Source organism: Galeopterus variegatus, unplaced genomic scaffold, assembly GCF_000696425.1.
Source record: "Galeopterus variegatus unplaced genomic scaffold, G_variegatus-3.0.2 Scaffold12, whole genome shotgun sequence".
In the NCBI taxonomy this organism is placed as follows: domain Eukaryota; kingdom Metazoa; phylum Chordata; class Mammalia; order Dermoptera; family Cynocephalidae; genus Galeopterus; species Galeopterus variegatus.
In genome coordinates, this window is record NW_007726123.1 from 1,258,872 (window position 1) to 1,382,535 (window position 123,664).

At 37.0% G+C, this 123,664-nt stretch overlaps 3 protein-coding genes across 5 annotated transcripts; 2 read left to right on the forward strand and 1 right to left on the reverse strand.

Moving 5' to 3' along the window:
- Positions 1-40,315: 40,315 nt before the first annotated feature.
- On the forward strand, positions 40,316-63,424 carry BBS5 (Bardet-Biedl syndrome 5). Of its 2 annotated transcripts, XM_008590508.1 has the most exons (12): positions 40,316-40,451; positions 41,612-41,694; positions 45,794-45,859; positions 46,573-46,622; positions 46,756-46,883; positions 50,068-50,203; positions 52,931-53,026; positions 55,902-55,964; positions 57,426-57,560; positions 61,954-62,037; positions 62,850-62,873; positions 63,019-63,424. In XM_008590508.1, exons 1-12 carry the CDS (start codon positions 40,393-40,395, stop codon positions 63,118-63,120), a joined length of 1,026 nt encoding a protein of 341 aa, XP_008588730.1. In that variant the 5' UTR covers positions 40,316-40,392; the 3' UTR covers positions 63,121-63,424. The 2 variants fall into 2 exon arrangements, with proteins under 2 accessions (XP_008588730.1, XP_008588791.1); XM_008590569.1 differs by lacking the exon at positions 52,931-53,026.
- A 2,456-nt stretch (positions 63,425-65,880) lies between these two features.
- Positions 65,881-80,671, forward strand: KLHL41 (kelch-like family member 41). Its single transcript, XM_008590660.1, has 6 exons — positions 65,881-67,067; positions 70,122-70,279; positions 70,398-70,505; positions 73,730-73,915; positions 75,601-75,747; positions 80,337-80,671. The coding sequence occupies exons 1-6, from the start codon at positions 65,958-65,960 to the stop codon at positions 80,446-80,448; spliced, it is 1,821 nt and encodes a 606-aa protein (XP_008588882.1). The 5' UTR covers positions 65,881-65,957; the 3' UTR covers positions 80,449-80,671.
- A 1,849-nt stretch (positions 80,672-82,520) lies between these two features.
- On the reverse strand, positions 82,521-118,962 carry FASTKD1 (FAST kinase domains 1). 2 transcript variants are annotated; one of them, XM_008590847.1, is made up of 15 exons: positions 118,956-118,962; positions 117,084-117,600; positions 115,124-115,192; positions 109,777-109,902; positions 104,464-104,862; positions 102,731-102,841; positions 101,708-101,839; positions 98,929-99,415; positions 97,749-97,863; positions 94,237-94,365; positions 92,483-92,614; positions 92,014-92,127; positions 86,423-86,561; positions 85,521-85,635; positions 82,521-84,595 (listed from the first exon to the last, which is right to left on the reverse strand). In XM_008590847.1, exons 2-15 carry the CDS (start codon positions 117,416-117,418, stop codon positions 84,500-84,502), a joined length of 2,499 nt encoding a protein of 832 aa, XP_008589069.1. In that variant the 5' UTR covers positions 117,419-117,600; positions 118,956-118,962; the 3' UTR covers positions 82,521-84,499. The 2 variants fall into 2 exon arrangements, with proteins under 2 accessions (XP_008589069.1, XP_008589139.1); XM_008590917.1 differs by lacking the exon at positions 118,956-118,962 and adding an exon at positions 118,775-118,854.
- Between the last annotated feature and the right edge of the window lie 4,702 nt (positions 118,963-123,664).

Here is a 123,664-nt window from a genome sequence, read left to right on the forward strand (position 1 = left end):
TTAATCCTTAACATGCTAACAATGGATCCCTGAGATGTCAGTGACACACAGCTTGGTATTATTTATGGAATTTATCAGAAAGCCCAGAATATACGGGTATCTGTGATTGATTGTTTATGTGAATGTTATTTATTCGCTGTTTCTGAGTGCAAGAGAGTAGTTGATAGTTGTTTTTTTGCGATGAAAAAACAAACAAGATGAAGGATACTCAACGAGCAAGTTTTAACAGAAAGTGCCTAGGTGTTCACTTTATTAGTAGTAACTCTAAAGTGAGAAAGCAAATTTGAATACTTTCAAAGTACTCTTTTCCCTGCAGAACACTGAATTGTTAAAGTCATTTAGTTTGACTTTGGAAGATTAAGCATATGACAATGCCTCAAGGTTAGTAATTTCTGCTGTATTTAAATATACATAAGCAAAATTTTTTTAAAAAATGAATTTCAGGGCCGGCCCGTGGCTCACGGGGGAGAGTGCGGTGCTGATAACACCAAGGCCACGGGTTCGGATCCTACATAGGGATGGCTGGTTTAGCTCACTGGCTGAGCGTGGTGCAGACAACACCAAGCCAAGGGGTAAGATCCCCTTACCGGTCATCTTTTGAAAAAAAAAAAAAAAAAAACGAATTTCAGAGCCTATGATTCTCATGTGAGCAAAAGACCACAAGAAGTATCCTTATTTGGGGAAGTTGATTTCAAGAATATCTTATCTAAGGGAGTCTATCCCCTAGTTAGACCTTTCTTTTAGGTCCAAGAAGGTCCCATAGCCCCTTTTTATCTTAGGGCTTTCACACAAGTTCTTCCTGATGCCAAGACAGCTCATCCCTCCTCCTGCCTCCCATCATTTCCTCCTTTTTCTAACTCCACTCTTCCTTCAGGTCTCAGTATATTTCTCCTTGTCCTTTTTTTTTTAACTCCTTGTCCTTCTAGATTAGATGTTACACATTCTTACAATACCTTACTCTCATCACGATACTAATTAAATAATTATTTCTGTAATTAATTGCTTCATGTCTGTCACCCCCCGCTAGGCCATAAATTCCATAAATGCATAGATTGTGTATATTTGATTCAGTTTTATCATCCCTAGCACAATGCTCTGCATATTACACCTGGTCAATAAATAGTTGGTGAACACTAGAAAAGGGGGAAACATATGTAAACATATTAAAAGATGTTCTGTCTCACTCATAAATAAGTAAATAAAAAATGAAAACATCAACAAAATACTATTTCCCTACTTATCACATTGAAAAGCTCCATTAATTCAATAATACACTGTGTTGGCAAGAGGGAGGTGTGACAGGCAACCCCTGTTGAGTGTGCTGTAGGGTGACACTGTCTTTGCAAGAAATTTAGCAAAATATTTCAAAATTTAAATGCATATACTCTTTCACCAAACAATTTCACATATAAAATTTTATCCTTTAGCTGTACTCTCATTTATATGCAAAGGCAGATATACAGGGATGTTCATGATTTTGTTTGAAAGGAAAATGAATCCTAAAATCATACAATAGAGTTAAATAAATTATGTTAGAGCCATATAATAAAATACTATACAGCAGTAAAAGAATTAGATATGTATGTACTGATAAAGAATATCTAAGACACAAAAGTGAAGAAAATAAAATGCCAAACAATGCTTATATTATATTCAAATTTGTTGTTTTTAAAGGATACGTATGCATACAACATATATGTGGACACATATATAAGAAATTGGCATCGGCGGTTGCCTCTGGTTGAGGAAGACTGGGAAACTGGGATCTGGAACTTCCTTTTTTTTTTTCTTTTTGGTGGCTGGCCAGTACTGGGATCCAAACCCGTGACCTTGGTGTTATGAGGCTGTATTCTAACCAAATAAGCTACCTGGCAAGCCCAATCTGGAACTTTCTTAACAAGCTACCTTTTTAAACTGTTAGACGTTTTTAGCATGTACATTAATACATTTTTAAATACAACAACTTGTATAGAAATCTACTTCTTGAAAGAATATTTTTCTAGGCCAGATGAATAGATTTTCCACTCAGATTTTTCATTTTAATTAATTTGTAATTATAAATATGTCAATTCTGATTCAAATTATTTTGAAGATGCTGTCCTAATGTTCATTTATTGTATTTCTCTGTTTAGAAGAAACATTTTTAAAATATAGGTAATACCTTTTTCTAAACAGGGAAATATAATAACTGTCTGCTAAGGAGAGTCTCTCTAAAGTAACTATGTGCTGCTAACTGCCTTTATTTAATGTACAGAGTAAATTTCTCTCCCGAGAGCAAGCCAACATTTGTTTATTCATTCATAACAATAAATGTAATTTAATTTCTATGTTCATGTATTTTATTAGAATTGTATTATTTTCTAAAATAAATTTCACTGAATTTAATGTTTTTAGGAAAAATAAGGGGCTGGCCAGCTACCTCAGTTGGTTACAGTGTGGTGTTATAACATCAGAGTCAAGGGTTCAGATCTCCATACAGGCCAGCCACCTGTAAAAAAAAGAAAAATAAGACTTACGTGAGACAGTTGCAACCATTAGCTAGTTGATGCAATGTCGTAGCTGAAGATGTCATTATAATTCTATCAGACTACAAGCCAAGAAGTGCATAGCAAGAGAGAGAATATCTCAAATACCTGGAATCCTACTGAGAGGACTGCCAAACATCTTATCCATTCAACTAAAACTCTGCCAAATCTAGCGAGGATTTCAGAGTGTAAGTACACCTGAGAGAGAGAACTGTCCTTAAGAATATGGTCACTTGTTACCAAATCAACACAACCTGGCATCAAGAATTTGCTATGGAGTAAGAAATTGTCAACTCATTAAGACATTTCTAGCTATCTCTATTTCAAGTAATTCGGTTTTTGGTGGGGGGGGGGCGGGTAGCTGGCTGGTCAAGTAATTAAGTTTTACATAGAAGTTAAAAGGTCATCAGACTTCCAGTCATGGTTAAATAGACAGTCCCCAGCATCACTCTCTTCCATAAATCAACCAATTTACAACTATTAAAAAGGAACAACAGCCAAGCTGGGGCTGCTAGAGCTCAGGGGAAGAGGAGGAGAGACATACAGAGTGCATGAAAGTGGGAGAAGCCACAATGAGAGAAAGAAAAAACCGCTCAGACCGTTTCAAATCCCGGCTGCTTCCAGGCTGGAGCTGCTGAGCACATGGAGCAGAAGCCACAGCTGTACCCTCCAGATGGAGTTGCTTGGAGGTGGCAGGGGAGAAGAGTGACTTGGTGGCCTCCAGGCCAGCAAGTCTATTAATAGGGTTCCTGTGGACCCCCATAGGAGTGAGGAGCCAGAAGAGCTGAAGAAAAGAAGCTGATGAGTCATTGCAAGGGACCAGCGCACAGCCCGTCCCGTGGTAAGTGTTTGCATCATGTGCGGTGGGGGAGATGGGCCACTGGGGGAACACTGGGACACAGCAAAGACAGCTGATCTGCACCCCCATCAGCAAAGGGCCACTCAGAGGAGACTGGTCAGGAATGTAGAATTGCATGGGGTAGAGTTTGATGAAAAGATTTAGGCCCAGACCAGAGTTTCAGATCTCTGGAGAGCCAGAAGTACTTATAAAGTCAACCATTAAAACCTGAGTGTCACAAAAAGCCTCCCTAGGGAATCAGCAGCAAAGCATTAATCTAGCTCAACCACTGGTCCCCAAAGGAAGTTCCCCCATTTAAGAAGCATAGACAACAAATTATTTCCAGTGCAGAGTTTAAATGGTGGGAACAGCAAATAATCCAACACATAACTGAAAGAAAAAACAAAGTACCTGCAACCAGAGACAAAGTTTCATATTAACTGGTAAAGGTCTCACTTCACCAAAGAACACCTATAATACATAGGACTGGAAGTCCCCTGGAAGTCTACCAAGCCAGAAAGTGGGGAGGACCAAGAGCCTCAGCAATGCCCCCAACACCCGCAACCAATCCCGAGGGTGGGGGATGAGGGCCTTGGCCATACCCTCCAATATGTGCAGCCAACCCAGCTGTGACCACCAAGCCACAGCAGGAAGCACCCCAGGCTCTCCCAGCCAGGGCAGTGGGGGCCTCAGGCCTTGGCTACACCCCATCAAACACTGACAGCCAGCCCAGTGGCAACCACCAAGCCACTGCAGGAAGCCCCCTGTGCTCTCTTAAGCTGGGGCACTGAGGGGACTCGGGCCTCGGCCACACCCCCCAACACATGCAACCAGCCCAGCAATGACCACCAAGCTGCAGCAAGAAAGGCCCCAGGTTCCTGAGCTAGGATGGTGGGGGGCGACAGCTTTTCCACACCCCCCTGACATCTGCACCCAGCCCAGCAATGACTAAGCCACTGCTGGAAGCCCCCCAGTCTCCCCTGTGGGAATGAGGGGTGTGCCACAGGCCTCAGTCTTGCCTCTCCTCCTCCCTCCTTCTTCCTTCCCATTTCTTTCCCCTTTCCCCTCTCCCCCTCCCTCCCAACTGCTCTGCAACAACATCCTAGAATGTAAAAAGTAATATTCATAAAATTTCATTTTCTGAAAAAAGAAAGTTAAAAGGTCAGCAGTATTTTAATAAGATCACTAATTTTGCAAGTAGAATGCTTTCACCTAGTTTGATTAATGTATAAGGTACTGTAGTATTTTATTTTAAAACTGTAATATGTAATATATCACTTAAATAATATGAACATTGTAATTTCTGTATAAATGTACTATTGGTCTATTTATAACCTTATATGGACATTAAATGTAAAAAATATAATTTCTTAACATTAAAAAACTACCTTAGCAATATGGATGAACTTAGGGAAAATTATGTTAAGTGAAATAAGCCAGGCACAGAAACAGAAATACCACATGTCCTCACTCATAAGTTGGAGCTAAAAGGAGGGAAGGGGAGGGGAGGAGAGGGAAGGGGAGGAAAACGATCATATGATAAGATGAACTTTAAAAAAAAGAGAATGGAACCATGGTAATTAGAGGTGGGAAAGGGGAAGGGGGAGGGAGGTTACTGAGAAATTAGTTAAGGGTCACAAAGACTGATTACGTTTTGTAAACACGAGTATACTAATTATCCTGATACGAGCAACGCATATTGTACACATGTATTGATATTCAAATTTTACCCCACAAATATGTATAATCAATTATGTTTCAATTAAAAAACTGTCAAAAAATAAAAAGTTAAATATACTCTAACAAGTTAAATTATTGATGGATTAAAGATTTAAAAAGAACTTCTAAACAATAAAACTAAACAAAAATTTTTTTAAAACTGCCTTAAATTAAAATGTCTTAATATGTCTGTCCAAAGTCAACTCATTTTAGACACAACAAATTTTTTAGATCGAACTGAAATAATTATAGTCAACTAAATAAATGGACAAATATTAAAGTTCTAGAAAATCCAATTATCATTTAAGCAATTAGGGATTAAAAAAATCTACTTACTTAAACATATCCATATTTTTTTTCTGAAATCATTAACACATAAATATTCTCATAATTTTTAACTCAAATATGATACTCTTAAAAAACGAATCTTAGATCAGATCAGAGCAATTAAGAGGCCACAATATATATTCTCTCCCACGAGACTGTTCAAGGTTGCACAACCAGGAACCTAGTAAGGAAACAAGAAGGAGGCGGGGGTGGAGGCTGCTTGGACTCCAAGGATGGTCACACATAAAAATCCAGTGAAAAGTGACAATACACTAAGATAACAGTGTGAAGCGAACCGCAGAGGAAGCTTGCTGGTGAGTTTGTGAGTTTGTGGCGTGGCCTAGAGCCAGGCAGGAGCATAATATCATGCCTCATAAACAGTGGCCCAACATGCTCCCAGCCAAGAAACGCGGGAAAGGATTAACCCTTTTCCGGCCCTGTCATCTCAAACCCCAGCAGGGAAGAACTGATGTCTTCTGATATCTCAGAAGACACACAGTTTTTCTGGAAAGTCAACAGAGAAAGAGTATTTCCTATGAAAACACAACCAGGGCTCTGTCTCCTGCACAGGGCCCCTGTGGCTCCCCAGCTCCGTCCTCACCTCCAGCCCTTTCTCAGTCTGCCCTGGAAAAGGATAGGGTTTGCTGAAGGGCTTGGCTGCACTTCCATGTCTCCAGGCTGGCCCTGAACACCCCCAACCCCTAACTCCAGGCCAAGAGAAAGGGCTTCACATGGAGCTGGGAAAGCCAGGGAAGGCTGGGGCCTTCTTCCAGAAAGGAGGATAAACCTGGAGCCACCCCTAGAGAGGGCAGAAGGGGCCAGAGAAAGTGAGGTGAGGGCAAGAGAGTTTCTCCTGCACCTAAAAGGAGTCCTGGTCTGGGGCCAGGTGGTAGTTCTGGAACCAGAGGTGTAGACCCCAGCCAAGGTTGCTTAGGTTCCTGGCCCTCATCCCCAGACTTCTTTCTGCACCCACCAGCTCCGTGCTGGGGGTTCTAGGCTTTGCATGGGAGGTTGGTCTCTCTTAAGAAAGAGTCCCAAGTTCTGTGCTTTTCTAATGCACAGAGGAATTCTTCCCTATTAGGTTTATGTGTGAGGTACAGACAATAAACATGGTTTCAGGGGATGTCTGAAAGAGCATTCTCCTTCTCCAGAAAAGCTGTTTATTCTATCACATTTGCTGCGGTGATCCTGTGGCCCTGATTACTAGGCCACCCTTCTCCAGTGATGGACAAGGAAGCCATCTACTCAACTGGCCTATTTGGTGTCCTCATTCTACTACCATCACCCCGCAGAATCCTCATCCCACATCCTGCCTCGGCTAGAGGGCCAGAAACCTGGAGGAGGTGGGAACCTCACATATGTAGCGTTGGCGTATTTTATACACCATTAGTCTTATGCTTCTCAGGGTTTCCCCCATCCATTTCTTCTTTTCTTTTACCACTTCCTTTTTCTAATTTTTACCTGGATTGCTGTAATTACCTCTCATTTTTTGATTATAGTCTCTCCCATTTTTAATCATCCTATACACGGACATCAAATAAGCTTCCTAAAACATTTTCTCCTTGTCCCTTCTCTCTTTGAAATCCTTCAGTACCTCCCTGCTGCCAACTGCTTATTAATAAAATTTAACTTTTAAATCACTCTTTTTTTTGGCAGCTGGCCAGTATGGGGATCCAAACCCTTACCTTGAAATTTAACTTTTGAGGCTGGCTAGTTAGCTCAGTTGGTTAGAGCATGGTGCTGATAACACCAAGGTCTAGGGTTCGATAACTGTACCAGGCAACAACAACAAAAAAAAAAAAAAAAAAAAAAAAAGAAAAGTAATTTAACTTCTGAGTCTGGTTTTAGAACTCTCTATAATCTAGCTCCAGTCTATATTTCCAGATTTGCACAAATCCCCATTTGGTTACGTGTGGCACCCCCCCCCACGAACCTAAGATTACTTTCTTCTGTGCTCTTATTTATGCCTTTTCCCAGTCTCTAATTCTCTCTCCATTGCTGCCTAAAGTTCCTTTTTTAAAATTAAAGTGTAATTGATTGTACATATTTGTGGGGTACAGAGTTGACTATCAGTATCTGTGTACAGTACGTGATGATCAAATCAGGATAGTTGGCATGTTCGTCATTACAGAATGTACTCATAAAAGTTCTTCAAGTTCTTCAAGACCTGTTCTTCAAGGCCTGTGTCAGATGTGAGCTTTCCAGGAAGCTTGATTATCTCAGCTGAGACTGATCTCCCTTCATGAAACCATCACTGTTTTCTCTACTATTTGGTCCAATCCACCCACTGCTTTGTAGCATAATCATTTCTGACCTCCCAGCTCCGCTCTAAATTTCAGGAGGACAGTGGAGCTTTGGAGGCCTTCAAGTGCCAGCCAAATTCAGACTGCAGATCCATTCTGTACAGCTGTTTTGTTTTTTAATTTAAATTTTATTTTTTTTGGTGGCTGGCCAGTAAGTGGATCCAAACCCTTGACCTTGCTGTTATCAGTCCCATGTTCTAACCCAGTGAGCTAACGGGCCAGCCTCTGCACAGTTGTTTTATTTTATTTTTTAATAATTTATTTTATTTATTGAATCAAAATCGATTATACGTATTTTGGGGGTTGAACATTGAGATACGTTGATTAAATCAATATTACTAGCATATATATTGTTACAAATCAGAATTATTCTTTATGCCCCTTGTCCAACCTCTCTTCTTCCCCCATTCCCTCCCCTTCCCCCCTCTAATTGCCCTAGGTTTCTTCTCTCCTCAAAGAATAATGGTTACTCTGTTAACTTGTTGCCTAGATGATCTGTCCAATGCTGAGAGATGTGATCAGGTCCCCCAATATTATCATAGAGCAGAAGCTTCTTCTTTCACTCTGAAATGGGTTTTGTGGAAAGAGACATCCTCTTCTTTGTTTCTGCTGGTGACTCTTCTTGTGTGAATGCACTCCAGTGGTTGGCGGACCATCTGCGTGTTGACTGTGGCGTCTAGCCGCTTTTGCAGCAGCCATGGTTATTGTGGTGGCTGTGGTGGGCGACCCACGTGGGGGTGCTGTTTTTGGCATGCTCCTTGGCACTGGCAGTATGCCTGGTTGTGGGGTGTGTTTGGTCCCCTTCTCCATGCCTCTGGTCCCTGGGCAGAGCCCAAGGCACTGGCGCCATGTGTCTGGTTGTGGGAGAGGGGTCCAGTCCCCTTCTCCATGTCCCAGGTCCCTGGGTGGGCCCCAAGGTACAGGTGCAGTGTGCCCGGTTGTGGGAGAAAGGTCCATTTCCCTTCTCCTTGCCTCAGGTCCCAGGGCAGGCCCCAAGGTGCTGGTGTGGTATGCCTGGTTGTGGGAGGGTGGTCCAGTCCCCTTCTCCATGCCCCAGGTTCCCAGGTGGGCTCCGAGATGTGCACAGCTATTTTAAAACTTGCAGTTAGTTGTTATCAACATTTAAAAGTTGGGAGATTTTTTATAAAAAATCTGGATTTTCTGTTTCTCTTCAAGATTCAGAAGATCTTGCCGAACTGGATCTGTACTCCTGTTTAGAATATGCTGAGGCTAAGTAGTGGCCACCTTCTAAAGATGGAGCTTGTGTTCTCCAGTTCACTGAAGTTCCCATCTCTCATAGGTCCTTAAACCTCGCTCATACTCTGGAGGCATTTGAGTTTATAATCCCTGGTTCTAACACCTCTACAGAGTAAGGAATGGATGGGTGAATGGGTAGAAGGGTGGACGAATGGATGGATGGAAGAATGGAAGAAAGGATAAATAAGCTAACCCAGCATGTAGCTGGGTTACATCCTTCACATGTTTTCTGCTGGCTAGGGAGTTAACAGCTAAATTCTCATAGCTGCCTACTCCCCTGCTCTGTTCTTTTCTTGTCCTAGGTCATGTGCAGAAAAGTTCTGGTCTAAGCTTAAGTGAAGAAAAGAGATATACCTTCTTAATATAGACTTTCCATTTTCCCTCTCAGAACTCATAATAGATGTCAGGTAACAGTCAAGATTAAACAAATCATAATCCCTGTGCCTCTGTGTCTGAAACTGGGAAAGTAAAAAATCCAGAGAGATCCAAGCAAGCCTCTGCTTTGATGTGTCCCTTGGTGACCCATGCTGAAGCAACACATGGATACGGGTTTCCATTGTTAGAGCAATGTGACCTTTCTTACACAAGGGGATTGTGGTTTTGATTAATTGAAAGGACCCCATGGGCAGCTGGGGATCAGCATAAAGGGTGAAAGGTGAGCAATAAATATGCCAGTGAATTAATACAATTGGGTTTATAAAAAAAAGCACTGAAGCAAAATGAAACATCAGGGGTTTACAAAAGCAACTGATGTGTCTGTGTTTTAGAGATGGATTTATGGCTAATTAACTGTCCAGAACCATTCTAACTCCTGTACATAGGAAAACATGAGCTGAGACAAAGAGTGATTGATTTTAGTGGGAAAGTCCTGTATTGTGAAATGAGAGAGAAAGGAGGACCGTGCACGGCAATTATTTGGAAGCTAAGTTTGTACAGCTTAGATGTGGAATCAGGATTTTGCTAGAGACTAGGTTTTTTTTTTTTTTTTTTTTTTTTTTTTGCTGCTGCTATTGTCATCGAGGTTGTTTGTGTTGTTTTAAAGCATTTTGTAGTAAGGTGATAATATCTGTCATGGAAGGGTGGCTGGACGACAAGATTTGCCAGAACCGTTTGAAGTTATTAGCACTGAAATCCAAAGGGAGAGGTATCAATCAACTATCATTGTGGAGAGATGATCACACTATCATTAACAGAAAGGAAAGAGGAGCTTTTGGCTTTAACAGTAATTACTCGTTGTTTATTATTTAGAGTTTCAGCAGGATTTCAGAGTCTGAGAAAGTGCCCATAATAAGGACAGGCACTACCATGTTTTAAGAATACAAATAATTTCCATTCAATTCATTTCGTGTCCTGAACCAAATCATTTCTGCCAACAGCTCCATGTGCATCCACTTTCCTCGATCTGAAACACAGTCAAACCAAGAATGTGTACACCACTGATGAATATCAGTCTAATACCAATGATCTGTATTCAAAATAAGGCCTAAGCGCACAGATAATAGGAACAGGATTCGTCACCTCTATAGTTCACTCTCCCCCACTCTCTTTAAAGATCAATTGCTCTAACTGCAGTTACCCGCTTTCTCCACTAGAGGAGTTCAGGAGTTTCTTTTTTCTTTTCTTTCTTTTTTTGGCGGCTGGCCAGCAGGGTGAACCAAGCTCTTGACCCTGTTGTTACAAGGCTGTGCTCTAAAACCAAGCTAAACAGCCAGCTCTAGAGGAGCTTCTAAAAGAAGTGAGTGAGAATATAACCAGAGGTAAAAGGAGGAACTAAAGTCTAAAAATAGAGGGGACATGAACAATAGAAGGTAATGGGGTCTGCAGAGAGATAAAATGGGTTGGATGGATGGAACTAGAGAGAATTATATTAAGTGAAACGAGTCAGGCACAGAAAGAGAAATATCGGGCCGGCCTGGTGGCACACTGGATAGTGCGCCACTTGGGAAGCGCGGTGGCGCTCCCGTCCGAGGGTTCAGATCCCACATACGGACCGGTTCCCGCTCACTGGCTGAGCGGGGCGCGGGAGCAACACCGAGGGTTGCAATCCCGTTGCCGGTCCCTGGTCCGGTACGGGGGCAACACTGAGGGTTGCGATCCGTTGCCGGACACGGAAAAAAAAGACAAAAGACAAAAAAAAAAAAAAAAAAAAGAGAAATATCACATGTTCTCACTTATTTGTGGGAGCTAAAAATAAATAAATAAACACACAAATAAACTGGGGGGAGGAAGGGAAGAAGACACAACAATTACAATTCCTTGAAGTTGATAGGACAAGCAAACAGATATGAGGTTGTTGGGAGGGAGTGGGGAGAGGGAGGACGGAGGGAGGTTTCGGTAATGGGCCACAATAATCAACCACATTGTATATTGACAAAATAAAATACAATTAAATAAAAATAAAAAATAAAATGGGTTGGATGAGGTTTAACCAAAGCTCACTTTTTTTAAAGTGAAAGACTATCAATTCTGTCAATTAGCTGATATCAAGCTCTAGAAAATATAAACTGGCTTAAACATAGAGTGGGTTAGCACTTAGAAAAGAAACTAAGAAATTTGAGCAAGTTGCAGAAATTAATCTCTTTTTCTTTTCTGCTGGTCTGTCTCCATTTGTAGATCAGGGATAGAACACTCATGTGTTAGGGATTTCAGGAAGTCATGTGACAAAGTCTTTCACGATAGCCTCCCACCTTCAGACAACACCTAACAACAAAGTTTTAAAATACATGAACCCCAAATTGACAAAATTGGAAGGAAAAATGAATAAATCTACAATTATACTTGGAAAATTCAACTATCCTCTTTTAGTAATCAACAGAACAAGTAAACAGAATACCAGCATGGATATAAAACTGAACAATTCCATTAAAGAACTGGGTCTAATGGACATTTATAGAACATTCTACCAAAGAACAACATAATACATTCTTTTCATATGCACACAGAATATTCACTAAGATAGACCAGGTATTGAGTTATAAAACAAATTTTAACAAATGTAAAAGAATTTTATTGAAATTATACAAAGTTCTCTGACTATAAGGGAATTAAACTAAAAATCAATAACAGCAGGGAAAAAAGTCTAAAACACTTGAAAATTAAGCAATACTCTTCTATATTCCATGAATCAAAGAGAAACTCTCAAGAGAAATTAGAAAATATTTTGAACAGAAAGAAAATGAAAATACAAGATATGAAAATTTGTGGTAAACAGGTAAAGCAGTGTTTATAGGGAATTATACCATTATATGCTTATCTTAGGAAAGAAGAAAGTTCTCAGACCTATAAGCTAAACTTGCATCTTTAAAAAACTAGAAAAAGAAGAACAAAATAAACCCAAAGCACATAAAAAGAATGAAAAATAAAGATAAAAGCAGAAATCAATGAAATTAAAACTAACCAAACCAAAAGGAGGGTGGAAGGACCTAGAGAAAATAAAACCAAAAGCTAGTTCTTTGGAAAGATCAATAAAATTGAAAAAACCTTTAGCAATACCAACAAAGAGAAAATAAGAAAAGACACATATTACTAAGGAAAGAAAGATGGAATCATTATAGACCCCCACAGATATTAAAAGAATAATAAGGGAATACTATGAACAATTCTATGTAAATAAATAGAACAACTAAGATGAAATAGACCAACTCCTTAAAAACCTCAAAATACCAAAATTCACCCAAGATAAAATAGATTACCTAAATTTTCCTGTAAGTATTGAAGAAATCGAATCTACAGTTGAAAATCTTCCAAAAAGAATTTTCCAGGCCCAGATGGTTTCACTGGTATATTCTGCCAGACATTTAAAGAAGATATTATACCCGTTCTATATACTCTCCTCCAGAAAATAAAAGAAGAGAAAATTTTTTCAACTAATTTTATGAGACTAGTATTAGCCTGATGACAAAACCAGACAAAAGTAGTCCAAGAAAACTATAGACCAATATCTTTTTTTTTGGTGGCTGGCCAGTATGGGGATTTGAATCCTTCCTCTTGGTGTTAACAAGGCTGTGCTCTAACCAACTGAGCTAACCAGCCACCTCTAAACCAGTATTTCTTATGAACATAGATGCAAAAATCCTCAACAAAATATTATCAAATCTCATCCAGAAAGTATAAAAAACAAAAATGCACCACGACTAGGTGAGATTTATCCTGGGAAAGCAGGGCTGGTTCCATATTTGAAAAATAATCAGTGTAATCCACCAATCAATAGCCTAAAGAAGAAGAACCACATAACCATCTCAATTGTTGCACAAAAAGCATTTTATGAATTCAATATCCATCCCAGGTAAAACTCTCAACAAACTAAGGATAGATAGTGTCTTTCTCAATCTGATAAAAGGCATTCTCAAAAATTCCTACAGTTAACATCATACTTAATAATGAAAGACTGAATGCTTTGCTTCTAAAGTTAGGAACACATCAAGGACTCTTGCCAATTCAATTCAACATCATACTCCTAGTCAGTAGAATAAAGCGAGAAAAAAATAAAATAAAATAAAATAAAATAAAATGCATACAGCTTTGAAGGAAGAAATAAAACTGTTTCACAGACAACATGTAGGAAATCCCCAAAAATCTATTTTAAAAACCTCCTAGATCTAATAAATGAATTTAGCAAGATTGCAGGCAACATGCAAACATCAATCATATTTTCACATACTAGCAATAAACAATGGGATACTGAAATTTAAAACACAATACCACCTACAATAGCTGCAAAAATGATATACCTAGGTATAAATCTAACAGGATCTGTATGCTATAAACCTCAAAATACTGATTTTAAAATATCAAGACCAAAATAAATGGAGAGATGTACCGTGTTCAAGGATTGAAGACCATACATAGTAAAGATGTCAATTGATCTATAGGTTTAATGCAATCCAATAATAATCCCAGCAAGATTTTTGGTAGACATAGACAATCTGATTCTAACATTTATACAGAAAAGCAAAGGAACTAGAATAGCCTCAATAATTTTTGATAAGAAAAATAAAGTTGGAGGAATCACACAACTATATTTTAATATTTACTACAAAGCTACAATGAGCAAGAGAGTGTAGTATTGGCAAAGGAACAGACGCATAAATTAATGAAACAGAATAGAGTCCAGAAACAAAATCAGTCATATATTAATTCTGACAAAGATGCAAAGCATTTCAATGGAGAAAGGATAGTCTTTTCAACAAATGGTGTGGTAACAATTGGGCACCCATATACAAGAAAGTCAACCTTGACTCATTGCTTGCATCATATACAAAAATTAACTCAAAATGGGTCACAGATTTAAATGTAAAACACAAAACTATACAGTCTTTTGAAGAAAAAATATAAAAAGAACTTCATGACCTAGGGTTAGGCAAAGAGTTCTTGGACATGACACCAAAAACATAATCTATAAAAGAAGAAATTAGTAAATTGGACTTCATACAAATTAAAAACTTTTACTCTGCAAAAGATGCTCTCTTTTAAGAGAATGAATAGACAAGCTACAGACTGGGAGGAAGTATTTGTAAATCACATGTCTGATAAAGAACATGTACCCAGAATAACTTTTTTTAACTCTAAAAACTCAATAGTAAGAAAGCAAACAACTCAGTTAAAAGAAAAAGACTTGAGCAGACATTCTACCAAAGAGGACATACAGATGGCAAATTAGTATAGTATAACATTTTTAGCCATTAGAAAAAGGCAAATTAAAACCAGAATGAAATACCACTAAACACCTATGAGAATGGTTAAAATAAAAAACAGAATACCAGGAGCTGGCATAGATGCAGAACAACTGGAACTTTCATGTATTGCTGGTAGAAATGCAAAATGGTACAGGTATTCTGAAAAATCCTTTGGCAATATTTTATAAACTTAGACATATCCCAACATCCCACTCCTAAATATTCACCCTAGAGAAATTCACACAAAAACTGATACAAGACCGTGTATAGCAGCCCTATGCATAATTGCCAAAAACTGGAAACAACCAAATGTTCTTAAACTGGTGAATGGGCAAGCAAACTATGGTACATCACACAATGGAATACTACTAAGCAATAAAAAGGAAGCTACTGATACATGCAACAACTTGAATGAATCACAAAGGCACTATGTTGAGTGAAAGACGATGGTTTCAAAAGGTTACTGTGATACAGTAAGAAATATGTATTTGGTTTTTGTCCCTGATTCCTGACACAGAGCTCCTAAAACCCTTTTATTTTCTTGAGTGATATGGGTAAGAGGAGCATCATTTGTTATTCATAAAAAGCTCCTTTCAACCACACCTGAGTTTATGCTAATCAGGTGAGTCTTGGTGGGCTTCTAGATAACTTTAGAATGGGGGCTGGACACCAGAGGAACCAACCATGTAATTAGAGGGTTGGAATTTCAGCCCTATCCCCAGACCTCCAGGAAGAGGAGAGGGGCTGGAGATTGAGTTAATCACTGATGGCTAATGATTTAACCAATTACACATATGTAATGGAACCTCCACTTAAAAACCATTGAAAAATGGAATTCAGAGAGCTTCTGGGGCTGGCCCGGTGGCGCACAGCTACAGTGCGCCGCTTGGGAGCGCGGTGGTGGTCCCGCCGAGGGTTCGGATCCCACGTACAGACCGGTTCCCGCTCACTGGCTGAGCGAGGTGTGGGAGCAACACTGAGGGTTGCGATCCCGTTGCTGGTCCCGGTCCGGTACGGGCGCGACACTGAGGGTTGTGATCCGTTGCCAGACACGAAAAAAGACAAAAAGGAAAAAAAAAAAAGAGAGCTTCTGGGTTGGTGAGCACATCAATGTGCTGGGAGGGGCAATCACCCGGAGAACACGTGGGAGCTGTGCCCCCCTCCCCCCTTACCTTGCTCTATGCATCTCTTCTGTTTGGCTATTCCTGAGTTGTATCCTTTCTAATAAACTGCAGTAGTATGTACAGCACTTTCCTGAGTTCTGTGAGCCATACTAACAAATTATTGAACCAGAGGAAGGGGTTGTGGGAACTCACCAATTTTATACCCCATCAATCTGAAGTGCAGGTGGCTGGGACTTGCAATTGGTATCTGAGCTGTAGGCAGTCTTGTGGGACTCGGCCCTTAACCTGTGGGGCCTTCTCAAACTCAGAGTAGTTAATGTCAGAATTGAATTGAATTGTAGGACACCCAATTACTGTCCAGAGAGTTAGAGAATTGGTTAGTGTGAGGAAAAAACCCACACATTTGATATCACAAGTGTTGTGAGTAAAAACATTTGAGAATTACATACTGAATGATTCCTTTTTTTTTTTGATGGCTGGCCAGTATAGTTATCATCACGCTCTAACTAACTGAGCTAACCAGCCAGCCCATGAATGATTCCATTTATATGACATTCTTGAAAAGACAAAACTATAGTGATGGAAAACAGATTAGTGGATTCCAGGGGATGGGGGTCACAGGAGGGTATGACAACAAAAATGTATCAGGTGGGAAGTTTTAGGGGTGATGGAACTGTTCTGTATTCTGACTGTGGTGGTGGTTACACAAATCTGTACCTGTGTAAAGACTCACAGAATTGTACACTAAACATGGCGATTTTACTGTATGTTAATATTTTTAACTATATAAAATTTTTGAAAAGATGAGCTCCACAGCTCAATATAACAAAAGTATGACTTAACCAGCAGAAGAAACAGCTTGAGCTGCATTAATGGAAGTATTAAATCCAGACCAAAGAAAGGTATAGACCCATAGGACTCTAAACTGATGAGACCACATCTATAGTATTCTTTTCTATTTGGGCACAGTTTTCTGTTCTATCTAGAGGAAGGTGACCAAGGTGGTTGGGGAATGACGGAAAGAACTGAGAATATTTAGCCTGGAGAAGAGAAGAAAAGACATGATAATTCTCCTATGTTATCAGAAAAATTGCCCAGTAGTTTACTGAGACTTTTCTGTATTACTCTGAGGAAAGAAGCGAATCCCTAGGGAGTAATTGCAAGAAGGCAGACCTCAAATCACTTAAAAGAAAAGCCTTCTAATAATTCAAGTTGGGAGTAAATAAAATGGCCTACCTAGATAAGCAGTGAACTTCTCATCATTGGAAATCATTGAAAATGTTCAAGCAGTTGTTAAATAACCATCTATCAAGGTTACTGTCGAAGGAATTACTTCACTGAACAGGAGACTGATCTATCTAACCTCTAAGGTCTCTTCCGACTCTACCTCCTGTATTCTAAATTATAAATGATGTTGTAAATCACACTCACCCTGTGTGTATCTCCAACTCCCTACAACTCATTATATTGTACATTATAATGAGGGCTCCCCACGGACTCCTCCTAACACTGACTGTTCCAAAACAGTCTTCAAGTTTGCTTTAATGATTTCCAACGAGAAATGGGGAAGAAGATGCCCAGAAGAACATGTGAAAAAACTAAAATTTGTACAGAGAATAGATAGACAACTTCTAATAAGGATGCATAGGGAATTTTTAATCCTGCTCTATGTTTGATGAGTAATTGTATCACCCCCAAAATGAACTAATACAAGGTTTGAGACCTACTTTGACTTCTCTAATCTCACCTTTGCTGTAGTCTAGACAAGGAAACTGGGAAGCTCATGTCCTAAAAATTACCGATATGCAAAAAGAAATACCCGTATTCTTTCCTGCCCTTTTCAATTCTTCGAATCTCACCCTTTATATTTTACTCTTTAGTTTTCTCAGTATGAATTATCTAGTCATGGACCTTTCAAAAATCTAACTATAAGTTAGAAGCAAGAGGGACTGACTACTTAAGGTCACAGTGGCAGGATCAGGGCAGGCAGAAGGCTAAGAAGACACCAGGCTACCAAGGATTGGAACAAGGGGCTGGCTGTAGAGATGAGTTTTGTCTGGCAGAACTTGAGTCAGGGCAAGTATCAAGATATATGAATTCAAAGGACAATATTTAAGAAGTAGATCAGACACAGGTTAGAGAGGACTTGGATCAAAGTCACATGGCACCCCGATGTCTCCAAGAGAGCCGAGTTGTACTGCCCAAGTCCAAGGCTGCAATGGTGCTTTTCTGCATTGGAGCCCACAGTCCTACCTGGTCGGTCTCATCCTCTTGATGGGACTCCGGTTCCCAATTATTTACATCAGTTGTAACTTTACTCTTTTCAGGGTGTTTGTAAAGACATTATAGTTCCCCTTATCAAGTCCATTATTGAATCTGAAAGTCTGTTTGACATACAGAAGTAGTCTATGGTGTTAGAAGTCAGGTCACCTGCTGGAGCAGGTCATCACTGGACGGAGAACATAGGACGTTCTGTGATGCTGGTAATATTTCTTGATCTAGGTGCATTCAGTTTGAAAATGCCAGTTGCATACTTAGCATTTTTACACTTTTCTGTATTTATGTTATACTTTAATAAAAATTCTCCAAAGATAAGGAAAAAAGCCCTGGGCAGAGGCTTCTTGACACCATTCTAGCCAGAGGGCAGCCAGCAATGCAATCACTAGGCACCAGCCATTGACTCTCAGCCCTCTTCCTTCCTTCCTTCCTTCCTTCCTTCCTTCCTTCCTTCCTTCCTTCCTTCCTTCCCCTGTGTATGCACATACTCACACACACACTAGTTTGACATGTCCACATACCCAAAGACAAACAAGATCTGTTCAGAGGCAGGATAGGTCAGCAAGCACAATCCAGAGGAGTGGATTTGCCTTTTCTCCCCAACTCTGACGCAGGTGCTGCTCCAGGGCTTGACTGATGTCACTCTACATAACAGATTTAATATTCTATTCCTCAGTGTAGGGGAGGGGGTCCTCCTTATCTTGGCAGAAATCCAGGCTCACTGAGGCAGAAGAAATAGGATAACTTTAAACATTGGTTAACTAAAGATACATATATGTAATTTATGTTTGTTTAGCAAAAAGGAAAGAACATCAAAATGTTAACAGTTATTTCTCCTGAGTGATGGGATGAATTAGATTTTTTTCTTTAGACTTTTCTTGATTCACTTTTATACTTTGCATATGATTGTTTATTATTTTCAAGAAAAAATATAAGGCTATAAGTAAAAATCTTATGTTTGTATAGTACATTATCATTGTCAAACATATAAGCATAAGTTTTCTCAATGGATTTTTTGTATATTTTGAGTACAAGTCCTTTGTCGGACTTGTTTTATGAACATTTTCTATCTGTCTCTGGCTTGTCTTTTCATTCTCTTAACAGTGTCTTTTTTTTTTTTTTTTTTTTTTTTTTTTTTTTTTTTTTTTTTTTTTTTTTTTTTTTTTTTTAAAGATGAACGGCAAGGGGATCTTAGCCCTGGGCTTGGTGTTGTCAGCACCACACTCAGCTACTGAGCAAACCGGCCATCCCTATATAGGATCCGAACCCATGCCTTGGTGTTATCAGCACCGCACTCTCCCGAGTGAGCCACAGGCCGGCCCTTAACAGTGTCTTTTACAGAACAGAAATTTTTAATTTTAATAAAGTCCAATTTATCAATTTTGGGTTTTTTTTTAAATGGATTGTGCTTTTGGTGTTGCATCTAAAAACTCATAGCCATCAACTGATTCTCTGATATAATTTTATTTATATCAGATTTAATTCTGATATTATTTATCTCCATTTTGCAGATGAAGAAATCAACACTCAAAGATTAACTAACTTGAGTAAGCTCAAACAGGCAGCAAGTAAAGGATTTGGGACTGGTTGACATTCCAGTGCTCTTTCCACTATATAATGTTGCAATGTATCTTATCCTATTCTTCTTGCTTTTGTTTCCTTGCCTTTCTTTCTTTTGTCTTTTGAGTTTTTTTTAAAACCTAGAATGAAAATGGTTTGCAGAAGAAATGTCAACTTCCAGAGAAAGAGACATTAATCTAGTCCAAAGTCTATTGTAATGGCATTGTTGGATGCTCTAAGGTACCAAAGTCAAACATTGTGGGAGTCCCAGAATTTATGACAGCATGTTATAAAAGCTATGGCTCATTTTCCTAGAAATACACATGCACACAATATTTTGCATACAGTTTTAGGGTTTGCAGATGCCATGACGGCTCTACTACGTAAATATATGCAGAATTAGTTTAGTCCCTGGTCACCTGGGGAAAATATAAAATAATACAAGGAAATGATACCTATGAAAACAGCAGAATAGTCCCTGTGCATAGTAGGCATTCAGTCAATTCTCTGAATTTAATATGAAGCTGATTAATTTGGTTAATAGTAATTTTTGCCTCCAAGTAGGCAATCCACACCCGCTCTGCTTAATAGCCTCTGTTCGAAGAACCGGCCACAGGATGTCACTATTGTTCTAAGGAAAAACTTTCCCCTCCACCCTCACCTTAATTTAAAAGGACTAAGTAATGCCTGTGTTTTGAGGAAGGGAGTCGGGGGGAGATTATTACTTTTGTATTCCAAAGGCTCTGTTTTTTTTTAATAAATATAATTTTATAAGGCTGTGCTCTAACCGACCATTTCGTAATGATGAATATGGTAACTATCTTGAATTGATCATTACATACCATACACAAATATTGATATTCAACTCTGTACCCCACTAATATGTGTAATCAATTATGTTTCAATAATAAATAAAGATAATGTTAATATAATTCATTATATTTGAATGTTCTACAAAAAGTATTGCATTAACATGTTTCAGAGTTGCCCACAGTGTAAAAAAACTGAAAATCACTCTTTGGATTCAGACTTCATTCCAACCCAAAAGATCCATGGTGTATTAGTCTGTTTGTGTTGCTTATAACAAAATACTTGGAACTGGGTCATTTATAAGAAAATGAAATTTATTTGCTTACAGTTTCTGAGGCTGGGAAGTCCAAAGTCCATCTGATGGTGGTGACAATGACCCAGTGGTCTCACATTGCAAGATGGTGAAAGCAAAGAGAGCAGAGAGAGAGAAAGACAGACTCTCCTCTTCTTTGAAACCCTCAGAACCACACCCCTGACCACCATTTTTAATCAATTCACTATTGCCTGGTCCTACAATCCAATTACCCCCTCAGGGATCCACTTTTCGATTACCATAATGGGATTTCCCACCCTCTTAACAGTCACAGTGGGGGCTAAGTTTCTAATACAGGAAAATTGGGGATCACAATTCAAGCTTCAATGAGTTTTGGGGGGACATAATTCAATCCACTACACAAGGGGAGTCTCAATCATTCATTTACTCATTCATCAAAGATTTATTGAATACCTGCTATATGATAGTCCCTGTGCAAATCATAGTATGCCAAGAGATTTGGACATACTTGGTCACTCTCACAATAGCTTTGGGTAATTCAGTTCCAGCTTAAGGTAGCAGTAAAATAGGGATTTGGTTCGGGATCCCTACAGAGAGCCTGAACACCCCAAATAGCTTCTTGTAGTTACTCGACCTGAACAATGTCATAAAAATTCTACAGCCTATCATGCTGCCTGGGGTAAATCCATCCATCATTGCTAGGATGAGAAGCATACTCTCATCTGTAAAGTGTCAGCCTGGCCCATGGCTTCCTCCTTCTGGGCACCAATGAAGGCACAAAAGAAAAAGTCAATAACATTCACAGGAATGATTTTTTTGTTTGGTTTTGTTTTTTGGCAGGTCGCCAGTTTGGGGATCTGAACCTTTGACCTTAGTGTTGTCAGCTCCACATTCTACCAACTGAGCTAACTGACCAGCCATTCTAACAGTTTTGTTTTATAACAGCTTTATTTATCTAAATGTTTTTGAGATTTAGGCGCACGGAGCAGGGAGAAGTCCAGCAGGGGAGGCAGAAGCTCTGCAGAGACCACATGCTCTGTGGTGCTGCCGCATGACCCAGCAGCCCAGCTGAGTGCATGCTGACCAGAGAGGTGGCTCCCTGGAGAGGCCCAAGACCCGAGGCAACCACACATGCAAGGCACTAGTGGCCAGCTGAGCAGACACTGAGGTAGCCATACCAAATCGACAACCCCAGCAACATCATAGCCAGACAATAGTGTCAAACCTGTGGACTGTGAAACGCCCTGCCACAATGAATAAACATCAAAGGAAAGATACCAGAAATATAAAAAATCAAGAAAGCACACCACCAAAGGGTAATAACTCTCAAGCTCTAGATTCTATAGAACAAGAAGCCCTTAAAATGTCTGACAAGGAATTTCGAGTGATAATTCAAAGGAAACTGAATGAGATACAAGAAAACTCAGCTAGACAACATGATGAAATGAGGAAAAGTATACAGGACCTGAAAGAAGAAATGTACAAGGAAATCAATGTCTTGAAAAAGAACATAGCACAGCTTGCCAAACTGAAGAATTCATTCAACAAAATAAAAAACACAACAGAGAGTTTAATCAGCAGGCTTGCAGAAGTAGAAGAGAGAACTTCTGACCTTGAAGATGGGCTGTTTGAAATAACACAGGCAGACAAAAAAAAAGAAAGAAAAAAGAATTAAAGGCATTGAAGAAAATCTGAGACAGATATTAGACAACCATAAGTGCTCAAATATCCGAGTCATGGGTATTCCAGAAGGGGAGGAAAAAGGAGATTGCATTGAAAACATATTCAACAAAATAGTGGCAGAAAACTTCCCAGGTATAGGAAAAGTCACAGATCTTCAGATTCAGGAAGCTCAAAGATCCCCAAATGTATTCAACCCAAAAAGGTCTTCTCCAAGACACATTATAGTCAAATTGGCAAACTTCAAAGACAAAGAGAGAATCTTAAAAGCTGCAAGAGAGAAGCATCAAATCACCTATAAGGGAGCCCCAATCAGACTAACATCAGACTTTTCATCACAAACCCTAAAAGCCAGAAAGGAATGGGATGATATATTCAAAATACTAAAAGACAGAGATTGCCAGCCAAGAATACTGTACCCTGCAAGGCTACCCTTCCAAAATGAAGGGCAAATAGTATATTTCTCAGACAAACAACAACTGCAGGACTTCACTACCACACGACCACCCTTACAAGAAATTCTCAAGGGAGTACTGGGTTTGGTACCTGAAAAATAACTACTACTGCCGTAAAAAAACAAGAAAAATCAAAACCCACTAGTATAATAAAATGGCATTCATGAAGAGAAACAAACAAACAAACAAAAAGGCTACCTACAACCCAGGAAACCAACAAATACAGAAAACAAACAGTAAATCAGAAAGAAAGGAACAAAAGACATATAAGACATCCAAACAATAATCAATAAAATGCTAGGAATAAATCAACACTTTTCAATAACAACTCTTAATGTAAAGGGCTTAAATTACTCAATCAAAAGACACAGACTGGCTGGCTGGATTAAAAAGGAGGACCCAACTATATGCTGCCTTCAAGAGACCCACTTCACCCATAAAGACTCACATAAACTAAGAGTGAAAAGATGGAAAAAGATTTACCATGCAAACAGAAATGGAAAACGAGATGGAGTAGCTATTCTTATATCTGATAAAATAGACTTTAACCTAAAAACCATAAAAAGAGATAATGAGGGACACTACATAATGATAAAAGGATTCATCCATCAAGAAGACATAACAATCATAAATATATACGCACCCAGTGTCAAAGTAGCTAGATTTATAAAACAAACTATTAGACCTAAAGAAGGAAATAGACACTAATACCATAATAGCAGGGGACCTGAATACCCCACTGTCAATATTGGACAGATCATCTAGGCAAAGAGTCAGCAGAGAAACACAAGATCTAAACAATACTCTAGACCAATTGGAATTGGCAGATAACTACAGAACATTCCATCCAACAACCTCAGAATATTCATTCTTCGCATCAGCACATGGATCATTCTCCAGGATAGATCACATATTAGGACACAAATCAAGTCTCAACAAATTCAAAAAAATTGGAATTATCCCATGTATTTTCTCAGACCACAATGGATTAAAACTAGAAATCAATAATAAACAAAACTCTGGAAAGTATACAAACACATGGAAACTAAAGAACATTCTACTTAATGATACATGGGTCCAAGAAGAAATCAAACAGGAAATAAAAAAATTTATTGAAACTAATGAAAATAATGATACATCATACCAAAACTTGTGGGATACAGCAAAGGCAGTACTAAGGGGGAAATTTATTGCATTAAATGCCTACCTCAGAAAAATGGAAAGCTGGCAAGTGAACAATCTAATAATGCGCCTGAAAGAACTAGAAAAACAAGAACAAGCCAAACCTAAAGTTAGCAGAAGGAAAGAAATCATCAAGATCAGAGCAATTTCAATGACATTTTTCTCAGAAATGGAAAGAACTATCCAGACATTTATAAGGAATAACAAAAGACCATACATAGCCAAAGCAACACTGAGCAAAAGACAGAGCCAAAGCAATGCTGAGCAAAGTAAATAAAGCTGGAGGCATAACACTACCTGACTTTAAACTATACTACAAAGCTATAATAATCAAAACAGCATGGTACTGGCATAAAAACAGACACATGGATCAATGGAATAGAATAGAGAATCCTGAAATCAACCCACACACCTACAGCCATCTGATCTTTGACAAGGCACCAAGCCTATACACTAGGGAAGAGACTGCCTCTTCAGCAAATGGTGCTGGGACAACTGGATATCAATATTCAGGAGAATGAAACTAGACCTATACCTTTCACCATACACTAAAGTCAACTCAAAATGGATCAAAGAATTAAATATACACCCTGAAACAATAAAACTTGTTATAGAAAACATAGGAGAAACACTTGAGGAAGTAGGGTTGGACACAGACTTTATGAATATGACCCCAAAAGCATGTGCAACCAAAGGAAAAATAAACAAATGGGATTATATCAAACTAAAAGCTTCTGCACAGCAAAAGAAACAATTAACAGAGCTAAAAGACAACCAACAGAGTGGGAGAAAATATTTGCAAAATACACATCTGACAAAGGATTAATATCCAGAATATACAAGGAACTCAAACAACTTTACAAGAAAAAAACAAGCAACCCAATTAAAAAATGGGCAAAAGAGCTAAATAGGCATTTCTCCAAGGAAGATATACTAAAAAAATGGGCAAAAGAGCTAAATAGGCATTTCTCCAAGGAAGATATACTAATGGCCAACAGACGTATGAAAAAATACTCAACATCACTCAGCATTCTGGAAATGCAAATCAAAACCACACTGAGATACCATCTCACCCCAGTTCGGATGGCTAATATCCAAAAGACTCTGAACAATAAATGCTGGCATGGTTGCGGAGAAAAAGGAACTCTCATACTGTTCCCCAATGTTCATCGCAGCACTATTTACAATAGCTAAGAGTTGGAACCAGCACAAATGTCCATCATGCGATGAGTGGATATGGAAAATGTGGTATATCTACACTATGGAATACTACTCAGCTGTAAAAAAGAATGAAATACTGCCATTTGCAATGACACGGATGGACCTAGAGAGAATTATATTAAGTGAAACAAGTCAGGCACAGAAAGAGAAATATCACATGTTCTCACTTATTTGTGGTAGTTAAAAATAAATAAATAAATACACAAAAAAACCGGGGGAGGGGGAGGTGGAGGGAAGAAGACACAACAATTGCAATTCCTTGAAGTTGATACGACAAGCGAACAGAAAGGAGGTTGTTGGGAGGGAGGGGGGAGAGGGAGGAGGGAGGGAGGTTTCGGTAATGGACCACAATAATCAACTACATTGTATATTGACAAAATAAACTAAAATTTAAAAAAAATATTAAAATATAATAAAAAAATAAATGTTTTTGTGATTTAATTCACATACCATAAAATTCAACCTTTTAACGTGCATGAGTCAGTAGTTGTGTAATTATCACCACTATCTCACTCCAGATCATCTTTATTACCCCCCTAAAAGATGCCATACCCATAGCAGTCACACTCTATTCCCACCCATTCCCAGCCCCTGGCAACCAGCAATCTACTTTCTGTCTCTGTGGATTTGCTTGTTCTGGACTCATAAATGAAATCATACAACATGAACTGTTTTTAAATGGCAAAGGAAAGTAATTCTGTCATCTCTACTTCAACTACCGTGTCTTGATTGGGTAGGTTTCTGCTTGCAGAGTAGTACCTAATATATAAATCTTTAAATCTTTATAATAAGATCATGAACTCCTTTGGGAAAAAAAAATTACCTTGGCTAAACAATGCAGCCAAATTGACATAAAATTGATTTTACTCAAGATGAAAGTGGCTGAAATTAATCATCTTCTGAGTCATTACTTTTAAAGTATGTTCTGTGAGATTGTGGAGCCTGGGTACAGTGCTCATATCTTATGTACCGAGGAAAGAGACAAGAAAAATGAACTACAAGCCTCTGCTAGTCTATCTTAATTAATCATCAAACAAACATTGAAGTCCCCCACCCAGGTACACAGGGTAGAGTGAGCTGACAATAATTGGCCTGGAGGTGAAGAATAACAGATACAGAGAGAAACTATGCCAGCCATCGGACTACTCATTTTCCTTCCCCCAATCACGCAAGGTAAGTACTATTAAAATGAGAAAACAAGACTCAGCATGATTCAATAACTTAATCAGAGGAAGTTGCATTACTTAATCCTGGTATGTGGCACTGTTAAGTAATGGTTAAAAGCACAGAATCAGAAGCCGAGCTTTCTGGGTTCAAATCCTGAATTCTATAATATACTACCTGTGTGACCTTGGATAAGGTCTTTAACCTCTCTGTGTTTCAGAACACCTTTGTAAGAAAGGGATGCTAATAATACTCACTTTATGTGGTGGCTATAAGTTTCAAATAAATTAGCACCTAAAGCACTTAGAACATTGCCTGGCATATGGAAATTTCTATATAAGTATCAACTATTACTACTATTACAATCCAGATCTGCCCGAATTTAGATATTTTGCTTTGATCTCTCCACATTTATCATATAATCTTGCAGGTTAAAAGTGGTGATTGGGTGGGCTGTGTCCTGAGCTGAATTGGCAGTGCTGTGACGTGCAACCTCTCAGTCAGTGTGCAGTACAGTGAGTACACTGGTGATGCCACTCTGTTCACACTCCAGACAATGTCTGCTGCATCTTTTTTTAAAATAACTAATTTTTTATCTTCGATTTTTAAAATTTATTAAAAAACTTAATAAATACACATAATAATTGTACATATTTATGGGATACAGAGTGATATTTCACTAGATGTATGCAATTTCAATACACGTATGTGTGGTGATCAGATCAGGGTAATTAGCACATCCATCACCTCAAACGTTTATCATTTCTTTATATTGGGAATATTCAAAATTCTCTCTTCTAGCTGTTTGAAAATATACCATAAATTATTATTAACTATAGTCACCTAACAGTGCTATAGAACACGAGAACTTATTCTTCCTATCTAGCTGTAAGTTTGTACCCATTAACCAACCTCTCACAATTCCCCCACCCCCGCCACCCTTCCCGGACTCTAGTAACCACAATTCTACTTCCTACTTCTACAAGCTCAACTGTTTTAGCTCCCCCATATGAGTGAGAACATGCAGTATTTCTCTTTCTGTGTCTGCCTTATTTCACTTAACAACATTTTCCAGACTTATCTATGTTGCCACAAATGATGGGATTTTGTTCTTTTTTATGGCTGAATAGTATTCCATTGTGCATATATACCACATTTTCTTTATCCATTCATCTGAAGATGCACATGGTTGATTCCCTATCTTGGCTATTGTGGATAGTGCTACAATAAACATGGAGGTGCAGATATCTTGTCAGTATACTGATTTTCTCCCCTTGGAATAAATACCCAGTAGAGAGATTGTTGGATCATCTGGTAATTATATTTTTAGTTTTTTGAGGAAGCTCCACACTGCTTTCCACAATGGCTGGTCTGATTTACATGCCCACCAACAGTGTATGAGTTTCCTTCTTTCCACATCCTTTCTAGCATTTGTTATTTTTTGTCTTTTTGATAATAGTCAATCTAACTGGGGTAAAATGGTATCTCATTGTGGTTTTGATTTGCACATCCTTGATGATTAGTGATGTTAGGCATTTTTTGATGTACTTGTTGGCCATTTGACTATTCAGATCATTTGCCTATTTTTTAACTGGATTATTTGTTTTTTTGCTGTTGAGTTGAGTTCCCTGTATTTTCTGGATATTGATCCCTTGTCTGATAAACAGTTTGCAAATATTTTCTCCCATTCTGCAGGCTGCCTCTTTAGTCTGGTAATTGTTTGCTTTGCAGTGCAGAAGCCTTTTAGTTTGATAATCCCATTTGTCTATTTTTGCTTTTGTTGCCTATGCTTTTGAGACCTTATCCATAAAATGTTTGCTCAGGCCAATATCCTGAAGCATTTCTCCTAGGTTTTTTTCCTGGTAGTTTCATAGTTTTGGGTCTTACCTTTAAGTCTTTAAATCCATTTTGAGTTTATTTTTGTATAAGGTGAGAGATAGGGGTCTAGTTTCATACTTCTCTACATGGATATTCAGTTTTCCCAGCACCATTTATTGAAGAGGCTGCCCTTTCCCGAATGTATCTTCTTGGCGCCTTTCTCAAAAATCAGTTGGCTATATAAATACATGGATTTATTCCTGGGTTCTCTATTCTATTCCATTGGTCTGTGTGTCTGTTTTTATACCAGTACCACACTGTTTGGGTTACTGTAGCTTTGTAGTACATGTTGAAGTCAGGTGGTATGATTCTTCTAGCTTTGTTTATTTTGTTCACGATTGCTTTGGTTGTTTGGGGTCTTTTGTGGCTCTGTATGAATTTTAGAATTGTTTTTTCTATTTCTGTGAAGAATGCCATTGATATTTTGGTAGGGATTTCATTCAATCTGTAGATCACTTTGGGTAGTTTCATCATTTTGACAATGTTAATTCTTCTAACCCATAAACATTGGATATCTTTCCATTTGTTTGTGTCTCTTCAATTTCTCCACCTCCACCTCCCACTACCCCCCACTCTGCCCTGAGGGCACAAGTAAGATGAATTTCTTCATTTTCTTTCATCAACATTTTGTAGCTTTTATTAGGATCTGTCACCTCCTGAGTTAAATTTACTCCTAGGTATTTTTTGTAGCTATTGTAAGTAAAATTGCTTTCTTGATTTCTTTTCAGCTACTTCATTGTAGGTGTAGAGAAACATTACTGACTTTTGTAAGTTAATTTTGTATCCTACAGTTTTACTGAATTTATCAGTTCTAAGATAAGACTTTTTAGTAGAGTCTTTAGGTTTTTCTAGGTATAAGATCATGTCATCTGCAAACAAGGACAATTTGACTTTCTCTTTTCCAATTTGGATGCCCTTTATTCCTTTCTCTTGCCGAACTGCTCTCGCCAGAACCTCCAATGCTATGTTGAGTAAGAGTGGTGAAAGGCATCCTCGTCTTGTTGCAGTTCTTATAGGAAAAGCTTTCAACTTTTCCCTATTCAGCATTGTGTTAGCTGTAGATTGTCCTATACAGTCTTTATTGTGTTTAGGTATGTTCTTTCTAGAACTAATATGTTGAGAGTTTTTTATAATGAAAGGATGTTGAATTTTATCACGTTTTTTCTGCATTTATTGAAATGATCATATGGTTTTTGTCCTTCATTCTGTTGATGTGATGTATCACATTTACAATTTGATCCTTGCATCCCTGGAGTAAATCACATTTAATTACAATGTATAATCTTTTTGACGTGCTGTTGGATTTCGTTTGCCAGTATTTTGTTGAGGATTTTCACATCTGTGTTCATCAGGGGTATTGGCTTGTACTTGTCTTTTTTAGTTGTGTCCTCTTCTGACTTTGGTATTAGGATAATGCTGGACTTGTAGAATGAGTTTGCAAAAATTCCCTCCTCTTCAATTTTTTGGAATAGTTTAAGAAGAATTGGTGTTAGTTTTTTTTTTTTCAAAAGTTTGGTAGAATTCAGCAGTGAAACCATCTGGTCCTGGGCTTTTCTTTTTTGGGAGACATTTTATTACTAATTCAATCTCATTACTTGGTCTGTTCAAGTTTTCTATTTCTTCCTCGTTCGGTCATGGTAGGTTATATGTTTTCAGGAATTTATCCATTTCCTCTAGGTTTTCCAATTTGTTGGAGTATAGTTTATAATAGTCTCTAATGATCCTTTGTATTTCTGTGGTATCAGTTATAATGTCTCCTTTTTCATTCCTGATTTTATTTATTTGAGTCTTTACTTTCTTTTTTTAGTCTAGTTAATGGTTTACCAATTTTGTTTATCCTTTCAAAAAGCCAAATTTTGGGGGTTTTAGTCTCTATTTTATTCAGTTCTGCTCTGATTTTTGTTGAATCGTAATCATAATTGATTATACATATTTTGGGGGTTCAATGTTGACATATGTTAATCAACTCAATATTACTAGCATATATATTATTACAAATCCGGCTTATTCTTCATGTCCCTTGTCCAGTCTCTCACCAGCCCTCCTTCCTTTCCCCTCCCCCCTCTAACTACCCTAATTATTCTTCTCTCCCTCTGAACGAATAATGGTTACTGTTAATTTGTTGCCCAGATAATCTGTCCTATGCTGAGAGGTGTGATCAGGTTCCCCAATATTATCATAGAGCAGATGCTTCTTCTGTCACTCTGGAATGAGCTATGTGGAGAGAGACATCCTATTCTTTTCTTTGGTCTCTGCTGGTGACTCTCCTTGTGTCAATGCACTCCAGTGGCTAGCGGACCATCTGCATGGTGGTTGTGGCATCTAGCTGCTTTCACAGCAGCCATTGTTATTGTGGTGGCTGTGGTGGGCCACCCACATGGAGGTGATGTTTTGGGCATGCTCCTTGGCACTGGCAGTGTGTCTGGTTGTGGGAGGGGGGTCCGGTCCCTGGCTCCATACCTCAGGTCCCCAGGTGGGCCTTGAGGCTCTGGCAGTGTGTGTGGTTGGGGGGCGCTCCTGGTCCCTGGCTCCATACTTCAGGTCCTCTGGGTGGGCCTTGAGGTGCTGTCAGTGTGCCTGTTGTTATTTCTTTGTCTACTGATTTGGCGGTTGTTTCATTCTTCCTTTTTTACTTCCTTGAGGTACAACATTAGATTATGTGAAATATTTCTACTTTTTTGATGCAGACATTTATCACTATAAACTTCCTTCTTAGTACTGCTTTTCCTGTATCTTATAGGTTTGGTATGTTGTTTTTCTATTTTAGTTTGTTCCAAGAAGTTTTTTTTTATTTCCTTCTTAATTTCTGCATTGACCCACTGGTTGTTAAGCAGCATGTGTTTGTACGGTTTAAAAATACTCTTGCTATGAATTTCTAGTTTTATTGCCTTTTGGTAAGAAAAGATATTTGATATGATTCAATTTTTAAAAAATTGTTGAGACTTGTTTTGAGCCTAACATATGGTCAATCCTGGTGAAGGTTCCATGTGCTCATGAAAAGAATGTGTATTCTGTATCTGTTGGATGAAATGTTCTGTAATGCTCCATCTTATTTCCTCTATCCACTATACACAAATACCACAGTTCTGACATGCATTGCAATACTATGCATTATAAGGATACAGGAGAAGAGTTTGAAAAGCTGCTGCTTCCTGCCACAGCTCTTACATCACTGTAGAAGCAGACTAACAAATTTTCTCTGCCATTCCCTAAAAGAGGAAAGCAAAACCAGGCCAATGAAGTGATAACAAGAACTAACGATGAGGAAAGTATTTTCCTGCCCATGACTCAAAGCAATAGGGGCAGCGAAGCTGATTTATGACAGCAATGATAGTAACGCTGCTGTCACCATTAATGACTTTGTCAGCAGTGTCTTTATTTTAAGAGGCATAATTCCTTTAGGTCCTACAAGTCTGCCTAACTCTCTCCAGGAGAAGGAACTCCAGGAGGAAGGAAAAAAAAAAAAAAAGCTGTTCCCTAAAACATAAGGAGGGCAAATTTGACTTTGAAGTTTTTAAAAATTAAGTCTATTGTCTTTACATTTGTATAACTGCCTGCTTGTCTCCCTGGAAGTGTTTTGGAGAAGAATTTATAGTCAATAAATAAACAAATCCCTGCTGTTTGTGACCTTGGAGCTGCCATATAGGGTTGATCACATAAGTAGAAACTCATTAGCAATCTAATACCTAACATTTGGAACACCTGCCATTGTGACTGTGTTACTTGAAATCTCTGTTGTTTCTCTAAATACCAAGGGCATCTCTCTCCTTATTGCAGAAATTCTCAATTTTTGCTATACATTAGAATCACATAGGGAGTTTTAAAAATCACTGGTTCCCAGGTTGTGCCCCCAGAGAGTGTCATTTCATTTGTTGGGGATGCAGCCTGGGTTTCAAGAATTTCTACCAAGTTGTAGACAACCAAGTTTGAGTTTGTTCTTGGTTGGCAGTCACTCAGGCCTCTGGTTTTGCCTCAGTTTCAGCTGTTGGAGAGAATGGCTACTTATATTTTGAGTCTCCCTTGAGGTCCTCTCACTACCAAGTAAATTTTAATTTTCTATATGGTCATGGTCTATATTATGTCAGACCATATCTAACCCGAGCCTTCAGGGCAGGTCTCCTGAATGAATATAAATTAGAATTAACTTTCTCACAACCTCAACTGAAATGAACCCTGACAGAAACCCAAGTGTCTTAGTCTGTTAGTACTATAACAAGTTACCATAGACTGCCGTTACTTAAAACAACAAAGATTTATATCTCATAGTTCCGGAGAGTGGGAAGTCCAAGATCAAGGTGTGGGTAGATCTGGTGTCTGGTGAGGGGCTACCTGTGGATATGCAGACAGCCATCTTCTCCTTGTATACTCATCCCATCCATGAGGGCTCCATCCTATGGAGCCTATCTCCCAATACCATCACATTGGAGGTTAGGATACCAACACATGAATGGGGGCGTGGGAGGCAGGAGGAACACAAACATCAGTCTGTAACACCATGTAAGAGAGAATAGCCGAAGGAAGAGTTTGAAAATAAATTTAGAAAAGGAACTTGGTTCTGGTAATAAGTGTGGACGGTTTAAAAGTTATATTCATAGGCTCAATTCTGTTGTTTTTCTTTTTTATAATAAGCTAGAATTATATTACTTCAATATAGTGCTCTATATAAATATGCAGCATGATTAAAGTTTGTAATTTAACTGTAAAGTAGTGTGTTTCTTGTTTTGCTGTCACAGGAAGATTGTAATCCCATTGAAACTACCAATCAAAAAAAAAAAGAACATCTTATAAGACGATTGGCCAATGAGGAATACTGAACGAAGCACTGAATTATTTCCATTCCAAGACAGACATTTATGAAGCATCTGCTCGGTTGCTGGCACTGTGCTAAGAACTCAGGATTCAAAAACACCCCTTGTGGGGCTATGTAGTGAGGGCACAGATCATTTCAACATATTGTCTTCAGTGCTCCACTAAAAAGGAAGAACAGAGCAGGAGCCTTGAACTCGAAGGGGAGAATGGTGTTGGGTCAGGGAAGTCTTCTGGTGGAGAAAATGCCTCAGCTAAAATGCCTTTTTCAAAGAAAGTGTTAGTCAAGTTAAGTGAAATATTGGGGTTTAGGGATAGGGACTCAATTATACTCCAGCTTCCCACAGGTTCTGAACCAATTGAGTTAAACCCATGCGTCAATTAGGGATCAAAATCTCAGCTTTATAATTATTTTATTTATTTATTTTGCTTTTAGAACACTGGTGCACTTTTTATTCAAGGAGAGAATAAGTATTTGTAAATACGTTTCACGTATACTTCAAAGGCGATGCTGGTCGGCCGCTAGCTGGGGAAAGAACAGGACAAGGCTTTCTCCACCCCTTCTTCCCCATCCGTCACCCCAAGATGACAGAGACACATGGAGAGCCAGGAGCTGCCCAGCCCCAAAGGACAAAGTTTCCAAGTTACATGAACAGAAGGACCTGGCTGCCAGCTCCCATCACAGTGCTGCCCGGAGAGGGCTCGGGGTGAGGCTGAGATGGGGTGGGGTGTCTCCAGGGAGGTTGGGCATGCTCATTATGAAAACCCCTTTACCTGTTAGAAATAAATAGGGCATGAAGGTTACCACTGGGCTCTCAGCACCGGGGCCAAGGCCACCACCTTCCACTGGAATGTATGACTTCTCCTCAGCTTTATTGTTGTTACCTTTGCATTACTCTACGAATGGCCATGACTTTGCCAGAAGGAGAGTAGAAAACAGTGACAGAGGGAATCCCGTGGTTTTCAGCTCCTAATAAATGTTCATTGATTAATCAAAGAATAACACTACACTGAGGACAAAATACACGTATGTGGCAAATGCAATTGGGAAAGAAAAAAAGTGGCAATATATATAGTATGACTCCTTTTGTTTTGTTACACACTTGCATCAGTATAGGGATGTGTATGTGTGAGTATATTTAGGAATACACTGAAGAGGTCTAGAAGGAAATGGACAAACTGTTAATGGTTACTTCTGAGAGAAAAGTGTATTTTAAAAGGGGGGGCAGATGAAGGAGTACTTTCACTATTCATACTACATATTTCTGTATTGCTTTAAATTTTTCAGCAATCACTTTTGTAATCTTTATTAATTAAAAAAAATAATCAAAAGTAATCTAAAAGGGAGAAAGAATTCTGGGGAGGAATTCACAACTTTATACTCCATAGCTCTGATTTCCTCCCAGATATGAAGAAGTCCTCTAGTACAGCATTTGGAGAACTTTTCAGGTTAGTCATTCTCTATTTTCATTTATTTTCAAAATATTTGACTCACACCAAAGTAACTTAATGCTGCTTTTAAATTTGGAGTTCAAATTTCTCAACCCTAAACTTTTAGCGTCTTGTCCAGTAGGAATGTTAAGGTTTACTTGGGTGGTGAGTGTCTATATGAGTATGTCTCTCAACTACTCCATAGGCCTTTTTTGACAAGTTCAGGATGAAGTATTGATACATTCCAGATGTTAGAGTGCCTAAGATGTAAATGATGTCAAATGAAAGAAAAGTGAAATATAAGTGAAACTTTGGTAAATGTGACTACGTAACACCAAATTCTTCCCACATATAAATTTATGTTTTCCCCGGATGTTATATAGATACACTCTTTGACTACCATTCTTCACAAAGCTGAATAAATATTCATTGATTAATTGAAGAATAATACTACACTGAGTGCAACATACAGTGCTATGTGACAAGTGCAATTGGAAAAGATGAAGAGTAGCTCCCAGGTCTCTAGGAAGGAGTCCAAGTCCTAGTGCTTGCCTATACCCAACTGAGGCAAGTGGCAAGTGTGTGAATAAGACACACGTTTTACATGTTTTACAGACCAAGGAATCACTGGAGTTAGATAATAAAGATTATGAGAATGAATGAAAGAAGGGGAAAGAGCATTCTTCATCTTCGTTGAATTTCCAAGATATTATTTTCATATGTGAAAATAGATATTCATCCATATGAACCTAGATGTCAGCAATATCACCTTGCTTCTAACAACCTGATAAGATTGGCTTCCATTCATTCCACATTCTATGCAATGTCCAATAATGTTCCCAAGATATCTGTGATATCCCAGGGGGTTTTACTTTTTCATAGTTACCTACCGCTCCACTCTTTGAATTCCTCTGAATTAATTAGTTCACATTATGATTGCCCCTTCTTCACACTCTGTTCTGCACCATGAAATTTAACTCCTCTTTCTGATATCTACCAGGGGGTGGGGGCACATTCACACAAAGCTTTTGTGTTTACAGCAGATCTTACGTACAGTTTTTTGAGATGAATGGGGTTTACATCACAATCCTACAGATAAGTTAAAACTGAGTATTAGACGTCTGTGCTATTCAAATGACTTTCTGCCATCTTTTGCCATTTCTACCTCAGCCTCCCTCCAGGCTACTTAGCTTCCCTTTCCCTCCCCACCCCCCATCCCTCACAATATGAGTATCCTAAAGCTTTATAAGCTGATGGCCTTCTGGAAAGCATTGTTCAGGATGTTTACTTTTTTCTTAGTATGAACAATATCATAGCTTACAAAATGGATGTTATAAGTTTTACTAGTTATGTTATAATGAGATGCTAGAAATTCTAAGAAATAGACAACTTCTTTCTTTCCCTAACTTCTCTAATCTTTAAAACTTAACCTGACGGTTAATGAACTATAAATAGTTCCAACATGATCAGACTGTTTCTGTGTTTTGGATTTGCATGAAAGAACAATAACAATTAAACTCATTCCATTCATAATGTTTATGTTTAATGCTGTGAGGAATTGCACTTTCATCAGCCCATTGAGCACTGAAGCTCAATTTGAGTGTACAAGTCATATTGTAAGAAAAAATAATAACTTTTTAAATGTATTGCTGTTTGCTATATACTATTAATGACATGCTATTAAAATAACTTTGGCCACCATAGTAGATTTACTTTGGAGGTATGAATTGCAAATGTTTGTAAAATGTCTCATAAAAATGATTAATAATGAAATATAAATAATTACAGGCATTTTTCTTGCTCTTTTTTTTTAAAACAGAAGATACACGGGAGCTGTGATGTAGATCGACTTAGATTAAGGCCATGATATGTATATAATACAATGGTACTACAATATGTACGTCAATGACTGTACTTAATTTTGGTAGGATGAATGTCACAGAAATACCTATCATTTTGTCAGTGAAGGTCAACATATAAAGGCCTGCCCATTTTTTAAAGGGAGGTTGGGGTAGTATTTTAAATATGAATTTAGGTGATAGTCTGATAGGTTTAGATTGGGGAGGAAGGTGTATCCAGGCAGAGAACAGCACAAAGAAAAGCACAAGGCACATACTGGGAATCAGGAGTTCAACGGTACAAGATACCTGGCCATGGATAAATAGTGAGATATAAGGCTTGAATTCTGGGGTAAGTTGGCTTGATAATGATAATAAAGATAATTAAAAAGAGAATTTAGCCTTTTATTTTTTTTATTTTTTATTTTTTTAAAAAGATGACCGGTAAGTGGATCTCAACCCTTGGCTTGGTGTTGTCAACACCACGCTCAGCCAGTGAGCAAACCGGCCATCTCTATATAGGATCCGAACCCGTGGCCTTGGTGTTATGTTAAATCGATATTATTAGCATATATATTATTACAAATTGTACTTACTCTTTATGCCCCTTGTCCAGTCTCTCTCCATCCTGCTCTCCTTCCCCACCCCCACCTCTGATAACAGTAGATTTCTTCTCTCCTTCTGAAAGAGTCAGTTACTCTGTTGATTTGTCGCCTAGATGATCTGTCCAATGCTGAGAGAGGTGTGTTCAGGTCCCCCAATATTATCATAGAGCAGATGCTTCTTCTGTCACTCTGGACTGGGCTTTGTGGAGAGAGGCATCCTCTTTTCTTTGGTCTCCGCTGGTGACTCTACTTGTGTCAATGCACTCCAGTGGCTGGTGGGCCATCTGCCTGGTGGTTGTGGTGTCTAGCCACTTTTGTGGCAGTCATGGCTATTGTGGTGGCTGTGGTCACATGGAAGTGGTGTTTTTGGTGTGCTCATTGCCTGATTGCAGGAGGAGGGGTTGGTCCCTGGCTCCATCTGTTTTTACTTATAAGGTGTGGTTGGGGAGCAGTTGTGTGGGAGGGGGAGAGGGAAAGGGGGAAGGAAATAGGTGGGAGAAGGAGGAAGGAGTGGGGATGTGGTTGAGGCCCACAGCAGCCCCCTCATTCTTGCAGGGGAGACTAAGGGACTTCCAGTGGTGGCTTGGTCATTGCTGGGCTGAATGCAGATGTCAGGGGGTGTGTGGCTGAAGCCCTCGGCCCCTGACTGCCCCAGTTTGGGAGCCCAGGGTGCTTCCTGCAGCAGCTAGTTGGTTGTGGCTGGACTGGTTGTGGGTGTGGGGGGCATGGCTGAGGCCCTCGGCTGCCCTCCCTCCCTGGCTTGGGGACCCAGAGGGCTTCCAGTCCTCCTAAGTTTTATAGGTGCTCTTTGGTGAAGTGAGACCTTTACTAGTTAATATCAAACTTTGTCTCTGGTCTGTGGGTATTTTGTTTGTCTGTCAGTTCTGTGTTGGATTATTTGCTGTTTCCACCACTTAAACTCTGCACTGGAACTAATTTGTTGTCCTTTGCTTACTTCTAAAATGGGGGAACTTCCTGTGGGGACCAGCACTTAAGTCCTATGGTTGAGCTAAATTGCTGCTTTGCTGCTAATTCCCCGGGAAAGGCTTTTTGTGCAGCTCAGGATTTAATGGTTGACTTTGAAGGTACTTCCAGGTCTTGTGAGATCCGGTGCACCTGGGTTGTGCAGACACTCTGGTCTGGGCCTCAGTCTTTTCAGCAAACTGCCCCACCTGCAGTTCTATATTCCTGACCAGTCTACACAGAATGGGCCTGTGCTGACTGGAGGGCAGATCAGCTGTCCATGCTGAGCCCTGATGTTCCCCTTGTGGGCCCATCTCCCCCACCCCCACATTCCAAACACTTCCGATGGGATGGGCCATGCACTGGTCCCTTGTGATGACTCACCAGCCTCTGAGTGGCTCCTTTTTTCTGTCTGTGGCTCCTCGCTCCTGTGTAGGTTGTGGGGAACCCTATTAGTGGTCTTGCTGCCTGGGGGCCACCAAGGCCCTCTTCTCCCCTGCCACCTCCAAGTAACTCCATCCAAAGGGCACAGCTGCGGCTTTTGCCAGCTCCTCCTCCATGAGCTCACCACCTCCAGCCTTGAAGCAGCAGGGACTCAAAATGGTGGGAACAGTCCTTTATTTCTTTCATTGTGGCTTCTCTTGCCTTTATGCACTCGGTAGGTCTCTCCTCCTCTTCCCCTGAGCTCTAGCGGCCCCAGCTTGGCTGTCGTTGCTTTTTAATGTTGTAAATTGGTTGATTTGTGGGAGAAAGTGATGCTGGCGACTGTCTATTCCATCAACTTGACCAGAAGTGAGGCAGAGTCTTATATAACATAATATAACATCGTCTCCATTACCCCCTTCAACCTAAGAGAAATTCATGTCCTTTCACGTTAGCATCCCTAGTATTTGGCACATTGCCTGACACAAAGGAGTTCTAGATAATAATTTAAAGCTGTAGTTATAAACCTTTTGTTCTCAGGACTCCATTATACTCTTAAAAACATTATTGAGGACTGTAAAACTAGGGCTAAGGCTCACAGACTCCTCGAGCCCGTTGTCCAGACTGGGCCACAAACCCTCCACACGCAGGTCTACGAGATAGGCAATAGAAAAAGGTCCTGGGAGCCGTGGGTGAAAAATTAATAGTCTTTATTCAGAGCTAGGAGCAGCCACTCTAGTGGCTTCCTGGAGCACCCGGAAAAGGCTACATGAATCAGAGCCCTGAGTCCTTTATACTTGAGTTGATTACCCAAAACACCTGGGTGCACACACGCAATCACATTAGACAATAACAAGGAACACCTGGGTGCATGTGCATATTTACATCTGAGGGGCCCTGACCATTTTCTTATATTTTCCCAACAAGGACCCAAAAGACCCTTTTGTTCAAATGGGTTAATCTATTGAAACTTACTGAGATATTTACTTCTTTTTATCAATTCATTTAAAAGTAACAATAACTCATTACATATTAATATATGTAACATTTAAAAAATATATTTTTCAAAAAATTCGTGAGAAGCATAATATTGCTTTACATTTCTGCAAATCTCTTTACTGTCTGGCTTAATAAAAGGTAGCTGGATTCTCACATCTGCTTCCATTCAATTAAAGATCACATAGCCTCTAGAAAACTCCACTGTACCTTCAGGAGTAAACGAGAGTTAAAATGCAAACGTCTTCACATTATTACAAATATAATATGACCTTGTGGGCCCCCTGAAAGGATCTTGAGGTACCCCAGGGGTCCCCAGATCACTCTCTGTGAACGATTGGTTTAAAGAATTGTCATGCGTTGAGAGAAGAAAGGCACTTAGATTCATTCACAAAGTATTTATTGGGTGCCTACTATGTCCTAGGCATTGCTCAAAGTACTGAACTAGATGGATTAGGTGCCTGGCCTCACGCTGCTCACAGTAGAAGGATAGAAAGATCAGGGACCGCCAGAGCTGAGACTTCAGTGATAAAGGGCCGGCCATGCAGAGATCTGAGGAAACACTCCTCAGAAACTGAGGCATTCCAGACGGAGAAAGGGGGCCCTCCAAAGGCCCTGAGCCCTGTCTAGCTGGAGTGCAGTCAGAAGAAGCGGGGGCGCCTTGAGGTCTGAGGGGTGGGCAGGGCCAGATCGGGCGGGGCCCAGGTAAGGAATTCGAAGTTTTTAAGTCTAAATTTCTTGACCGCGTAGAGGAATGGGGCGAGGAGTTGAAAGGCTGAAGGATGTGTGTTTGGAGGAGAGAAAGGTCACTCAGAGGTCAAGCACGCTTCCTTCCTCCGAGGCAGCTTGGCTTCTCTAAGGCTCCCCTATCCTGCTTCCAGCCTCAAATCGGCTTAATGACTCGAAAGGGCAGGGGAAAGCGCTCGCGCTATCTCGCGGAAGCTTGGGTCTCGGCGCCCGCCGTAGACGTCGTGACAGAGGCGGCCGGTTGCCTTGGAGCCGGGGAGACGCGGCTGGGCCTCCACCGCTGTGGAGAGCGCCTGCCTTGGGCCTCGGTTACCATGTCTGTGCTGGACGCGCTTTGGGAGGACCGGGTTGTCCGCTTCGACGTGTCCTCGCAGTGAGTCCCAGAGATTCCCAGGAACCTATAAAGGGAGCCGCGGCGTGAATTCGGGAGCCGTGGGCGGAGCCTGAGCCCCTGACGCTCATGGCCCTGGCGAGGGTGGGAGGGGGTTTGCGCCAGTCGCCTGCGCCTGGGGAAAGAAACTCTAGATCGGCTGGGCCACTGGGACCCCCACGAGGCCGGTGCCACGGTAGGGATGCGTCTAGATTACAGGGGTTTGGCCTTGTGCGATTTCCCGCCCCTTCCTGGCTCGGGGACCTATCAGAAATGTGAACCCTAAAATCAACGGGACCACCCAAGGATTGGTCTTCCAGTACGTCCAAGTAAGCTTTGGGTGCCAGTTTCGTGTGATAGGAAACCAGCATTCTAAAACTAGATCTGGAATACCTATACACGTTGTGGCTCTTGGACAAATGATTTCAACATTCTAAACTTGACTCTTCTCGTCTGTAAAATGAGGGGGGTGGAAGTAAGCATTCTTCAAAATTTCTAACCACTCAGAACATTATGTCCGTGGTAAGCTTTCAACTCTTTGTTGTGTAAATCACTAACAGGAAGAAGGAGCCACCCTTTGGAGCCTCTCAAACGGAAGTCCTGTTTTTGGAAGATAGCATGCTTTAGAGAGGCTGGTTGAAACTTCCTGATCAGAAGTTCAGGAAAACAAATGCCTGTCAGGATATTAAGTGTTGGAAAACGTTAATGCTAAGATTCTTGGACTAACGGCGTGGAGCTTCTTAGCCACTTCATATGGTTCCTTATCATGGACAGCACTTCCTTAGATGGAAAAAATGAGATATTGATCCATTTCCGAAGCTTAGTTGCGCCTGGATACCTAGTATTAACATGGTGTTAGATCCTTTAAGAAGTTGGGAGGGAAAGGAGTTTCTAAAATTATAAACCATAGCTACATATTTTACAGATTCTACAACTTTTTCTGTCATTCTTGGAGGGTTCTCAATCCAAAAAATAAGTCCATTTCATGAACATTTTCAGTTTATTATACATTCATCAAATGCTTATTATGTGCTGGTTCCTGTGCTGATAGCTATAGATAGGAAATGATGTGGCTGTTTATGTATAGGACTCTTCTCTCCATACATAAATTCTAAGCAGGTTATAGTTTTAGTATAAAATTAAAACCTTTATGTTTATTTTAGACAAATGAAAACAAGACCTGGAGAAGTCCTTATTGATTGTTTAGATTCAATTGAAGACACCAAAGGAAATAATGGGGATAGAGGTTAGTATATTTTCTAATGTATTTTATACTACTGGTTTAATTTACAAATTTTGAACCATATTAGCTAGAGAATATATGAAACAGCATTACACATAAATGTATTGTGAGAATGGGAGAGTTAAATCCACGTAAGACTTTTCTCAGACTTAAAGGGTAGGTATTAAACCTGAAGCCAGACACCACAGTTGAGAGTTCTCCCTCAACTTTGGTTATTCAGTAAGTCCTGGTTCTGATATCAGCTTTATCCAATATAACTGTTAAAACTCCAAGAGCCCTGTTTGCAAGGGGCATGGCATAGTTCTGGCCCTTGGATCTGTTTCCCCCAAAAAGGATATGAGGTAGTGGAACATAAATAGGTCATAGCTGTGGTTACCTGGAACCTGCTTCCTTTTATGAAATCCAGGAGTAATACACAACTGCCTAAGATCAATACCTAGAGATGGACATGTAGAAAGCAAATTTAGTGCTACATTGTGAAGTCTATTTGTAGGTCAAGTGCTGGAAAATCCTGTGAGACTTCTCTGACTGTCACTGAGGACCAGCTACTGCTAAACTCTAGAGTCCCTCCCAAATCAAATTTCCCAAGGCTGGAACTTTAAAATGTCCAGGCTGTATATAGCAGCTGTCCGTGGAGGCACTAACCAGCAATCGACAGATCTTAGAAGCATCATTACTCTTCTTCAAGAAAATGAGAGATGAGGAGTGGCAGCTTAGCATATCCAAAAACTTTTTTTTTTTTTTGGAGAGGAAGTTTTGGATGGAGGGACATAAACCTCTTATTGGAAAGAGGAATAATTGGGGAAAAGGAGCAGACTTCATTCAGGTAGGGGGAGTCAGTAAATCTTAGAGAAGGAATGGTAACCCTTATTGGCAGAACATGCTCACTTCTCAAGTGGCTGCTCGCTCTGTGAGCCTTCCGGTCTGCTCTGGGATGGTATGTGAGCAGCAGGTCCTGTTGTAAGCCTTTCTTCTCCATGAGGGGACTTTATCATCACCACCAGTTACAGGCAGATCCTATCAGTGGCGGGGGCCCATCCTCAAAGGAATGCTTAGATCACATTTCTGAAATGTTTCCTGGTGTCAGTCAGGCCCAGGTGAGAGTGAGGTATCTAGCAGCAAAGAAGAAGTCTTATTTTGTGCCTTTAAGGGCGGAATAATAATTCCACTGTCAAGATGGCTGTGTCTTGACAAAATCTGATGAAACTTGAGGAAGCCAAAAGAAATCTTGGTTGTTCTTATACAGATTGGCAAGAACTTTTATGTGACAGTCCATCCACCAGTCTCATCAAAGACTATGGGTAATAGAACATTTTTCAATTCATCAAATACTCATTGAATGCAGAATCATATGCTAGTACTTTGGAGTAGGGAGGGCAAAAAGCCTCGCTTGCCAGAAATCTCCATCACAGTGCCTGAAATCCTGCTATTAATAAAAATAACACTGTGTGTATGCACAGACCTCAGAAACCTTTGTTTAAATGAAATTTTACAGAAGTATGTAGAGCTTCTGGGTGATAAGGAGGTAGAAAAGGGAAGGGGAATCCTGCCTTTCAGCCATCCTTCCCCCTCCTTCCCAGCAGGTTGAAAATGACCAAGTTAAGGCATTGCCAAGTTCAGGAGTCCCTGCATTAAAACTATAAGGACTCCCAGATTAGCACTTTAATCCATTTTCAACTGTAAGTACCCAACATGAAATTAGCAGATTAGCTTTGCACATTGAAGTGTGAGAATGAAACAGGGGTAGTCATAACTCAGTGTCTGGGAGATTAGGAGAAACAGGGACTACTATAATTTGGTGTTTTGGAGGATAGAGAGAAAAGTCTGTGCCTGGAACAGTGGGTTCGGTGCTGTAGCATGGGGTCCTTCAGGAGAAAAGAGACAGCATAAGGATCCTAGAGATTTGTAGGAGATGTACCAAGAGCAGAAAAAACGTAAACAGAATCAGTTGGTGGGTTTATAAGACAAACTCTTCCTACTCCATTTTTCTTGGGATCCTCTAATAGTAAAATATAAAAGAATCAATAGATGTTCTGGGCTCATGCCCAGTTTGTAGAGACAAAATATTGCCTAGGTGAGATGACATAACAAAAACATAAACCAATGTGTCTATAATTTTTAAAAAAGCAATAAAAATGAGTTTGTAAAGAATTAAAATACTTTAAAAATAATAGTTGTTAACTTTTTAAATGTTTACTATTTGCTATTTACTGTTCTGAGTCTTTTATATAATACATATAATTTCATTTAATAATAATAAAAAATATAAAGTAGATGCTATTATGTCTTTTTTTTTCAAATGAGGAAACTGAGGAACAGAAAGGTTAGTTAACTTTCCGAGGTCACATAGTTACTAAGTGATGAACCAAACTATTTACATTGCTTTCTAAACTGCTAGGGTCTTATTTTTCTCTTCTCACAAATTTTCAGACATCCCAATTTCAATCCTAAACCCCACCCCAACTCCAGTGTCTTCATTGCTAATAGATCTAACTCTGAATTTCTTGGTCTAGCTCTGAATGTCTAATTTATCTACAAACAACTTTTCTTTCCTGTACCACTGTCTTCCTTTTGTCCCTCAAGATCCAGTACCCTTCTCTACCCTTTTCCCCTTGCCCTGGAAGGATGACTTGTATAGAGCACATCGAAGGTCTCCTTGTGTACTCTGGCTTCCAATTGGGAGACCAGGGCAGAAGATCAAAGGGAGGCAGGAAAGTGAGGTCTGGGTATTTATTACCATTGTTCTTTCCTAGTGAAAAGCTGGCTATGTCTCTCTTCTCAGAGCAGTCAGCTCCATACGACTCTCCTTCCTTCCAGATTTTGTTACTTGCTCCATCTTCTTCTCCCTTTGGGCCTGGGTTGGTAGCAATTCTGCTAACTGACCTATGGGTCCTAACACCCCACCCATACTTTTGTGTTAAATTCTTTTGTAAATAAGCCTCAGTTATCTTAATTTGAGTGTGTCATCTGTTTTCTGTTGGACCCCTGACTGATAGATGCAATGCCTAGTTTTCTATGATCTTATGTGAACCTTATACTCCAGCTATGCTGGTTTACTTATTATTTGTCAGACGTATAATTTTCCACAGTCTCCCTTGAGAATGCCTTCCTCTTTTAAGAACCTCTTTTTCTATCCCATCTCACTCCAGTATTCATACAGGCCTACTTTTTTAGATTTTAACATTCTAGGGGTTCTCAAGAAGGAAAAAGTATGCTCTGGCTATAGATTACTTATCAAAAGAATTCTATGGTTATAACTTGCTGGAAAAATGTTGTGTTTGACAAAGTTAAGTGAGTTTTATCATTTTAGGATATCTCAAAGCTGTCTTAATATGTTAATAGTATTGCAAATCTCTAAGACAAACAATTTACCATGCTTAGATTTATTTGACTTTTTTTTCCTTAGGGTATCTATAGGGATTACTATTCTAAAGGACACACTTTGAGAAATGAAGTTTATCCAACTTTGTATTTCAGTGTAAGAACATCAGTCTGATGCTAAGAATGATAAGTACAAAGCTGGGTTGGCCGGTTAGCCCAGTTGGTTATAACACCAAGATCAAGGGTTTGGACCCCAATACCAAGCAGACACCAAAGCAAAAAGATAAATACAAATCCTTAAATAGACTTCAGCCTGTTCAGCTCACAGCAAAATTGGATATATGAGTATACGACTCATTTAAGTGACAACTGCAGAGAGAGCACTCATATGACAGGGATTAATGTGTATATGAGAGTTCTTTGAAAAGTGTGACTTCAGCAAATGGCTTTGTAAGTATACTGTCACGTACTCATTCTCAGTAGTACACATCATATGACCTGCTGGGACCCCATAATTCTCATACATAATTCTCTCCTTAGTCAGTTTGAGTCAAACCAAGCTATTGGCAGTGAATACCTATAACTTTCAGACTTTGTTTCTCTGGGATTCTGAGTTATAAATTGCATACCTTACATAGAATAGATATACACAATATATTTTTTCAATGAATAAATGTGTGAAAAGTATCTATGGGTGTTACTGCTGACACTTACCTCATTCTGTACTGCAAAAATGGCTTGTTACTTAAGCTAATCTGTTTGTTTGTTTCTTTGCTTTTAGGTAGACTCTTAGTAACAAATTTAAGAATTATTTGGCACTCTTTGGCATTACCCAGAGTCAATCTTTGTAAGTATTTGTTAGGTAACTCTAAGGAAAAAAATTATTTATCAAGGAACTTGCATGGTAGCTTTTGATACCAAAAAAGCTATGCTATGAAATAGTGAAAATCTGAAATAAAAACTTCAGAAATCCAAGACTAACCACACTGCATCATAATGCAAAAGAAATAATCCATTATTATTTTTCAGTCCACTTTGTGTCTTAGGCATATTTGAGATTAGAGCTGTTTCACTGATGGTTTTTGTTTTTTCCTTATCTTTGACAACTTGCTATAACTTGTTTCAAGTAATCCCAAAGAAGGGAGATCTAAGTCCTAATAAAAGTACAGTCTTTCATGCTGTTAATTTTTGTCGCTTATTTTTAAAAATTATTTTACATTATCCAGCTAGACTTTTCTTTTGACATAGTGGTATCAAAATTTTCAGTAATGTTGTGTAGGTTTTAGAGAAACAGAGTTCCTTTTTCCCATGTTACGAATGTTTTTGTTTGTACAGAGAGGCAGAATTGACTCTCTAATTATTTAAGTTTTAATTATTAATTTAATTATTTTAATTATTTAACTTAAATATGCAGTTATTTCATACAAATTTTTAAAAGTTGGATTTCTATATATGTTTAATTTTAAAACTGTTAAAAGTTCTATGTATATGATTTTTTTAAGTATATTTTTTTCAGTTTATCATATCATGTTCTTTAAATTCTTTGCTTTTGAATTTTAGCTATTGGTTACAACTGCATATTGAATATTACAACAAGGACTGCTAACTCTGTAAGTCTGGAAAATCTTCCTGAAATATATGTGTAGTTAAGAAACATTAGATATTTGAGGTTCATGTTTGCTTTCACTTTAAATGGGAAATCACTCTTAAAATCTAAACTTTTAAATAAATTTGTCCTTACAGAAATTACGAGGCCAAACTGAAGCTCTTTATATACTAACAAAATGTAACAATACTCGCTTTGAATTTATATTTACAAATTTGATTCCTGGAAGTCCTAGACTTTTTACTTCTGTGATTGCAGTACACAGGTATAGTAATACTTTATGGATTATTGAATATTTTTAAGGAAATTTTATGATATAAAGGTTTATAGGATAAAGTATGATGCTATCTTCCTCCAAGCTCTATTGAAAATATCAAAATATATTTAGAATAACACTTTCATTATCATTTAATAAATGTGTTGAAGGTATTTATAAAACACATAAGACTATTGAAGATTCATAAAAATTTCTACTGAAGATTCTATTAAATTAGCTACCAAGGGCTGGCCCGTGGCTCACTCAAGAGAGTGCAGTGCTGATAACACCAAGGCCACAGGTTCGGATCCTATATAGGGATGGCCTGTTTGCTCACAGGCTGAGCATGGTGCTGACAACATCAAGCCAAGGGTTGAGATCCCCTTACTGGTCATCTTTAAAAAAAAAAAAATTAGCTACCAAGGTAGGTAAAGTGAAATAGAGAATTCATTCAATGTCAGTAATCAAGTTGGGTAATTCAGTTAATGAATTAAAAAGATTATTTTCCTAGCAGTAAAAGGCACGTTTGGGTATTTTCCCTAAAGAGTTTTGTTTTTGTTTTGTTCTGTGATTGAATTTTTGTTGTTATTGTTTGCTAAATTTTTCTCTTTTCACTACCTCAGTTTTTTTTTTAAACCAGCTCTGTGCTATGATATTTTTATTTTCTTTTTTCTTTTTATTTTTTTTAAAGATGACCAGTAAGGGGATCTTAACCTTTGCCTTGCTGTTGTCAGCACCACACTCAGCTGGTAAGCTAACCAGCCATCCCTGTATAGGATCCGAACCCGTGGCCTTGGTGTTATCAGCACCACACTCTCTGAGCCACGGGCCAGCCCTGTGCTATGATGTTTTTAAAAGCTTGGCTAAGAAGACAGGATATTAAATTGTTTAATTTGTATTTCTATAATTACCAGTGATGTTGAAAATTTTCTTTTTTCTTTTTTTTTTTTTTGGCTATTTGTAGTTTTCTATTGTAAATTTCTTAATCGTACACTTATCTGTCATATATGTTGCAAGTATTTCTTAGCTTCCAAGTTTGTGATTTGATTTTTAATTTTCTTGATGATTTTTGATATAAATAATGGTTTGATTTTTTATTGAGATATAATTCACCTAACAAAAAATTTCATCTAACATAACGTTTACTATTTTAAAGTATATTTTGGTAGTTTTAGTATATTCACAAGGTTGTGCAACTACTGCTACTATCCAATTCCAGAGTATTTCCATCATCCCAAAAGAAACCATAGAAGTCATTCCCCATTCCCTCCTACCCACAACCCCTTGGCAACCACTAATTTATTTTCTGTGTCAATGGATTTGCCTATTCTGGACTTTTCATATAAATGGAACCATACAATTCGTGGCCTTTTGTGTCTGACTTCTTTCACTTACATAATGTTTTCAGGATCTGTCCATATTGCAGAATATTTCAGTAGTCCTTAATTCCTTTTTATAGCTGACTAATTGATGTTCTTTGTATGGATACTCTACAGTTTGTTTATCCATTAATAAGGTTGTTTCCACTTTTTAGTTATTGTGAATACTGCCGCTCTGAACATGTATGTACAAGTTTTTGTGTTAAGAAGTGTTTTAAGTTTTCTTGAGTATGTACCTAAACGTTAGCTCTTTATTTCACTTCACTCAAGAAGTACCCTGAAATGAGAAGTTTTAAATGGAATATGAAGAGAACATGGAAGCTTCTTTTAACAGTCTAAAAATGTTATGTGTCCCCCAAAATAATTTATAGCATAAATAGTTTTCATATTTTTCACTGGTTAAATATTGATGATAACAGCATTAAGGGAAATTAAGACTTATAGGCAGAATGCTCACATAGTGATCTTTCACAATTTACATATTAGAAGGTTAATTAAATTAAAAACCAGAAGTTTAAGAATGAATATAATTGGATTCTAAAGTTATAAAGACTAAGAAAGCTTTTCAATTTTATTTACTGGGTAAGTTAGCCTGTTTTTTATGTGGAATAAAATTAGAATTAATTAATAAATAATCAATCAGAATTTTTTTTCTGTATTATTTATCAACTGAGAGACATGGAAAGAAAAAGTAGTAGGGATTCTATTTTCTCTTCTATCCCCTCCCCCATTCCATTTCTCCCCTAGGATCCCCTTTGGAATTGGTACAGATTTATTCTATTTTTCTTTTTTTTTGTCTTTTTTTTTTACGTGTCCGGCAACGGATCGCAACCCTCAGTGTCGCCCCCGTACCAGACCGGGACCGGCAACGGGATCGCAACCCTCAGTGTTGCCCCCGCGCCTCGCTCAGCCAGTGAGCGGGAACCGGTCTGTATGTGGGATCCGAACCCTCGGCGGGAGCGCCTCCGCGCTTCCCAAGCGGTGCACTAGCGCAGTGCGCCACCGGGCCGGCCCCCTATTTTTCTGTATAGAAGTAGATGTGAGCATAATGTTTTCAGGTTGCAGTGAAAAAAGTAATTAGATTTCTGTTTATGTCAAAAGGATAATGGGATAATGGTACCTTTGACTAGAGGAGGGAAATGAAGAAAAGGAAGCATTTGATAGAAAAATAGAAAACTTGCTGTCATTTGCATATCATTTGTGCTGTTCGGTATATATTGCCTTAAAAATTAGATACCTAAAAAAGGTTACAGAAATTAAGTGTGTTAATACTACACTAAAATGACAAAGTCTACAAAAAACTGTAATCACCAAAACTTAGGGAAAATGAAAATTTTTAATTTACCATAATAATTATTTGAGTTATGTACATAAATACTAACAACTGAATACAATCGGCCCTCCGTATCAGTGGGTTTTACGTCTACAGATTCAACCAAACTCAGATTCAAAATATTTTGGGAAAAAAATGGATGGTTGTGTCTGTACTGAACATGTACAGATATTTTTCTTGTCATTATTTTCTAAACAATACAGTGTAACAACTGTTTACATAGCATTTACACTGCATTAGGTATTATAATCTAGAGATGATTTAAAGTATATGGGAAGATGTGCATAAGTTATATGTAAATACTATGCCATTTTATATCAGGAACTTGAGCACCTGTGGGTTTTGGTATCCTCAGGAGGTCCTGGAACCAGTCCCCCATGGATATACTAAGGGATGACTGTATTTTAGTAGATAAGTAAACATAACCAAAGAAAACCACATTTTCAGTTTAGGTTGGTCTTTTGTTTGTTCTTTTTTATAGAGCATATGAAACTTCTAAAATGTATCGTGATTTTAAATTGAGAAGTGCACTGATTCAAAACAAGCAACTAAGATTATTACCACAAGAACATGTATATGATAAAATCAATGGCGTATGGAATTTATCCAGTGATCAGGTATTGTGCAAAGAACTAATGAACTTTTGGGGACAGTGTTTTGGTGATCAGTTTTCTATTCATCATTAGGTTTGTATATTCATTCACCTCTACCAGTTAAAATTAGCATTATAGGTCTTGATATGAAATAATATTCTGATTTTTATATTGTATGGTTTTGTGCTCTTTTTTAGCAACTTTTGCTCTATACAGAATTTACAGCTAGAATGGAACTTTTGAGATCATCTAGTTCAGTCTCCCTTCACTCATATATGAAAAACTCAGGCCCCAAAGAGCTAAGTGGCCTCACATGTCTGGTTTGTCCCAGAGCCATACTTTTCCTCCAACTGTACTGCCCTCTATCTCTGGATAACTTATGCTAATGGAGGAGAACTAGGGTATGGACAGTCTTTAATCTAGTCTTTATGGAACTTTAGCATATAAGGATTTGTTGACTCTTAAATACATTATTGTAACTTTTCATTTACTCTTGAAATTATGACCAGCTGGAACATGTAAGCAATTAATAGTTGGGATAAGTAACACATCAATTTCTAGAGAAAAATTTATCACTTACTAAGAATAGTTTCTATCCTTTGTGTGTGTTACAAGCTAGATTAGTCTGGTAACCACTGTGGTAAAGCTATAGCATTTGAATGAAGAGCGTCTTGCTAAGTACTGAATCATAAACATAAACCGTAAATTAACTTTGCTCATTTGAAAAGTTCTAGTTTTAAACTATGATAAAAGTTCTATAGGATATAGACAGCTCCCAATCTCAGTAATTCCTCATTCTTTAGATTAGGGATCAGCAAACTTTTCCCATAAATTATGTTTTGCAGGCTGTACAGTTGCTGTTGCAGCCACTCAGCCCTGCCATTGTAGTGTGAAACCAGCCATAGACAAAACATAAACAAGTGAGTGAGTATGGCTGTGTTTCAGATGAGATCGGGAGCGTTCAGGATGGTATGGCCATAGTCATGTGGCTGTGTTTCAATAAAACTTCATTTATGAACACTAAAATTTGAATCTAGTACAAAATTCATAGGTCACGAAATATTCTTATTTTGACCTTTTTTAACCATTTAAAAATGTAAAAATTATTCTTAGCTATGGGCCATACAAAAAGAAGCAGCAGGCCAGATCTGGCCTATGGGCTGTAGTTTACCAACCCCTGCCTTAGGTAATAGCTTAGATGTCACTTTCTGAAGGCTTCTTTCTGTGTGTTCCTTATGCAGCCTGTACTTAACAATTACACTCCAAATTATTATTACTCTAAAATACATAGTTTGTCTATACACCCCATTAAATTGTTGGCTTTATAAGGTTAGGGATGGAGTTACTCTATTCAGTTAGTTCTTTACCACCTAGCATAGCACCTAGCATTTTTTATTAATTAATAAAAGAGATGTTCCAGGATTATAAGATACATCATTTTATTAAAAATAGGGATGTTGTTGTTAACCTAATTTATATTCATTGAAAAATAATAAAATATAAAATATGCTCTTCTATTATTTAAAAAAGTCTTTAGGAGTTATGCAAGTTGTTCTCTTTTTCTAAATAAGAGGAAACATTAAGAATTAATCCTTATAAAGTTAGGTTTAGTGTTGATTAATGCAACTTGGGCAGGGAACAATGGGGTCTAAAATTTTTTGTATAACAATTTCTTGCAAGATGAGAGAGGAGGGGAAATACATAATACTTATACATATATTTATTTGTTTGTCTATAATTGGGGAATAGGTCATCTTTTCTGATGTTTCAAACCTGGTCATCTCAGAAAAGCCTTTTTAGGTTCTGGGTTTGATTGGGAATTAACGTTTTAGACCCAACCTCAAAGTACAAAATAAATAAAATTCTTCTGTATATGTGTATGTGGAGTTGAGGGGAAGTGGAGGTGGAGAATGATAGATAAATAAATGGTAAAGGCAGATAATTTTGATGCTATTACATCCTGAAGATTGTTTGAAACCATTTAGGTATCACGGGATAATTTTTTTTTTGGTGGTCAGCCAGTACAGGGATCTGAACCCTCGACTTTGGTGCATACTGGGATAATTTTGTTTCTTTGTTTTGGCAGCCGGCTGGTATAGGGAACAAACCCTGGACATTGGTGTTATCAGCACCTCGTTCTAACTAACTGAGCTAACCCTAGCCCTCTGGGATAATTTTGAATAGATGTTGAGGGATTACGTAACTGGAGAACAGTTTTGATCTATAGTTAGTGTTGAAGAACCATAAAGTATTTCTTGTGCATTGATGGGGGTTATCACACGTGTTTCGTCTCTCTCGGCACAACTCCTTTGCCTTGACTTATCCCAGGTTTTGAAAAATAATTATAATAAGGTCTAACTTATAGAATGCTTACTGTATGCTGGACACTATGCCAAGGGCTTTGTTTACATGGGTTATTTAATCAATCCCCATTTTTACACTTGATAAAATGCACCAAGAAGAAATTTGCCCATGGTCAGACAACTGTTCTGATGATTTAATGATTAGGCAGTTTAATTCCAGAGTCCAGGCCCTCAGTTGTCTAATTGTCCTGCCAACCAATAAATAATGGAGTCATTAATACTCCATAATTCTGTATTCTGATGTTATCTGCTGATGTGACAATCAGAATTACTTTGTTTAGAAAATAAAGAATTTGGCATCAAAACAAATTTCCTTTTTTTTTTTTTTTTTGGTGGCTGGCTGGTATGGGGATGATCATTGATTTACCTGTCATACTCTCTTTTACAGGGAAATTTAGGAACCTTTTTTATTACCAATGTGAGAATTGTGTGGTATGCAAATATGAATGACAGTTTTAACGTTAGTATCCCGTATCTGCAAATTGTAAGTACATGCATTTTGGTGACCTTATTCAAATGTAGAAGAAAGAATTTGTTCAGTAGGACTCTTGGGATTAGATGAGTTCTTTCTCTCTCTCTTTTTAAGTGGTAGGAGTTTTTAGCTGAGAGCATAAGTTTTTTGTTTGTTTGGTTTTTTTTGGCTGGCCAGTACAGGGATCGAACCCCACACCTTGATGTTATCAGCACTGTACTCTAACCAACTAAGCTAACTGGCTGGCCCTTAGGGTTTTAAAATGTTGATAATTTACTATTTCAACATAGAAAAGATTCCATTGTACTTCTATTAAAGGGAAGCACCACCATTATCAACTTTTTATTAAGAGAGAAATATACTGGACTCTAAAAACTTAAATACTTATCTTATAGAATAAGGTATCTCTTTATTAGATTCCATTCAAAGGGCTTCAGCTACTAAAATTTTCTGTAACTTTTCCACAAGGCAGGTATATGGTGATCCCTTGGCATGACTGATCCACATAATTTTTGTTGGCTCTCTTGCCACTTTCAGCAACAAACTCTTTTACAGCCAGGATGAATGAATGAATTCTGTGAATGAACTGATTTCATTGTATTCAGATACAGAATATGATACAAGTTGGTTTCATACTACAGATTTAGTGAAAGGAATCAAGATAATTTTTCATGATAATACGTTTAGCTTAAGTTCAATTAAAGCTATTAATATACAGAATAAGAACTGACTACATCTGACACCAATTTGTTTTGGGAGTAGGTAAAGATAGTTTCTTCTTATTCTGCTAATGCTATGATAAATATGCAATTCAATGAAATAAACAGTAAACTCCATAACATTAAAGAATTTCATTTTATATAAAGAAACTACTTGTGTAACTCGATTACAAATTAGATGGAACATAAAAATAGTTAAATCCTGTGACTTTATCCTATGATAATCACTGTTATTGTATGAATATAAGTAGTATTTACACTAAGGACTTTTATTAGTATTTATTGAGTAGGTACAATGTATGTGATATCTGGAAAATGTCATTTTTTTTAAAAGAGAATTCTTGACCTATGAGAAAGATAATTCATTGTAAAGTTTTCCCAAGCTTATCTTTTGCTAAATTGTTGGATTTCTGGGTTAAAATATCTGATCATTAATTCATTTATTTGTCAAATACTGAGCACCTACTCCATGCTAGGTGCTAGAGATAAAATTGTGAAACAGTACACAGTTCCCGCCATCAAGGAGCTTTAAGTTTGGTGGAGAAAAGCAACACATTAAACAGAAAATGTGGTTAGAGCACAGTGTTGTAACACCAAAGTCAAGGATTCAGATACCCCTACGGGCCAGCCACCAGTAAATAAATAAATACATAAATAGAAAATGATAGAATCTAATAGGAAGAAAATTATTTCTGGCCATCTAAAGAAATATAGGAATTTATAATCAAGGCTGTGAAGATGTGACACAGTCTACATAGGTATTTGATAAATTGGTGTTTATATTGTTCATTGCTATTTTATATTTCAACATGTGGTATAGCTTGCCTAACCTTTATTGTGCTGAATTAACTACTGAGTAGTAAACAACCTTGTGCTTTCTGTTCTTCAAATAGGATACTTTTTGTTATTTAAGAATAGAGTTGCCAAATATGGCCTCTGGAATGAATTCAGCCTGGCCCAAACAACTTGCAATCTGATATCATCACAGTCTGTCACTGCAGCAGTCATATTCTAACTTCAGCTCTACGTCTAAGCCGTAGCCCTGACACAGCCCCTATAGATATATATCAGCTTCTTGCCACCTACAGTCACCTGATTAGATTACCTATTGACGGCCAGGGTGCCAGTGTTTTATGGTTCTTAACTGGGACTGTGTGTATTCCTAAAGTAGTCTAGATGAGAGGCCAGGTTTTCATAACAATAACCATTAAAGCCTTTCTCCTTTTCTTCTCCTTTTTCTCAGTCTCTTTCAACTTCCAATGTCCATCTGTCTGGAAGTATGATCACCCGTCACAGATTACCTGTCTCTGAGCTTTTTAGGTCTGCTGGTCATAATGTTAGGTCCTCCGTGGTTCTCCCTTACCCCACCAGCAAGTACATTTTGTTTTTGTTTGTTGTTTTGATTTTTGGTGGCTGGTATAGGGATGAACCCTTGAACTTGGTGTTATCAGCACCATTCTAACCAATTGAGTTAATCCGCAAGTACATTTTGTGTCACTTTCTAAGGGCCCTACCTGGCATTGTGCTTCTACCCCTCCTCCCTTCCCCCAGGCCACTGTAATCGCTGCCCATCTCCTACTGACCAGGCTTAATCCTCATGTCACATTTACTAGTTGATGTTAATTACATTTGATCTATCCCAGCCTTCCTTTATGCCTGGTGATGAATGCCCATAAGCTTATTTTTGAAAAATAAGTGGAAATGGAGGTTCTTTAATAATTTAGCCACCTTTGATGTGAGAAAGAGAAACAATACAGCCTTAGTAGCCTCAAAAGACACTGGCTCACCATAACTAAAAGGCTGTAGCCTTTTGTTTAAAATATTCAGAAAACTCCCTGTACCAGCCATTCATCAAAAAATAAAATTAAATAAATAAAATAAAATATTTGGAAAAATTGTTGACTCCCTGGAAGTGAGGGATATTTGAGTCAGAGAATTTTTTGCATATTTCAGGTATGTCTTTATATTGCCTTACAAGTTTGCCACCTATTTGCAATATTTCTTGGTTCATTTACTTGATCTTTGTGGGTGTTTAATGAAAGAAAGAGGGAGAATTCTGTTCCTTAGACCATGAAAAGTAGTTACTGTGTAAAAGATTAAAAACATGTTAAAGAGTCATAATTGTCAGATAATAAAAACCTGTATTTTTTTTTTCATTTTATATCTAGCGTTCAATAAAGATTAGAGATTCAAAATTTGGATTAGCTCTTGTCATAGAAAGCTCTCAGCAGGTAAGATAGTTTACATTTTTATTAATCTTTGATAGATTTTGAAAACTATGTGACAATCTAGATTTTTAGTTTTATTTATATGATAGCCAGTTTACATCCAAGAAGAATATTAGCTATAATATGAAGTTGTATGAAGTGTTCAATGAAGACTTATGGTAATTGTCCCCATAGGAAGAATCCTGCCTATTTTTTTGTTGGACAGACATAATCATCATTATGATCACCACTTTTATTACTAATGACAGAATCAATAATAATAATTTTATTATTAATGACAGAATACTGTGTTAAGGGATTTTTGTGCATTATCCCAATCCAACAATCCTATGATACAGTTACTATTTTTTCCTCATTTTACTGTCAAGGAAACTGAGGCTTAGAGAAGTTAGGAACCTTGCCCATGATCTCACAACTAATAAGTGGTGCAGCTAGGTTTTGAGTCCAGGTCTGACTGATTCACAAGACTGTCTTTGAGAAACACACATATATACAGAAACACACACACACACACACACACACACACTTTGTTTGAGATTTTATATTCTCACATACAGCTTTTACTGTATCTAATTATAAACCGCCATGCCATATTATGCTGGGTTTTTGCAGAATATATTTAAATAAAATATTTAAAATATATATCTTAAAAACGTGATTTATAAAATCACTTCTCTTCTAAATTCTAAATTTAAGCATGGATGTCTACTCCTTTCCCATGGCCTAAGCACCCATCTATTGGGTGCTACTGTGTTCCAGGAACTGTACCAAGTGTCATATATATGTTACCTTATTTAATACAACACCTTGATAATCATTTTATGTTTAGAAAATTGAGGCTTAGAAAGGTTAAAGAAAGTTTCTCAGCATTTACACATCTAGTAAATTAGTTGCAGAACTAGAATTTGAACTCAGAAGCATGTGCTCTCAACCCAGAGCATATGCTCTTACCTATTATAGTATGCTACTTAATTTTTTAACATTCCTCTCTAACAACCTATCATAGTCAAGTTTCTTTCCCAATTCTTCAAGGAGATAGCCTCAGATGGGCCATTTCTTTTCTTCTTTTAATGTATAGTCTATTCCTTTTCAAGGCCTAACTTAAGAAAAACTTAGTTCCCTTGGCCTTCACAATCTACAATATATTTTTTTAAATCTTGAAAGATCAGCTTATATTTACAGATGAAATGAGGTGATATATGGATATGCTTCAGAGTAATCCTGAGTGAGTGGGTGGGTGAGGAAAAGGTTACAGGTGAAACAGAGTCAGTCACATGTTGCTACTTCTTGAAGCTGGATGGCAACTACACGGAGGCTCATTGTACTCTTCTATTTTTGTATATGCTTGAAATTTTTCATTAAAAAAAAACTCTAAAATAAGGACAATTAGAGCTATAGTTTATCATGTACTATAAATACCATTTCTGAGACTTGTTTTGTTTTTTCATTATTTTTTTCTTGTAGAGTGGAGGATATGTTCTTGGCTTTAAAATAGATCCTGTGGAAAAACTACGAGACTCAGTTAAGGAAATCAATTCACTTCACAAAGTCTATTCTGCCAGTCCTATATTTGGAGTGGATTATGAGATGGAAGAAAAGGTAATTTGTTAAGTATGTGAAATTCAGAGTTTGCTTTTACACAGTCTATAAAATTTAGATATAAACACATTGGGTACAATTTAATTTTAAACTGTTAATAAAATGATGAATATACAGACTCTGCTCAAGTGAGCATTGCCCCTGAACCACCTCTAATTTGGCCCTAACACCTGTCTGCTAACTGGCTGCTTCATCATATATTCCTGCCCTCCATCATACCTGGCCTTCTAGGTGAGCAGCCTTGTTGAGACAAGTCTCCATTTACAAGGCCCCTCTGATGTAGACAGACTTGAGTCTTTCACTCTGTCAGCTTTTTTAAAATTATTTTTTATTTTCATAGGGCTTCTTTTTGGTGTAAGTTCTCTTATGCATCTTTTTTTTTTAATTGAATCATAATTGATTATACATATTTTGGGGATTCAATGTTGTCAACATTTGTCAACAATGTTGACATATGTTGATCAAATCAATATTACTAGTATGTATGTTGTTACATATTGCACTTATTCTTTATGCCCCTTGTCCAAGCTCTCCCAATCACCCTCTCCCTACCCCCTCCCACACTGATAACCCTAGGTTTCTTCTCTCCCTCTGAAAGAATAATGGTTACTCCATTGATTTGTTGCCTAGATGATCTGTCCAATGCTGCAAGGTGTGTTCAGGTCCCCCAATATTATCATAGAGCAGATGCTGCTTCTGTTACTCTGGAATGGGCTTTGTGGAGACATCCTCTTCTTTTCTTTGGTCTCTGCTGGTGACTCTCATTGTGTCAATGCACTCCAGTGGCTGGTGGACCATCTCCATGGTAATTGTGACATCTAGACACTTTTGCGGCAGCCATGGTTACTGTGGTCGGCTACCCACATGGAGGTGATATTTTTGGCATGCTCCTTGGCACTGGTGGTGTGCTTGGTTGGGGGGGGGGTGTCCAGTCCCCAGCTCGATGACCCAGCCCCCCGGGTGGGCCCCCAAGGTGCTGGCTCACTCTGTCAGCTTTATTTTTATTCTACTTCAGCCCCCATTAGCATGGGCAAACCTTATAGGCCTCACAGATAACATCTTCCCCAATGCCCCACAGTATAGCAACTCTATCAATATGACCTGTGTCCATTCCTATTGATCAGTGCCTCTGCCATACTGATTATGAAGTATTTTGAACATCATGCTCACATGTTTGCTCTTTGCCGTGCTCATGATTTCTGGTTACTACACCAGTCTCTGCTTTCCAGGTATGTCAGCTGTCTTTTGGCTTTATTTAAGCCTCCCCAGCTGGGACCCTCATTGTCTGGTCTGTCACTGGTGTCTCCACTGTCCACTCATTACCAGTACCCTTGCTGGAGGCTCTATCTCTGATGGCCTTGCTGTCACCTCTATAGCTTGTCCATTCTATCAGAGGTGACATTGCCATCTGCTCTACTGCCCTTGCCCTTGCTGCCTACTCCATCATGTTCCCATCACTGCCTATTGCAGGTTCCCTTTCTGTCCTTTTGCTTGGACCCTTACTATGCACTCTGTTACTTGTGTGCTTGCCATTCACTCTTTCATCAGTACCCCTGCTGGTACTTGGCATCTTGAGCCATTATCTACCTACCTGGCTCCTTCTGCTCTTGGATTACAGCATGTGACCAGAGAGGATCAGTAAGCAGGCTGGGCAGCAAAGTACAAATTCACGCCCTCTGACTTCAACGAGGCCTTTGTTGCCTGGTAGTGCTCCTCTTACTTTTTTTCTCTCCCTGTCAAATTCCCCTTCTAGATAAAACCTCTCTCTGGGTTGCTGACACTGTGTTACACATTCACAGTATGTATTTCATCTTCTTAACCATTTTTTTTTCTTCCCAACATGCACCTCTTTTAGCATTTTCCCTTTTACTCTACCTTTTCCGTATATTCCTCAGTAATACTATCTCCTCTTTCAGCTTCAACTTGTTACTTTTGTTGCTGACTCCTTAATCATTTTCTGAATTTGACACACTCTGCTTATCATGGCTCCAAATACTCTTGAATATTCTCACATAGATAAGCATCCCAAATAATAGAAATTGAATTTCTTATTTCAGAGTTTATCTTAGTAATTTGATTAAGTAAGTAATTATCCAAGTCAGTAAGATACACTAGGACTTGGATGAGCATCTCAAACTTGGCATGCCTAAAACTGGCCTCATTATTTTTTCTCAAAAGCAGCATCCTACTGATCAATCAATCGATTGATCTATGTATCTGTCTATGTATCTATCTATTTTTAGCATTGGCAAAATCAGCTATGCTCAAAACGTTAGGGTTTTCTTCATTTTTCCCATTATCTTATTTTATAGTCAATTATACCAGTCTCTTACCTATTCCTATCCTTTTCTTTCCATTCAAACTGCAATTAACTGTTACTACATTTGCTTGTGGAATAATGTTGTAGAACAAGCAAGATCTTTGGAACCTGATTTTCAATCCCAGTTTCACCTTTGTTTGTGATCCTAGACAGATTTGAGCTTCAGTTTCTCATCATAAAATGGAGATAGTCTCTCTCACAAAGCAGTTGATCATGTCCATAAAATGCACACGGGAGACACTTGATATGTTAGTTCCCCTACCCATTCTCTACTTTTCATTTCTCCTCTTCTCCCTTCTTTGACCCCCAGTACATAATAGCTAGCCATAATAGTTAACTCTCTCACCTCATGTAAGTCGCTATTCAAATGTCATTTCAAATCTTCAGGGAGATCTTCCCTGACTATCCTTCTAAAACAGCAACCCACACCAGTCTCTTGACCCTTATTCTGCTTGCTTGCTTGCTTTATTTTTGGTAACACTAACCACTCTCCACTATAAGTGATCTCCATGAAATCAGGGATTTTCGTCTATTTTTTTAATGACTGTATCTCCAGCAGTCAAAACTGGCACATAATAGGCTCAGTGAATATTCGTAGTTGTTGGATGACTGTAGTAATCTACTCTGCCATTCACTGCTCTAAGAACTTTATATGCACCATTTCATTTAATCCTTCCACCAATACTATGAAATATATTATTATTATCATTATTCTTATCTCATAGTTAAGGAGAGTGAGGTTTAGATAGGTGAACTTACTTGTACACAGTCACACAACTCTGAACATGGTTGAAACACTGAGATTGTCTTCGGATTAGGGACCAGGTCACTCCCTTATCAATCAATACACTTCTACCCTCAACCCATCTCCCTATTACCTATAAATAAAGTCCAAATTCTTTGGGCTGGCATTAAAGAATTTCAGTAGACTCCAGTCTACCTTTCCTGCCGTGTCTGCATACCCACAGTGTATGGTTGTGCATTGCCCAACTCTGTGGAGTATTGTTCACATAGACTTTAGTGTGAACGGTGCTCCCTGGGGTTGTTCAGTACAGTAGCCCTGCTCAGCTTCTTCTGTCTCATGGGACTCTTACATTTTGACCATACTGGACTCTTCATTCTTCAGCCGCATCCTGTGGTTTCCCACCTTTGTTGATGCTGATCCCTTCTGCCAGGGATATCCTCTCCCCTGACCCTACCCTATGAAAATCATCTTCATCCTAAAAGGCCTAGATCACATGCTAGCCTTTTCTTCATGAAAGTTTCTGGGATTCATAAGCCAGAAGTTGTGCTATCTCTAAACTCTTTGATTATAATAAATATCACATTTGTTACAGTTGCTTTGTGTAGGTTGAATCTTATGATATTGTTCATATTTGACCATTTTTGGCTTACAAAAATTGCAGTTTTATATGGTTCAACCCAATATTTAGTTATTTGTTCTTTTTGCCTTTTTTTTTTCTTTTGAATGTTTAGTTATTTCTAACTGTGTTTTATTCTTCATTCCCAGTAGATTAAAACCCTTTGTTGGTAATGGCAGGGAGTTTATACCCTTAGTAGTACTAGCATAGGACCTAATACAATAAAGATACCCAAACATTTGAAAAATGAACAAATTAGTAAATATCAGCACTATATTTTATTCTGCCTTACTTTTAGAATTTTCCATACAAGTCTTAGTTCTTTTACTTTTCACAAATTCTATTTAATGACTATTGGAGGAAAACTGAAAATTTGTTATCATATAAAACTCAGTTTTTTAATATGTAAAAGTCAAGTGAGAGTTTTTTTCTTTAAGGATATGTCTCTAAGTATTATATTAAGTATGTGTAAATTTGCCATTCTAATTCTTTTGTGATATTGACTTGAGATTTAAAAGCTTAGGTTTAAGTGACTAATTTTATTACTCAATAGTTTTAAAAGAATATAAATTATAAGGTGATTTTTATAAGACTTGAGTAGTTTATAATTGTGTTATCCTTTTACAAGTATTTACAGTTCTCACAGTACATTTTACAAAAATAATTTAATTAATGATGTCTCTGATGCATTTTAACATCTACTGATTTTCAGCCACAGCCCCTTGAAGCTCTGACAGTCGAACAAACTCAAGATGATGTAGAAATAGACTCTGATGATCACACAGATGCTTTTGTGGTGAGCATCACAAAGGAGAACTATTAAGTTCTTATGATTTCTACCTTGAGACATGTTTAATTAAAGAGATTTAAGTGTGTAAAACACCACAGAACTTGAAACTTTTAACATGAGTTTGAGGATAAGTTTTTTTTTAAGTGAGGGAATTTCTTTTGTGACAATACTTTTAAGTTACTAAACTGGGAAATAGTTTGAGAACAGTTATTCAGAGGATTTTAGATATATGAAAAGCTTTTTTATGCCTTTAGAATAATAGAACATATTAAATATTATAGTTAATAAATTAATGTAAAGTCCACACATTCTATAATTAACCTTTATGAGATGGACTTCCCTTAATTTACAGATAATATCTTCATTTTTTATTTATTTATGTTTACTTTTTTATTTTAACATTTATTTGTACATATTTATGGGGTACTATATGCATTTGCTGACAAATTGAAGTACTGATTGTTTTGTTTTGCCTGTATCTTCTTCTAAACCAAAAGAAGGGAAGAAATTTTATAACTTCTGAGTCATTCTTTTTATCTCTTTTCAAGTTAACAATGCTATTCATACATTAATTACAAAGCACATTTTTTAGAACTTAAAGCATTAACTCTTGTAGACATTAATAATGATTGACAGAAGTGAATTCTTTTACCAGCATTGTAGAGATAGATGAGAAAGCCATTAGACACATAGTAACAGAACATGAAATACATTTAGTTACAGAATCATTCTGCAAATTAATTATCTGTTCTTAGTCCACTGACCTATTATAGTATTATACGTTAAATATGTAAAATACAATTTTCTTTGTCTTGTAGGCTTATTTTGCTGATGGTAATAAGGTAAGGATATTTTACCTGTAGCATATGAAAAAAAGTTTCTATATTCCAACATTTAGCATTCATGAACTTATGTGAAACCTGTTTTTTTTCCCTCTTCCTTGCTCACCTTCTCTATTCCCATCTTATCCTCTTATCTTCCCAAAAGCAACAAGATCGTGAACCTGTATTTTCAGAAGAACTGGGGCTTGCAATAGAGAAATTGAAGGATGGATTCACCCTACAGGGACTTTGGGAAGTAATGAGTTGATCTTGAGTTGAGCTGGATTTCTGTTTAAAGATATCTCAAGATTAAAGATACTGCTATAATGCATGGAATAGTTTTTATATTTATAGCTTTTATATTTAAAGCTTTTAAGAAAGAGTTTTTTTAATGATTAAGGAAAAACTCATTTAGAAAACTGCCAGTTTTCTGAAAATTATGTTAAAAATTATAATTGAAATGTACCTAGTTTGTAAATGTTTATTTTGTACTTAATGCTTGTAAAGTATTAGTTTGCAGATATTAAATGACTGTATCATGTTGGGTTTAATAAAGAATTTATGCAGCACCATTTAATGTTTTGAAATTATTTAAAAGAATAAGACTATTCTTATGAAATAATGTAATACTGCTTTCTTAATTGTAAAAATCTGGTTTAAATATATTATCATATAGCTCCAAATGTAAGCCAACTCTAATACAAATTACAATCCTTAAACCTGTCATTTTCAGGGGATCATTTTTGTAAAATGATCCACCCCTCTATAAAGTTTTGGGTACTAGTTTGTAAATAATTTCAATATAGTTTTCACAAGAATACATTTATTTTATAAGGAAATAGTTTTGTTCATTTATTGACTTCCTCCTTGTTTGTATTCATTGAAACTTCTTTGAAGTTTTCAAAAATAGGATATTAGTTTCCTAATTTCTTGGTTAGGGAAGATTTGGTGACCTCTCTGGCATCATTCAGTGTTTTTGGTCACTGCTTCAGTGTAAAAAGCTTTGTAAGGAACCTCTGTGAAAGAATTGAAATCAGCCGAAGGAGCCTTCTTTCTCTAAAGGGAAAGGAGTGTGTAAAAACATTTAAAATAAGATGCAATTATATGTACAACCACAGAAACACAGTATAACTGAATGCTAACCTGAGTTTATTAAAAATCAATGAACAAAAGCTATAAATGTGTTCCTTCATTTAAATGGAAAAGGATTTCTACATTTTTTAAGGGATGGAGTTATAGTAATCTATACTAAGGAGGAAAAGGTTTGAAAAATTTGTACAGGTCACAAAGAAAACTCTGCCATAAATATTGTTTAAATACTGTTTTTCAAGCAAAAGAGACTTTATAAAATTGTTGACTAGTAATGAATAGTCTCAAATGTCGTATCATGGTGTTTGCATCTGACTTGTTAATGTTTTCAAATGTTAGGTGTTAGTGTAGAGTGAAATGAGTCATTTATTGTTTAAACAAGGGAGCAGCTGTTAGTTTTTTCTAGTGTGTTAAAACCTTTAGTGGCATCTATAAATGGAAAAAGAGTCAATGAGCTCTTCTTTCAGCTGTTATTTTAGCAGCTGTTAGTACCATTGACTTCAATGTGATGTAAAATAAAAGAAAAAAGCCTTTACTCATGGATAGAGACCTTGGAGTTTAAAAATACATAATTCCCTGATCTGGGCTCATTATTCAACAAATATTTATGGAGCAACCACAAGACCCTAGGGCTATAGCGCTGAACAGAACAGACCAAAAAAAAATTTTAAATCCTTGTCTTCCTGGAGCTTATGTTCTTTGGGGCATGTTTAAGAATACCAACCTTTGAAATTACATTATTTCTACAGCTCTACTGAGTTCAGAAACTGTGACAATATGATTATGTAATAAATAATAAACTATTTCATGAAGAAGTATATGATGGTATCTATATATAAACAAAGGAACAATTTTCTTTCAAATCGTGACTTCTGCATTCCATAGTTAATATGCTATTCTATTATAATCAACAATTTACATTATGATTTCAGTTATATATTATGTTTTTTAAAAAATGCAGCCTGTTTTCAAAATTGTATGGCTGATGTAGCACTTCATCCTGATTTTTACATGTTCTGGTGATAACATTGTTCTCATGAGGTTATATCTGTTCTGTTTTTTAACTTATTTAATGAAAGATCATTTTCAACACTTAAAGTTACAGAATATCTTTAGTGATCATATTTGTATTATGTGTGGGTTCTTTCTTTCCCTAGCATTGACTTTTAACTATTTTTTTCTGGTCTCGATGATTCTTTTTAACCTTTTGCCTTTTACTTGTTATTATTGTTTGCCACATCAAATGCTTTGTACAACAAGGCAGGGAGTGAATAAATTAAATAATTTTATAATTTAATTAAATACTAATTATAGTTCTTCCACTTAAGAGAAAAGATAATTTAGAATGTCTTAGAAAATTAGCAGTTTCTCTGCATTTATTTCAATTATGATGAAGGTATTATTATTTTAAAGGTTTTATAAAACTATAGAGTACATACGTAAATGTCTTTGTTTCCTACTTCTAAAAGAAAAACCTATATCCCACTGTTTTGAGTAGAAAATAAAAATTTGTGTGTAAAAATAATTGGAAAAAGGATATTGCTTATGAGAATTCAGACTAACCTCATATTCTTGACCTTCACATCATTAATTCAGAAAGTCAAGTAGCTTGCCACTAGACCATTTTTAGAGGAGTGACTCATTTTTGTGATTCATTTTTCTGTTCATTCAGTAAACATTTTCCTGTCATAGCCTTTATTAGCATATCTTCTAATGCTTTATGTATCTTAAAGCTTTCCACTTCCCTTACATGTCTTGTTTCTTAGCTGTTTCCTTAGTGATTAAAAGTTCCAGTTGTTACTTTCAATCTACAACAGCTGCAAGAACAACTCTTTCCAAACCAGCTCTCCTAAATTCCCGTTGTTAGAGTTGGTATCTATATTTAGCTGGTGGGATTAAATTGCAAAGGCTTCAAGCTGGGCAAAGCACACTGATCTGCCTTTTTACAGCTAGACCTGTGTGCTGCAAGGAGCTAAGGCCTTCAGTGTCCCCTTCCTTACCCAGGTTACTCCCAAAATGGATTCCCAGCGGGAACTTGCAGAGGAACTGCGGCTTTACCAATCCACCCTTCTTCAGGATGGTCTAAAAGATCTCCTGGATGAGAAAAAATTCATCGATTGCACCCTAAAAGCAGGTGATAAAAGTCTTCCTTGCCACAGATTGATTTTGTCAGCCTGTAGTCCTTACTTCCGTGAGTATTTTTTATCTGAAATTGATGAGGAGAAAAAAAAGGAGGTAGTACTAGATAATGTGGACCCTGCTATACTTGATTTAATCATCAAATACCTGTACTCTGCCAGTATTGATCTCAACGATGGAAATGTGCAAGATATTTTTGCACTGGCCAGCCGCTTTCAGATCCCCTCAGTGTTCACTGTCTGCGTTTCTTATCTTCAGAAAAGACTTGCTCCTGGTAACTGTCTAGCCATCTTAAGATTGGGACTTCTTCTTGACTGCCCGAGACTTGCCATTTCTGCCCGTGAATTTGTGTCTGATCGCTTTGTTCAGATTTGTAAGGAAGAGGACTTTATGCAACTGTCTCCGCAGGAACTGATCTCAGTTATTTCAAATGACAGCCTAAATGTAGAAAAGGAAGAAGCAGTATTTGAGGCAGTGATGAAATGGGTGCGAACGGACAAAGAAAACAGGGTCAAAAACCTTAGTGAAGTGTTTGATTGTATCCGTTTTCGCCTTATGACGGAAAAATATTTTAAAGATCATGTTGAGAAAGATGATATAATTAAAAGCAGCCCAGAACTCCAGAAAAAAATCAAAGTTCTAAAAGATGCTTTTGCAGGCAAACTCCCTGAACCTAGCAAAAATGCAGAGAAGACTGGAGCTGGAGAGGTAAATGGTGATGTTGGTGATGAAGATTTACTTCCTGGTTACCTGAATGATATTCCCAGGCATGGAATGTTTGTCAAAGACCTCATCCTCTTGATTAATGACACAGCTGCAGTAGCTTATGATCCCACAGAAAATGAATGCTACCTTACTGCACTGGCTGAGCAGATCCCCAGGAATCATTCCAGTACTGTCACCCAACAAAATCAAATATATGTAGTAGGAGGACTATATGTGGATGAAGAGAATAAGGATCAACCTCTACAGTCATACTTCTTTCAGGTAAGAAACACTATTTTTATACACGTAGAGGCTGTTATTCACCATCCAGTTAGCAAATCTGAATTATTAGGACTGCCTGCATTTTATTCTAATTGATGTCCTGTTCTAGTCTCTTGCACTTTCACTACTTAAAGGGTTGACAGAGAAATATTTAACTTCACTGCTTGTTAATATTTAATAAGAGGTTTGATGAAGAATGAGGTTCTAATTAATGTTTAATTCATGACTCAAGATTTTCTTTATAGTCTTTTACCCAAAATGTCACATCTACAGTTGATGATGCCAGTAATCCTTCAAAGCCCAGTATTTTAGTAAAAACTAAATTTAATCTTGTATGCTCTTAACTGAAAAATAGGTTAATGTCTTTTCCTAAATCAAATTATTTCCCTAAATCAAAGTATTTTACAAAGAAGTAATAATTGGTTAGATTTTCTAACTTTTACCAAGTTTCCTTGAACTGATTTGAAGTTCTTGGAGGTAGCATTTCATCTCTGACTTATGGTTACTGTTGAAATATTGTAATTTTGTTGAAAGATATAATTTTGTTGAGAATAAAAAGAACTTGTGTATGTACTCAATACACTTTGGATTATCTTCTAGGAAAAATTGTCTACACAACTGTCACCAATTTGAATTAATTACATTTAGAAGTTTTTATTTATGATATCACATTTATTTGGATCAGAGTTATACTTAGACAACTTAATCTGTTTTGTGAAGCCACAGAAGTTTCCGAGAAAACAAATCTTCCTAAACTAATAGACTATTTGTAGTTTATTTGAAGAGTTTGCTTCATATTATTGGTGCCTTGTACTTTATCAGTTTATGAAAGAATCAGTGGCTTAACCTTTATCTTCAGTAATGCCAATACTAATACTTTGTAGCTTACAGCTAGATCAAAAGAGTTTGTTTAGGTCATAAATAATCATGGCCTGAGGCTTATGGGCACTTCAGTTGGAAAGGCCAAAGATAAGCAAGCATAGAATGTCATACCACATTACAACGTGCTCTCAAAGTGTGTGACATTCTGTGCATTCACAAAATACTACCTTTAATCAGCTTTTTCTAATCTTGAAAAATGTAGTTGTAATAATATATATTAATCATGTTTCTTCATTTTCAAAGTTCCAATGAAGAATGTTATCATAAATATTTAAATGTGGGCCAGAAATTTCCTAAGCCATATTTTAAATTCAGAGAAATTTCAGAAAGGGCAAATTTAACAAAAAAGGCTATAAATATATCTAGAAAGTAAAAATGATATGTAAACACAGGTGGTCTACTGTTTCATCTGCTACAGAAGGTACGCTATGAGGGGAAATATGGGAAGGTAGACAGTACTGTACAATGTGGGAAGTAAGCCCTTAGGTTTGGAATTAAGATGGCTATTGTTCCATTTTTTAAAACAAACTATGGACTTAGATAGCTTGGATTTGAATACTACCTAAAAGCTCTGAGTTTGGGCAAATTATTTAATCTTTCTGTGTCTTAGTTTCCTCTTCTGTAAAATAGGGATGAGAAAAGTTCCTATCCTGAAGGACTAAGTGAGGTTGCCTGTGTAAAGCATGTACAAAGCCTATCACAGAGTCAAAACTCCACAAATGTTCATTATTTCCACCATATATCACATCCCCTTTTTGATCAAATAATTTTTTTTCAAAAATGAAAACATCAGGGAGCACAATCTAGAAGCTGAAATTAGTACACGCAAAGTTAAAACCCCTCATGCCATCTAGTCTTAATTAGTGCTTTGTTTAACTGTGGTTTAGAGACCAGATAAATAAGGGGTCTTCAAAAAGTTCATGGAAAGATTCATATTATCTTTTAATTCTATTTTTCCACAAACTTTTTGAAGTACCCTTATAGATAGGCTTCCACAAACATCTCTCCCTAGACCACAGCTTTTAATACCCATATCTATTCTTGGTATCCAATGAATTTGGATTTTATTAATTTTTCTTCTGCTACTAGAAGTGGCATCAGAGAGAACAGCAAATCTGCAGCTGCACTCCCTCAAAAACCAGTTTTCTCGTGCCTTGGTATCCTAAAATGCAAACTGGAAAATCTTAAAATTACTATAGATAGGCTTCCACAAACATCTCTCCCTAGACCACAGCTTTTAATACCCATATCTATTCTTGGTATCCAATGAATTTGGATTTTATTAATTTTTCTTCTGCTACTAGAAGTGGCATCAGAGAGAACAGCAAATCTGCAGCTGCACTCCCTCAAAAACCAGTTTTCTCGTGCCTTGGTATCCTAAAATGCAAACTGGAAAATCTTAAAATTACTAAGAGCTAAAACAGATGTCAGCCAAGCAGAATACCTACCTACCCCCAGAGCATGAGCACTAGGAGGGCCATCTTAGAAATGAAGTGGCAATAGCAAAAACCAGCAAATTTACTTCTTAATATAAATCAAAAAAAAAGAGAAGAGTATATCAAATGACGCCCAACAAAAGACTAGGAAATTCACAATAACACCTGCCCTTTTCAGAAATAATAAAGCAAAACATAGAGAACCTAAAAATGTTTAAAAGAAAGAAAAAAGATACTGCCTAACCTCCCAGTTGTCTTGTGGACTGAGCGACAGGTCCAGCTGTCCTGGGTGCTGGCTTTGGAGCATGTTAAATATAGAAGCAGGGGTCATTCACTTACTGTGACCCTCTCTGCTGTGACAGCCTCTCTCCAATGTCCTAAAAGGATTAGTATTCCTTGAGACAAAGCTGAACATGGCAACAGGGGAAGAAAAAGAAAATTTGACAAGAAACTTCACAGTTCTAACTAACCTCTGGTGATTCTATTATCTTTCCTTTCTGAAGTCTTGAAAATTTTGGTACTTTTATCCATATTGGTAGCCAAGTAGATTTTCTCATTCTTCTTGGTAATCTGAGCTAAATATGATACTTTGGAATTGTAGTTATATTTTACTTGTGAGACCTTTGACTATCTTAATGAATTCTAAATAACACTAAAGGATAGCATATATTTTGGAACACCTACAACTTTTTTTTAATAACAAACTGTACAATTCCTTTTATGTATTTTTTTCCAGCTTGATAATGTAGCATCTGAGTGGGTTGGACTTCCACCTCTGCCTTCAGCCAGGTGTCTCTTCGGTCTGGGAGAGGTAGATGACAAAATCTATGTAGTTGCAGGCAAAGATCTTCAAACAGAAGCTTCACTGGATTCAGTATTATGCTATGATCCTGTGTAAGTTTACATTCCTATTCCCTAAGCATTCAGGTATAAGAGTACCTACAATATATTTATATTTTCAGAACATGGAATTTACTGAAAGCATATAAATTCTATCATAATCTAATTTTAGGGCTGCAAAATGGAATGAAGTAAGAAAACTTCCTATCAAAGTCTATGGCCATAATGTGATTTCACATAAGGGGATGATATATTGTCTAGGAGGAAAGACAGATGACAAGTAAGTACCCTGAAGTCTCCTTATAATTTATATCGAAATGATTTTTTATTACAAGGATTTCTTCCTCTTTTCATTTGAAGCTACATACTGAAATGGGAGTTGGTTCTCATCCATCATATTTTAGAAGTAAAATTTCAAAGTCAAATTTTGAAAAGTTATTGGAGGATATTATAAATAATTTCCTAATGATAACTATAAAATTTAAAAGTTGCCAAAGTAAATATGTAGATATCAAGCATACTGCTAGGAACAAGCATAATAGCTTAATAATAAGCATTCTTTTTTTTTTTAATTGAAGATCTCGATTGGCTTTATTGCAATTCTAGAATCAGGCACCATGTTATTACATCAAATAGAATAAGTGTTCCAATTTGCCAAACAGAAGAGGTTGGTTTTATAAGACAGAAAAAGTCTAAAGAAAGCAGAAACAAGGAACCAAAAGCAGATTGGTAATTTCAAAGTTACTTTCATTGTAAAGTGGGGCAGGAAGACAAAACAATAGAAAAATAACATCAGGTTCCTTCAGGCTATCTCCATAAGCGTTCTTACAGTAGAAAAGCAGCGTCTGAGAGCATAATCAAGTCTTTTATTTAGCTGATTTATAATTGTATTTTACTACATTAAAACCAATGGACTTTCTTACTCATTTAGCTATAGGGAGGTAAAAACTTAAATGTATTTTTTTTTCCTTTTTGTCTTTTTTCATGTCCGGCAACGGATCGCAACCCTCAGTGTCACGCCCGTACCGGACCAGGACCGGCAACGGGATCGCAACCCTCGGTGTTGCTCCCGCACCTCGCTCAGCCAGTGAGCGGGAACCGGTCTGTATGTGGGGTCCGAACCCTCAGCGGGAGCGCCACCACGCTCCCAAGCAGCGCACTGTAGCAGTGCGCCACCGGGCCGGCCCCTTAAATGTATTTTTTAATGTAGTATTTTAAATATAGCTACTAAAACAATAGTGAATAAAAAATCTTGTGGATTTGCACTTTACATTTATAAGAGGGAATTTACATAGGTGAATTTGAAACTGAAAAGCATGGTGACTGAAAGAGGGCAGTTATTTCTTCAGCAAAATTTCACTTATTTACTCTCTGACAGAGGTGATATTCAAAATATTCAACATCTGTTCAAAAACAGGCACTGATCAACCAGAACAGGTACTTCCCGGTCTAGCCACAAGCACCCAGTATCTTGTGAGAAAACGAGGATGAAGTTTCACATATAAACATAATTTGATTTCTAGGCAATTCTCAAGAAATAATTAGGAAAGTTATCTTCTTACTCAGAGAGAGAAGTGAGTTCAGAGTGCTCCACGAGTCAGTCAGTTAAACCAGTAACCTGTCTGGTAAAATGAGCATTCTCAGTTTAGATGGTGAGAACTAACCTCCTGCCCCTGAAAACTCTGCCTGATTTAGTTTGTCATCATTGTCCAGACTGTTTAATTAACAGAGATGTGCAATCCTGCAAAGGGAGCCAAAAGTAAGAATTGTAAGGGAAAAGCAGGAAAGAAGAGTAAATACAGAAATGTGTTAGAAGTAAAGAACTCTATATTCTGGAGTAATAATGAATGGTTATTTTTCAATTAAAATGATAAATATAACACAGAAAATGTGGTTTTTAAAAAGCAATGGTTTTTGTACAATCTATCCATATTCAAAGAATATATTCTGAAATTTTGCTTTTTTTTTTCTTGGCAGCTGACCAGTACAGGGATTGAACCCTGGACCTTGATGTTATCAGCACCATGTTCTAATCAACTGTGCTAACTGACCAGCCCTGAAAATTTGATAGCCTCCTTAATCCCAGCTATTCCCAGCAAGTGAATATTTTAAGGAAGGTATATTATAAACCCACCCAGCACCTAATCTTACTTTGGGCATTTTTCCTGAGTGAATGAAATGGAAAATATCTATTAAGCAGTGTTCTGACTTCAGAAACAGAGGAACCCTGCCAAATTATTTAAATTGTTTCCTTCAAATAGCATTAGTAACTAGGAAATTGATATGCCAGTAAGAAGCACACAGGCCTTGCCAGTATGAATATATGAATCTTGAGAATATGATTAACTAAGACAACATTGCTTGACAAATGTCAAAGTCAAGAACTTTGAAATGAGTCACTATCTAAAAGTACACACGGAATTGCACTAGTTACCACTAATGAATTTGAAGACCATGATTTTGTATCATGCTCTTATCATGAAGTTTTCAAGTGATACCCATAGTCAAGTATTGAAGGATATTCCAGATATGCGTCTTTTATAAGATTAGGAGAAAAAATTGTCCTCACAAAAATTTGGGGTGTTTGCTTTTTGGCATTACCAAATATATCCAATTAATCAATTATTAATTGGAATTCTGAACTCCCATCACTAAATTATGACTAGCTTTAAGGAACCAAAAGGAATATGCTAAGAAGAATAATTCAGATGAGTCCAGGTTTTTCTGGTAGCACTTAGCATATAAAAATATTCCCATTACTCATCAGCTCAGATGACTAGTTGTCTAATCTGTAGTCCCAGATTTCTTAAAATTCACTGGTATGTTAGTAGTAGTGTAAAATGAAATGAGCTATCACATTAGTTAAATTTAAAATAGGTATAATTGTGCCTATTTATTTTATTCAAAATATTTTAACATTTATTTTTACATATTTGTGGGGTATACTATGTTGTTTCAATGTTTACATATTTGTGGGGTACACTATGTTGTTTCCCCCACCTAATTATTTTTTAAGTTAATCAATTCATTCCTAGGATATTCAGATAATAAAATAAACATTTTTTGTTACTGAGGTACAACAAAGGGTTTATGATTTTTCTTTTACTCAACTAGAGTACAATAATGTCTTCCATTAAATTTAGTAACAATTAAAATCTACTGTACCAGGCTTCTAAGCACTTGTCCAAAGTAAAGGTACCTACCTTCCAGTAGTATAATTAAGTTATAAAATAGTTTTGGTTCCCTCATTTGGAACTGTCCTTTGCTTAATGGCATATGTTCAAATTAAGAATAGAGCTGGCCAGTTAACTCAGTTGTTTAGAGTGTGGTGTGATAACACCAAGGTCAAGGGTTTGGATCCGGAAGAATATTTTGGAGTTTTTCTGATCTTCTACTATACCACACACTTCATACTTTGTATGGAAAGCAAAGCCAAATTATTAATGAAGTTGCTTTCAAAAAAAGAAGACTCTAAAGGAATATTTTTGTCTTTTATGTTTACAGAAAGTGTACAAATAGGGTGTTTATCTACAATCCCAAAAAAGGAGACTGGAAAGATCTAGCTCCAATGAAAACCCCTCGTTCTATGTTTGGAGTGGCAGTCCATAAAGGCAAAATTGTGATTGCGGGAGGTGTCACTGAAGATGGTCTTTCAGCTTCTGTTGAAGCCTTTGACCTCACAACCAATAAGTGAGTTGCTATTATCTTATTACAGCATGTGAATCACTGTACATTTTAATTGTTAACTCTGGATGAAAATTAAGCTTTCTAATTAGGACATGGGAGGGAAAGCAGGGAGGAATAAATTAAAGAGGAAATATTTTCATCTGGGTTTCTTCTGATGTTACTGGGTGTAAAACTCTTAACGCATTACGTGTGTTCATAATTTGGAACATATGACTCTCAAGTTAATGTTGGCATGTTCTATTTGTCCTTACCTGTTATAACTTTGTGAATTTAGTAGTGCAAAGGTAATACTTGTGAATAATTGTATACATGTAGATGGATATACATGTCTTGATAGAGTTACTTGATTTGACATATGTAGTTTCTTTAAGGATGAAAAGATCTTCACTTAATTTGTTAATGACTGATAGTTGTAAAGTATGAATGCTTCAGAAGTTTAATTCCTCTTTGGTCTTTATAATTTTCTTAAAATTTTCATTTTTAAGCTTTTATTTACTTAGCTAATGTGAAAATATCTTTGACAGATATTCTTTATATAAAATTAGTCTTTTAAATTTTTGAGCTCACACAACTGGATGAGTATATTCTTTTTATGCTTCTAGTTTAGCAATAAGAAAACTATTAGAGCACTATTTTTACTTTTTTTTTTAGGTACATCTGATTACAAAATAGCCTTTACTATATCTGATTACAAAATAGCCTGAATATCACAAGAAGTTTTTTGGAACAGGATTTAAATGATCATTAAAAATAATGTTTTTGAAGACTATATAATATGGGTAAACACTCATGACATAAGAGGTTAAAGCAGCAGCACACAAACCTGTAAATACTGTGTGTTCTTAGTTTTATTCATATGTATGGATGCTTATATTTATATACTTCTTAAAAAATGACAAAATTATACCAAAATGATATGATCATGGGGATATTTGTTTTCTTGTATACCATGCTGTAGTTTCCAGATTTTCTACACTGTACTTAAATTATTTTTATAATTAGAAAAACAGATATGTTTAAAGAAAAACTATGAAGTACACTTTTGTGTATTATGAGGTACCAGAATAATAAAGAGCTACCAAAATGACCAACTCATTCTAGATTCTTGATACTTCCAACTAATTTGATTGATTTTATCTTTAGTTGTCTCATTTCAGATAGCTGTTAACATTTAAAAATTCCCTTAAATTCTTTATAAAAACAGATGAAGTATGAATCTTTAAAAAGAAATTACCCATCCTTAGTTTCTAAACTGTCCTTGTCACATGACTTTATTGCAAAGGATTTGGAGACTTCTTGAGAAAAGCTAGAGATCAGAGTTTTTAAAAATTTGTATTAGTATTCAAATTAAATCCAACACAGTAGCAGGTTAGGGGCCTAGGAGCCCTAGAAATGCCACGAAACCCCCACCGTTTATGACACAGTTTGGTAACCACTACTGAAGGTGCTAACTGAGGAAGTATTTTACAATTCACACATTGAGGTCTTTATATCTAATGAGGGCTTTATATCTTTCAAATTAAGAAAATCTAAAATATTTTCTAGTAGCAAACCTAATCTACTTTTGGGTGTCTATGCTAGTTGAATTTTTAAATTAAAATTTCCTATAATTATCCTATAATTGTTCAGTAAATACATTTGGCATTTCTTTAAGTTTTTATATTGACTGTATTTTCAATAATGCCTAGATGGGAAGTAATGCCTGAATTTCCCCAAGAAAGAAGCTCCATCAGTTTGGTCAGCCTGGCTGGATCCCTGTATGCCATTGGTGGCTTTGCTATGATTCAACTGGAGTCTAAAGAGTTCGCACCCACAGAAGTCAATGACATATGGAAGTAAGTTTTCATCACCCCAATTTTTGCAACCAAATATCAAATCAGATAACTGATCATTGATAAACAATTTTGTAGTAAATAATAAGCCAGACTTTCCCAACTCGCAAACTACTTCTTGGTAGTAGACTAAACTTGAACCTAATTGAATTTTTGCACATGCCATTTTTTTTTTTTTTTTTTTTGTTGTTAAGCATCTTAAATTTTATTGACCTCTGAGTTTAAAAAACAAAGTTAAATTTAAGGTCACGCCTCTTAAGTTTGATGTGTTATATATAGATCGTGCAGAATTAGTATGAAGAGACGCAAATTAGTTCATGCCCAAAAAGATTTACTAGAGTATAGAATCATCTTCATAAATACATATAAAATTCTTGTGAAGATAGAAGGGGACTGTCCAGGTTTTCTGAGACACTTTTCAAAGGGATTCAAGGCACAAAATATACACTATTGTGAATACACCCATTCTAGACTTTTGCACATGCCATTTACTTGAAAAAAATACTTCTAATTAGCTATGAGCTTGGGAAAGAACTTATCTGGACATGTTTCTTAATCAATAAAATGAGAGTTGGACTATTGATCCTTTAAGTTCCATTCCCTCTCTAAAAGTGTAATGCTCTAGGTATCTAGTAGAGTGAAGGCTACTGACCTTTCTACCACAGAGCAGTTTATTTCCTAAGAAAACAGAGTTCTGAAGAAACATTTAATCTCTTGAGTTTTCCATGATTTCATTAATTCTACTTTGAATCTAATTTAAATTGTCTCCTAATTGTTTGACGATTCAGTTAACAAAGGCTTTATTTTTTTTTAACAAAGGCTTTTTTAAAAAGAAAAAAGTGAATCATTTTACCTCTCAGATAGGTGCTAGACAGTTCTCCCAAATATGATACTTGCAATTATTATTTAATTGAACTGTTTTATAGTCAGGCTTAAAAAATGAATGTTTCTAAGTTGGGGGTGGCGGGGTGGGGCACGTTTTACTATAGTATCCAATACAGTAAATGTCACACGGAGATGAAGGTGTACTCAAGAAAGTTTGGTTATGGAGTCACATAGTAAGAGGCAACACTAACAGGATACCCCGTGTGTGCCAAATGGCCCCTTCTGTGTTCAGCCCAGGCACTGTTCTTGCTTGTCTAGGTTTACAGGAGATAGATCTCAGGTACCCAAGGTGAGCATAAGTGAGTTCATGCTGCACGCTCACCCACAAACTGCCACACTCATGCTTTCCCTGTCAGCTTAAAAGCCAGCCCCCACTTACAAGGCTGGATGCCTTTACTTGGCCTGTCATCAGATTGTCCAGAGTCTCGCTACTCAAAGAACAGTCTGTGGAACAGCAGCACTGGCATCTCCTGGAAGCTTCTTAGAAATGCAGAATCCCAAGCCCCACTCCAGACCTACCAAATCAGACTGCATTTTAACAAGATTCCCAGGTGATTTGCTTGCATTTAAGTTTACAGCTTTGGAAAAGTTCTGCTTATACCTCTTCAGTGAAGGCATACCACTAAGTCTGAGAGTGAGAATAGATATTATTTGTTCTATATCTGAACCAGCAGATGCTTTATTCCCAGCTGGTGAGCTGGAAAGCCAAAAGGGTAGTAACCAAACAATTATTTTCTGCATTAGACATGAATCATTTCCTTATGTTGTATAGTAACTAGCTATGCAGACAGCAAGAAAAAAGTGGCTATAAAAGGAAGTTAACTATTACTCCTCCTCCCTCCCAAAAAAGAGGAATGAAGAGGAAAAAAACTGGAGATTTCCAGGGAGCAAGAGGCCAGAATTAGCAAAAGTTTGAGATGGGGAAAAGCTGAAAGCAGTAGAAGAAAGGGATGAAATAATGGAGGGTTGGGAAGGTTAGGGTTTTTGGAAAACAGGGCCATGTGAAAGGGTGAATAAGCAGTGATATTCTTAACCCTGCCTATACATTACAGTCACCTGGGATGCTTTTAAAATACACCAGTGCCTGGCCCTTAACACAGGCCAACTTGTACCTCAGAATTTCTGGAGATAGGGTCTGGGCATCACTATTTTCTAAAACCTTCCCAGTTGATTCTAATGTGCAGCCAGGGTTGAGAAATACTGATAAAGAATTGTGCTGTCAATGAGCTGAACCTCAGAAGAGTCACCATGATTCTTAATGGCAGTCAAAAGCCATACTGCCTCAGCAGGAAAGGAAAATACAGCATGTCCTGAAAGAAGTGGCCCTTACATTGCTGAGGGCAACCTGAAAGACAGACCCTCTCTGACTGTGGTCAAACTTCCCGGCACATTGGAATCACCAAGGAGCTTTAAAAAGTACTAACATCTTGGGCTGGCCCCATGGCTCACTCGGGAGAGTGCGGCACTGGTAGCACCGAGGCCACGGGTTTGGATCCTGTATAGGGATGGCCGGTGTGCTCACTGGTTGAGCGTGGTGCAGACAATGCTGTGCCAAGGGTTGCGATCCCCTTACCCAGTCAGAGAGAGGGGAAAAAAAAAAAAAAAAAAGTACTAACATTTCTGTCCCACCCCTATTTTTTTTTTTTTGTCTTTTGTCTTTTTCCGTGTCCGGCAACGGATCGCAACCCTCAGTGTTGCCCCCGTACCGGACCGGGGACCGGCAATGGGATTGCAACCCTCGGTGTTGCTCCCGCACCTCGCTCAGCCAGTGAGCGGGAACCGGTCTGTATGTGGGATCCGAACCCTCGGGCAGGAGCGCCGCCGCTCTTCCCAAGCGGCGCACTTATCCAGTGCGCCACCGGGCCAGCCCTGTCCCACCCCTATTGATTGGGATTTAATTGGTCTGGAGTATGGTCTGGGCTTTGGAAATTTTAAAAGGTCTCTGAATGATTCTATTTGTGCAGACAAATTTGGGAACAAGTGGATTGGGGAAAGAGGATTGGCTATAGAACCTTAGATATGTTATTTCTCAATTTGGGGTAATATCTGGAGCAATGAATCTCGAACTTTGCTGCATATTAGAATCACTTGGGAAGCTAAAAAATCCTCATGCTAAGACAACACTCTATACCAGTTAAGTCAATCTCTGGGGATAGGACCCAGGCATCAGTGTTTTTTACATCTCCAGGTGGTTCCATTGTACAGTCAAGTTTGAGAACCAGACATCTACTACAGTGGTTCCCAGAGCAGTTTCAGCATCACCTGAGTTCTTGTTAGAAATGCAAATTCTAAGGCCTCACCTCAGACCTGCTGAATTAGAAATTCCAGGGCCCAGAAATCTGTTTTAACAAGCCCTACAGGTGACTTGAATTGTGTGCTAAAGTTGAAAGCCACTGATATAAAGATGGCTGCCCACTTGTCCTCCACTTCCTAGTGAACCTCTCTATCCACACATTCAAAGAGATGAAAACTCTATAGACCTACTTACTGTGATGTGTAAAAAAAATTTCCATTCTTGTATTTTTTTTTCTTGAAATCATTCCATTATTTAAGATTGACCAAGTGGAAAGTAAAAATCAAACGTCCAGGAAGCAAACATTAAGCCTCACTTAACTTAAACCTCCTATTGCTTAAATGTGGTCACTTGTTCTTTAGGGCGTTATCTCTTGTTGCCCCACCTTTTACATAATTAAGGTTCTTGCCTGTATTAGTGGTAAAATATTTTTTGTCTACTTTCCTCTACATGAAAATCATTGTGGATGATAATTAAATTCGGAACATTGAGGAAATTAAGTCAGTGCATATCTTACGTAGGTACCAACTACCTTTAATAATTATTACTTTAAGTCTCAGTCATTCATCATAGAATGATTTAGGGTATTTCCTCTGTGCCAAGTATTGAGAGCTTCTGGAGGAGAGAAGATACTTAAGGCAGATAGATATAATACTTGTCCTCAAATACCTTTGGGCTTGTTGTTATTTGCTATCATAAGCTATATAAAGGACTATGTGAGAAATGAAGAGAAAGCAGGCAATGTTTAGGAGTTTCCCACACAGAGGGAGGACAGCATTACAGGTGCCAGGCAGAGGAGACATGTTAGGCACATGTTTCAAGGGAATTCAAGTTGTTTGTATCTTTATAACCTCGAATATTCAGAGATTAAGACCAGTTCTTAACTAATGATAATTACAAAGTCTAAGAGTAGTCCTCAAACATAACATTAAAGGCAAAGTGAAAGAAATGTTTAGGAGTGACCACTATGTATCAGAGGCCGTGCTGGGCACTAGTGTATGGGAACAACTGAAATCATAATTGAGGCTACCTGCTCTTCCCCAGTTCTTACTCTTAAAGAAGTCTGCTTACCTTGACTCATTGACAGCCATCTCCATCAGTCCAAAGGTGAATGATTAACTGCTTAGCTACCTATTACTCTTCTTCTCTGGACAGTCTTCAGTTCCCAGAGAAGGCTGAACTGCCTAGGCATCCAGATTAAATACTGTGGCAATACTTCAGGCACATGCTCATTCAGAAAATGCATATTTTGGAAAGAATTTAAGTCTTATTTTACCAGGCAGGTATATCCTCCTCTGGGTAAGAGCCAGTAGGGTTTTTTCCAAAGACCTACATTTGTATACTGAACACAGGGACACCTATAGAAGTCCCTACTTAAAAGCTGCTTATTGATTACTTTTTTTTCCTCCATCAGGTATGAAGATGACAAAAAAGAATGGGCTGGGATGTTGAAGGAAATACGTTATGCTTCAGGAGCTAGTTGCCTAGCAACACGTTTGAATCTCTTCAAACTGTCTAAATTATAAATGAGGTGACAAAATATAATAGATTGGGAAGTGGCTTGTTTGGAGAATAGGTCTTTAATTTTTCTGTTTTTTAAAAGCCTGTACAGAGATTCATGTAGAAATTATTCAATAAATTATTGTCTAACAGGTGAGCAGCGGGTAGGTATCAAAACCTCAAAGTCATTGACTCTTCAGTGTAATGATCAGAGCTTAAAATTATTTTCTAATAAGAAATTATTCAGTTAAACAAATTATTTATCTGTCTTACTCAATGGATTGTTAAAGGAGCTTCCTAAATTCTAGTTGTTTACTAATCCTTTCATTTGCAGTTAGAGTGCCTGTACACTCATTTTCTATTACAAATGACATTGGAGAGATATGTACATCTATATTTTTAAAAAATGTTCAAAAATCAAAAACATTTCCTCATGCCTCAAGCTATGACAGGAACCCTGTGCATTTTATTAAAGATTACATGCCATAAGAAGACTTCAGAAATGCTACTTAAGGAATATAATAAATGGGTCTCATTTGAACAGGAAGAGTCTCTAAGTAAAAAGTAGTCAACTTCGCATGGCCTTTCTTTTTTCTCCATTCTTTTTGCGACACTGGCATATTATTTGTAGTTTTCAATCAAAATTTTAAATTAAAAAAATATAAAAACCAATAAATCATAGTCTTCAAGCCATTAACAACAGCATCTACAGCAAGAGCGTTGGGGAGCATCCTCAGTAAATGGATTGACTCTTTAAACTGCTGGGGCAGAAGTTAGGGACAGTGGGTGATGTGGAGGGTGTGTATTAACTGGTTTAAATTTCTGCTATACAAGGTTTCCATGAAAAGGCTACCTATTTGCTAAATTTCTGATAGCAAGAAAGGTGATTGTATTATTCCATGTTCTGGGATGTGAAGCCCTACATTAACTGTTTCTTCTTAGTGTATATAGTGAGTTGACTCCTCAGTCTGTCCATAACCATAACATTCAACCCTATACAGGTCATCAACTAATCATTTTCTTAGCCACACGCCAACTTATAGGTCTCGCATAGCTTTTATAGACATATATTTGTTTGGTTTTGGTTTTTGGTGGCTGGCCAGTACAAGGATCAAACCCTGGGCCTTGGTGTTTTATCATCAGCACCATGTTGTAACCAATTGAGCTAACCAGCCAGCCTCATAGATATATATTTGACTTCTATCCTTACACATTATTTTCTGAGAAACTGGACTTGGGACTAATTTGGAGCATTCCATGATTACTTGTCAAGCAGTTTATACAGAACAGATAAGTGTTCGTCCAGCTTTATTTTCTCTACCATAAATATGGAAATATAGTCAACCAAAGTCAGTTTTATTTTGGATCTAGTAGAATCCTGATTAGTTTTCTATATTGAAAAATACTGTTCTGAATTATACCATGACTACACATCAACAAATCCCAAAGGTAGGAAATTCTACAGGTTCTTCAACCGATAAACTGTTAGAAAGAGAAGGGATGGAGGGGGATGCTTACAAAGACAGACTTAAAAGGTGGTGGAAATTATGTTATCCAGAGATGCACACGTGGGTGATAAAACTGTACAAAGAAGTGCTCACAAAATAAAAAGTTTTTTAAAGTGCTCACTATAAAATCAAGATAGAGGTTACTTTGGGAAAGAGAATGCTGATCTATATAGACATGAGATTAATTTTTAAAAATAATGATTTTTACAGGGTTTCTTTTGAGAATGATGAAAATGTTCTGGAATTAGATAGTGGTAATGGTTGCACAAATATACTAAAACCACTGAACTATAATACATTTTAAAAGGGTGGATTTTTATGGTATGTGAATTATATTTCAATGAAAAAGTGTTTTTGTTTATAACAATCTCAGTTTAGATAGAAAAATCATCAAATAAAAGTTTAATATAATACATGTGTATGTATATAAAGAAAAAATATATATGTGTATATATATAAAAAACCATTTGAATCAGGCAGCCTGGAGAAAGGAGAGTAAGAGATCTGTACACGAGATGTTAGATTATGTGTAACAATCTGTGAAAGGGACATCAGGGCCATTTAATCAAGATTTCCACGTACTTCAAGTATACAATAACTGGATTTTCATTTATTTCCAAAGGAAACAATTTATAATCTTCATCAATCTACTTTGTTCTAAAAGTTGCATAGTAAAATATTTTAACCTATTCAAGGATTTAGTTCTTGTTCTCATTTGCAAGAAACAACACATTCAAGAAAATGGATAATTAAACACATATTTAGCATATCCATTAATATAAATGAATGCCATGAGAAAATTCAGAAGAGAGAAGACTGGTTACAAGAAAACATCTTTCACTTGCTTAATATTCTGATTCTGTTTTTCACAAAAGTTTCCGTGAAGTTCACATTTTGCAAAATCATTGAGTACTGGGGCTTAGGTCATGCAGTGTCATGGGATATTTTAAACATGTACTTCAACTAAGCCCAAGCCAAGTATCAATGGAGCAAATTACATGCAGAACACACATTTTAAAAATATGCTTATGATTGAAGGCACTCTGGCTACCAGCTTTTTGGGGGATAGACTGAAATTAGATGTCATGGAGTCAGAAAATAGCCAAGTTTCACATGGCCAATTACCTCCACCCCCACCAGGTGGCCTGAGGGTAGTTACAGTACAGCTTCCTGCTGAGCACAAATATATCATTCTTGGAACAAGGGCTGGGGATTATATCACATAGTAGGCAGTAATCCTTTAGCAACCATTTTTTAAAATAAATGTAAAACAGAGGGAAAATCACTACTCCCTCAGCAAACATAGAATCAGACCAGGTCAAGATTGATCCACTCAGCTACCACCCCATTTCTTTGCTTCCATTTAGAAGAAAAGTCATGTCTCCTATTTTCTCTTGAACCAATCAGGCTTTCCCACCCACCAACTACTTCATCAAAGCTACTCTTTTCAAGGTTACCAATGATTCTCATGTTACTAAATTTAATGGACGTTTCCCAATCCTCATCCTACCTGACCTACCAGCAGCATCTGATATAACTGTTGACCTCCTCCTCCTCAAAATGCTTTCTCCATTAGGAAGGATTACAACCTTCTCTGACTTTTCCTCCACTTTTCCTCCTACCTCATTAGCTAGCCCCGCTCAGTCTCCTTTGCTGGTTCCTCTTCTTCTTGACCTCATAGTGTTCTGGTGCCCTGGAGCTCAGTTCTCAGAGTCTCCTCCATTCATACTCTTCTCTAATTCACATCATATGTGATTTTTGTCTAGTCTCATGGCATTAAATACCGCTAACAACTTCCAAATATATATCTGTAGCGTAGACTTCTCCCCTGATCTCCAAACTCATTAATTCAATTCTCTATCTGGTATCTCATTTAGAAGTTTAAAAGGCATCACAATGGCAACAACATGTCTAAAACAAACTCATGATGCTCCCTCCACCCTCCCCAGACCCCACCAATCTTGCTCTTTCCATAGGCTTCTTCATCTCAGTTCATGGTAATGACATCCTTTTAGTGCTCGGGACAAAAACTTAGAATTATTGTTCACTCCTGTTTCTCTCACACTCATATCCAATTGTGAGCAAATTCTGTTGCCTCTACCTGAAAAATACATCAAAAAATCTGATCCCTTTTCAATATCTTCATTGCTACTACTCTCTCCAAGCTACCATCCATTTCTTGCCTGGATTAGTGGAATGACCTTATAACATGTTTCCCTCTTACACACATGCCCCACAGCAGTCTTTTCTCATCTCAACAGGGTAGCCGACGTGATGCAGTTAAAATGTGAGTTCTTATCATTCCTTTGCTTGAAGCCCTCCAATGGCTTCTAATCTCAGAGTAGCGATGAGGTTGTATATATTTGACTCTGTTATCTCTTTCCTTTTCTCTTATTATACTCCCACCCCACTGTTTATGCTCCAGCCACACTGGATCTCTTGTTATTCTCACACACTAGGCATGTTCCTACCCCAGGATATTTGTACCTGTTATTTATAATAAGTCACTTAATCAAAACAAGCTCAAATGTGATACACCATGATAACTCATTTCACATAAAAACTACAATCATGATTTGCTTTCTCCAAATATGTGATCTCTCAGGTAGTCCATCCGAGCATCCTTTGTTGATAGTGCCATGGAGTTCCACTCAAAAGGAGGGATCTGTAAAATATGTAATGTGATTTCAATGAAAGTTTTAAAGCAACAACAAAACACATTGGGGAAGACTTATCAGAACTATAGAGTAAAGCTACAGGAACCCTATAAAATTAGTTTCTGTAAGCATAGCCTTTGAATCCTTTTTGGAAGCCAAGGAGGTCCTTCCTCCTGAGGACCTTTTTCTGTCTCACAACTCCTTTCTTTCTCCTGTTCCTACAATACCGACATTGCTTGTTTTTTTCCTGCATACCCTTCTACATTCATACACTACCCTTTTTCTTTTATAACTCTGTCCACTTCCATAGTGTCCCTTTCCTTTGTAAGACAAATAAACAAAACATATCTTCTAAACACAATAAAAGATGATTTTTCTTATTCTACAAAAATAAAAGATGTTCTATTTCAGAAATGTTAATGTAACTTTTTTAATATAAAAAAAGGTAATTTTGGAACTTTCATGTTAAAAGGAAAAAGGAAACGCATGTACAGCTGTGTTTTTTGACTTTTTTTTTTTTTTAGAAAGTAAGAACAGGTTTAATGTAACAAATAAGAGATACAGATTTCCCAGAGAGAGTGTGGTCTAGCTCCAGAGACTGAGTAGGGCCCATCCCAAGTTTAACACAAAAGTGAGAAATAAACACCTAACGATTAGTACAGAGTGTGGGCTGGCTCAATAGAGTGAGCAGCCACCTGCTAAAGTAAGTCTGATACAAAAGGAAAGAACTAGGGCCAGCCCATGGCTCACTTGGGAGAGCATGGTGTTGACAACACCAAGTCAAGGGGTAAGATCCCCTTACCAGTCATCTTTAAAAAAAAAAAAAGACGAAGAACTAGACACTCTAGAGGCAGAGTATGGGCTGGCCGCAGAGGAAGCGAGCACCAGCCTTTCTTGACTTTTTAGAGGCTCAATTACATGAGTATTTCATACCTGAATTACACGATATCCCAAAATTTCCAAATGTCTTTTCTTCATAGCAGATTTTCCTTTTAAGTGAGGGATATTTCTACAAAAAGCTTGTGAATCCAAAAATTCCAAAGCAATTCTACATAAGATAAAAATAAATATTTACTTCCAAAATCAAAATGAGAAAGTGAATAATTACAAGCCTTTCAGGAAAAAGATTATCTCTTTATAAACTAACAAAAACCAAATGAATACAAATGAGTTTACCAAGTTATTTTTCTACTCAATAAGTTAGTAACTAATGACAAACTTATTAATTTAGACCAAATATAGTAAATATCTGCCTGCTTTCATCCATTTGTTTGACCAATATATATTTATTTTTTTGGCCTTTTTTTTTTTAAACGGCTGCACCGCGCCCAGCCAGTGAGCACTGCTATAGGATCCGAACCCGCGGCGGGAGCGCTGCTGCGCTCCCAGCGCCACACTCTCCCGAGTGTGCCACGGGGTCGGCCCACCAATATATATTATGACGCACCTACTATACCTAAGGCACTGTGAAGGATACAAAGATAAAGCAACATAGCTTACAGTCTAAGAGAGAACATGATATGTGACTATAGTAAGTAACTGTAAAGCAGTGTAGGAAGTAGTAAGTGCTATCAGAAAAGTAGAGGTATGGGAGCACAAAAGAAGACACTCTACGTCCAGTTGAGGACAGCTAGGTGAGTACTTTAAGAGAGACTGCTTTGAACAGGCGAAGGAAGGACATTAAGGCAGAAGGCACAGGAAAAGCAAAGGCACAGAGGTAGAATGCATGAAGTATGAGGAACAGATTCTACTACAATCCATCCTTGATAATTAAGTTCACTATAGTATGCCACATTTAACATTTAGATAAAATCTAAAACTAAGAAACAAATTACCTTTCAGCTCCTGGTGGCAGCCTTGATCCAACTATTTGAGTATTTGACTCGCAGTGCATTTGTGGTAGTTTTCCCAAAGTTATATTATGGCTTCCATAAGGAAAAGGTTTTTTTCTTTTATCCAAGATACACTCAAAATCTTAAGGAAGTACAGGAATCAACAGTATGAATTAGGTGAATTCTTTCAGGTAAATGTTTAAGATATATTCAAAATATATATATACATATGTATATGTACACATACACACGAAACAATGATGAGCCTCCCTAATTATCCAACTCATTTTATAAGATCTGGTCCAATGGCACCTCTCAATCAATCGATCAAAACCAACCAGCAAATATTACTAGGCTATATTTAGCCTGGGGCTATATTTAGCACTGAGCTAGGCCAAATTACACTGCATTTTATTTTAATCTCCTTAAGTCTCTTGATCATAGTTGGAGGAAGCTAAACCAACTCATCCGAAAACTAGTAAAGACAAAGTTTCCAGCATTTATCCTGTCTTTCCTAGATAACATAAGGTTAACTCAATAGTTGATATGGGAAAGTTCTCTTTAGACAAATTCCAACTGATAAATGTAGAAGGTATGGTAGATGTAGAATATTGCTACTTTGCCACCCCTGATGAATAATGGATTTAGGCAATGAGTGGCCATTAATGGCTGCTCAAATAAGTAGGTGAAAAGCTGATGGGGGAAGTTTCTAATGGAATAATTGGCTGATGACACACAAACTCACTGATAAATCTTAATATAATAAGAAGACAACAAGCATTGTGTGCCTCCTGATATGATGCGATAAGTAGTATACACCAGCTATCATGTAGTCTGGCCAGAAAAAAATCCAAAAAAACAAAATCTAACCTAAAATCTAATCAAGCCTCTAGTTGTAACTACTGGTTTACAGGAAATAAAGGAGAAACAACAACACATTAAATGATACCACAGGGTTGCAATTGGAAAAGTCCAGAATGTGAAAAAATTTTTATTTTGAAATAAACTATAAGAGAAAAAGGAAAAAAAGGTATGACTTAAAAAGACAAATGCAGTATTTGGGTCCCAATTGGAACAAATAAACTAAAATAAAACATATAAAATACAAATGAAACATAAAAGCTATGTGATATTAAGAAATTATTGTTAATGGTTGTAGGGGTGATGATGGTATTGTCGTTATGTTTTTAAAGTCATCCTTATCTTTTATATATACATCCTGAAATGATACATTGTCTGTGATTTGCTTGAAAAGAATCAGGTGGGACTCTGGTGAGTGGGTACTGATAACTGACTGTTGACTCTGGACGGGGTTCATTACGTTACTCTACTTTTGTATGTGTAAAATTTTTCCAATATAAAAAAGGAACAAAATAAAAATATAAATAAATAAAAAAGTACGTAAACCAAGAAAAAAGAAATGAAAAAAGAAACAATGAATGAAAAGAACAGTAACTACTTTTTATGAATAAGGGAAACTGATGGAATGAACCATCTTCAGGTTAATTATGAAACATGAAATACATAGTTCAATCATTAAAAAAATAAATTCTGGAGTCAGAACGCCTAGGTCAAATCCTGGCTCTGTTGTTTGCCAGATGTATAACCTTGGGCAAACAATAATGTTTCTGGGTCTCAGTTTTCTCATCTGTAAAACAGAATAATTTACATACCTCTTAGGGATATAATAAATAAGCTTATTATATGGGTGTGTGTGTATATATATATATAGCACTTATAGCAGGGTCTAACACATAATAAGCAATATATAAGTGTATCCATCATTGTCATTATATGAAATTGCAGCATTGTTTGACAGATGTACATACAAGCAAAAACCTTATGGACTGATTAAATCATTTTATTCAATGAAATATGCAGTCACTAAAAATGATGTTGTATAAGTGGATCTGTTGGCATAGAAAAATACAACATATAAAGTTACAAACTGCTATTATCTCAATATGTCCCCCCAAATTAATATATTGAAACTTAATTGCCAATGTGATAGTATTAAATGATAGAACCTTTTATTGATTGAGTCATTAGGGTGGAGCCCTCATTAACGGGATTAGTGACTTTATAAAAGAGGTTGAAGGGAGTGTCCTAAGCCCTTTTTTTGCCCTTTTGTCCCTTCCTCCATGTGAGGACACAGCATTCAAGGTGCCATCTTAGAGGCAGAGACTAGGCACTGACCAGACACCAAACCTGCTGGCACCTTGACCCTGGACTTCCCAGCCTCCAGAACTCTGAGAGATAAATTTATGCTATTTATAAATTACCCAGTCTGAGGTATTCTGTTATAGCAGCAGCAACAGACTAAGACACAAACACTACAGAATAAACCTTTTTTGTTTTTTAAAAAGTCATTTTGAAATAGAAAAACAGACCCCAAAGTAAACAGCAGCTATATCATGGGTAATTTTTTTCTTTTTGGTTATCTGCCACTTATGGTTTTTCTATACTAAGGATGTATCATGTAATTTTTTTTTTTTAAAGATGATCGGTAAGGGGATCTTAACCTTTGACTTGGTGTTGTCAGCACCACGCTCTCCCAAGTGAGCTAACCAGCCATCCGTATATAGGGATCCGAACCCATGGCCTTGGTGTTATCAGCACCACACTCTCCCAAGTGAGCCACAGGCCGGACCTCATGTCATTTTTTTAAGTTGATTTTTTTTATAACTTAAGCATTGCTTCCAACCCATAGTTCTTTTTTTTTTTTTTGCCTCTTTTGTCTTTTTTCGTGTCCGGCAACGGATCGCAACCCTCAGTGTCGCGCCCGTACCGGACCAGGACCGGCAACGGGATCGCAACCCTCAGTGTTGCTCCCGCACCTCGCTCAGCCAGTGAGCGGGAACCGGTCTGCATGTGGGATCCGAACCCTCGGCGGGAGCGCCGCCGCACTCACAAGCGGCGCACTGTAGCAGTGCGCCACCGGGCCGGCCCCAACCCATAGTTCTTAATCATACTATATATTGTCTTAATCAAACCATATCCTTATATACAAACATTATCAATTAAATCTTATTTTTAATGATTTATATACATTTTCACATTTAAAAAAAGCCTTTTAACAATGGGAGTTACAAATAAGAATTGGAAATTCAATGTGCTTAGGTGCAGTAGTAGTTTAAGTACTAATTACATGTGTGACACTTTGGGACAGGTTATTATAAGTTACATTTCACTTCTTTTTACTTTTCTGTATTTTCCAAATGTTTTATAATAAATATGTATTATTCCTAGTTTGAAAAAAAGCATTAACAAAACAAACAAAAAGAATGAAATGAGATACTATGAATAGTGCCTGTCACAAAATTAGTGCTCATAATTTTAAACTGTTTTAAAATCCTCTGTGAGATGGGATAACAGATCACTTTCATATTCATATTTTAGTGCACTCATTTCTGTGAGCATTGCTTTTATAATAAACATAATATCTATCTCTTAAAACAACCCTCTGGTAGAGACTACAAGTTGTTCCCCAACCCATTCTTCCCTTCATTTTCAATAATAACAGAGTCCCTAAATCTTAGCTGGATACGTGGCCACTCCAGAATAAAAACTACATTTCTAAACTTTTTTGCAGCCAAATGTGGCCATGGGTATAATTAAAAATGATGTGTCCAACTTTGGGGAACAGTGCTTGAAGGGCATATCCCTTCCTTTTCATTCCCTCCTTTTTCTGCTTGGACTGTATGTAGTTAAGAGGCTGAAGTTGGAGCAGCCATCTTGGACCATGAAGTGGACGGATCCTAAATCTGCAATTTTGTGGAGCTGGCATCCCAACCCTGGACTCTCTGTGTGTATGGGAGAAGGAAATAAACTTGTAACTTAAGTTCCTGTTATTTGTGGATTTTGTCACTCATAGCCACACCTAATCCTGACTGATATAAAACCAAACAGAGGAGAGTATGTGTTTTGTAGTACAAGATGAGAGTATTAATGATGTTCAGATTTAGCATTCTACTCAGTGCAGAAATTGCATACAAACACCATCATGTGATAATCCAGACTCTGCTCAAACATTACTTCTTTGCAAAGCAGACCATAATTCTCCTTTTATTGAGTTAAAGTTTCCTTCCTTTAATTTTTTTTTTTTTTTTTTTGTCTTTTTCGTGACCGGTAAGGGAATCACAACCCTTGGCTTGGTGTTGCCAGCACCGCCCACAGCCAGTGAGCGTACCGGCCATTCCTATGTAGGATCTGAACCCACGGTGGGAGCATCACTGCGCTCCCAGCGCCGCACTCTCCCGAGTACACCACGGGGCCGGCCCACCTTCCTTTAATTTTAACCCTTTTTTTATCCTTGATAAAACTATCTGGTTCTTCTTCCATATAACAATACTTCAAACACTTTTAAACATTTATGCTCTCCATAAGACTTCTACTTTTTGGACTAAACATCTTATTTTTCCAAATAAAATTTATTGGGTACTTACTGTGCTCCAAGGGTAACGCTAAATGCTTTACATGCAATATCTCAGTTAATCCTATTATTATCCTCATTTTACAAATGAAGAAATTAATAAGGCTCAGAGGAACTTGCTCAAGGATCGAAATCCATCCAGTTGTAGTCCTATTTTCTTTCTAAGACATAATTTCTAGATCCTTCACCACTGTCCTCCTTTGTTTCTGGACCCTATTTGTCTCTCATATAGGGCAACATGCAAAATGAAGAACTCAATACAGACAGTCCCCAGCTTACAATGATTCAACTTAATTTTTCAACTTCACAACAGTATGAAAGCAATATACATTGAATACATCTGGATAAACCCATCGTAAGTTGATGAGCATCTGTACTAAGGTATGTCTGGAGGACTACCGACTTTCTTGTTATTATTAATAATATAGTTTAAAACAGCATTTGATTTTCAGCAACCATTTACATTGTTAATATATATCAAGCTTATAATTCTTTAAAGTATCCCATATGTATGCAGATGTTTTCTAAATCTAAATTTAGAAGGTTTGTTAATTTTCTTAAAACTCTTTTATTTAAGCCCACCACTTGAATTTGGCAATATCTTTTTGAATCTTATTTTGCCATCTAACATAAGCTAGACCTTAGCTTTATAAGCCATCCATAATTCAAACAGAATGCCTTCAACAACTAGACCACCTGAGAATCAAGATTAATCAGGTTACAGTAGAGCATAATACCTCTGGAAATCTTGGACCAGGTTCGTGACCCAACTTCGTTTTTGAGTTGAATTTAAAACAATGAAATTAAGGTAAGAAGTCTTTTACATGACTTTAGCACTCTGAGTGGAAAAGACAGGATTTTTTGAAGATCCAAAAATGTTCAATGACTCTAAATCTGGGCTTTACTTAGAATTGGTGAAAGACTGACCTTAAAAAAATTTTTTTTTCTGAAGAACAGCAAAATGCTGATGGTTATCAAAGCTTGGCCATGGGAACTTGAGGATTTACTGTATTGTTCTTTTTGCTTTTTGTCTGTTTGGAAATTTTCACAATAACAACTTGAAAAAAATTCAAAATAACTTTTTAAAATTCCAGCTAATGAATGATTCTATTCAAATTAGTTTGGTCTTCTGAAAGTAGCTAATAACCAACCAATGACTTACCTACTGTGTGGTAATATGGTGTAAGAATCAAGGCTTTTACACAATTGATTCCTCCTAGTACTTCTGCTAACATTTTACAAATCTGTTGTTGTGCTCCATTCATGCTGCCAATATCTTTACAAAAGTAAAAATAGTCCACTTAAGTTAGTTTTTGAATAAAAATCATCCCAATTCTACAAAATGAAAAGTAAAGATTAATATTTCCAATAAGAGCTTCAATGTAATACTATATATATAATGACACTAAATTCAGTACAAGTTCTTTGCTCTCAACCAAAAGAGGTTTAGTGTCCTAAATATGAAAAATTGTTATAACACAAATTTCATCTACAAAATCTCACCTAAAAAATTAAACAGGTCACTGCACTCTTGTGAACTCTGGTGTCATGTTTAACAATAACAACAAAGTCCTACCTAATAATTTACTTTAGAATTAAATTTCACTATTTGACCAAAAGAAAACTCAAACCTTTATTATACTGTTGTTGACAGAAGCGGTCATGAAACCATGGAATCTGAAACTCAGGGCATTCCAAACAGACTGCTCTATTTAACTCCATAAGACGAAACTGGACCCTTCTACTTAGAGATGAACATAAAACTGAAATTAAAAATAAAATACTAATGGATTTTGATAGCTTAGACCTGGCAAAGACAACCCATTTATTTCACATTCATTTATCCCCACTATTGGTTGATACTTTTATTCTCATATAAAATCACTTCATTTGCACATACATCCTTTATATGTGTATTTTTTTTTCATTGTACATGTTTATGGGGTACAGTTTGTTGTTTCCATACATGCATATATTGTCTAATGATCCAATCAGAATATTTAGCATATCACATAAACATTTATAATTTCTTTGTGGTTATAATATTCAAGATACTCTTTTCTGGCTATCTTGAAATATAGAGTACAATATTATTACCTATTGTCACACTAGAGCACCAGAACTTAATCTTCCTATCTAACTGTAACTTTGTAACTGTGTACCAGTCTACCGACATTTTCTCATCTCCCCCTCCCTCCTCCTGCCTCTGGTAACCACTATTCTATTATCTATTTCTCTTTTCTTTTTCTTTTTTTCTTAATTGACCCATATTAATTATACATATTTAAGGAGTAAAATATGGTATTTGGGTACATTCATACTGTATGCAATGATCATATCAGGGTGCTTAGTACCTCCATCACCTCAAACAATTGTCACCTCTTTGTGATGGGAACATTCAACATCATATTGAGTAGCTACTCAAAGATACACAGTACTTTATTGACTGCAGTCTCCCTATATTGCTACAGAACACTAGATCCCATTCTTCCTGTCTACGATTTTGTGTCCACTGACCACCCTCTCCTCACCTCCACTCCCCTTACTAGTCTCTAGTAACTATTATTCTACTCTCTATTTCTATGAAATCAACTCTTTTTGAGTGAGAACATGTGGTGTTTCTCATTCTATGCCTAGCTTATTTCACTTATAATTTTCTCCAAGCTCATCCATGTTGCTGCGAATGGCAGAATTTCATTCTTTTTTACGGCTAAGTAGTATTCCTGTGTGTGTGTGTGTGTGTGTATACCACATTTTCTTTCTGCATATATTTTTAAGTTATTATATTCAGTGGCATGATTAGGACCAAATGCTACATTGTTTTCATTAATTATGAATGTTAAAAGTACATTTTTAAAAATGCTACCAAGAATTTTTATTGACCTAATATTCCACATTTGGAAACAATCAATGATTCATGTATAATAATTCATTATCTATAATAATGAGGAATTGGAAACAACCTATAAATTTTATTATATCCATAAAATGACGTATTTTGTAGCCAACCAAAAAATATTTAATGGCATGTAAAATTATTCAAAATATAATTAGATGAAAAAAGACAGCATACGAAAGTGAATATATAAATAATCCAAATTTTGTTTTACAATACAAATAGATATCTAAATATACATATCAGGGCAGGAGAAAGAAAAGAAATACCCCCAAACATTAAAAGTGGAAGTTTCACTTGGTGATAAGATTATGGGAAATTTTTTTTTTCTATATTATACTTTACGTGTTTTCCATATTTTCTACGATAATATGAGATACTTCTATAAACAGAAAAAAGCGTTATTAATATTTAAATGCTTCAGTATATGTAGAGTTGAAACTTGGATATACAGTAAAAATAATACTAAATTAAAATGTAGGTACATACTTTCAAGCTGAGAATCCAATCTGGCTAAGAATTTGATGTTAAAAATTGCCTTTAGCACATCTTCTGGAAAATATTCAAGTGTGGCCAAAGAGAAACCAAGAAATACTAACATGAGAGGATCCAATATATCTAAAAGAGAATTAAAAATTTTAAAAATATTATAATGAACAGCTGCCTCACATATACATAAACATATAATCAGGTAAAGCCAGGTTTTTAAAAAAATGATACTAAGAAAGCCTTGACAAAACTAATATATATTGTCACAAGTCAGGATAGTGTGGGAGAGGGGGAATAGAAAAGGGGGACAGGAGGATATAGTAGTAAAATTCTGTTTCTTGATTTGGGTACTAATTCACTGGATGATTCAATTTGTAAAAATTCACACTATTATAGTAAGCTTATATGAATGTTTCTGTTATTATTATACTTTAATAAAAAGTTTTAAAAATTGCCTTGAAAAGAGAAAAAGTTCAAAACAAAAACAGGGGAGTATGTAAAAAAGGAGACCAGCAAAATTGATTTGTTAAAACTTATCTTTATCTAATACAAAGAAAATTATTACTCCATTATTTAAAATTTTACTTATGAAAGTCTCTAAGAATTTTCCAAACATTCTCTCATTAAGTCTTTAAAAAAAAAAATCAAAGCTGTACTTCTCAATCTTTCTTCTCCTATACCCTTTAGTTAAAAAAAAAAAAAGAAAGAAAGAAAAAGAAAAAGTTTTAATTTCTAAGTCTCTATTTGGAGCATATAGGAAGACATGTACCCGTACTTCCCTCTCATTGTTGACACATGACTGAACAACCAAGAGAACACACTAAGCCTCAGTTTCAAGTCTCTTCTTTCTATATTCAATTGTGTTACTAAAAAGGGTTATAATTAGATGTCACACATGCATACATCCATATAAGTATATACATACCATAGCCACATTTTACTTGTCTATTAGCAGACACAGTAGTATCAGACATGGTTAAACACTATCTGGCCTATAGATCCCACAAAAATGTAGCAAAGTCCATCAGCATGATAGTGATATAATTAAGGTATTTATACTGGTTTCACACAGCTTAACCAGAGGTCTACAAGTCTATACAAATAGACCCTAATTTAGAGCCTAACATCTTATACCGGATGTGGAAGCTCTCAGTAAGCATCTGTTGCTTGGTCAACTGACTGACTAGGTAAATCTTACTCTCCAGGCATGGCAAAAAGCTTCAAGGAAACTAGTGTCTGCCTGTCTTCCACTGCACCTCCAACCAACTCAATCTCCCTTACTCCACTCCTGCCACACTGAATCTGCTGTTCCTGGAAGAAATTGAGCATGCTGTCACCTCAGGGCCTTTTGTACTTGCCTTTCTTTCATCCTGAGACTCTCTTCTCCACCTATCAAATGGCTCACTCACTCACTTCCTTTAGTCCATGGCTAAATGACATCTCCTTAGAGAGGCAGTCCTTGAATCCTGTATATAAAATAGCACTCCACCCCACCCCACTATGCTCCACTCTATACACTTACCCAGGTCTAATGTTCTTGAGAGTATTTATCACCACCTGACCTTCTAGATCTATTGTTTATGCCAATCTCCCTCTGCCAGGAAGTAAACTCATTGACTGTAGTGTATCTGTTTTTTACTCTCTCCTGTATCTCCAGTGCCAAGAATACCTGACAATAAGCACACAGTGAATGTTGACTGAAAAGGCAGTAACTACTGAGCCAGATATTTCACTTCTAAAACTTCCACATCATTCTGACAAGTGGTATGGGTTTGAGAAGAAATGTCCCATAAAGCCCTATACCTTGAAAGTCAAACTGCCCCCCCCCCACATAATTCAAGACCCAAAATAAAGAACAAAAAAGAAAAAGGAAACATAATTTTCTGTCTCTGCTGTCTTCACATACTGCTTCTGCTAAGGCAAACAGGAGAAAGGACTATTTCTATTCCACTTTTTTTCCAGTACTGAAACAAAATACAAAGACTTTTTTACGAGACACAAAATAATCCACACCAGAGCAACAAACCTTCAAACAATTCATAAACATCTATTAAGGCCTTTAAAAAAACATTTGTTTACTTTAAAAAAAAAAACAACTAAAACTGACAAAAACAATCAGATATTACATGCCTCAAGATGTGATATAAATGTAAGGTACACAGCACCACATACAAGTTATTTTTGCTGAAAATGTTTAATCTGAACAGAATCAATTATATATACCTAACTTCTAGTTTATGAGAAATACAGTGGATGGAGGAGCAAGTTAATAGAAACCAATGAGGGGCCGGCCTGTGGCTCTCTCGGGAGAGTGTGGTGCTGATAACACCAAGGTCACAGGTTCGGATCCCATATAGGGATGGCCGGTTAGCTCACTGGGTGAGCGTGGTGCTGACAACACCAAGTCAAGGGTTAAGATCCCCTTACCAGTCGTCTTTAAAAAAAAAAAAAAAGAAACCAATGAGACAAATCTAGAGACAGTCTCTTTTTAAAAAACTAATAAATGGCCAATCTCTTCATAAAAAATAAATATCAAGAAAAAAAAAGATGAGGGAAAATGACATAACCACTCAATGGTGGTTGTTTTAAAAAAAGTTATAAAAGACAAATTTGCTGACAACTGGGGAAATTTGATTATGAACTAGGTAATAGATGATACTTGTTCATTTTCTCAGGTATAGTATCAGAACTGTGGTTCTATAGGAGAATGACCTTATAACCTGAAGTATACAGAGCTGACAATTCAAAAGTTCATCATACACACAGGCACTCATGAGCACACACAGAGCAAATGTGGCAAATGATAATTATTATTCAAGCTAGATTGTGGGTATACAGTATACAGATGTTTGTTATGGTGTCCTTTCAATTTTTCCTTATATTTGAAAACCTTTATAACAAAAAGATAGGGAAAAAAAGAGAGAGAGAAAAAATATTCTAGAGTATAAGAAACTAAAAATTAACAACCAAACACAACTAAAAAAATAACAGCCAAACACAAGTAAACCTGGGTCCAAAATAAATACTCTAAAAAGGTATTTTGGGAAAAATTAGGGAGATTTAAATATGGGCAATGTATTAGATGTCATGAGATTATTAAGTTTCTTAGATGTGCTAACAGCATTGTGGTGATACAGGAGAATGTCATTATTCTTAGGAGGTATAAGCTAAAGTAATTAGGGGTGAAGAGTCACAATGCTTACAATTTATCTTGAAATAGTTCAGAAAAAAATAAGAGCAAGAGAGACAAACATATAAAACAAATAAGATAAAATGTTAACATTACTGAATCTAGCCAATGAGTTATATAGGTGTCCCCTGTTCGATTCCTTCAATTTCTAAGTTTGACATTTTTTCATAATAAAAAGTTTCAAAAATGGATACAGAACTTTTTTTTTTTAATGTACAAAATTCATGGCTATTATGGATACCCTTTAAATGTCGGACATCACTAAGCTCAGCAGGTATTCTCTGACCTCCTCATTCAATGTATTACCAAGCAACATACCTACCTAAGTAAGAATTAAGGTGTTGCATGCAAGTTCCAAAAAATTCATCCCTTTGAGGTGGATCATAGTTCAAGATGCTAAATGGAAGGATAATAGCAGGGATTGCAAAAGGATGGATCTGTATAAACAGAACAAAAACTGTATAGTTTAAACTTCAGTAAATGAAACATAGTTTCAACCTCATTATTATTTTAGGTGATGCCTTTTTCTAACATGTATCACTCTACTTATTAATTTTTCCATCCTGCTATAATTTATTTAACCCCACCACTAATTATTAGTGACTTTTGAAGTGTTAATGCAGAAGAAATAAATTGGATAATCTACAAATTAATTTTGTTAGGTGTAAAATCCTGTTACAGAATTCATTAGTCATTAAAATGAATAGGAAACGGTATCACTAATTTCTATAATATCAGTGCATTTTATAGAATCATCATATAATGTAATTAAAGAAGTTTCTTAATTTATAATCATCAGCATTTATTTTTATTTCATTCTTTTTCTCCCCCCATTATTCGCTCATTCATCCAATACTTAATAATTGACAGCACTATACTAGGCAAATAAGACAGACTTTTGTTTTCATTTGTGAGAAATTACTATCTTCTAAATAAAGGCCTTATCCTGACATATATACACCAGTAATGTTGTAAGTGAGCTTCTTCTCACATAATCCATAAAGCAACATTTTACAAGTTCCAGAAATAAACCTGTAAAAAGATGCACTGACAATTTAAAAATACTGATGTCAGTGGATACCTTATAATTTTCTCCATTTTCACGCTTATCTCCCACTTTTGAATGTAATTGTTTTTAAGCAGTAAAAGTAATACCACAGGATAATAGAAAATAAGAAAAAGGAAAAACAAAAATTATCTATACTATCCTAATATAACTAGTATCATTTTAAGTATTTCCTTCTAGTCAAAGAATTCTAACTACTGATCTTAACAATATTGTAATGAACCAAAGGATGACTGCTGATCTCCCCCAGGTCTGCAATGCTAGAAAAAGAAAGCAGCTGTAAGGAGAGGAATAACAAATTGCTGAACCAGAGAAAACCAGCATTAATTATTAAACTTCAAATTCCAATCCAAGTTCTCAAAGTACTTATGATAAAAATTATACTTCTATAAGTTGACAGCTATATGAAACTAATGTTTTTAATTTTAAATTTCACCTTTTCAATCTGCTGAACAACCACTGAGGCTATTCTATCAAGTAGCAAAGTACTGAGGTAGTTAGTTCTAGAAATGAAAGATGCAATTTCCGCAACATTTATGTAATTAATTTCATCCATCAAACGCTGTAAAGCATAAATTGTCTCTTCAAGAAGTGACTCAGGAATCCAGTCTCCTTTTAAAGATTTAAGTTCCTTCCATAACAGACCCAAATTGTTGCTCTGTTGTAGTCTCTGATGACCATAGCAATCTAATTTTTGAAGTAGTTTCAGTTGTTTCCCAGTAATACTGTCTAAACACATGTGATCATACTGAATCCATCGTAAAACAGATGTGGCAAAACTATTCAGGTACTTTAGGTTACACTGTGGTAAAACTGCTTCAGTTCGGGATATCACCACTTCATCCAGGTGAGGAGAAGGAAGCATGGAAATAGCACAGACCAGGATGGAAATCTCACTTGGTATGACACTAATTTTCAAATAACTATGAAGGAAGGGGAAAAATTGAAAAGAACGAAATTAATACATCAGCAACAAAAAATAAAATATATATGTATTAAAATGAGAATATTATTATTATTATTAATAGGTGAGATAGGCTTAAAATACAAGTTAAGAAGCATTAAATAAATTCAAATATGACAGCTTCTAAGAGAAGCTTAAGATGTTCTGAAACACACTCCAAATTGTTTTATGAAAAAGTAAAATCACAGTACCTGGCAAACAAAAGGTCAATGTCCCAACAATGTTTCTAGTACTGTTGCTGGAGAATTTGGGTTCAATTTCTGATATGACCTGTCAGGAGCTAGTATGACCTAATACAGGCCCTGGCATACAGTGATCACTCAGTAATATAGGTTCCCTTCTCATTTCTGATATATAAAAAATCCAACATTAAAAAAACCCAAAAAAACAACAAAATAAAATATAATTGACCCCATTCTCTACTCCAAATTCTCATGGCGAGGTAAGTGTCCCACTACCAGGACAGCAATTGTTAAAAAAAAACAAAAGACTGAGAGCTTTTAAAGAATTTTAGGTTTAGAAGCAGTGGAAAGAATAATCCAATCTAAATTAAAACAAAATTGTGTTACTTTTAAAATATTAAATTTACTCAACACTAGCAAAATAATCATAATACTCAATGCTAGCAAAGGTACATTAATACAGGCATTCTCATCCACTATTAGTAAACTTTAAAGGTTGGTGTAACCAATTTTTGAAAGTAATTTAGCAGTATGGCTTAAGAACTTTAAAAGTACTTATATCATTTGACATTGTCAATTCCTATCTAGGAAACAAACCTAAGAAAATAATCTAAAATCCAGGCAGATTTGTGCTATTCATTGTATTTTTTAATATGGCTAAAATGTGGCTGGAAGGCTGGCTCAGTTGGCTAAGCACAGTGTTATAACACCAAGGTCACTGGTTCAGATCCCCATACCAGCTGGCTGCCAAAAAAAAAAAAAGGCTAATTTGAAAACAATCTAAATACTTGATGGGGAACTGTTAAGCGAATTATGATACAGTCATATGAGTATTATCCAGCCATTATAAAAGATTTATAGTGCTGGCCAGTTAGCTCACTTGGCAGAGCATGGTGCTGATAACACCAAAGTCAAGGGTGTGGATCTCCTTACCTGTCAGCCAACAACAACAAAAAAAGATTTACAAAAAATTCTTAATGATGGGGGGAAATGTTTACAAGATAAATTTTAAACTAAATATAGAAAAAGTAAGGAAACAATAAGCATGTATATAATCATCCTAAAAGTAAGAAGAAAGTTATTTTTTCAAGAAAAGGGTAAACTTTCTTATAACATACCTAATGTGCTAAATCTCATCTGATAAAATGTCATTTTTTTTTTAACTTTAACATTTATTTGTACATATTCGTGGGGCACAGTATTTTGTTTCAATACTGCATAATGATTCACTTAGGGTAGATAGAAAATATCATTTCTTATTCCTCAGTCCAAATCCTTCTTAATCATAACGGCATATTATATTATAATAAAAGTCATCTTCAACTATATGCCAATCTTTTGATTATGGACTAGAGCCCCATGCTTGGTCTTTCAGAAATCACAATAAGAAATCAAACCAGTAGTGAAAAATGAAAGAGAAAAAGATTAATCTGGTTTGAACATCATTCCAGTCATTATTCTGATCTTTAAAATTAAAAATTTTAATGGAAAACCCCATGTTAGCCTAATGAAAGTCAATGGAAAACTTAATAACTTCTTAGTTGGAATATGAATGCTATATCCATAGAAAAGAAGGTAATTTTAATTTCTTTAAATTTCTTTTAATTTCTATCTCAATTACTTTTTACTTACATCACTATTATAAATCTTACTCTTAAAGTTACAAATTTAAAACTTTAATATGCCCTAAAACAGGCAAGTTTTACTGAAGAGCCCTCAATACAAGTACTCCCAAATGGGAGTTTTGCCTTCTTCAGCAACCCAACCTTTTGATGGTGATTCTATTCCTGCAGGAAAAGAAAATGGCTTGACTATTCATTAGTTTACTGCCATCCTTCCCTTAGGGAACTTAATCACACTACTGGCCTCATTTCCACTTCAAAATATACCAAGCATGGGCACTGACACACTGGGCATGGAGGGAGGTAAGAATCTTACCATTTTTAATAATAAGCTACCCAATTTTGCCTCCAAAACTTCCATCAACTCTGTACAAAATTAAACAAAACAAATATTGCAGCTAGATTACAAAATGAAACACTAAGCAAACACCTGTATTTTAATCTTACCTAAGCAATAATTCTTTGAGTTTCACAAAAAGCTCTTTACTCTGAAAATGCAGAAAGGTTAATGCTTGAGTTATCCTCAGTAACTCTATTGGTTTATAGTTATCCAAATGTTTATGCAGAACAGAAGCAATTCTAAAAAGAATGATAAAACATATATTATAACCAGTTCATTCATTTATTTATTAAACATTTACTGTGGAGCTTTCACGCCGGATACTTTGTGCTGGAGAAATAGCAATGAATGAGACAAAGTTTTCTGTTCTTGAAAAACTGTCTCAAGATGATGATAGAAAGTAAACAATTAGGGCTGGTCAGTTAGCTTAGTAGCATTGTGTTATAACACCAACGTTAAGGTTAAGGGTTTGGATCCACCTACAAGCCAGCCGCAAAAAAAAGAGTTACTAACAATTAGCAAAATATTTAACTCTTCCTTAAACCCACTATCTCTCAAATGGAGATGCTTAAAAGTAATGGGAAACACTTAGAGGCAGTAAGTTGGAAGAAACATGGCAGAAGGAATATTAAAATAAAGAAACATACAATATGAAAAATTAAGCACATGTAATTTGAACTATATATTTTTTCTTCTTAAATATTAAGTTATGACAGCAATGAAAATGATTAAGAAAAAAAATCAAGTTACCAAAAAAGCCAATATACAGCAGTATGATTTCAAGGTAACACTGTGGTGTGAGACAACTGAAGTTCATATAGATACTGTCATGCAGAAACTGTCCTGATGAAAAGCAGGGTCCTTGCTCTATGCTCTCCACTTTCCTAGATTACGATGCTCTGCTTGAGTATAACAGCAGCAGCAAATGAAATAAAAGATGCTATAAACAATTCTGTCATCTCTATTGTGAAAAACAAACTAGGACATAAACAATGCCTTTAAGTGTTAATTCCCTATTTCTTCAAAATAACAGCTAGATTATACAAAAAAAACTTTTTTTTCCTCAGGAAAAAAATACTTATTTATGAATGACAACTAAACTTAACACCATGAATTTCAGGAAAGGCTACCTTTTAATCAGATGTGAATTTCTGCTTTCCATCTCTTCCATTGCTATCACCACTGCCAGGGCTTGCTGACGGCTCAGCTCATCTGACATCAGTAATATAGTTGAGTTAAGTCTAGAAGCAAATAAAAATATTTTTGTGTTAAAAATTTAAAATCAGCTTGAAAAAAAATGTTTTATATAACAGTTCTTGGGTAACAAATAGAAAAAAATATATAAACAAAAACTGCATTTTGGGCTGGCCAGTTAGCTCAGTTGGTTAGAGCATGGTGCTGATAACACCAAGGTCCAAGGTTTGATCACTGTACTGGCCAGCTGCCCCCTAAAAAGAAAAAAATTTGCATTCAATAAATAATTCTAATTTTCTCCCCACACACTCAGAGATAATATACTACCAAAAAAAGAAAAATATAGTTTTCTTCAGAGCAATTAAGGCCTCAGTAAAATTCAATCTTAAACTGTTTCTTAAAATAATACAGTTAAAAGATCTTTTAATAATTTTCAAATAAGGTTATAATGGTTATAGAATACTATGATTCAGCTAAATTATTCAGTACTAAAGAGCTAAGAAACTAACAATTGATATTCTAATACCCCAATGTCTTAAAATTGAATTAAGATCTAACCAGGAAGTCAACATACCTGCATGTAAACAGAAATTTTATACACCAAGCATTTGCTAAAACACCATAAACTGGAAATTAACAAAGATGGTCCATTTTGAAACTATTCAAAGTGGTGCAATAATGAAAGTATCAAGATGTGTTTCTTTTAGAATAATTTAGAAGGCAAGCCCAAAACATGAAATCTGAGGATAGCAGGATCAACTCATTTTCTACTCACACTGGATAGCTCCATACCAGCCTTTTCACCAACCTTACCAAATATATCAAACCCAGCTTTTCCTAACCACTTCAGTCTATATTTTTCTCTCACTTCTGTCTGCCCACACCACTTACTATCTATATCACTAATTCTAGTGCTTAGTCATAAACTGCATTGTGATATTATAGCATTTACATATTTCAATTATATATTTCTGTCCTCCCTATTAGAATATAATTTCCTTGAAGGGAGGGATTCAGTTAAATTCAACTTTGTACTGCTTTAGCATGTGAGATTTTAATAGTACTTGCTGACAAAGAAAAAAGATTCCAATAAAAATTTTTTTAAATAATGATCTTGCTTCCATTTTGATACAATCTAAGATGCAGCTTTAAATTTTTTCATGTGTATAATTCAAAGGACTCTTAAAAATAAAACATTAACCATAAAGTTCTCCCTAACAGAGTAATGTAGCAGATTCCTTTATTATACAACTCCTGGAACCCCTGCTTAACTGAATCTACTAATCATACTTATGTTAGGACTACCATAATTCTAAATATTCCATTCACTTATGCTGGGAGAGAAAATCTTAAACCTGTGTGTAAATTTAGTCACATGGCCTAGAGGGGAGAATAAAAGTATTTAAATGGTATTCTCCCTCATCTTTTTCTGTGTTGGCCTAGCATCAGGAATTTATTGGTCACCTTTTAGAATAGCAGTTAGTCTTATAAGTTTGATGTAAATTAGAATAATCAGAAAAAGAATCAAGGAGCAGAGCATAAGAGATTATCTTCCCTTCTACAGTCTAATGGGGTGATTTTTGTACCTTCAAGAGCTGCAAGAAGACCTTAGCTTAAAGGGTCTATACATTTCCAACAAGAAAAGTAAAGCATTTTAAACTGAACTTACTGTTTCTTTTCTTCAGGTCCTGCCAGGGGTCCCAAAGCTACAAACAATTTTACAAAGCTAGCAGGGTGATCAATCAGAGGAATCATTTCAGTTAGTCTCTTTTTAGCCACTGTCATAAATTCAAAACTATAAAACTGTAGTAACTGGTACAGACCAAAAATTTTACTGATGGAATCCAAATCAAGGTGGCTCACATTGCTTAAAAACACTTTATTACACTTTTCTAATAGTGGATAATAAGTACATTTAATATTTTGAAGAAATTGTACTATTCTTCTTGCAGTGTTGACCTCAGGAGAATCTATGGTGTCAAAAAGAAGTTCTGTTTTGTTCACTAATTGTTCTTGAAAATGTCGTGATATTAAAGAAGATATGTTGACCATCAAGACAGACAAGGACCTGAAAAAGGAAAAAGATGCAAAGATTTTTACATCATTTAGGAATAATGACCAACTCTAAAACTAAATGATTAGATATCGAAAGGAATTGGTAAAAATATAATAAGTTTTATACCGCAAAATTTTTCTTTTAAATATTAGTGGGAGTTGAATTCAGATCTCCTAGTAATTGAACCTTTTAGACAAAAAGACTGAAAGAATATTTTTCACTGAGTGTTTTGTAGATAAAATTACTTTGGTGGAAAATATCTTAGTGAAATTACTCAGAAATCACTTTGGACCAATAGCTAATGAATGTAACATTAAAAGTCTCATTTTGGGGCCGGCCTGGTGGCGCACTGCTACAGTGCGCCGCTTGGGAGCGCGGCAGCGCTCAGCACTGAGCAATATAATATTTGACGACAGATACTTCTGCTCCTTGAAAGACATTATTAAAAGAATAAAAACACAAGCCATAGACTGGAAGAAAATATTTTTAAACCACATATCTGAAAAAGGACTTATATACAGAATTATACAAAGAACTCCCAAAACTCAATAATAGTAATAAAAGGGCCGGCCCGGTGGCGCACTGCTACAGTGCGCCACTTGGGAGTGCGGCAGCGCTCCCGCCGAAGGTTCGGATCCCACATACAGACCGGTTCCCGCTCACTGGCTGAGCGAGGTGCAGGTGCAGCACCGAGGTTTGCGATCCCGTTGCCGGTCCCGGTCCGGTACGGGCGCGACACTGAGGGTTGCGATCCGTTGCCAGACACGAAAAAAGACAAAAAGGAAAAAATAAATAAATAAAAAATAAAAAAATAAAAGTCTCATTTTGTATTTTTGGAAGTAGACTTTCTTGGCAAAATATTTCTCACTAGTGAATGATTTCATATTTTTAGTATTTCCTGACAGGTTGATATTAATATACAACAGTGAGACAGTACTAAACATAAGGTGGCATTTAATATTTCTTCATTTCTCTACGTCTTTGCCAACACACTTGTTACTTACTTTCTTATTTTCAAACACATAAGAACAAACAGTAAAAGAAAAAGTCAATAACTATTCATTCATAATTTCCTGATTCTTTGGAATCAGAAAACTTAGGTTCAAATCTTGGCTCCCCCATTTACTGGCTGAGAGACCTTGGGCATTTAATTTACTTAACCTCACAAAGCGTTAGTTTCTTAAGCATAAAATGAAGGTATAAATACTTACCTTAGAAGGATGTTTGGTAATTAAGCGAAACAGATATTTATATTCAATTATTTCCCCTTCTTTCAGCTCTAGATCATTGCTTCCTTTTTCATTTCAGATTCGCATCCCAGCATGCAAAGCTACCACTTATCTGCCCTAAATATCCTCCCAGTCTTTAATCAGCTCTCACTCTCAACTTATACTGACTCTACTCATCCACTAGTAATAAAGACTTTATTCTTCTACTGACATTATCAGCAATGTTGTATTTTAAACAGTTTTCTTAGGTTCTCCTTCAATTTCAGCATTTCATGACATCAGAGATGACCCAACCACAGCAGATACCAAAAAAATGCTATCTGTAGGATAACAAAAAGCCAGGCTCAAAATATACCTTTTACCAGCCTAACAAGATAGTTAAATTCCCACTATTCGTGAAGTTAGCACTGTCACAGAATACGAAGTCAATATACAAAAGTCCACTGTGTCTCTATATATTAGCGAAAAACAATTGGAAAATGTATTTCTTTTTTTAAAATAAATACCATTTCCAATAGCACCTCAAAACAAAATATTTAGGAATAAATTAAACGAGAGATATGTAAGATCTCTACACTGAAAACTCTCTTTCCTAAATAAATGGAGTTTACCATGTCCACACATTGGAAGACTTGATTATAAAATGACAACTGTTCCCAAACTAATCTACAGATGTAATTCAATCATCATCAAAATAAAAACAGGTGTTTTTGTGTAAACTGACGGCTGATTCCAAAATTTATAAGGTATTGCAAAGGGCTGACAATAACCTAAATGATATTGAAAAAGATGAGCCAATTTAGATAACTTATACTATCCAATTTCTAGACTTACTAACAAAATAGAGAGTCCATAAAGAGATATAAACGTTACAGTTACATGGTTTTAGACACGGGCACCAAAGCAATTCAATAGGAAAAGTAAAGTCTTTTTAATAAATGGTATTGGAACAACTAGGTGTCCACACAAAAATGATTTTGAAATAGATGACAGACTTAAACACAAAAGCTAAACTATAAAGCTTCTAGAAGAAAACATAGGAAAATATCTTTGTGATTTCTGAGCAGGCAAAAATTTCTTAGAGGACACAGAAAGCACTACCCATAAAAGAAGAAATTTAAAAGTTCTGCTTAGCAAATGATACCATTAAGAAAACGAATTAGAGAGCCAGACTGGTGAAAATATTCACAACATATGTATCAGACAAAGATTTTGTATCCAAAATATATAGAGAACTCCTTCAACTTAGTAATAAGACAACCTAATCCTTAAAAGTAGACAAAAGACTTAAACAGATGTTTCACAAAAGAAGATATATAAGTGGTCATAAGCATGTGAAAAGGTGTTCAACATCATTGGTTAAGAGGAAATTACAAATTAAAACCACAATACTCCCACTAGAATGGCTAAGACTGATAACATTAAATGTTGGCCAAGATATGGATGGAACAACTGGAACTCTCACACACCACTAGTGGGAATGCAAAACAGTATGACTACATGAAAAATTACGTGGCAGTCTCTTAAAATCATACATCTATCCTATGACCCAGAGTTCCATACCTAGCTATCTACCCAAGAGAAATAAATATATATATCTACAAAAACACTTGTATTAGGATATTCATTGCAGTTTATTCATAATAACCAAAAATGAGAAATAGCCCAGGTGTCCATCTACAGATGAAGAAAAACTGTGGTATAGTTATACAATGGAATACTACTCAGTAGTAAAAAGAAATGAACTACTAATACAATGCAACAACACGGATAGATCTCAAAACATTATGCTGAGTGCAAGAAGCCAGAGAGAATAGTGCAAACTATATGATTCCATTTACATAAAGTTCCGGAACAGGCAAAACTTCTGTAGGGTGAAAGAAATCAAACCAGTAGTTGCTAATATAGATAGGTAGGTAAAATTGACTGAGAAGGAACATGAGAGAACTTAGATGATGTAAATATTCCCTATCTTGATAAAGGTATATACAAGGGTGTTTCAAAAAGTTTGTGGAATGTACCAGCCAGCTGCCAAAAAAAAAAATTAGTTCATGGAAAAATGTAATTAAAAGATAATAAAAATCTTTCCATGAACTTTTTCAGGACCCTTAATATTTGTCAAAATTAATGGAACTGTATCCTAAAGATTCATGATTTTACTGACTGTAAATTAAGTCTCAGTTAAAAACATAATAGCAATCTTCCTGCATAGTATGTTTACCTTATGATTGTCTCCAACAAGTAAGTTAAAAATCTTATACACACACACACAAATGCTTATGATTAAAAACATAAAAACCCTGATGCAAATCTTTGGCAGCCAAAGGATAGCTTAGGTGTGTTTAAAAAATGTTTTTAATCAAAAAGAAGGGAAGGCTGGGAGGTAGGTTAGAGTTGGGGAAGAAGGGCAGGAAATTCTTACACTTTTACCTAAGTGTGAATCAAAAGTAATGACTAGGGCTGGCCCGGTGGCGCACTGTTATAGTGCGCCGCTTGGGAAGTGCGGTGGTGCTCCCCCCGAGGGTTCGGATCCCACATACAGACCGGCCGCTCACTGGCTGAGCGAGGGGCGGGAGCAACACCGAGGGTTGCGATCCCGTGGCCGGTCCCGGTCCGGTACGGGCGCGACACTGAGGGTTGCGATCCGTTGCCAGTCACGAAAAAAGACACAAAGGAAAAAAAAAAAAAAGTAATGACTAGGAAAAGCTATATCTGAAATACCAAAGACAATCATAGTAGTGGTTTATGAAGGTTAGCATTGACAAAAGTAATCTTATCATAATAAAAAGAAACCCACAAGCCACTGAAAACCAGAGAAAGTCCTCAAATGTTACTTTCAACTTAATAGTTCCTTTACATTCAGCTAACATAATTATTAACTCTCTTTTATGAAACTGGAAAAAAAAGTATTTCCAGAATGAAAGAATAAGGCATAATTGCATGTAAAATTTGTGAATTCATATTTAATTTAAATACTTCTTGAGTTTACTTCAATATGTAATAATAATAGTAATGGCACCTATCAATTACTGAGAAACTTCTGTGTTCTAGACATTTATTGGAAGACAATTCTCCACAGGTTTCTTGAGTTTCTACATGTGTTGCAAGCATAGGCACCAACTGCCTGTGTTCAGAACTATCTTTTCAAGGATGGTTGTATAGCAAACAGCTTAGGAGGATAGGGATGGTGTCTCCCTCTGAAGCAAAAACTAGACATACTTAGTACCTGTTATAAAAGATTCAGGTTCCCTAAGCTCAAGGTTCCTCTCCTGGGACACAGCCCACAGTGGGACTTGGAGCTCAGGAAACCAGCACAAGAAAATGCTGGTACTCTGGCTATAGATATAGCTGTGAGAAACAAAGCCTTTCGTCTCTGACCTAGGAGTCTCGTGTCTTCTTCTAGTACCTATAAAAAGCGTCAGGCAAACTTGTTAACTTGCAAGTAAGGTAAAATCTCAGACCCTTCACAGATCTCAACAAATACTGTGGAACACTTTATATACCTTATCTCTAACCCCCACAGCAACACTGCAAAGTAGATATTACTATTTCTGTTTTATAAATGAGGATAGTAAACTTCTAAGAAGTTGAGTAAATTAGCCACAAGTCACATAGCTGTAAGTGGCAAATCGAACTGTGTCTACAGTTAAAGCCCAGGATCTTTCCAGCACACCATAAGGTCCCTAAATAAATTTACCTTAAGTCCTTTATAGTTCCCAAGTTCCTATTTACAATATCAGCTATCTTTCCCATCAATGGACTAAAATGCAAATGCTGATCCTCTAGGCAAGAGGAAAATTCTGACAGCACGTTAATGTCAAACCTATTAAAAGAAATATATAAAAGAGATAATCAGTATTTGCTTTTACTTAACACACATTATACACAGTTATAAAATAAAAAGCAATCAAAATACGAACTTATTTTAACATAAAGTGAAAATTTTTCTAAAATGTTAATCATTATTATAAAAGTAACAAATGGTAACAGTTTCAAAGTCAGATACTATGGAAAGATTTAAAACAGGAAGAATCACTCAAACAAAAAAATTTTCCCCCCTCTGGCAGCTGGCCAGTACAGGGACCTGAACCCTTGACCTCGGTGTTATCAGCACCACGCTCTAACCAAGTGAGCTAACTGGACAGCCCTCACTCCAAATTATTTGAATTATTTACTTATTAATTTTTTTGAGGTGACAGAACAATTTTTTTTTTTTTTTTGTCCTTTTTGAGACCGGCCGCACTGCGCTCAGCCAGTGAGCGCTGTGAGTGCACCGGTCATCCCTATATAGGATCCAAACCTGCAGTGGGAGCGCTGCTGCGCTCCCAGCGCCGCACTCTCCCGAGTGCGCCACAGGCTCAGCCCATGACAGAACAATTTTGACTCAAGGTTGCATATTAACAAATAAAACCACCACTACTACAACAGTCTATGAAAAACTTCCGAATTTTTCTATAGGAAAAATAACCCAATTTCTTCAACAAGTAAATGGCAAGACAAAAAAGAAGGAAGGAGAATTGTTATAGGTTTTAAAAGACTTTGAATTCACTAAGAGACAAGCTTACAAAAGTTCATAGCAGCATAATATGTGACAGCAAAAAAGTAGATAATTCAAATGTCCATAAATAAAAGGAAAAAAAAAGATAGAAACAAAACAAAATAAAGTACAACTGATAATTGCACATATCCATACAACAGAATACAACACAGCAATACAAAAGAAGAAACCACTGAATCATACGACGTCATGGGTGAACCCTTAAAACATATTGAGCGAACTAAATTAGATATAAGATTACATACTACAGGATTCCATTTCCATAAAAACAAAACTAATTTATGGTGTTAGAAGTCAAGATCCTCGAGGTGGGGGGCTGAGACTGGAGGAGAATATGAAGGGAACTTCTAGGTAACTAGTGATGCTGTTTCTTGATCTTGGTGCTGGTAAAGTGATCAGTATGCGAACATTCATTATGCTGTACACTTATGGTTGGTGTAATTTTATACACTATTCTTCAATAAAATGTTTACTTTAAAAACAAAAAGGAGAAACTTCAGAGATACAGTAAGTGTAAACCTTGTTTGGATGCTGATTTAAACAGAATTTTTAGGGCTGGCCAGATAGCTCATTTGGTTAGAGCACAGTACTGATAACATCAAGGTCTAGGGTTCGGTCACTATACTGGCCAGCCACCAAAAAACATATATATAAAATAAATAAAATAAAATGAACAGATCTTTTAAAAGACCTTTACAGGACAATCAAGGAAATCTAAACACAGACCAGGTATTAGGTGATATTAAGGAATTATTATTCATTTTTATAAGTAATGGTATTATGGCTATATATATTTTTAAAAGAGTCCTTATCTCTTAGAGATACAAACTGATGTATTCATAGATAAAATAATATCACTATTTAAAATATACTGAAGGGCAGGAGGAAGTGAAAGGTGAAAATTGTTGAAGCTGGATGATGGGTATCTTGGAGTTCATTATACTAGTCTCTCTGCTTTTGTAAATGTTTAAAATCTTCCATAATAAAAAGATTTTTAAAAAATTTTGGATTTCAGGGCCGGCCTGGTGGCGCACTGGAGAGTGCGCCGTCTGGGAGTGCAGCGGCGCTCCCGCCGAGGGTTCGGATCCCATGTGGAGACCGGTTCCTGCACACTGGTTGAGCGCAGTGCGGGCGTAACACTGAGGGTTGCGATCCCGTTGCCGGTCCCCGGTGCGGGCGTGACACCAAGGGTTGCGATCCCGTTACCGGTCAGTAAAAAAGATAAAAAAAAAAAAAAAAATTTTTGGATTTCAAATACATGCTAATTATCCATGCATATAGTACTAATCCATAATAATCTATCCCATTTGAACCATTATCAATTATATAGCATAAATTCATAAGACGTTTTAGCAAGATCATTGATTAAAAGCTATTACAGTAACAAAAATTTAATCTCATAGGCCACAAAGACAAAAAAATAAAAAATTTAGTGTTTATTTTATGATCCCATTAAAAATTCTGTATATGGGATATAAGGTTTTTAAATTTTTTATAACAGAATTATAAAAAAAATAAAAGTACTAGTACAAGTAAAATTTTTATAACAGAATTATAAAAAAAATAAAAGTACTAGTACAAGTAAAAAAGAAAACACATAGGGCCGGCCCGGTGGCGCACTGGATAGTGCGCCGCTTGGGAAGCGCGGCGGCGCTCCCGTCCGAGGGTTCGGATCCCACATACAGACCGGTTCCCGCTCACTGGCTGAGCGAGGCGCGGGAGCAGCGCCGAGGGTTGCGATCCCGTTGCCGGTCCCCAGTCCGGTACGGGGGCGACACTGAGGGTTGCGATCCGTTGCCGGACACGGAAAAAGACAAAAAAAAAAAAAAAAAAGAAAAAAGAAAACACATAAAACAAAGTGATTATCTTCTGAGTTATTGTAAAATTAAAAAAAATTAAAAAGAAACGTCTGACTCACTGGGAAGTACAATTGTACATTCGTAATTTAGCTGTTTAACTTATAGTAAAACAAACAAAAAAAAGCATCTACTTTACAACTGATTTGTTCAAGCTGCAAAATACACATAACACTTAATGTTGCTTTGAAGAGAAATAAAATGTTTTGACCTATTATAAACAATGACCAATTTTAACCCCAAAGATTTAGTAAGTAAACAGTTTTATTGTTGGAGAAAGGAATAAAATTACAGTAGTCCCCTCCTTATCTAAGGTTTCGCTTTCTGCGGTTTCAGTACCCTGCAGTCAACCATGGTCCAAAATATTAAAAGGAAAGCTCCAGAAATAAACAATTCATAAGTTTTAAATCGTGCACCATTATGAGTTGTGTGATGAAATCTCACGCCATCCTGCCCTGGATGTGAATACTCCCTTTGTCCAGTGGATCCACACAGTAGAGGCTCCCTACCCATTAGTCACTTAGCAGCCATGTAGGTTATCAGATCAACTGTTGCAGTATTGTAGAGCTTGTGTTCAAGTAACCCTTATTTTATTTAATAATGGCCCCACAGCTCAAGAGTAGTAATACCCGCAATTCAGATATGCCAAAAAGAAAACATAAAGTTCTTCCTTTAAGTGAAAAGGTGAAAATTCTCGACTTAAAAAAAAAATTATATGCTGAGGTTGCTATAATCTACAGTAAGAATGAATCTTTTACTGAAATTGTGAAGAAGGAAAAAGAAATTCAGTTTCAGGCATCCACTGGGTGTCTTGGAACATATCCCAAGTAGATAATGGAGGACTACTGTACTCTGCTTACCATCAATGAGGATAGCTGCACGTAGAGAAAATGCAAGAATAGAGTGGATGAGAAGACAGATGAGTTGAGATATTGAGATTAACTAAAATCATAACTTAGTTCATGAATGCAGAATTTCTAAATCCAGAGAACTGTTCTATCCTGTTTAACTTAATTCAGCCCATATAAAAAAGGCCTGAAGAGCTCACCAACATGTGTCTATATTGTAAAAATTTATCATAGTTTAAGCTTTAAGAAGCAATATGCTAAAAAAACAAAAAACAAAAAATATGGGAATGCCTGCTCCTCTATCTGCAAATACATAGCCTGTTGTTTCTCCTTTATCTTAGTCAATCCTTTCCTTTCTGGCTTAGTTTCCTATTTGGTTTAGACAGAGAGTTGTTTTGTAGTTTTTAAAATCCCCATTTATTGGGGATTAAAGTTAGCTCAGTCAGTTGGAGCACAGCCTTACAACACCAAGGTCATAGGTTCGGATCCCCATACCAACCAGCTGCAAAAAAACAAAGAATCCTCCTGTCTCTTCCCCACCTTGATTTTTATCCCTTTCCTCACTAACATTTGTCTTAACAATGGACCTTGGCCATCCAGAATTCTCAGGTTAAAGAATTCAAAGTTTTCAGAAATAGCTGAAGATTTCCCGAAATGATCTATGCTATTGCCTCAGCTCTTTTATAGAGAGCTTCCCAGATATACTTACAGAATAAACTTCTCTACTCACAAGAAGAGTACCCTGAACAGATTTCACATTTTTCAACATGATTATCAATTATGGCAACTTGCTAAAAATACAGCTGTGTATAGTGTAGGAAACAGATCTGAATTGTTCACAGCAGTGGATCTGAAACTTACTTTCTTTAAAAAGCTTCTAAGTCACCTTTAAGCTCTAGTCATTGCCTGTCCATAAAAACGAGGTGACAGACAAGTAGCTACAGATGCTCCTGAAGAATGCTATATGGCTTTCCTTTCTATTTTTTTTTTTTTCTGACCAGTAAGGGGATCACAACCCTCGGCTCAGTGTCGTCCGCACCACGCTCAGCCAGTGAGCACACCGGCCATCCCCATATAGGATCCAAACCCGTGGCCTCAGCGCTACCAGCGCTGCACTCTCCCTAGTGAGCCACCGGGCCGGCCCTTTTCCTTTCTATCAAACTGGTGTCTCTTTTCTCCTTTTATAGCTCCTGAACTTCTACGTGTATACTGACAGCCAATCAGAGAATCTTTTCTTTCTAAAGCAGAACTCTTCCAGAAAAGATTTTAAAAGGCTAGTCCATGAATAGTTGTGACTGGGCCTTATTTATATTTTGATTAATTACATATGTGAAAAAGCACACTGTTCCCACTCTTATTTAAAGAGGGAACATCTTTAAATGTTTAAACATCTTTCTATCTTAAAGAAAGAACACATATTACACAATCAAAAACTCTTGAACTAGGGGCTGGCCCGGTGGTGCACTGCTACAGTGCGCCGCTTGGGAAGCGCGGCAGCGCTCCTGCCGAGGGTTCAGATCCCACATACAGACCGGTTCCCGCTCACTGGCTGAGCGAGGTGTGGGGGCAACACCGAGGGTTGCGATCCCATTGCCGGTCACGAAAAAAGACAAAAAAAGGAAAAAAAAAAACTCTTGAACTAAATTGAGTTTAAATAAATTTTTTTTTTCAATGAAGCTTGATAGGCAGGCAGCAGCTATGTGTTCTTCTTCTATAAGATTTCACTGTGCTAACCCTGAAAAGGATAACCCTGATCTTAGATGATAAATCCAGAGTACTTGCCTTTCCAGTCTTCTCCATGCTTCTGTAACTAGTGCTTGAACTAGCGGGTCATGGGCCTCAACGGCAAACCTCAATGAAAACAAGAGAAAATAACTCTCCATACACGAACATTTTTAAATCACTAAAAACACATGCAGTACCAGCCAGCCACCAAAAAAAAAAAAAAGAAAAAAAAACCATGCAGTAAGAATTACAACGCAAAGTGAATCTCAAGTAATTTTGCTCTTATATAGGCAGTCCTTATTTCTGTATTCTAATGTCTTTGTACAGCCTAACAAAAATCTATACTTTATCCCATGCCTCGCTCTTTTATCTGTTCATTTCAATGCCTTCCACCAAACAACAAAAATGTTCAATAATACATTTTATGTTAAAAGTACACGTAACATGTAGTACTTTGTTCTGATTACAAAAATATTTTTATAAGAGGAACTTTGTAAAATACAGAAATATGCCAACAGTCACCAATCACCTTAGTCATTAAGTATTCTCTTCACGTACCTGTGAAAAAACCTTGTAACCTGAGAAAGACCACCAATAAAGTAGGAATCATCTATTTCAGTCTAACATCAATCCCCAATATAAGTAAAACCTTAAGTTCCTTCCTATGAATGCTGATTCCCTAATTAAAACAACTGCATCTCTGACTTGTGTAATGTTGACATCAACAGCTACTTAAATAACCTTGGAAGGCTGGATTATCATGTGAAAAACTACTGTTCTTCTACCAGTGAGATTAATAAACAAACTAATTGTACTTTTTTTGTTTTTTTCCCCTTGTACACTTGCTGAACCTTTATTCAGTGAACCCAGTTCTCATGAAAGTTGTATTTCCTTGCAAACACTGTAAAATTTATATTCTTAATGCTCAACTTTATTTCTGAGTTTTCCTTTGACACCAAGGAAACCTTTGTCCATGTAACATTTGTCAATCCATCACCCATGGAATATAATTTATAAAACACTGTTATCAAATATAAAGGAGTCTAAAAATAGTTCTATTTCCTTTTTCTTTTCTTTTTTTTTTTCTAAGAGCTATTAGAAAACAACCTATTGTACCAATAGCCCCTAGAAAACATATGTGTCATTAATTATGAGAGCCAAGAGATTATAAACAGGTCAACGAATTTACAATTTACTAATTGCTGATTGTTATTAGGAATTCATCTGGTCTAATCATTTATATTTTATATCCTCAGTATATTTAGCCAACCATATTTCTACAATATTCCACAATAATCAAGTTTCATGTACCCAAAGTTAACCATGTCTATTTTCATGACTGATTATAATTTAATTTTAAAAACTGTAATAACAGCATAGGTATCAAAGAATATCCTCCAGGGGCTGGCCCGGTGGCGCACTGGATAGTGCGCCGCTTGGGAAGCGCGGCGGCGCTCCCGCCGAGGGTTCGGATCCCACATACAGACCGGTACAATAATCAAGTTTCATGTACCCAAAGTTAACCATGTCTATTTTCATGACTGATTATAATTTAATTTTAAAAACTGTAATAACAGCATAGGTATCAAAGAATATCCTCCAGGGGCTGGCCCGGTGGCGCACTGGATAGTGCGCCGCTTGGGAAGCGCGGCGGCGCTCCCACCCGAGGGTTCGGATCCCACATGTGGACCAGTGCCCGCTCACTGGCTGAGCGAGGCGCGGGAGCAACACCAAGGGTTGCGATCCCGTTGCCGGTCCCCGGTCCGGTACGGGGGCAACACTGAGGGTTGAGATCCGTTGCCGGACACGGAAAAAGACAAAAAGACAAAAAATAAAATTAAAAAAAAAAAATAAAAAAAAAGAATATCCTCCAAACATCTTTAAATACCATATTAGATTATCAGGAAAACTAGTTAGTGGGAGAAAAAACACATTGCTTTTTATTTTAAAGAGATTTTCAGAAAGTTAAAACATAAACTATCATCATTCCCATAAAATCTAAAAGTAAATTACTTACTTTTGTGTGATGTATAACACATTCACCAGGGTATCATCATTCATTAGTTTGACTTTATTTGTAGTTAAATTATGAAGAGTAGGAAATTGGGGATGGTCTCTAACACTCTTAACATTTTTTAACAAGCTGGTCTTCTGCTTTTGAAATTGCCAAAGTATACTAAATGCACATCCCACTTGCTTTTCTGAAAGTGTGGCTTTGTTTCTTTCAATAAGATCAAATATTTGCTCTTCATCTGTACATTTATTCATCTGGATAATTAATGGTTCACAGCTGAAGGGCCGAAACTGAAACACTCTCCAGGAGAACAGACAAATGGCTCTTAGACGAAGCATGTTTGTAACCAATGACTCTAGAAAAAAGATATCTTTTCATTTACATCACAAATTTTCCTGGGTAAAGAAAACCATCTGCTCCTAGTAGTTAGGCCCTATATGCCAGTATAAAAATAACTGTTTTTCCGTCATGTATTTTGTTTCCATTCTGATGACTCTAAATCCATTCCAACATGGAGCATCTGTAAAGGAATTAGTTTTAAATTGTTATGCTTATACCATTAATATCAAATTAATTCCAAAACTCAAATTAAAGTAACGGGTTTTTTTCTGCATTAACTAGAGGCTTTCTTATTCTGAACCAGACAGCAGGAATTGATCCAAACCAAATGTCCAGAAAAAGGAGCTTCTTTCTGTGCCCAATTTTAAAAATGTTGAAGCCTGACATTTACATAGTTTTCATATTGACAATAAAAGCAAAAGGAAAAAAAAAAAAGAACCCAAGCTCAGAACTGTCTTTTTAAATAAGAGTAAAGTTGTTTGAAGTAAATAAACATATCACCTTTAAAATTTCTAAAGAGAGTAGCCATAAGATCAAGGGTCTCTATCCCTGTACCAGACAGTCGCCAAAAAAATAAAAAGTAAAAAAGAGCAATGATTCATCGATTCATTCATTTGGTGGTGGCCAATAGAGATCAAACCCTGGACTTTGGTGTTATCAACACCATGCTCTAACCAACTAAGTAACCGGCCAGCCAGTTACCATTTGAAAGAAATATTAAGAAATCAAGCAATGTTTCAAAATATGTTGAAGCAATATAAGAGCTACAGATAATTTTGAAAAAGAATAATTTGCTTTAATAATACATTATAAACGTTTACACCTGTAATTGAGAAGCAATGAAGTTGTGGACTAACGGGTACAAAACTACGCTACCTACCGTAAGTGAATCATTGTGCAGAATATGCATGTCACTGTATCCCACAAACATGTACAAGTAAACGTTAAAATAAATAATAGCAATAATAATTGAGAAGCAATGGTTAGAAAAGCTGGGACTAAAATCCTATCATCTAACACTTCTGCAACATGTTACAACTTATAAAGAATGTTTTAAATACATTATCTCATTAAATTCTCTCAACTAACCTTCCAGGTAGATGTCATCATTTCCATTTTACACATAATGAAAACTAGGTTCTAAAGGTTAACAAAACTGCTCTAGTACTAGGGAAGCTGGCACTACAAACCACTTCTTTCCACTTTTACAGCCTCATTACATCAACAAACCAACAAGTGGTTGTTGCATCTATGGTTCTCTATGGCTATGCCAAGCTGTCTGTTCAAGCGACAGTACTGGCTATTTTATTGCAATCAGAACAGCATCCTGACCCAAGCTGACCTGAGTCACTCACCTACATGGAAAGCCCTGCACAAAGCAAAGGTTTCCTCCAGATACAATGCATCCACAACTGAAAGTGTAGGCAGGTCAATGGTTACAATACAAAGTTGTCGAGTCCTCAGCTCTTCCCCAGCTGAGTCTTGGGGAGGTCATTAACTAAAAGAAGGGGCGTTGGGACTGCGAGAGACACGTACCGGTTATGAACAGGCGCGGTGCAGGGTAGCAGTGACACGATGTGCACGTGAAAGGCACTCTCAGCGCCGGAAGTGCAGGAGAGCCGGGCAGATGAGTGAACGCGCTTCCCCACGCCCTGCCCCAGTCCTCGTCGCTCCAGAGAATCCAATCCTCGGAAGGAGGCCTCCGTTCCTCAGCCCAATCCTGTTCACCGAATGACGACGTGCTGGGTAGGAAAAGAAAACCCGCCTCCGCCACCTGGCCCTGACTTGCCAGCAAGTTCCTCCCTCAACGCGCGGCAACTTTCCTGGAGGATTCTGAAGTCAGGAGTATTCCTGGTCCGCAACGAGGGACGCGACAGGCTCGGTCGTCTCGCTCACCCCTCATACCCCAGGGTTTTTAGCCTCTTTTCGAGAGACATCGCCTTTCTCTTGGGAGTCTGCCCCCAAACTAGGAAGAAGTGCCGGCGACAGCAGCGTGCCGGGCGGAAGGCAGCAGCCTGCCACACTACATATCCCAGGGGGCGACGCGGCCAGGTCGGATGGACGTCGCGACCTCTCACTGAGGACGTAGTTCCTCAACGAGAGGCTCCGGGGCACGACGGTACGTACTGAACTGTGGAAGGTGACGGTCCTTTAAATAAGTGTTTCTCCAGTATTAAGGTTTTTTTTCCAGTCTTTGGAGGACTGATATGTTTATAATATACAAATAAAAAATAATACGTATATAAATGACATTAGAAAATGTAAACCTGGAAAAGACACGTACGAATTTTTATTATTTTCAGCATATATGAAATAACTGTCAAGTAGTTATCCCCATACCCACCAGCCGCCAAAAACAAACAAAATAATACAAATTTTAAAATAACACAGCATAACAACTATTTACTTAGCATTTACATTGTTCTAGGTATTATAAGTAATCTTGTTATGATTTAAAGTATATCGGAGGATATGTGTAGGTTATATGCAAATACTGTACTGTCCCATTTTGCATTGGTATCCGCGGGGGACGCGGGGGTGGTCAGGAACCAATCCCCCTTGGATGCTGAGGGACGACTGTACATACCATACAATTCACCACTTTAAAGGGTACAGTTCAATTACTTTTAGTATATTCACAGAATTGTGGAACCATCACTACCATCAATTTTACAACATTTCCATAACTTCAAAAAGAGGGCTAGCCAGTTAGTTCAGTTGGGTAGAGCCGATAACACCAAGCCCAAGGTTCAATCCCTGCACCAGCCACTCCCCAGAAAAGTGAAAAGGAAAAAGGCAAAAACACTGTAACCATTAACGGTCACTCCCCATATCCTAGGCAACCATTAACCCCAGACCATACTTGGGAACTAGATCAAATGACAATAGATTTGAGGTTAAGGGTGATCTCAATGCACAGAGTAGAAGGGCTTTTCAAACAAATATGAGAAAAAGCAGAGATGATCTTAAGTCTTGAAATTAGATAGTTCGAGTCCTCCAAAATGTTGTTCTTTTATAAAATTGCTTTGGCTGTACAAAGTCATTTGCACTTCTCTATACATTTTAGAATAAGCCTGTCAATTTCTGCCAAAAAAAAAAAAAAAATGTTTTAAAGCCGGCTAAGAAAAAAAAAAAAAGCACAGATGAAATAGCATGATCTGTGCCAACACTCTCCAGTCAAAAACCACCAGGAACACACACACCTATAGATAAAGTTGGATTTATTGGCTGGTTACAATGAAGCAGAATACACCCTAAGGTGTATCTCAGTAAGGTGCTGGAAAGACCCCATTATAGTATTTTGTCTTGTGTTGAGTGATTTGGGGAGAATTTTAGAGGGGCTTCTCTTGACTGGATGCTGTGAGTAAGCAAGGGTAATTCTATTATTGGGTATTTTAATAAACTTTATCTAGAAGGCAGCAGGAATGAAGTGAGGTTAAAGCTATAATTGAAAAAGCAGCAGCAGTCACCTAGCCAGAACAATTAGGCAAGAGAAAGAAATAAAGGGCATCCAAATTGGAATAAAGGAAGTTATGTTGTCTGCAAACAGGGACAATCTGATCTTATACACAGAAAAGCCTAAAAGCCCCACAAAAAGAAACCTTTTAAAACTGATAAACAAATTCACTAAAGTTGCAGCATATAAAATCAACATACAAAAATCAGAAGCATTTTTGTACACCAATAATGAGCAAGATGAAAAAGAAATCAAGAAAGCAATCCCACTTACAGTAGCTACTCACTCCTCCCCCCAAATACCCAGAAATTAATTTATCTAAGGAGGTGAAAGATCTCTACAAGGAAAACTATAAAACACTGATGAGGACTGGAAGAATTAACGTTGTGAAAATGACCATACTATTAAAAGCAATCTACAGATTCAATGCAATCCAATGATGGGGCGGCCGGTTAGGTCAGTTGGTAAGAGCATGGTGTTGATAATACCAAGGTCCAGGGTTTGATCCGTGCACCAGCCAGCTGCCAAAACAACAAAAAATTCTTCACAGAAATAAAAAAATTTTTTTTTAATTCGTGTGGAATCACAAAAGACCTCAAATAGACAAAGCAATCCTGAACAAAAAGAACAAAGTTAGAGGTATTACAATACCTGACTTCAAAATATACTACAAATCAAAACAGCATGACACTGGCAAAAAAACAGACATGCAGATCAATGGAACAGAACAGAGAACCCAGAAATAAAGCCATGTATTTATACCCAATAGATTTTTGACAAGGGCACCAAGAATATTCATTGGGGAAAGGACAGCCTCTTCAACAAATGGTGCTGGGAAAACTGGATATTCATATGCAGAGGGATGAAATTAGACCCCTATCTCTCACCATAAAAAAAATCAACTCAAAACAGAATTAAAGACTTAAATGTAAGACCCAAAACCATAAAACTACAAGAAGAAAACACAGGGGAAACTCTTCAGGACATTGGGCTGGACAAAAGCTTTTTGAAGAGGTCCTTAAAAGCACAGGCAACAAAAGCAAGACTTGACAAATGGGATGACTGCTTCCACACAGTAAAGGAAACAATCAACAGAGTGAAGAGACAACCTGCAGAATGGGAGAAAACATCTGCAAACTATGCATTCAACAAGAGATTAATTTTCAGAATATATAAGGAACTCAAACAACTAAATAGCAAACCAATCTGATAAAAAATGGGCAAATGATGGGCCGGCCCGGTGGCGCACTGGAGAGTGCGCCGCTTGGGAGTGTGGCGGCGCTCCCGCCGAGGGTTCGGATCCCATGTGGCGACCGGTTCCCGCTCACTGGCTGAGCGCGGTGTGGGCCAAAAGCAAGACTTGACAAATGGGATGACTGCTTCCACACAGTAAAGGAAACAATCAACAGAGTGAAGAGACAACCTGCAGAATGGGAGAAAACATCTGCAAACTATGCATTCAACAAGAGATTAATTTTCAGAATATATAAGGAACTCAAACAACTAAATAGCAAACCAATCTGATAAAAAATGGGCAAATGATGGGCCGGCCCGGTGGCGCACTGGAGAGTGCGCCGCTTGGGAGTGTGGCGGCGCTCCCGCCGAGGGTTCGGATCCCATGTGGCGACCGGTTCCCGCTCACTGGCTGAGCGCGGTACGGGCGCAACACCGAGGGTTGCGATCCCATTGCTGGTCCCCGGTACGGGCGCGACACCGAGGGTTGCGATCCCGTTACCGGTCAGTAAAAAAGACAAAAAAAGGAAAAAAAAAAAAAATGGGCAAATGAGAGCAGAACAGACATTTCTCAAAAGAGGACATACAAATTGCCAACAAGTGTATGAAAAAATGCTCAACGTCACCAGTCATTAGGGAAATGCAAATCAAAACCACAATGAGCTATCATCTCACTCCAGTTACAGTAGATATTCTCGAAAACAAATAAATAACAAATTCTGGTGAAGATGTTGAGAAATGGGAATATACTTGGTGGGAATGTAAGTTACTGCAACCATTATAAAAAAAAATTTTTAGGGGTTCCTCAAAAAACTAGAAATGGTTTCCCACAAACCAGGTAAGGGAAAAAAAAAAAAAACTAAAAATAAAACTACTATAAGATCCAAGCAATCCCATTACTGAGTATATATCCTAAGGAAAGAAAATCAGTATATTGAAAAGATATGTAATAAAGCTAAGTGACCACCAGCAGATGACTGGATAAAGAAAATGTGGTATATATACATAGTGGAATACTGCTCAGCCATAAAAAAGGAAAGAAATCTTGCAGCAACATGGATGAGCCTGGAGGACATTATGTTAAGTGAAGTAACCCAGGCACAGAAAGGGAAATACTGCATGATCTCACTCATATGTGGGAGCTAAGAAAGTCAATCACATAGAAGTAGAGAACAGAATGGGGGATAACAGAGCCTGGAAAGGGTAGGGGAGAGGGGGATATTGAGAGGTTGGTTAGCAAATACAAAACTATACCTAAACAGGAGGAATAATATCTAGTGTTCTATAGCACTGTAGGGTGACTATAACAAAAATTTATTGTATAGTTTGAATTGGTTGAAGAAAACATTTTACTTTATGTCGTCGATATACAATGTGGTTGATTATTGTGGCCAATTACGGATACCTCCTTTCCTCCTCCATTTCCCCCTGCCAACAATATCCTTTCTATATGCTTGTCGTATCAACTTCAAGGAATTGTAGTTGTTATGTCTTCTCCCCCCCCCCACCCCGGTTTGTGTGTGTGTGTGTGTGTGTGTGTGTGTGTGTGTGTGTG

Coding starts and splice junctions, on each gene's coding strand:
- BBS5 (XM_008590508.1), top strand. CDS start 40,393: ATGTCTGTGCTGGACGCGCTTTGGGAGGACCGGGTTGTCCGCTTCGAC. Junction 40,452..41,611: donor CGCTTCGACGTGTCCTCGCA/GTGAGTCCCAGA, acceptor TGTTTATTTTAG/ACAAATGAAAACAAGACCTG. Junction 41,695..45,793: donor AGGAAATAATGGGGATAGAG/GTTAGTATATTT, acceptor CTTTGCTTTTAG/GTAGACTCTTAGTAACAAAT.
- FASTKD1 (XM_008590847.1), bottom strand. CDS start 117,418: ATGCTTCGTCTAAGAGCCATTTGTCTGTTCTCCTGGAGAGTGTTTCAG. Junction 104,863..109,776: donor GGAACTATAAAGGACTTAAG/GTAAATTTATTT, acceptor TTCCTTTTTCAG/GTCCTTGTCTGTCTTGATGG. Junction 94,366..97,748: donor ACACCTTAATTCTTACTTAG/GTAGGTATGTTG, acceptor ATTCTCTTTTAG/ATATATTGGATCCTCTCATG.
- KLHL41 (XM_008590660.1), top strand. CDS start 65,958: ATGGATTCCCAGCGGGAACTTGCAGAGGAACTGCGGCTTTACCAATCC. Junction 70,280..70,397: donor GTATTATGCTATGATCCTGT/GTAAGTTTACAT, acceptor ATCTAATTTTAG/GGCTGCAAAATGGAATGAAG. Junction 70,506..73,729: donor GGAGGAAAGACAGATGACAA/GTAAGTACCCTG, acceptor TTATGTTTACAG/AAAGTGTACAAATAGGGTGT.